Here is a 123,272-nt window from a genome sequence, read left to right as displayed (position 1 = left end):
TGTCCAGTGGGTCACCCACTCCTCCCTTAGCGGGTGGGGTGGTGCCATCTTTTGCACACATCTGCCTGAGTTACTGCTTAGGGGCAGATATCCAGAAGTGAAATCCCTGGGTCTTATGACTATTCTGTTTATATAACTCTCTACGCAGGCCGCAGACATCCCCACTAGCAATGTACAAGGGTTTAAACGTCTTCACGCTGTGTGGGGAGTCCCGAGGGCCCTACTCACTGTGGTAGTCTGTCCGGGAGTGAGGCACCATGCTTGTTTTGCTTAGCTTTGTGTGTCCATGAACCTCACTCCTCAGATCTCAGCCTCCTGAGCAGCTAGGATGACAGGCACGAGCCACCAGCACCCTGCATAATGTCCTCTTTTTGTGGCTGACCTCTGAGCTTTGTGCTTACTCTGTTTGGCTGGGGCTCTACCACTAGAGCCATGCCTTCAGCCCAGCTTTTTACTAGTTAATTGGAAGTGGATTCCAGTGAACTTTCCTGCCCAGGATGGAAATCCTCAGATCTCAGCCTCCTGAGCAGCTAGGATTATAGGCTTGAGCCTGGGGCCCGATGTCTTTGTTAACAGAGCTCTCGAGGCAGCCACTGTCAATTGATCAAAAATTAACAAGAGGTGGGAAGCCACTTGCTTCTGCGGTGCGATTACTTCTCTGTTTCAGTGATGATGGGATTTCTACATGTTTCCAGATAAGCTCATAATGGTAAGACTGTCCAAGTAGAACTGTCCAAGCCTACAATGTGATGATCACGGTTCATAGCCAGCCCGGGAAGAAAAGCCCACAAGACTCTCATCTCCAGCTCACCAGAAGAAAGCTGGAGACGTCGTAGAGAGCCAGCCATGAGTGAAAAAGTCAACTGACAGTGAGAGGTCTTGAGTTCCAGCCCCAGTGCTGGCACAATAGCAACAAGAAGATTTCTTGAGCACCATACATGTTCATTCTATTTTTTTTTAAATGTTCATCTTTTCTGGTGTTGATGGCTCCTATGAGTAATCCTAGTTACTCAGAAAGCTGAGATCCAGGGGATCAAGGTTCAAAGCTAGCCTGGGCAGAAAGGTATGTGATACTTCATTTCCAATTAGTTAGCAAAAAAAAAATACTAGGCTGGAGGCATGGCTCAGCCTTGAGCAAGCAAAGCGAGTGAGTAACTCTGGGTTCAAGCTCTATTACTGGGATACACACATGCACATACGAAACGTGACTATCCTGCTAAATCATCCAGTAGGCAATGAGTTACCTACCGGCTTAACAGTAAACGCTTGGAAAGAAATGTCTACGGTACGCGAGAGGTTTTATGTTTGTACGTTGCATCAAGTTCCAGGCACAGAGGACAAATTCAAACATTTCTTGCTCTTTGTTTTTATTTAACTCAAAATATCCAGTAACATAAAAACATTTTAAAAGTATCTGCAATACATGATTATTCAGTTATTTGGGGTTGATGGTACTTGATTATTTAATTCTTGCTTATTTCCAACTATAACATAATCTATCATAAAATATATCTTTAAAACTTTCAGCAGGGGTTTGACCTGTAGAACTGAATTTTAATAAAAATTCAGGATATAGTTATTATGCATGATTTTAAATATTTTTCCCCACACAGGAACATGAAAACTACCATAAATAGACTAACAATTTGGAATGAACTGCCCACCTGTGGCACACCCATCCACAGGACATACGCTTGTTCTTCCACTACTTAGAACACGGCTCTCTGTATAACGCGCAGTGGAATTATGCGACACACTCGTCACTCAGCTGACGAGACGGATGGGAAGGAACCAGTAAGGAGGAGGAGACGTCTTGGAGCAATGCCACCGCGTGGTGTGACCGCGCTCACTCCTGGGAGGAGCCGGGGGACGCGGCTCACGGCGCTGAGGCTGTCCGCATCCCCCCACGGCGGCTTCTCAACGCGCAAGCCTTGCGCACGGCTACATGTGATCCTGGTGCTAAAGGCGCTTTCCTTGTTTTAGTTGTGTTTATGGGATACTAGGCGTCACCTCACGGGCTTGGCTTTTTCGCTCAAGGCTCGTGTTCTACTGCTTGAGCCATACTTTCGCTTCTGGCTTTTTGCTCATTAATTGGAGATAAAGAGTCGCAGTTTTTCCTGTCCAGGCTGGCTTCAAACCATGATCCTCAGATCTCAGCCTCCCGAGTAGCTGGGATGACAGGCTAGGTGTGGGTTTTTTATACAGAATCCCCTGCCAGTCTACCAGCAACATCAGCTGGTCTTCAGTCAAATCCCTCCCTCCCACGGTACATGGTCGGGTTTCCAGTATGGTGCCTTTCCAAGGGGCTTTCCCAGATGGTCTCGTCCCCGTCCCCCTCTCCCTCCCCCCCCCCCCCGGCTGCCACCTGCACGGACGGTAGACGCCATCGCCAGGGTGTGAACCAGCCCCACGTCAGGCGGCCACGATGCCGTGATCTTTAAGGTGGGCTACTGTCAGTGTCATGAATTCCCAGTCTAGTTCCCTTTTCACATTTAGGACAGTGTGGTTTGGGACCCTCTGCGCTGCTTACACTCCCACTGGCTGAGAAAATCGCCTAGCAAGGAAGCTTACTGTGTGAGGGACTCTGAACGGGAAAGCCACGCACGCCGCTCCGTCTCCGCGTGACTCGGGAGACGGCGGTCCTGAAGCGGGGTGGCTGAGGCGGAGCACGGCTTTGGTTTGTGGTGCTTGGGGCTCCCAGGAACGCCCGTGGCCTCGAGGGTTTCCGAGTGGGCCGCTGCCATCTACTTGGAACGCCAGGTCTTCACCCCCTGGCAGGCTCTGCTTCTACTTTTCAAAGCACCATGCCAGCGGACACAGCCTGCCCCAGGTGAAGCTGGGCCTGAGCCTCCCCGCCAGCTTGAGCTGTGGGCGTGTCGGTTAATTTGGTGGAGACGGGTTTTCTGGAGTAGGACGTGGAGGCTCCTGGGCGCCTGGTGCTGAGGAGCCTTCTACCTGGGCTGCGGATGGGGGTAGAAGACCCCGTGGAGAACCCCTTCAATCACCACATCCGGGAAGTCTGCAGAACAAAAGGAAAACCGCTGTTCACACGGGCGGCAGTGAGACAATGGTGTTTTGTACCCTGAAACAGCAGGGTCAGAGCAGCCCGCCCCAGCCTGGGAATGGGCACGGCCACGAACGGGCATGCGTAGCCCGGCGGCTGGGTAGGCCGTCCGCCCTGCATGCACGCGTGTGGCGGAGGCGCTCCCCACCACCAAGCCCTGCAGGAATGTGTGGCCAGATTTGTCGTCTATTGATTTAAGGGATGCTCTAATGGCGAACACTGCAAGGCCAGCTCTTTATCTGAATGTTTTCTCACAAGGAAGATGGATTACACTGGCAATTCAATTTCTAACAAAATCTCAATATACTTGAAGGAATTCCAAGATTTCTACTGGGAATACTTCGCTGCAGTTTTTCCACTGTGGTTTACAGCAGCATGTAGTCTAAACCATCTTGAGTATACTTGTTCTGTTAAGGTTCTGCTCCCTCAGAGAGCAGAAAGAGGAGGCTGGCCTTTCTAACCTAAAGGGGCAAATTCCAATCAAAAGCTATCCTATTTAACTTAGAAAATCAGTCAGCCCCACTGTTACAGGTGCTACAAAGGAAACACAGAGGTACAGAGCACTGAGTGACACATCCTGGCTATCAGAGCAGGAGAAATATGAACAGGCTTGATTAAATGAGACCCAACCTCTCTGGTTTAAATGGTGTGTGTGTGTGTGTGTGTGTGTGTGTGTGTGTGTGTGTGAAGCCAGGGCTTGACTTGACTTCAGGGCCTGGAGGCTGGTTCCGGAGCTTTCTTGCTCAAGTCTGGTACTCTACAACCTGAGCCACAGGCTGGCTTCAAACCATGATCCTTCGATATCAGCCTCCTGAGTAGCTAGGATTACAGATATGAGTCACTGGTGCCCAGTCAAATGTTTCATTTTTAAAACTTCAATCTCTACATAATTATACCAAGAAGCTATGCTAAAGCCAAGCATAAGTAAGTGCTTATTTAATCATTAGGTAAGGAAACTAAGCACAACAATAGCGCAAGGCAGAGGAAAACAAGTTTACTAATCATGCTCTGTAGCTTATCTATTGTGTTGCATCAGGTACTAGGGATTTCGGTCTCATTAGGAAGGCAGCAAGGCTTCAGAACTACGAGGCAGGAAGACGCGAGAGAGGGTTCAGAGACCCCAGGAGAAGACAGGCAGGAGGGGTCATGTGTGCAGAGGCTGAGGGCAGAGGCTGCCAAGTGATGCCTGAAATCCTGGCTTCACCTGAAACACCACGAGAAGCTACTGAAGGGATTCAAGCCAAGGGAGAGAGTCTAAGTTGTATTTTGAAAAGATGACTCTGATCTCTGTGTGTGCGCGTGCATATCTATCTGAATATACATAGAGCATCAGTCAAATTATGGGACTACTTAAGAGAAGAGGAAGGAAAAGGGAAAAAGAAAAGGTCCATGTTATTATTAAAGCACTGCAACCATCTATGAGAACGGCGTAGGACTCTAAGGGCAAGCCGTGAGTCACTGGTGGGCTGGGGGCTGGGACGGTAGAAGGCTCCCTCGGGGGTGAGCCCTGGGCAGGGGGTGGGCTAACAAGGTCAGTGAATGAGGACGAATATGATCAAAGGGGTTTATTTTCACGTATGACAATAGGACAGTGAAACCTGGGGGAACTATTTTAGGTGGAGGGGTAAGGAAGAGTGATAAAAGGGTTAAGGTGGACCGGGATCCATTATTTACATGGGTAGAAATCAACACACCTCCCCAAATTAAGACAATAAAACGAAAAAGAAAAGATTACTGTCTAACACACACACACACACACACACACACACAGACACACACACAGGCTGAGTCAAGTTCATGGTGGATACAGATCAGCTCCACAGCTGTGCGAGCTCAAGAAGGAGATCAGGGTAGGGTAAAGTAGATGACTTCTTAAGAATTTGAAGTTGGAGGTGTAGCTCAAGTGGTAGCACGCCAGCTTTGAGCATAAAAGCTAAGGGGCAGGGCTCCGTTGTCAGTTCACACACACACACACACACACACACACACACACACACTATATATATATTCATTAAATACTGCCTAACTCCAAGCACCGGTGCCTCACACCTGTCATCCTAGCTACTCAGGAGGCTGAGATCTGAGGATCGTGGTTTGAAACCAGCCTGGACAGAAAAGTTTGTGAAACTCTTATCGCATTAGCTTTGAGCAAAAGAAGCTTAGGGACAGCCCAGGCCCTGAGTTCAAGCTCTAAAACTGGCACCAGACAACAACCACCACCACAACAAATACCCCCCCAAAAAAACAACAACTGCCTAGTTAAGCTGACTAGGTTGCTTGGTGACTATGGCTAAACACAACATTTTAGCATTACTGGGCAGAACAGCACACGGATTTGTTAAATGAGAGCAGCTAAGAGCTTGCAGGAGGTAACTAACGATTCGGCACTGACTGCACCTTACAGGAAAACCACTGAGATAACATTCTTTCTAGCAACGGTGGCTCTGTCACCAGGGTACTAGGAAGGGACATTCGCAAAGAAAGGCTGTGGTGCCACGGGTCACAGTAAAGACAGAGACGCGATCCGCGTAGGAGCCCCCGCTGCGGACGGCAGCCTTTCGTGTCTTCCTGGGGGTCAACGAGGAATGGCTTCCTTGGCTCCTTTCTCCATGGCTGTCCACGCGGTGTGCTACTGAATGCCCCTCAGAAACAAAGGCAGAACATTTCCCAGGCACAAAGCACAGAGGAGAATTGAGGTAACAAGGTCTGCGCAAGTCAAGCCTGCCTAGACTCATCTTCTTACTCAGCCTCGCCAGTGCTTGCCCTGCCTATTTCTCAAGGTTGCTAAGAAAATTAAATGAGATGATCTCTGAGAATGTGCAGAAGTCAACATTTTACAAAGGACTCTGGGGACGTTGAATGGAAAAAGGACTCGGGCTACGGTATTGATCTCAGTTATACTTAAATCAATTAGCTGTGTTTAAAATATACAACTTTTAAAATCATAGACTCCACCATCAAGGATGCTACAGTTTAAATAGAAATGGATATATGACGTGACCTATATATGCAGTTTTGGAGAAAGACCAGAGCCTTAGATCCAAGTCCAGCTATCTTGATAAAAACAAGCAGAGACGCAAATAACACCACAAAATATTAAGGAAAACAAAGACCCTTTCCTCCGACCTCTTCCTACTCTAATTCAAAATAGCCTAGTAAGAGAGAGAAAGAAAAATTACATTTCCTGTAGAAAGGCCGGCCCCAATTAAAATTCTAAATGTCTCTTACACCAAGAGCACTAGTTTATTGGCAGATTATTAAGCCTTGGACCAATGTCACTCTGTTAGACCTGCATTAAAAACGTGGTTTGTGTGGTAGAGGGTCAGATCAGTAAAGAGCTGTTAGCCGATGACAGGTTTGATTACCGCTGGCTCCAGGCAAGACGAATGGATCCCTGAGGAACAACAGCACGGGCTGGTGGGACAGTCTGCTGGAAAGGTCAAGAACAGGCATGTCAGCATCAGGGGACGATGGTAAACAGAAAACACTACAAACTAGCTTTGAGGGGATCAAACTGCTCAGGGTTTCTGCCTCTGCCGGAGTGTGCGAAGAGGAGTCAGATACGGGGAGAGGCAGCAAACGCTTCTTCTCACCAGTTCTCTGGAGAGGTTGCAGCAGGGCTACGATACACAACCTACAACACACGGACGCTGAATCCTGGGGTGTGGTCGCCGAGAAAACAGCATGCAAACCACGCCAACCGGTGATGATAGGGGTGCTCCCCTCACTCCCTAATCAAATGGCTATAATCATAAAACCAATTTCCAACAGAAGTTGTCGCGAGAAATGCCACCTTGGACATGGATGCCGTGAGCAATGAAGGCTTTTGAACAGAACGGCAGCTCTAGAGCTTAGGAATCTTACCTTGACTCTTCGGATTCGGTCTCATCAAAAGATCTAAAATTGTTGTAAAAGAAAAAAAACAGACCAAATAAGTTAGGGCAATGTTTATGTCAACAAAGAAAAAAATTGTTGGGATTTTTAGAGTACTGAATTAGGAAACACTGGGGTGAGAGGGAGAGGGAGAAACGGGGGGACGGGGAGGGGAAGGGGGGTAGCTGTGAGCTTGTCCTGTGCTATGGTCAGGGGGTTGTGACTCATTTCAAGGAATCCAAGACCAGAAGATTCTTGGGTTTCAATTTTCCTTAAGATCACTTCAAAATCCTCAGGTTTCATTATTTGGAGTGACTTTGCATAATGGAGAAAACAACTCACTCATGGTCACTGTGAGTGTCTTTTCTTAAAACACTTAGCCCACCCAGTAAACGCACGCGTGCACACATCCGAGCAGAAGACGCTGAGCACACAGATCACGCGGGAAGTGTGGCGTGTCACTGGGGGTTTGGCCAGGGGCTGGGAGTATACAGCGCTAGTGCGGGGCCGGTGCAGGCCGCGGGGTTGAAGGTGACCTCCTCCCGTGAGGGTGGTCTGAGCATGTCCAATTCCAAGCGCTTCCCCTGGAGGGTCTGGAAGCCAGGGGCGGGGGAAGGGGCAGGGGCGGACGCCGTCCCTGCTGGCGTGGGGACAGATCGTGTCTCCGTGAACCTCTGTGAACGGCGAAGCCTGCGGCAGCTGGCTCAGCCCAAGCCCAGTGCCTGGAGCTGGGTAAGTAGCCTGTGGCACAGTTAACACTTTTCCTAGTTGCTGTTGTTCGTTCTGGGGCTTAAACCCAGGGCCTAGACGCTGTCCCTTGAGCTTGTTTACTCAAGGTTAGTCTCTACCACTTTGAGCCACAGAGCCACTTCTGGCTTTTTGGTTGTGAACTGGAGTCTCATGGGCTTCGAACCTCAATCCTCGGATTGGATCCTCCCGAGTAGCTGGGATGATAGGCAAGGCCACCAGCACCCAGCAGAGTTAACGCTTCAAGAGACTCTGCCTGGTGCGGTGGTGGGGAAACCCTGGTTCTTGGGTAGACAGGGGTTTGGGTCTGCAGCCCAGAGGTCCCATGTTCTCGTGACCGATGCTGCTGCAAGCCAGTGGAGAGAGAGGCCTCCCACGCAGCCAGGCATGGGTCTTGCCAGCCCCACGGGAAAGATTTGGGGAGAGACGAGTAATTCTGCATCTCTGTGTAACCACAAAATGAATAACCGGAAGGCGCTCTCAGCTTTAGAACTATGTGACTAGGTTAGCAGGGGGACATGGATTCGCTTGGATATCCGCCAGTAAACAAGCATCCCGAAAGAGGCCACCTGGACTCAGCTCCCGCCGGGCAGCGCAGGTGGCAACTTGGAAGATCCCTGTGGCTGAGCAAGCCTCCCAGAGCCTCAGCTGGAGGGGTGCCGGACGGAGATGAGGCCCGGAGGGGGACGTCCCTCCGGCCTCTGAGGCAGCAGGCGGCGTGGGGGGGGGGGGGAGGTGGCGGGCGTCACACCCAAGACGGCCCCCCGTGGGGCCAGGATGAGACCCCTGCTAATCACCCCTGCTAAGCTGCACACCCAATGCACCCACAGTAGCGCTTACCCACAGCTTTCCGCCTTTGGCAGAGAGGGCAAGTGCCTCACGTTGAGGAAGTCAAGAAAGAGCTTGGGAAGTTCTTCATTCTCTAAGATGACAGCCTGTGAAGGCAGAACACGGAATTAGAAGCTGAAACCAAGTTTTCTAGGCCACCAATCAAAGGAATTTTACCCAAAAGTCATGAGCGTCCATCAACTCCAACAATTCTCCCACGCGATGGAGGTGGGGTGCCTGTGTTACCCCAAGAAATGGGGCTGCTACTGCTCTGCAGCATCAGCAGACATCGTACTTCATTCATTCACTCAGTCGCTCATTCAGCCAGCTTTTGCACAGCACCTTCAACACCTGAAGTGCTCACTTGTGGACGAGACAGGGGAACCAGGCAAAAATGGTCCCTACCCGAACAGAGAGGGTAATGCAGAGTGAATGTTTTAATACGCGTGAATCACACCGCCACGATGTGTAAGTCAAACGTCCCTTATGAAAGGATGACATGGTCTAGTATACAAGTCTTTTTACAAGCAGCTGTTGGGAAATAGTTTTTCTCACTGGAAAACTCAGTTTACCTCCTTAGCTGTATCACCTATTTGTGAAAAAGCCTTGTGAAACACAAGTAAGCACACGCAACTTAACTTGACCTAGAACATGGCGATAACAGACGCAAAGTTACTGCACCATTCTCTGAATGCTTCCCCCCATCCACCCACAAATATATAAATAATATTTTCTCTGTTCCCTGATCATGACAAAAGTAAGAAGCTCATACATTTTAGGTGGGGGATAAACCCCACCCTCTATCCAAAGGCCTACTTTCATACTATTCCAAGGAAGTTCCTTCCAATCATTTGGCTTTATCTCTTACTTCCCCAGAGGCATTTTTTTTTTTTTGAGTGCCCAGTCTTTATTTTAGCGGCTAGAATTCAGAAGTTCTGGAAATCATGCTGGAGGTGGCTCTCCAAGCACTGTGTGCAATGATACAAGTCACAGTGGCTACGGACTTGTTCCTAGCTAACTGCTGGGGCGGGCAAGGCAACACCCACGGCACGGGAACGGTTCACATGGTAACAAGTACAGAGCTGGTGGCCCTCGCTGTACAAACGGTAGCTTTCAGATTTCAAAAAGCAACGAGGGAGGGAGCAACAATCTTATCTCCACCCCCACCTTTTTAAAATAAATTAAATCAATAACAAGTGTGGGACACTTTTAATGACCTGAACTACTTAATTTCCAGGACCTTGAGACATGTCATCCATCACGGCCGTATGGAGGAAGACATCTCTTGAGCGTTCTGGGGGTTACTTTGGTTTTATTAATGCAAGATTTAGGGAATTTTAACAAGGTGAATTGTTTATTTGCCTTGACAGATTGGCTTGCAATGCACTGGCTACATCTATAGCATGATCATTAATGACAAAAGACAGGCAAAAAGCTGTTTACACTGCAACCCAAGGACGGGAATTAATCCTGCTCACACTCCCGGACCTCTCCAAACAGATGACTGCATTGTTTTAGGGAAGACATTCTGGCCAAGGGAACACAGAAAACTCCAGAAACTTGGAGCACTGGCTTTTGTTCCTTGAATATTCTCAATTAATATTTTCCAGAAAACAATGTTCTTGAGGATTTAGAGTTCTAAAGAAAGCAACACTGTGGGGAGAAGGGGAGGTTTGGTTACACGGGGCAGGAATATTTTCTAAACTCTGTTAAGACGGCTTGTATGAAAAGAATTAATGCTTAAGTCCAAACAGAGATGCAGGGTACTGGGGCAGAATTTACCTAATTTAATATAGTATGTACAAGTGAAACAACTGTCATTAATTAGTACAGAGATGCAAAAGAGGAATTGAATTAGTTCAACCCAATCTTTCGGTGCGTAAACACATGATCTCACCGAGGGGCCTCACGACTGTCCACTGACGTCTTCTCTTCATTTCTTGAAACGTTTTTGCTCAGTAGGAACCCCCTGGCCCCCCAGCCCAGCCCTCAAAGCCTGCTCAGGGCCGTGCCCAACTCACCCTAGCTACTTGGGACCCTGATCTGGCTTAACTCACCAAACCTTACGCCGCAGGGAAGTTCTCAGCTCTAATAGTTTTGAATGCCAAATTGCACTTTTCCTTTGTTTTAGAGTGCTTGTCTTCCATTCCGTGGAAGCGGCGCGGTGTACGGAGGGGGCTCCAGAGCGAGGCCTGGTGGAGACCCGTCCTCTGTGTGCTTTCCGGGGTCCGGGGAAGATGCCAGGCCCCCGTCCCCCTGTGCCTCGGGTACAGCTAGCATTCAAGGCATGCCCACGCTCTTTCCTAGGAGCATTTTGCTCCATCAGTTCCCAACAACCAATTGCATCCATTTTGGAAGTTTGGACTCGTATCTACCCCGTGAACACGCCTGGCCCTTTATATGCTGAGACATGCACTTTGCGCGCGTGATAGGGCTTTCAGAAGAGAAGTTTCCAGACTTCCGGCCATGGTGTGAGCACACCTGCTTGGAGCTCAGCTGAGACAGTCTTGCTGCTGGGCACCCCGCTTTGGCCCGGCGCCTGACACCATGACTCTGCGCGGTGTGCCAGCCCCCCCCCCCCTCCGAGGCCCGGGCCGGCCCTGCTCTCGTGGCTCCCCGCCTGTTTATTGGCTAGGCCCCTGCTGGAGAGTGTGCTGCCTTCCAATTAGGGTTCATTACGCTCTCAGCACTGGGCTGGGGCTGACAGGATGGTGCCGGAGAGACCCAACTCTACTGCCCTTTCAGTTCAAGAACGGAGTTCAGACCCATGCCGCCCAGGCTCGGTGTCTTCTACACATAACTAAAAAACACACCAGCCAGCCAGCTGCCGGTGGCTAACGCTCGCAACCCTAGCTATTCAAGGGGCTGAGCTCCAAGGATCTGGGTTTGAAGCCAGCCCGAGGAGCCAAACGGAGAGAGTATGATCTCCAATTAACCAGCAAAAAGCCAGATGTGGAGATGTGGCACAAGTGATGAATTACCAGTCGTGAGCAGGGAAGCTGAGTTCACAGCCTCCCTCTTGGCAAACAAGCACAAAACAGAATAAACGTGGGGACTTGGGTTTGTGCCAGACACTCGCGGTCCTGACACGCGGGAGGCTGTAGCAGGAGCTCATGAGTTCAAGGCCAGCCTGGGCTACACGGTGAGGCTCTATCCCAAACAAACCAAAGTGGGAAAAAAATTAGGAAGAGCCAGAGGGTGACAATTTAAAGAGAGCTTTGATGGGGAGTACCAAGCATGGAGTGGGGCCGGGAGAAGGGTCCTCGGTTAACCGCGAGCTTTGTGGAGGAGGTGGGCCTGGTTACATAATACACTCAGCGGTGCCAGAACAACAGGACTGAACTCCGCATGCCGGTGGAGCACACTGTCATCCTAGGAACTCAAGAGGCTGCATCTGAACAGCACAGTGCAAAGGCGGCTCAGGCAGGAAGACCCATGAGATTCTTACCTTCAATTAGCCAGTCCGAATCCCAAAGCGGAAGCGGGGCTCAAGTAATAGAGCGCCAGCCTTGAGTACAAAAGCTAAGGGACAAGGGCCAGGCCCTCCTCCATTCAAGACTCAGTCTAGCATGAAGACAGAACAACAATTAAAGCAAAAAAAGACCCTGAACTGTCTCCACCAGCAGGGCAGAAGAGTCCCTCACGGAACAATAAAGGGGCAAAAGTGGCGCAAGCGCGGGAAGACGAGGCAGCGGAGTCGGTAAACGAGGTGTGCCCTCAGCCCCATGCCGAAGGCGATGCCACAGATGAGCAGACTTTCCCCCTACACCGGCACCGAGGGGCACGTGGGGAACACGCACCAGGTTACTAATGACAGAAGACATGGAGGCAAATGACTGTAATGCGTGGCATCATTCACATTACTACTTCAGACCGCAAGGAACTGCTTCCCTTTCTTAACTCAGTGGGGCTTGAGTTCAGCCCCACTGCTGTCCCTTCACTTGGGAACTCGAGGCTGGCGCTCCCCCACTCCAGCCCACACCCCCGCTTCTGGCTCTTTGCTGGTCAAGTGGAGATACGTCTCGGGGACCTTCCTACCTGGGCTGTCTCTGAACCGTAATCCTCAGCTTTCAGCCTCCCGAGCTGGGCCTGAATGCACTTTGTAAAAGCGAAAGACAGTTTTCTTTATAGAGTATTGCTCACTTTTGTAAGTCTAAATGACCTTCCTTAAAGCAGATCAGATCTTCCTCCAGAAATATCGCTCTAAGAAATAACTAGAAAAAATATCTCCTGGTCTATAAAAAACATTTGCAAAAAAAAAAAGGCCTGAATGAGGTGGAAAACAACAGCAACACTACCACATCGGCTCTCCCAACTTGATGTTTACGCTGAGAGAAATGTCTTTTTTATTGAAAAGGTGTAATTATCATCATGTAACACAAATCACAAAAATCCCAATTCTTCCCCCTCATCGGCTTTCTAAAATCACGTTCCCCAAGGACGCCATTGATTAGTCGCACATGTTCCTGCCGTGACATCCCAAACACTTAATTGTCAGTCATCTTTTCTTCTCCGGGAAGTAAAATGCAGTCACCAAATTACAGAGGGACTTGTTCTGCTGTAACCTCCGTGAGCTGCCGTCACGAGGCAGAAAACACTGGGAAAATATCACAGCGTAACGCCGGCCGACAGGGGAGACATATAAACACTGTAATGATTTCCCACGAGTTTCCATTTTCGAAAATTGTCACTAAGGCAAGGATAAACGGTGACACGTCTCCACCGAGGACACGGCGAAATCGAACGCTGGCATTCTAGTTAGGTCCAAGCCTACCGAGCGGCCAATTATAACAGGAACAGAACGTCTCGCCGGAAACTTGGACGAGACCACTTGGCTCACCTTCCACGCGCCCGGCCCAACGCTGTTCCCAGATCCTTTCTGTTCTCAGATCCTTTCATCCTCCTCCCGAGACACACACGGGCGCACACACGCACGCACACACACACACACGCACGCACACACCCCCTCCATCAGGATCGCCACGAACCACCAGCCCACGGCCACGCCACCCCTGGCAGGCTCGCAGAAGCCCTGCAAGGCCTTCTTTCTGCCCCATCCGGTGGGCTCTGAGGGGGGAGGGTGACAAAGTTCACCTGACAGCTCCCCCCTTTCCGCCAGGAAGGGTGCTTCCCGCGGCGGCGTCTACTTCAGAGGCGCTGGCAAGCGCAGGGAGGGTGGGAAATCAATAGCTCCTCGCTGCAGTAAGTGGGTCACATGCCACCCCCTCCCCCGGGAGCCGCGAGCACCAGCTCCGGGCTCAGCCCCCCTCCCCCGCTGCACACCCCCACCCCCCCACCCCGGCCCTCCACCCCAGCTTCACAGGCAAGGTGAGCCAAGCCAGGCGAGTAGACAGAGGGAAGAAGGGCTGCGAGAATCTACAAAATACAAGTCGGACTTGCTTCTCAAGGCCCCCCAGCGCCACAGATCCTTCTTTCAAGGTGCCTAAGACGCCAGTCCTCACAGGTGTCTACCCTACGCCTTGATAAAAACTGCACTACCCATGGACTTTACACAGACATCTGCCGCAGTTTCACAGGCCTCCAGTGACTGTCTTATACACGCTGGAAAGGACCTACTTAAAGGGTAAAGAATCTGTGCACAGAGACAATGTAATTTGGTGTACTGCACTTGCTGAGACAAGGGTTCTGTTGCTCAAGCGGCCTTTGAACTCAAATTTTCCTGCCTCTCTGCCCGTCCAATGCTGGGATTATGGACATGTACTATGTGTCCAGCAGAATATCATCTTTGGTAATGTGGTTAAAAAGATAAATGTAGTAAACTGTGTAAAAGAGTAGAAAGTGGAAGCTCAACGGTTTTTGAGCTATTCTAATATCCAAGTGTATACTGTGCATGGTTCTGGGTTCTCTGTATAAAAATGTTATCTTCTACTAAGCACAAGCATAGTTCTCTTGCCAAAGGGACACAGTCCTACCTCCCAGGACTTAGTATCCGGTAGAGAAGATGGCTGACGTGGGAACAATCATGGCTCATGAATGTGAAATTGTAAACTGAGTCAGAATCTTGAAAGGAAGGAGCTAGCTTCCTTGATCACTAGCCACAGGCATCCTTATCACCCTCTGGGTTCAAGGAAGGCGTGGCTGGGGAGACATTCTGGAGCGGAGACTAATGGAGTCAAAGGAATGGGATGGAGCACACCCACGGCGCAGCTACTGTTTTCTCTTTGGTGGTCTCTAAAGAAGTGCGTTAACCAATTTCCTGAGTCTAGCTTAATGACATTTTTCACAGCACACGGAACTCCTTTTCAAAGGTACCTGTTCTGTCCTGCTTAGGTTCTTGACATTTTCTTATGCCTTCATTCTCTTAAGCACTTTTCGGCTCCCGTTTCATTGTGCGTTCGGTGGAAGTTCTTGGGAGTTCAGCCTGCTGGTTGGGCGGGGTAGCTTAGCTTTCACTCCTAGCGACTGCTTTTCTTCTGTGTTTTGTAGTTTTGCCTCACGCGTCGTCTAGGACAGCCTTCCTGCAGAACCGCGGTGGGCCGGGTTCAAGGAACGTCTGCGGGCATGCTTTTCCTTCTGCTCTAGGAAGCAGGCTTTCGACTGGGGTCCCAAGGTTGTGATCCGCTTGGAACCAACACTAATTTTCTGAAGGAGAGCTTCAGCGAGCACACGCAGTGAAAATGCAGGCTCCAAGCACTCAAGCAGCGTTCTCAGGAAGCCCTCGGAACACGGGCCCGGGCTCAGTGCACCGTTTCACAGGCCGTGATCTTGAAAATGGGTTGTGGGCCACCGTGGGGCTAGCTCAGTCATTAATTGTGATTCAAGAAAAAAAAAATCAGAACTCCCATTTCTAATTACAAAATAGAGAAGTCTTTTCTAAATGTTTAATGCACAGCCTTATAGCAGAACACGTGAGGAAGCTTACTATGAAATATACATATCTTGGCTCAAACATGTTTTACGGATAAAGACGCGCAGCTGTAGACCAGCACCACGTCTTTGGTTTTAGTTTCCAATGGACAGTGAGGCCCAATTTATCCAACTGATACCACTGGTGTTATCCTAGTGGCGTTACCTTAGCAGGTGAGGGCACAGTTCTATTATTAGAAAGGCCCTTTCCACCCACCTCCTTTCAACTAGCCAACTCCTGTTCCAAGTCTCAGTTCATGATAGCTCCTTAAGTAGGGCCAAGTTGGCCTTTTTTCCCCTATAAAATAATGGAATGATTTTAGGTGATTTAATAGTGCTGGGTTGAATTAGATGAAGGATGGACAATTTTAACCTACTGAATACAGCAATTTTTGTGTGGCTGATAACAACAATGGCAAGAATCTGTGTTTAACGTGCCCCCTGTGCCAGGCTCATTGTTATATTTAACAGTCACGATACTGTGAGACGTTATCTAAATCCATAGATGAGGAGTTCCGGTCTCAGAGAGGCTGAGTCACCTGCGCAAACTTTCTCAGGAGTGCAATGGGACTACAGGTCTCTAGTTCCAAACTACGATCCCAGTGGCTTCGGATTCACCAACAGAGCCATCTGTTTCCCAAATACTGACTGACACTGCATGGACAGCAGTGCGATCCTTCACATCTCACAGGACAGCGCGTTCTTAAAGAAGTTTCTTGTCACATTCTTGGTGTTTTGAAGTATAGATCATTCTGCTGTCTTTATAAGCTAGAGTAGCTGGGAACCCATGTAATCCTAGCTACCCAGAAGGCTAAGGTTCGGACGATAGCAGTTCCAGGCAAGCCCAGGCAGAAAAGTCTGTTGAGACTCGATCTACAAAACAACCAGCACACAGCTGGGCTGGAGGCATTGCTTAAATGGTAGAGTACCAATGGAGAAATCAGACTGGGAGAGGCCTTTACTTCAAAACCTGGGTGTGGGGCTTGAACTCAGGGCCTGGGCGCCGTCCCTGAGCTTTTTAACTCAAAGCCAGTTCTCTACCACTTTAAGTCATAGCTCCACTTCTAGTTTTCTGGTGGTCAAAACTAAGAGACTAAGGTGGGTGCTGGTGGCTCGCGCCTGTCATCCTAGCTATTCAGGAGGCTGAGATCTGAGGATCACAGTTTAAAGCCAGCCCAGGCAGGAAAGTCCTTGTGAGACTCTTCTCTCCAATTAACTACTCAAAAAAGAGCCTGGATTTTAGTGAAAGGTTACTATTAGTGTAGCCCATGTATGTTGATAAACTGATATCTTTTTAAGTGCTTAAAGACAATTTACTGTTGCAAGTCCCTTGATTCCTCCAACTACCTAGTTTATTCTCCTTATTATATCATATCACATCATACTATATTATATCATATATTTGTTCTGTACTGGTGCTGGGGCTTGAACTTAGGGGGCTTTTGCGCTCAAGGCTGGCCCTCTACCACTGGAGCTACAGCCTCATTTCCAGCTTTTTGCTCATTAATTAGACATAAGAGTCTCAACATAGATTTTTGAACCACAATGCTCAGATCTCAGCCTCCTAAGTAGCTAAGATTACAGGAATGGGCCATAAGTGCTGGCTCTTCTGGTTTATTAGGCATTCTTTTTCTTTCTTTCTCTTAAAAAAAATAAATTGGCTGCTTTGAATGGGTGACAAGTGTTCTAACTTAAATGGATTAGGCCTGCCTACACAGACATGTTCCTACTACATTAGAGTTAAGACACACTGTATTGGACTAACATGTTTTTTAATGAAGAATTTGAAAATAAATTTATATTTCTAGTTAAAAACACTGCATCAAGTCACCTATTTAAATGCTACCATTAGTTATACCATTAATGTTTTATGAATTTAAGAACCCTTGATGAGCAAAACTTAGAAACACAGGGGAAATGGCTCAGGAGTGTGACAAGAAACTTACCTCAGATCTGTAGTAAGTCTTCAGAAGAATGAAATGTGGCTGGTAAAGATGCCACACAGGATGAAAGCTAAAAATAATCTGCACAGGAAATAAATGGAATCTTACTCATCCATTAGAAAGAAGATTACAATATTTGTAACGAAGTGGAAGGACTTGGAAAAAAATTATGTTCAGTGAGGTCCACAGAGAGACAAAGGATCCATGTTTTCCCTTACGTGTGGAAGCTAGACTTAGCTTACAAACTTAGAAGTCAATACACTGGGTGGCATTCAAGTATATGCAGATGTATTAGCTGAAATATAGCAGATTCACAAGGGAACTAAAATAGCTAATTCTTTAGAAAGGCAAAAAGTTCGGCAAAAGAAAACATCAGAGGTGAGGTGGGGTAAAGGGGAAAAAGAGTACACAAATGAAGAGAAGAAAGGGAAAGCACAGATACATTCCAATGCAAATCCTACAAAACTAACAAGTGAGGGAAAGGGTGGGCAGAGGGGGGATGGGTGGGAATGTTGAAAGGGGGGGGGACAATGATCAAGATCTATTGGGTTTATCAACTAATTGTTAAATGGCAATTCCTTTGTACAACTACCTAAAGACAATGATAATCATCATACTAAAGATGGGTGGGAAGAGGTCCTTTTCCTCCTGGCTGCTAAGAAAAATGAAACTGTTCAGGTAAGACACACAGGCAGGTTAATTGTAGTTCCAAAGGCCCAAGGCCCTGGATGGAAAAAGAGCACCTAGCAAAAGAGATGAGTCTAGTAACTGAACACTGGCGGTTCACGCCTGTAATCCCAGCTACTCAGGAGGCTGAGATCTGAGGATCCCAGTTCAACCCCAGCCCAGTCAGGGTTTGAAAGTCCATGAAACGCTCATCTCCAGTTAACCACCCAACAGCTGGAAGTGGAAGCCTGGCTCACGTAGGAAGGCACTAGCCTTGAGCAGGAAAGCTCGGAGACAGTGTCCAGGCCCTGAGGTCCAGCCTGTCTCTCGTTGTCATGACTTGTTATGCACACACAGATTTAAACAGTTTTAATCCTCTCCCTCTCCACCCCCAAGATACTAAGTCCAAGGAAAGAAAAGCCAGGCCTTCTCCTCACTCCCACATTAAACCAAATCCCCTGGCCGCATGTGGAGGCTCAGGGCTCAACAACAGAGCTCGTGCCCATCTCTGACAGCTCCAGGCAAGTCCCCAGTCTCCCGGGCTCCAGGGCAGGGGCTACCACGCCTGCCCCGAGTGGGCAGAGTGGGCAGACACTCCTTATCAACGGAACGCCACTCACACCGGTGCGTGCGAAGACTGCCAAGCTACAACAAGAACAACAGTGAAAAAACACATCCCTTCAGTGTCTCCCAGCAACCTGGGTGTATCACACAGATCTGCCAGTGCCAGGAAAGGTGGGAAAAACCAAGGAACTTCATTCAAGTGAAGGAATGCCTGGCTCCAGGGCCTTCATCTCGTTTTCACCTGTCTACCTCGCTCCTCCCTTCTCTTGTGGGAACGTAGGCATGATCCGTGTGCTTAGCTGCCATTCTGTGGTCTTGAGGAAAAGGGAAAATGAATAAAAATGTCCAAGATCTGATAATCTTGAACCAATGGATCAAAACCTAAAATTACTTGTCACTGTATTTCTCAAACCTTGAGAAAATTAAAACCCCCTATGGAAAGTATTTCAGGAACAAGAGGAAGAGAAAAGAGGGAAAGAGGAGAAACAAATTAAGCAAGAGGAAGAAAAAGAGGAGGAAGAGGAAAAAATTGGTAGTCTTTGTCTTTATTATTATACTTTGATGCTCTATTTTCAGTTCACTATCTTAGTCCTATGTAGAATGTCTGGGGGGAGGGCAATCCAGATATGCTGTTTTTAACTTACTTCTTTTAAAAATAAAACACCTAACAGCCAGAATCCTATAAGCCTGGCTGTTTGGGAAGCAACCCAGAGGATCTGGGTTTGAGGCTGGCCTAGGCAGTAAGTGTGCAAGCCCCCCTCAACCATAAAAGGCAGAGTGTGGTGATATGGGCCTGTTGCCCTAGCTTTCTCGGAAGTGTAAACAGGAGGACCATGTGTGACTGGGGGTAAACAGGAGAACTTACTAGAAAAATAACAATACCCCAAAGGGCTGGAAGATTGGCTCAAGGCCAGCACGTCACCCCGCCCAGCTTGGAAGACAGAAACACACATGGACCGGGCTCGGTGCGGCACGCGTAGAATCCCAGTGTTCTGGAGACGGGGCCAGAGGACAGTGAGTTCAAGGGCTGACGGGGCTGTACAGACGTGCCTTTTGTTTTGTTGAAGTTAATTTACTTTATTATTATTATTATAGAGGTGATGTGCAGAGGGGTTACAGTGACGTCAGTTGGGTAATGAGGACATTTCCTTTCACAGAGTCTTCTGCTCCCTCCCTCCCTCCCAGTCCCTCCCTCCGCTCACCAGTGAGCCCCACTGCTGTACTTTGCACACTTGTCCCCTCTCCACCCTCCCAAAGATAGACAGTGGAGCGCACCATACATAAGGACAGGGCAGAATCATCAAGAAATAAACAATCTAAAAAGAGATCTCTTGCTTCCATAGCTTGGAGTTCATATATACATGTATATATTTTATATATCATATATTATTACACATTATACTATATGTTACATATCATATAATTTTATATAAATATGAAGAAGCGCGCAAGCACTGCACCTTTGTGTTTCTCTTCTAATAGTATCTTCTTTTGGTCTCATTGTATGTGAGTATCTAGAATCCTGTATAATTTATCATATCCTAGTGTATTTTAGATCTAATTTATACATATCAGAGAGAACATGCAAAAAAGGCTATGTCTTAAAAAAAAAAAAAAGAAGAAGAGAAAGAACAGCATAAGACAGACAAGCATTGGTGGCTCATACTTGTAATCCTAGCTACTCAGATCTGAGGATCATGGTTCAAAGCCAGCCCAAGCAAAAAAAAAAAGCCCTTGAGGCTTTTATCTCCAATAAACACCAAAAAGTTAGAAGTAGAGTCAGAGCTCAGGAGTAGTGCAACAGCCTGGAGGAGAACCATGTATGAGCCAAAGGTACCTTAGTTCAAGCCCCAGTACTGGACATGGGCATATAGAAAGGGAAGGAAGGAAGGAGGGAAGGAAGGAAGGAAGGAAGGAAGGAAGGAAGGAAGGAAGGAAGGAAGGAAGGAAAGAAAGAAGGAAGAAAGGAAGGAAGGAAGAGAACAGCACATGAAATCTGAAAAATCAAAGCAAGAGAAAGAGCAATATGTGAAAAAATTTGTTCAGTTAACTCAGCAGGTACCAAACACTCAGCAAGACAGTAAGGAAGTCAAGCTTACAGGAAGAGGTAGACTAAACAAAGACAAATGTAGGCTGGTGATGGAGAACAATCTCCCTCAAATGAGGTCTTTTAACCAATCAGAGCAAATATTCCTACGACAATGGGCTGTTACAGTAAATCTGTTTTTACAAAGGATTGTCCAAATCACGGTAGAATGTCTACAGGGAATACTTTAGCATTGGCAGGTGGCAGAAAATACAATTCTACTTTTATAGGTCATTTTCAATCACAAATTTTATGGTCTTTTAACAGTTTTATATTAAGAGCAATTAAGGGAGATAGCAAGGATTCACATTAATATTCTAGGAGGATAAAACAACTGTATATATCTCTTCAAGTAGAGGTTTTATATCTTGAAGATATTAAATGAGTTCGGGAGAGAAACAAGTTTGTGGGTTTTTGGTTTTTTTTAACTGGGGTCTGAAATCGGGGCCTGGAATCCTGCAGCTGTGTTTTGGGGTGTGGCGGGGCCCGCGGCTCAGGGGTTCTGGGGTGTGGCGGGGCCTGCGGCTCAGGGGTTCTGGGGTGTGGCGGGGCCTGCGGCTCAGGGGTTCTGGGGTGTGGCCGGGCCCGCGGCTCAGGGGTTCTGGGGTGTGGCGGGGCCTGCGGCTCAGGGGTTCTGGGGTGTGGCGGGGCCCGCGGCTCAGGGGTTCTGGGGTGCGGCGGGGCCCGCGGCTCAGGGGTTCTGGGGTGCGGCGGGGCCCGCGGCTCACGGGTTCTGGGGTGTGGCGGGGCCCGCGGCTCACGGGTTCTGGGGTGTTGCAGGTCCTGGGGCTCAGGGGTTCTGGGGTGTGGCGGGGCCTGCGGCTCAGGGGTTCTGGGGTGTTGCAGGGCCTGCGGCTCAGGGGTTCTGGGGTGTTGCAGGGCCTGCGGCTCAGGGGTTCTGGGGTGTGGCCGGTCCTGGGGCTCAGGGGTTCTGGGGTGTGGCGGGGCCTGCGGCTCACGGGTTCTGGGGTGTGGCGGGGCCTGCGGCTCAGGGGTTCTGGGGTGTGGCGGGGCCTGCGGCTCACGGGTTCTGGGGTGTGGCGGGGCCCGCGGCTCAGGGGTTCTGGGGTGTGGCGGGGCCTGCGGCTCAGGGGTTCTGGGGTGTGGCGGGGCCTGCGGCTCAGGGGTTCTGGGGTGCGGCGGGGCCTGCGGCTCACGGGTTCTGGGGTGTGGCGGGGCCTGCGGCTCACGGGTTCTGGGGTGTGGCGGGGCCTGCGGCTCAGGGGTTCTGGGGTGTGGCGGGGCCCGCGGCTCAGGGGTTCTGGGGTGTGGCGGGGCCTGCGGCTCACGGGTTCTGGGGTGTGGCGGGGCCTGCGGCTCAGGGGTTCTGGGGTGTGGCCGGTCCTGGGGCTCAGGGGTTCTGGGGTGTGGCGGGGCCTGCGGCTCAGGGGTTCTGGGGTGTGGCGGGGCCTGCGGCTCACGGGTTCTGGGGTGCGGCGGGGCCCGCGGCTCAGGGGTTCTGGGGTGTGGCGGGGCCTGCGGCTCAGGGGTTCTGGGGTGTGGCCGGGCCTGCGGCTCAGGGGTTCTGGGGTGTTGCAGGGCCTGCGGCTCAGGGGTTCTGGGGTGTGGCGGGGCCTGCGGCTCGGCGTCTTGCGGGTTAACTAGAGATGGAGTGTGGCCTGTGGCAGACTTCCGTCGGGGCTGGCTTGAAACTGCAGGACTCCACATCTCAATCTTAGGAGTAGCTAGGTTGTTTTTTTTGCTAATTTACTCAGATTTTTAATTAACACGATCATGACAGCGTGTGCAGTATTTGCATATACCCACCATGCTCATACCCTACAGTAGCTGGGGTTTCGGGCATGAGCCACAGGTACCTGGAGGAACCCCCGTCTCTGTGCAGTCAGTTCCTGACCTGACCCTCTGGACACTGCTGTCCACTGACGCGCTGTCATCTCCCTTCCTGGCCCCCGAATTCCGGGGCCCACCCTCAGCACCAGGCCCCTGGAACACCTCCACGCCCTTGGCTGCCTGCCCACCCGTGCTCAGGACATCTGCGGAGATGGAACCCCAGAACTCTCTGGGCAGGCCTCAACCCCCGCCTGAAACCCGAGACAGCCCCCCGGCACAAAGCCAGCATTAGTCACTGCGGACTTCTCCCGCCTCTGTCCACTCTAGCCCCAAGTAGCTGCGTTCACTACTTTATCCCTGTCTCCCTGAGCCCCTCCTTTCTTCCCTTCCCTCCCCTCCTCCTTACACTTCCCTTCCTTTCCTTTCCCTCCCCCTGTTCCTTCAGTAGCGCTTTCTATACAGCTCAGGCTGGTCTTGAACTTGAGATTCTCCTGCCTCTGCCTCCTGGGGGCTGGAGTGACAGGCCTGTCACCGTGCCCAGCTTGAAACGCAAGCTCTTCTTTTCAAAACATGCGAAACCATCTTGTTCCTTGCCCGTGGATCCGCGGCTCTTCCCCCGGCTGGCAGAGACCTGCCCGAGGTCTCACCGGGCCGCAGCAGCCGGTGACCTCGCTGGTCTGGGGGCGTCTGACACCCCGCCTCTCAATCCAGGCGCCCAGGTGCTAGCTGCTGCGGCCTCCGCTCTGACAGGCCACCCCTTCCCACGCACGCCCCCCTTCTCCAGTCTGCGATGCCCTCCTCATGTTCCCAGCCCGCTGTCGGGATGCTCATCAAGCGCGGGAGAACACGGGTACCCGCTGAGCCACCGCCTCTGCACCCGCCAACATGGCTCCCCCGGCAGGAGACGGCTCGGCCCACGCCTGCAGCTAGGTTCACACACAGGAGCCCCAGGTCGAGCGTGGCTTCCAACTCTCTTCCTCCCGCTCGTTCACGCCCTGCCCCCCCCAGGCCTGCAGCCTCCGCCACCTGCTCCCTTGCTGCGCTGCTCATCTCAATGGCCACTCTGTCCTCACTGCCCACCCGAATCCCTTTCCCGCTTTCCCAAATACACACTTATCCCTTGGCTCTTCTCCTTTGTGGCCTCTTCCTTTGCTGTTCCTTTTGCCAGCTTGGGATTTGAACGCAGAATCCTGCGCTTGCTTGGCTCGCGTGCTGCTCTGGCGCTCCACCATACGAGCCAGGCCTCCAGCCCAGCGTTTCGCTGGCTCTCTGCAGACTGTGACTCAGTGACCCGGCTGGCACGGGTCACGAGCCTCCTGAGCAGTTAGGATTACAGACGTCAGCTCCCGGCATCCGGGTCCTTTTCCTTTTCTATTTGGCCTCGATATCTGGGGATTGTTCCAGGCTTCACAGAAACGTCTCCCTGACTTCTCTCCCACTTCCTTCCAGCCCCTGACGCCCAGTAAATCAACCCTTCCAGACCCCTAGGAATCAACACCCACGAACAGCTTCCTGTACGGTCTTACAAACATCTCTCATCCAAAATGGCCAAACAACAATAAGAGAACCTGCTACTCCATGCCGCAGCGCTTCTTCATCTTGGCAATGCCAGTGCCACCGTCTTCACCTTCCCTGCGGCCCAGGGCTCCCATCCCGCCCTTGGGAAGAAGCCGCGCCCAGAGTCTGCGCATGCCTCCCTGGGAAATGCGCCCTGTCAGGTCTCAGTCTGAATGCCGCCTCCCAGGAGTGGGCCCTGGGCTCCCCGACCTCCTCAGCACAAGGCCTCCTCCCGCCTCTGTGGTCACCTTGCGGAACGCTCAAAGTCTTCGTTTCATTATAGCTTTACTTGGGTTTTGTCCGCTCAGCTCCAGCTCCAAAGAGTGCCTCATTGGCCACGGCACTGCCCCAGCCAAAACAGGGTATTGGCCAGGCCCGGTAGGGAGCCGTTGTAATCCCAGCAGACAGGAAGCAGAGGCAGGATTGTGAGCTCAACACCAGCCTGAACTACATAGTGAGATCAGGAGAGAGAGAGAGAGAGAGAGAGAGAGACAGAGAGACAGAGAGAGAGAGAGAGAGAGAGAGACAGAGACAGAGAGAGACAGAGACAGAGAGACAGAGGCAGAGACAGAGACAGAGAGAAAGAGAGAGAGACAGAGAGAGACAGAGACAGACAGAGAGAGAGAGACAGAGAGAGAGAGACAGAGAGAGAGATCTTCCAATATATGATCTTTCTTTCCTCCAGAGGTCATCAGAGGTAAAAATAAACAGCAATAACAAGAAACAAACCAAAAATGCCCCAAGCAGGTAAATACTGTGAAGGAAAATTCTGACTTGATTGATTTATAAGGAGAAACACGGTAACTGAAGACCTAGGAATTGTTCTGCTTCGGAAAATAACCAGTACCATTGTAGCTCCATTCACAGGAACGCTGAGCCAGGAGGTACACACAGCAGGAAGTGACACACGGATCTGCCTCAGGGATCAAACAGCGCCAGGCCCCACACCTGCAGGGCTCTCCCTGAGCTCACACGCAGCGCCCGGGTCCCGGAAGCCTCATACCCACTTGGGGGCAGATAAGCTCTTGAGCACGCCGTGGGTACAGAAACTGACTCCGAGCGACGCCAGGCAGGGGTCCCGAGGGCGCGGGGCGCTGGGGGCCCAGTTTCCACCCTCCTCTCGGCTCTCCGGGGTGTGGGGGGCTCTTCCCTTACCATCCCTGCTCCCACCTGAGTCCACGTGCGTCTGGCAGCTTCAGGACCCTCCCTTAAAGCTGTGCTATGAAAGCAAGATGCACGCGGCGTGTGTGTGTGTGTGCGTGTGTGTGTGCGCGAGCGCGTGACAGACGGTGACTGAACAAGAACCGGGAGGCCCAATGCGGCGGCTTACAAGTTCCAAAAACAATTCTCCCCAAACAAGTTGCTGAAGCCATCTCTCCCCTGTGTCCTGGAAAAGTCAATCACCCACAACAGCGATGGTCTCACTTGGTGTCCCAGGAAACCCTCTTCCGTCCCCTTTCTAGCGGATCATCACGCGCTCAATTCCAGCACCAGAAGGGAAACTGGGAATCGTCCTGTCCCGGACACTCTTCAGTGCACAAGGGAAAATGCAGTTTGAAAAACAACTAGCCTAACCTGTCTTTAATTTTAAATCTTATTATTATAAGTGCCTACAACATTTTCAAACACTTTCATCATTTTTCCTATGCAAGCCAACCATGGCTTCACTTCTGGAAGGAGGAAATGGCAACACGCTAGAACCATCTGTCTTGAGTACACTGTTCCAACTAGAAAAGAACTGAGTGGAGAGCAAAAGTGGACGCGTCATACACGCATCATACACGCAGGCGCGCTGGAGTTCTCCAGCAGGGACAACTTTGCTTGTTTTGAGCCACTGCTGTTTCCTTGTGAAGGGTTGGGAGTCGGAGTCAACTCTGGAGTACTAGGCTGACAGTCCCTTTGAAAAGAAGTCACAGCAGGCGGCCACTTCAAACCTGAGCGGGAACGTGCAAGGCCATCGGGGAACTCCATGCATTGGGGGACGAGGCTCATCCTTATAGGAGCCTCCGTCAGTGTGGCGCTCCCACACTGAAAATCAAAAATTACCATGTACTACAGTGTTTCTCCAGGTAGGGCAGCTTCTGCAAAAAATACACTTGCAATTGTTTGAGGGCTTCAAAACGTATTGGCATAATCCTATTATTAAGGAAAAGAAAACCCTGCTCTTGGAGTTAGAACTTTCCAGAATTCTGTGATGATCACACACAGTCCGCTAGGTAGGCAGAATTCAGACTGATGGGTGTCTGTGTGAACTCTTGATCAATAAACCTGGTTTGGAAAGAAAAGGCATTCTTCAGTGCTTCATGCCAGGGGGAATAGCTATGAAAAAAACCACAGATGCAGATGCTCCACCAAGGTCTGTAACTTTCAGTGGTCTTCCATTAGTCATGTGATGAACGATCACCAAAATTAATATAAACACTTAGCAAATCCCAAGAAATGCCGTTTCAAGTATTCCAGGTCACTCTAAACATGAGTGGAAACACTGTGAGCACAGTTAAGTAATACTCCTTTTTGAAACACTCTTGGGGAAAATGTAAACTAGTGCAACCCCCACGGAAGTCAGAAAGGAGGCTCCTCAAAAAACGGAAACTAGACGTGCCCTATGATCCCTTTGTGCCCTAACAGGTATACATCCATAGGAGAGTACATCAATACGTATGGCAGAAGGGTACCCGCGTACCGACACTGACTGCAGTGCTGTTTACCATAGACAGGCGATGGAATCAGCTAAGACGGCCAACACAGATGAATGGATAAAGATGTGGTACATATCTCTATCTATCTATCTATGTATCTATCTATCTATCTATCCATCTATCTATCTATCACATGGACAAGACAAGCTAAACTCAGGAAACAAGATAATGCATGTGTATACACCTGTATACATACATAATTATATATACATACGGATAAACCCAGAACATGAGCTTAAATAAGGGACTACTTAGGAAGAGGAAGCGTTAAAGAAATAGAGATGAATAGTTTTGAGATGCATTGCAGGTATGTATAACAGCATAAAGAACCTGAAGGAAGGCTGTTGATTAATAGGTGGGAAAGGGGAATGAGAAAAAGGCTCTGTTGGGGGTTACCAGTGAGAGAGATGGGCTAATGAAGGTGAAAGAGGGTGGATACTGCCAAAAACAGATCAGTAAGTATGAAAATAGAACCATGAAATCTCAATATATATTGAAGGGCTTGAACTCTGGGCCTGGGCACTGTCCCTGATTCCTTTTGCTCAAGGCTAGCGCTCTACCACTTGAGCCACAGCGCCACTTCCGGTTTTCTGATGGATAAATGGAGATAAGAGTTTCATGGACTTTCCTGCACGGGCTGGCTTTGAACCATGATCCTCAGATCTCAGTCTCCTGATAGCTAGGACTACAGCTACAGCCAGTGGCATGAGCCACTGGGTCCTGGCTTGAAATTATGTTAAGAAGGGCAGGAAGATGGGGGAAAATAAGTTGTTTACATCTGTGGAAATGCCACAATGCAATCTCCTCTTGTATAGGTAATGTATGCTAATATAAAACAACTTTTGCTGCAGTTCTACTCTGCAACACAGGGCCCAAGTTAAATGACTTAATTTGTGTAAAAACCACAGGCTCTAGTTTCTGTAAGGCAAAGAGCAGAAAAGAGAAACTATAAAATACCTTTTAATTATGCAAAAGTGAACAAGAATAGACAAACGAAACTGAAATTAATGTTTGAGAAAAAAGAAAATGGAAATTAAAAGTAATTTTAAAAATCTACCAGTGAAGCATTATAAACAGTGTCAGAAAAGTTCCCTTTGGAAAGGCTGTCAGTCTTATTTATATTTGGTATTAGGAATAATTTTATGAGAAAGAGAAAAACACGCAGAGAGACAAGGACAGAGAGTGTGTGTGTGTGTGAGTGTGAGTGTGTGTGTGTGTGTTTGTGTGTGTGAGAGTTTGTGTGTCCATCCAAGTCCTGATGCTGGGACAAACCCGAGTTATGTAGGCAGTAGTTCTACGGCTGAGCTCTATTCCTAGCCTGGGTTTTTTCAGATAGTGTTTTTTCTCTGTAGTGCTGACTGTCTTTGCGCTTACTGTGTAATGCTGGGTTCAAATTCACATTCCCCGTGCCTGGGACGTGTGCATCACTGTACACTGTGCTCAGCTTTAGTTTTTCTTCTAAGCACGGAGAGAACATCATGTGTTGAAAACAGAACCTTTAGTCTGATTTTCTCAACTTGTTTTTCCCTGGCCTGGGATTTCCACTCGGGTTGTCCTGGCTTGGCAAGCTCCTTCGGCTAGCACTCTATCACTTGAGTTACACTTACACGTACACTCACTTGAGTTACAACCTAGTTTTGCTGGTTCTTCTTTGTCTGTTTACTTGCTTTTGTTTTGGTGCTGGGCCTGGTGCTGGAACTCAGGGCCTGGGTACTGTACCTGAGAATTTGAGATTAAGGCTAGCACTCCAGCACTTGGATCAGAGTTCCACTTGCGGCTTTTTGGTGGTTAGCGGGAGTTAAGCTGGTGTGGACTTTTCTGCCTGGGCTGCTCTCACGGTGCGATTCTCATAGCTCAACCTCCTGAGCAGCGAGGATTACACGTGTCAGCCACTGGCTACTTGCTGGGTACTTTTTTTTTTTTTTTGAGCTAGAGTCCCTGTGACTTTTGTTTTGTTTTTTATTTTATTTTTTGCCAGTCCTGGGCCTTGAACTCAGAGCCTGAGCACTGTCCCTGGCTTCTTTTTGCTCAAGGCTAGCACTCTACTACATGAGCCACAGCGCCACTTCTGGCTTTTTCTATATGTGTGGTGCTGAGGAACGGAACCCAGGGCTTCATGTATATGAGGTGAGCACTTGACCACTAGGCCATATCCCCAGCCCTTCCTCTGACTTTTCTGCCCAGGTTGGGTTCAAACCGTGATTCCCCACATCTCAGCCTTCCGATTAGTTGAGGGTTATAGGTATTAGTCACCAGTGCCCAGCTCCTCAATTTCTTACTGAAGCACCTAAATGAGTTCTGGATGAAAATATTCAACATTTTATTTCAAGAAGTAGATCAATAATTACCAACATGTTGTATTATTATCAGTAAAAATATTATTAATGAAATAGTTGTGTTTTTTTTTTTTTAAGAGAGGGAATGCCTGTGCACAGATGGTTCATAGCCTGTACTTCTAGCTAGCCTGAGATCTGGGGATCAAGGTTCAAAACCAGCCAGGGCAGAAATGTCTGTAAGACTCTTATCTCCAAGTAACCACCAAGAACCCAGAAGTGGAGCACAAAAACACCGGGAGTTCAAGCCCTAAGATTGACATACAAAAAAGACCAGAGGTGGGGGAGAGAGAGAAAAAGAGAGAAGGAGAGAGAGGGAAGGAGAGAGAGAGAGAGAGAGAGAGAGAGAGAGAGAGAGAGAGAGAGGAAATGTCAAACGTTTTCTCTGATCACCCATGTAACAAACAGACCGATCCCCCCTTCAGAATCTAAGACTACATGCATTTCTCACAACACATATGTTATGTTGTAGTAATTTGTTTAGGCATCTGAACAGCCAACTTCAGTTCCTCAAAGGCAAAAATTACATGTTAATAATTTGCTCTGTGCCAGGCAAGTCTCTAGTAGATTCTAAGTACCTACTGACCATTGTTATTTTTCTTTTAATTTGTGGAAAGCGTGCCCCCCCCTTTCTGGTAACTAAAATTTTACTTCATGAGAAACGCTTCTGATATGTGAAGTCCCTGGCAATTACTCACAGTAATTTAAGGTGTGCTTTGGTTTTGGAGACAGTCTCAGTACATAGCCCATGGTGGCCTCCTTTCCAGTAATGAACAGTGACGTTGCCAGTAACTCTACATTTTCGTAACACAACGTAACTTGGCCTGCATTTTCTATGAGTTAAGTAGAATATAGAGGTAAATGTGCTAAAACCACTGGGTAAGAGAGAAAGGGTGACATTGTCCAAAAAAGAAATGAATTCATTACCTGACTGACATAACTGACCCTCTGTACATCATCTTTATAAAAACAATAAAAAATATTTTTTTAAAGGGCTGGTTAAAACAAAGGGCGAATGGGCAGCCGTGGAAGGTGCTGGGGCTCCAGCTGAACCTCCCCAGTGTGGGGGGCCTGCCCGTCCCCTTGTGCCTGGAATTTCCTGCTGCAGGGGAGGTAAAGGACATTGTCAAGGAAAGAGCTCGGCTCCCCACCACCCTCTCCCCACAAAACACATGCAGTCACTCGCCAAAGCAAATGATGACTAAGCCTCAAACAGCGTGAAAGAACGTTCAATTGCTTTCTTCCTGCCTTTTCTTTTCTCCATCCATGCCTTCTTTCCTCTCACTTGATGGCTTGGGAGAACAGCCACAACCTTTCACCTCCCAAAGCTGAGACAAGACGGTGAGCAGAGAAACCGGTGGGGAAGAAAAGGAGACATGCCATTTGTTAACATGAATTTGACTTCTGAGATTTCAAGTTCCTCACAAAACCTGTGCCAGGTGCTCGTGGCTCAGACCTGTCATCCTAGCTACTCAGGAGGCTGGGATCTGAGGATCATGGTTCAAAGCCAGCCCAGGCAGGAAAGTCTGTGAGACTTTCACCTCCAATTGGAAGTGGACCTGTGGCTCCAGCGATAGAGCTCTAGCACTGAGCAGAAAGGCTCAGGGGCAGTGCCATGCCCTGAGTTCAAGCCAGGACCGGCATGCTCATGCCATACACTTACACACACAAGTCACACAAACTGGATTGGATAGTGTTATGGACACACAACTGTAAGTTTGTTGTGATACACGGGGCTGGAGGTAGGGCTGGAGGAGGTAGATCTGCCTAACATAGGAAGCCTGAGTCTAAAGCTTGATTTGTACACCACGTGTACTTCATTGTATGCCAATGAAACCTCCATAAACCTGTTTAAAGTACTTTCCCCCCATCCTTTCATTCTCCTACGGCGATATCCACGGTTCTGTTGGATGGCTGGGATAAATAGAAGACGCTGGTCCAGAGGTGTGCCGAGCACAGCACGAAGGCCCACGGTTGATACAGCATGCAGCCCCACGAGAACGGGAGGGATTCGCTCTCTGCGTGAGTCAAGTTCATGTTTTTATATCGAAGTGTAGGCTACGATGAAATACAACTGAGCTACTAAACACATACTAAGTTGGCACTAATGACATGTTTCATCTGGATTAGGACATATCCAAAATGAGGAATTATGTAGATTTTAATAACAGCTTTTGGTAGGCTCAGGTAATCTAATTCTAACCCTGACTGTGTGTGTGTGTGTGTGTGTGTGTGTGTTGGGTCTGTGCGCTTATGCGTGTTATAAGTGTATAGTATGTATCAGTATCAGAGTCTTTTGGTTGGGGGTTAGTTTATTTGGGGGGGTTGTAGGGTTTTTTTTCTGTTTGCTTTTTATTTCTGAGACAGAACTTACTATCAGGTTAGTCTTGAAGTCTCCGATTCCTAAATGCTGGGGTTACTGGGTGGACTTTTGTCACCATGCCTGGCAAAACACGGATAGCTTTGCTTCCATGTTTTCCCCCCACAATCAACACAGCGGTGCGGAAGCTTTGTCAGATGCAGTGCTGGCAGCTCGGTTGTGACACACGATGCAGTGCTGGCAGCTCGGTTGTGACACACCAGTGCCGACGCAGTGCTCGCTCGGTTGTGACACACCAGTGCCGACGCAGTGCTGGCAGCTCGGTTGTGACACACCAGTGCCGACGCAGTGCTGGCAGCTCGGTTGTGACACACGATGCAGTGCTGGCAGCTCGGTTGTGACACACCAGTGCCGACGCAGTGCTGGCAGCTCGGTTGTGACACACCAGTGCTGATGCAGTGCTGGCAGCTCGGTTGTGACACACCAGTGCCGACGCAGTGCTCGCTCGGTTGTGACACACGATGCAGTGCTGGCAGCTCGGTTGTGACACACCAGTGCCGACGCAGTGCTGGCAGCTCGGTTATGACACACCAGTGCCGATGCAGTGCTGGCAGCTCGGTTGTGACACGCCAGTGCCGACGCAGTGCTGGCAGCTCGGTTGTGACACACCAGTGCCGATGCAGTGCTGGCAGCTCGGCTGTGACACGCCAGTGCCGACGCAGTGCTGGCAGCTCGGTTGTGACACGCCAGTGCCGACGCAGTGCTGGCAGCTCGGTTGTGACACACCAGTGCCGACGCAGTGCTGGCAGCTCGGTTGTGACACACAATGCAGTGCTAGCAGCTCGGTTGTGACACACCAGTGCTGATGCAGTGCTGGCAGCTCGGTTGTGACACACCAGTGCCGACGCAGTGCTGGCAGCTCGGTTGTGACACACCAGTGCCGACGCAGTGCTGGCAGCTCGGTTGTGACACACCAGTGCCGACGCAGTGCTGGCAGCTCGGTTGTGACACGCCAGTGCCGACGCAGTGCTGGCAGCTCGGTTGTGACACGCCAGTGCCGACGCAGTGCTGGCAGCTCGGTTGTGACACGCCAGTGCCGACGCAGTGCTGGCAGCTCGGTTGTGACACACGATGCAGTGCTGGCAGCTCGGTTGTGACACACCAGTGCCGACGCAGTGCTGGCAGCTCAGTTGTGACACACCAGTGCTGATGCAGTGCTGGCAGCTCGGTTGTGACACACCAGTGCCGACGCAGTGCTGGCAGCTCAGTTGTGACACACCAGTGCTGATGCAGTGCTGGCAGCTCGGTTGTGACACACCAGTGCCGACGCAGTGCTGGCAGCTCGGTTGTGACACGCCAGTGCCGACGCAGTGCTGGCAGCTCGGTTGTGACACACCAGTGCCGACGCAGTGCTGGCAGCTCGGTTGTGACACACCAGTGCCGACGCAGTGCTGGCAGCTCGGTTGTGACACGCCAGTGCCGACGCAGTGCTGGCAGCTCGGTTGTGACACACCAGTGCCGACACAGTGCTGGCAGCTCGGTTGTGACACACAATGCAGTGCTGGCAGCTCGGTTGTGACACACCAGTGCTGATGCAGTGCTGGCAGCTCGGTTGTGACACACCAGTGCCGACGCAGTGCTGGCAGCTCGGTTGTGACACACCAGTGCCGACGCAGTGCTGGCAGCTCGGTTGTGACACACCAGTGCCGACGCAGTGCTGGCAGCTCGGTTGTGACACGCCAGTGCCGACGCAGTGCTGGCAGCTCGGTTGTGACACGCCAGTGCCGACGCAGTGCTGGCAGCTCGGTTGTGACACACGATGCAGTGCTGGCAGCTCGGTTGTGACACACCAGTGCCGACGCAGTGCTGGCAGCTCGGTTGTGACACGCCAGTGCCGACGCAGTGCTGGCAGCTCGGTTGTGACACACCAGTGCCGACGCAGTGCTGGCAGCTCGGTTGTGACACACCAGTGCCGACGCAGTGCTGGCAGCTCGGTTGTGACACACGATTCAGTGCTGGCAGCTCGGTTGTGACACACCAGTGCCGACGCAGTGCTGGCAGCTCGGTTGTAATGCGTCCAGCTATCTATCTCCCTGGCAGCATCCCCTACACTTCAACCTTCCTGGACGAACTTTTGTTTGCCTGAGACGAGGCAAATGCCTTGCCGATGGCACGTGCGGGCCCTGTCCCCAACCATCTGTGGCAGCCGTGCAGATCCCTCTGAGCCTGACACGCCTCATCGTGACTACTCTTTCCTTGCTAGACTGCGACTGGAAAACGCAGCACCAGGGTGCTCCGCAGCACTCTGGAGACTGGAGGGGCACCGGGTAATAAGTACGTCATGGCAGCCAGGCCCCCTGTCTGAATGAATCAGCACCCTTGCATTTCAGGCATGTCTCCTTCACCTTCAAGCCCTTCCTCCCTCCGGCACGACTCTCGTGTGAAAGGTCCGAGAGGTGACGGGATTTCCAGGACTGGAAAGCAAGGGGAAAAAGCGCAGTGTTCAACTCATTCTTGTTGAAGAAGCAAAGATATTAGATTTTATCTGCAAAATCTTCACAGTCCGGCAAGGTGGAGGCAAAGAAGCTGGGGACCAAGCAGAAGGAGCCCCACTCCACCACAAAGCGCTTCCCCTAGAAGAAACAAGTGTTTCTGGAAGGTTTTCAGAGCCAAGAGCAGGTGGCTCAGGCCTGAAATCCTAGCTACGCAGGAGGCTGAGGTCTGAGGAAGACAGTTCAAAGCCAGCCCGAGAAGCAAAGTACCCAGGAGGCTCTTATCTCCAACTAACCACTGAAACCTGTAAATGGCACTGTGGCTCCAAGTGGGAGAACACCAGCCTCGAGCTAGACAGCTCAGGGATGGCGCCCAGGCCCTGCGTTCATGACCCGCGACTGACACCCCCCCCCCAAAAAAAAAATAGAAGAGGGCCTGCAAAGTCTGTGAGACGCGTGTCTCTAATTAGTCATCAACAAACTGGAAGTGGTGGTAAGGTCCAAGTGGTAGAGTACAGCTTTGAGCAGAAAAAGCCACGGGACAGTGCCCAAGGCCCCGAATTCAAGCCCAAGCCAGCACCAAAACACAAACAACAACAAAAATGCTTCTGGACAATTATTTCTAACAGTGCATTAGAAAGAGCCTGGGAAAAAACCTGCCAAGTCCTGTGATTACAGGCCAGTGACTTCAATCGAAAGTTTTTGTGTATTTTACTTAATCTTTAAAGTGATAAATCTAAAGACATTTTAGATAAACATGACTAATGTGTGCCTTGTTGAACAGCAACTCAATGTTTTGTTATGTAAGTCTCCTTATGATCTGGTCATATTGTTTTTATGTGCAGGCCTGAGCACTGTCCCTGGCTTCTTTCTGCTCAAGGCGAGCACTCTGCCACTCCCAGCCTTTTCTGTGTATGTGGTGCTGAGGAATCGAACCCAGGGCTTCATGCAAGCTAGGTAAGCACTCTACCGCTAAGCCACATTCCTAGCCAATCTGTTCATATTGTTTTTGATAAGAGGTTGTTGGTATTTAATGAGTCTGGAAGGGTAAAAACAATCCACATTTGGTAGGTTAGCTTACCCCTTTCGTTTTGTTTTGTTTCGCAGGAACTATAAAGTCAGTGTTGGACACAGCTTCAAGGAAAATGTGTATAAACTCAACATCTGTTACTACCTCGTATGAAGGACTTCAGAACCGAATGCGCCACCTGACAGGGGCACCGGGGCGGAGCAAAGGCCACCTGACGGGGGCACTGGGGCAGACGGAGCACAGGCCACCTGACGGGGGCACCGGGGCAGACGGAGCACAGGCCAGGATGTGGAGGTGGTCCAGGCTGGCCTGTTTGAGGCCCTATGTGGTCCATCCGAAGATTACCTAATTTACTCTTAAGGCAGGAGGAAAGGTTTTATTTAAATATCACATGCTGAAGATTAGTATTCAGTGGTCATTACTCTACTTGTTATTCACCGGAGAAGCCTGCATAAATGGAGACCACAAGCATCCTTTCCTGGGAGGCCTGGGTGCCTACACCAGTCCCCGCAACCAAGGCCGTTTTCACTTGGGCAGATCCGCAGGGGTCCCAGGAGCTGCTCTGCGTAGGGTTTGAGGCCGACTCGCTGGTCCTCGGCCGTGCTCCTGGCCCCCCAAACCAACACCCCTTCCCACAATGCGGTGGGCACGCTGGTTGCAGGCTGCTTCTTAAGTATGGGAGCAAATCAATAGCAGCTGAATGCCATCTGCCTCGGGCGGCGGAACAGAGCGGAGTGGAGGCCATGCATCTTCCCTTATTGAAAGGTTATTTTATGCAAGTAAACAATTCATCGTCTTCTTGCACGCTTGATGCTCATTTACCACCCTGATCAATAAAATATGCAAAACAACAAAAAAATTGAATCCTAAGAGTAGTTCTGATGCCAGCGTGATAGTTAATCAATTCCCGGCCTCTGCTCAGGAGGCCAGCGGAGGGGGTCTTCGCTGTAACCCGCGGAACCCGGCGGGGTGGAGGGCTCTCCCGACAGGGGACTTGAGCAGGGAGAGACTTCCATTTCTGCCATAGCTAGGAAGAGGCCTTTCGTGCCGAATTCAATCAAAACACCAACATCAACAGGCTTGAGCGTTACGGATTCAGGCCAGTGCTTCCCAGAGCTTGAGAAAAAGTCATTTTGGTTCATATGCCGTTTGGAATCCCAGAGACAAATATTGGATGTGATCCCTGGGCCGGGCCTCCGGCAGCAAGCCACGCAGTGCTTTCTAAGCGCTGCTTATTAATTCTTGGTTTTCAATGTATGCGTGTTTCAGGTGGGCTCAGTTTTTCTTATGAAAACACACTGCTGGGGGAGTTTCTGTGCACAGTATTTTCTTGTAGCCGTACCACAAGCTGCCTTATTATATTAAACCTCTTGACAATTGATTCCGGCAGAATGCTTTTCTCCAACAAAGAAGCTCTATCATCTCACTGAATCGCCCCTGTCAAAAGCCCTCAACTCAAGATACAAAGTATGAAAAAAGGTGGAAAATTTCCCCATTTTAACTGGATATCTATTGAAGGAATAGAAAGGAAGATGAAACAAATTATCTTCCTAGAAAGTCTAAAAGCATTTCAAATACATTACACATGGACACAAAATGCCCCTGAGAAGAAGGACCCGGTTTTAGCATAGTTTGGTGTTTTCTGTGTGTTAGAGAAATGATGTTAGCTATTAGTCAAATGCACTTCAGTTTCCTAGATAACTACTGAAGCAATTAAAAAACATACTTCTATCCTTTTCCTGGATCTACTGAACTCCTCACACTTGTCAGTGCTGACTTAATCATGAGATATAATTTGTGTTATTCACTAAATAGATATTGCTTTATCTATTCCCCACATCACATGTTTATCAAAGTGGATATGGATATGAAATATGGATATGAAAAAAGATTGTTTATTATATGGAAGAAAGGAAAATAAGCACTGAGTATCTTAATGAGATCTTTAATATGAGGGAAAATACAAGGAAAAAATCCCACCCAGAAGTAATACAGAACACTGTCACTTCACATTAAAACAAACAAACAAACAACACTACAGATCCTGTTTTCTACAAAGTATTTAGCTAGGACTGAAGTTTCCCCCAAAGTTTTCCATTATGGAAAAACTCAATTTGAAAGCCCTGAGTATGGATAAAGATTTACTTAGCCCTACCTTTGTAAGGACACAAACAAAAGACTTTTCTATCTAGCAATTATTTAAAATCATCCTGCTAGAATATCCCATCTAATTCATCTGCTTGGATTTTCTTAAAAGAGCATTACATAGAAAGAAGAATTTTCGATGTTTATAGAGTCAAATAACTGAGTTGAAATTAAAAACAACAGCACGCCTACAGGAGCCCGGTCACTTTGAGTCAACGGCCCGGCCAGCAGCAAGGGTGTAATTTAAAGGCAGAAATTTCCACTGCATGCACCGTTAGCCACAGTGAACCTGTTACTACTCTAAAGGGAATTGTTTGCCTCTTATTAGATTTTCTACAGCACAGCCATAAGTGATAAATGTACTGCTGTACTCACTGTCAAGTTAATCAATGCTGCCAAAGTTTTGTTGACCTAACAGTAATCCATAAAGAGAACAGCATTTTCTCTCTATCCCTATGACATCTCAGTCTACGGGAGGACTACAGATCCAAAAGTATCTCTGTGTGTGTGTGAGTGTGTGTGTGTATGCGTGTGTGTGAGTGTGTGTGTGTGTGAGATGGGGAGAGGCATAACTGAGAGAAGACTGGTAAGATAGTGTACCTTGCAAAATGAATAGATATTTTGAATCCCTGGTCTGATAAAAAAATAGCATTTAGAATTATAGCCATGAATAAGACCTTCACATTTGATGGCCAAAACCCTAATGAATACTGGTTCTGATAAACGATGATTCCATTCACAACCCCCCTTCCTTGTTTTAAAGTGAACCAAACAAAGTACATTGCCCCCCAGCCTCAAGAACTTCAAACACAGTCAGGTCTAGAGTCCACAGTTCAGTGCACAAGCAAATCCAGTGCAGCGCACCCGTAAGAGGAATGGTAATGTGGACAAGAAAAAAAGTCCACATACTGCCTCACGGTAAACCAGAGCCTGTGAAAGGCACAGCCATTAGAAACGAGACAAGACAGGAAACACCGGGAGAGAAAAAGCTGCCTTGAAAACAACTGCTGCCTTGCATTCACAAGCAATTATGGACATATGAAATATGAATTGCCATTGATTTTTCTTCCTGGGGTGACTGTGCTGTGTTTTACACACCCTAGGCATTTATTTGGGCAGCAAACGCAAACGTTTTGTAGAATGGCCTGAACAGTATAACCTTTGCCCAAATCACGGGGACTTACTTCATTGTGGCCTCTCTTCCTTGACTCCTGTCCCTCCCCCCAAAACTCACTGTCAAGGGAGGCCCCAATAAAGGCGTGGAACCATGCAATTACCGGCAGAAAGGGCTGGCCGCACCTGACCAGGAGACGCTCAGCAGCCTCCGTGTGCCAGTGAACAATAAACGGCATGGCTCTGGAGCAGACTTCGGCCCGAGCTTCCAACTGCCGCAGCATGGCTTCCGAAGCCCGAGCTAACGGATTAGCAACCTTCCCTGGTGTGCTTCCAGTAAGAAAAATAACAATAGGAAATGTGGTTTAGCAATAAGTAATAGAGACTTCTTGCCCTTAAGGCTTAAAAAAAAAAAAAAAAAAAACAAAAAAACTCCAGTCATCAAAAGATTAAAAAAAGAGAGAGGTTTTATTAGCCTATTTTCTTTAAGCGCTTCCTCAGTTTTGGTATTCTCAGTAACAAGGTATATTCATGCTTTCGCTTTAATACTTGCAAATCTAAAAGTAAATAGGTTTCCTTCATTTACCACCACTACGAAGGCAGCATTTTCCTCTTTTAGGGACTATTTGTAATTATTTTTTAATAAAGTTATTTTGCCAATACTCTTGTGTGGATTATTGTCCAGTAAATTTGTAGCGCTCTTTGTACATCCTAAGAATATGAACTTTGTCATGCTTTGGCACATTTGTCTCCATTTGTTTTATAAGTTGAATTTTTGCTGTACAGAATTTGGAATTCCTGTGTCGCCACTCTTTTCTTCTTTGGTGCCCATCCTGGGGCTTAAATCCGGGGCTTGAACTTCTTATCCTTCTACTTTTTCTTCTCAAGGCCAGCAGTCTGCCCCTTGAGCACAGCTCCACGGCTGGCTGTTGGGGAGTTAGTTAGCATAAAGAGTCTGACAGGCTCTCCGGCTGGCTTCCAGCTGCAACCATCAGATCGCAGCCTTCTGAGCAGCTAGGATGTCAGGAGTCAGCCAACGGTGCCCAGCCACTTCTAGGTTTTTACTGGTAGATTGGGGATCAGAGACTCACGGACTTTTCTTCCAGGGTTGGCTTTGAACCATGACCCTCAGATCTCAGCCCCCTGAGTAGCTAAAGGTAGCCAATTTTTTTTAAAGTTGCACATATCAAGTAATATGGAAATACCGCTATCAAATTAGAGACTGACACAATGAAATACCACATGGTGAAATCAGACATACATGACTCGTTTGGATCTAAGAGTATGTTCCAACTACTGGGGAAGAATAAAAGTATACAAATTTATTTTCAGTAAGTAAAAGAAAAAGTTGAAATAATATCAAATATCATAATGAAAAAAACTCAGTGGCAGCTCCAACAGCAATCAGGAGCAGTCAAGCCAAGTTAGGAGCCTAAGAAGGTGGCATGCAGGGGAAAAAAAAAAAAAGATCTGTCTTGCAAGGGCTTATTATCGAAGGTAAAATACTGTGGGCTAATGGTGAACGGAAATGTCTAAGAATACCACGTCTGGGCCCGGTGCTGGTGGCTCACGCTGTAATCCTACTCAGGAGGCTGAGATCTGAGGGTCGTGGTTGGAAGACAGCCCACAGAAGGAAAGGCTATGAGACTTTCACCTCCAGTTAACCGTCAGAAAGTCAGACGTGGAGCTGTGGCTCAAGTGGTAGAACGCTAGCCCTGAGCTTTAAAAAAGCTCCAGGACGGTGCCCAGGCCCTGAGTTCAAGCTCCAGGACTAACACACACACACACACACACACACACACACAATACTACATGTGGGTGTGGAGAATCAAGCAAAGGGAAGTCTGGGGTAACCGAGGCGAGACTGGATGACAGGGATGACCGGCGAGCACACGGGCGAAGCTTGGGACGGTTCGATGGTGGGTGCCGATACACAAGACCCATGCAGGATGCTGCTGGAATCCGGAACCCCTGGCTTAAGGACTTCATCATGGGGTACTTGACAAGGAAATGAAAGAGAGTGTTGTCCTTTTGTGTGTTTTTTCTTGTAGTCAGGCACCATAATGAGTGATGAATTTGAAACAGATCTCTGGTCCGGAGACCGCGTGGGTGAGCCGAAGTACCCAAAGCGAGCGAGGCAAACACAGTGACGCCGTGGAAGAAAGTGAGTGGACCACCAAGCAGAGGCCGTGGCCGTGGCCGTGGCCGGGCCGCCCGGCAAGGGCAGCACCGCTGCGACTCCCCACCAAGAGCTTTCCGGGCACACTTCCACTGCAACGTGCGATGCGAGTGAAAAGTGCACTGTGGGGTTACTTTAGTCAAGACACTGAACTGATAGAAGCAGGGCCCTGGAGACGCACAGCTGGTCAGCCCCACCCGGGAGCGGGCTGGAGAGAGCATCCAGGGGAGGGCAGATTAGGGGAGGGACGGGGGCTGGCACCCCAGGCAGGCCGCCCCGGGACCAGGGGCTGGGCGCGGGGACGGAGGTGGAGGGCGGAGGCCTCACGGGGCCCAGGCGTCCGGAGTCAGTCTCTGGTGATGAACGGCTTCCGCGTCACAGACAGAGGCCCACGCGGCCGGCCCGCGGCTGCCGGGGGAGGGGGGGCAGGAAGGGGGCCGCGCCTTTGTTTCTGTCCGGAGCCAGTGCACCGTGTGAGTCACAGTGCCGCTGGACTTAAAAAGCAAAACAAAACTCAATGCCCATTCAGGAAAGAAAGGTAAGAAAAGGCAGGAAAGTAAGACAAGGAAGGCTGCAGCAAGTATTAGGCTTTTTTTTTTTTTTTGCCAGTCCTGGGCCTTGAACTCAGGGCCTGAGCACTGTCCCTGGCTTCTTCTTTGCTCAAGGCTAGCACTCTGCCACTTGAGCCACAGCGCCCCTTCTGGCCGTTTTCTGTATATGTGGTGCTGGGGAATCGAACCCAGGGCCTCATGTATACGGGAGGCAAGCACTCTTGCCACTAGGCCATATCCCCAGCCCCAAGTATTAGGCTTTTTAAAACCTCCAATTCCACTGCGACAAGACTTCACTGTAAATTCAGGGACTGGGAGCCAGCTTCTTTATTCAGCCTGAGAAGAGCCAAGTTCTGAGTGGGAAAGAACTTTTCACATAAAAGTTTCAGGGCTGGGAAAATGGCCTAGTGGTAGAGTGCTTGCCTCGTATACATGAAGCCCTGGGTTCGATTCCTCAGCACCACATATACAGAAAAAGCCAGAAGCGGCGCTGTGGCTGAAGTGGCAGAGTGCTAGCCTTGAGCAAAAAGAAGCCAGGACAGTGCTCAGGCCCTGAGTCCAAGGCCTAGGACTGGCAAAAAATAAAAAAAATAAATATTTTATTAAGAACCTCCAAAAGGTTCTTATGCACTGTCACTACACTACCTTACTTACTCAAACCCGGTCAACATGAATGGAGCAGGGTGTTTTCAACAGGGACTGCAATCTCAGAGTTGAGGCCTTTGCCTTAATAGACAGGTATTTATTACTTACATATAATATAAATAAACACTATGTCAGGCATTTATGGCTAATTCCTGTCATCCTAGCTAGTCAGAAGGCTGAGCTCTGAGGATTGAGGTTCAAAGCCAACCCTGGGAGACAAATATGACTCTCTTATCACTAACCAGTCAAAAGCCATGAATGGAAATGTGGCTCGTGTGGTAGGTGTTGTCCTGAGGCAAAAGCACTTTAGCCAGAGCTGAGGCCTTGAGTTCAAGCCCTGGGACCAGCAGCTCCTCCCCGACCCTGTCCACAGCTCCAGTTATGTTCCAAAAATTCAGTTTACTTCATACAGATTTGGATTTAATAACCATTGTTGAAAGCAATAGCTTGCAAAGACAAGTAAGTAGATCCAACAGCTGCACTTATTAAATCAAAGCTCTACTTTTTCCAGCTCCATTCACCAATAATGCAATGACTTTCAGATGAGGTCTGTTCCCTTCTAGTAACATCATTTCTGATGTTACACAGTTATACAGCTAGAAAAGCTGTATTTAATAATTTTTTGGTGAAAGACCAATTATGACTCTTCCAATGGAGAATCTCTGAACAGGTTCAAAACTTCTGCTTCTAAGTTTTTTAAGGGGGGGGGGGCGAAGGATTTCTCGTTTGGGGGGACAAAGGGGCTGGTACTAAAGCTTAAACTCAGGGCCTTATATACTTACTTGGCTTTTTCCCTCCCAAGGCTGGTGCCCTACTGCTTGGGCTACACCTCCACTTTCTTGCTTTTTTGCTGGTTAATTAGAGCTAAGAGTCTCACGGACTGCCCTGCCCAGGATAGCGTTGAACTGTCACCCTCAGATCTCAGCCTCTTGAGTAAGTAGGATTACAGGTGTGAGCACCAGTGCTCATACCTTCACCAGGGGTGAAGAGTTTTACAGGTTACACACATTCACGCTGCTGACAAGATCCCACAATAATAGCAAATTCCTCAAATATCCACATTCAAGATGTTGTCTACAAGGCTAGTGTTCCTTCAGAAAACACTGACTGACTGAGCGCTAGCACTGGTGGCTCACGGGTGTGAGGCTGAGGCTTGAGGATCACGGATCGAAGCCAGCAGGGCCAGCAGGAACGCCCAAGAGACTCTTCTCTCCAATTAACCAGAAAACCGGAATTAGAGCTGTGGCTCACAGTGGTAGAGCTCCAGCCTTAAAGAGCCCAGGGACAGCGCTAGGACCAACGAAACAAAAACCAAATAACAACAACAAAAGCCTACCACTAGCTGTCCTCTCTGCTCTGCGGGGCCAGGAGAGGGGAGACCACCGAGCTCCAGGGGCCGGGCCGGGGCAGCCAGACTGGTGTCACCGGCTCCGGTGGCTGGTGGACCCTTTGACCTTCAGTCTTGGGGGTCTGTGATAGGACACAAGTCTTGGGTCTTGAACTCAGAGCCTGGGCACTGTTCTTGAGCTTTTCTTGCTCAATGCTCGTGCTCTACCACTTGAGTAACAGCGCCATTTCTAGCTTTCGGTGGTTAATAAAAACACGAGTGTCGTGGACCTTCCTGCCAGGGCTGGTTTCCATGATGGGCCGGAGTTAGGACGCAGATCTGACTACTGGTGCCTGGCGGGGTGGCGTGACTTTTGAGAGCCACGAGGGCTCCCTGAACACACATAGTATGGCCCACTTTGCACCCGATTAGGACACAGGAGTGGCAACAGCCACTGGGAACACACAGGTCCCAGCCCCAGGCTCCGGCGTCTGACACTGGGCTCCACGCAAGTCAGTCTCCACGCCATCAAGAAGGCTGGCTTCCTCGCTTCCTGCTCCACGTAGCGTGGCGTGGTGCAGGCTGGCAGGGGAGCAATGGAGCACACAGCGGGGGTGGGGGTGGGGCGGGGGGTACCAAGCACGCAGCACCGTGCAGAGGCCTGATCCACAGACGTCATTCACAGATGCCTGCCTGTGAAGCAATGAACGGATGAAAGACTTTGCCAGAACTTTCTAGTCACAACGTTCAGTATCATCTCTACAATTTCAGTCTTGCCTTCTTCCCAAACTGCATGTAAAATTAGCCATGGTTTTAGCAGAATTTCAGAGATGGTGCATGAAAGAACATTTTTCCCAATTTAATTTTCATGGCTAACTAATTAAGATTAGGCATTAATCCCTGAGCCTCTGGAGCTGCAGGGACCTGAGGAAATGCTGGTAATATGTTTCAGGGACTGGATAATGCTTTGTGAATATTGGTTTATTTAGTTATCATAACAATGCCGGATCAAGTATCCTTTTAGACCTCTTTGGCCCGTGCTCACGGAGGCCCCCTCTCCATCGCAGGCTCCGCCCTTTCCTCCAGCCCACCCCAACAGTCCACCCGAGATCCCGAGATCGTGGCCTGTCATCTCCCACCGGTCCCAGTCCGAAGGGCAGCTGTGGCCAAGTCACAAACTGTTGCCACTATCGTTTGATTGCGACACAGTCCTTTTGCTTTGCTTCCAGACCATCTATAGCAGCTTGCACGTAGAAGGGCAGGGTAGAGTGTGTAGAACTCTGCACAGTCTGAAATGTCTACAGTCTGACAGTGTGTGTTGTGAGGCTGGGGCTTGAACTCAGGGTCTGGGAGCTGTCTCTTAGCTTTTGTTGCTCAAGACTGGCACTCGGCTTGAGTCACACCTCCACTTCTGTTGGTGGTGGTGGTTAACTGGAGGTGAGCCTCAAGAGACTTTCCAACCCAGCCTAGCCTCAAACTGCTATCCTTGTGGGGTCTGGCTCCTGAGTGGCTAGATGACAGGTGTAAGCCACCCATGCCCGGCTTTATCTGCTGGCCACAGGAAATCTCCCTGCTCCTACTGCTCCAGGCATTCTCGTGTTTGTAAGTCTCCCTTTCATGGGAGTGACAATACATATGTCTCTTAATTCAATGTTTGTGTTTTCCTTTCCAAACGCACAGGTCAACTTTGATTCAGAACACAAAGCGTCCTTATTCATGCATCTGGAAATCTGAGGAGGAAAATGGTTTTGGTACTAAAAATCATAAGCAATATGATCATGTTTAGTCAATTTCCTTTTTCCTATTAGCCAGAGGTAAAAGTGACACAGTTACTATGCCCCAAATGGCCAGATTCATTAATAATGTTAGTTCACATTCCCTATTGTAAGAAATCTGGAACTAATTGCTCTCAATTAATCTGCTCTACTCTTTGATAGCTTATTTATCAGATCGTGAAAGATAGATTTAATAGTGCTTGTTGGAAACAGGTTCTTTAATTGGAAACATCACAGCATTTAGCTTACTTTGTCCTCTAGCAATTAAGAACAATTTGGAAAAAGTGTTGTTGATTTTTTTTTTTTTGGTGCTATTGTCTCCCTGATTAGATTTCCGAAGATCCAGACAAACAAATGACAATACTAGCTAGCACTATTGGTACAAATAAAAGCCCAACAGCCCGATTACTTACTGTGAGAAATGGGAGCCACCCCCATCCATTTGGCCAGTGTCTTGCATTTATTTCCCATAGCCTTGTCTCTCGTGCAGGGAAGTGGCAATGCCTCTTAGAAAAGGCACGCTGTGTACCTACCTTTATACAATTATCTTTTCTCCAAATAAGCCAAATCAACGAGAGAAATTATTTTTCTTGATTAAGCACCCACATTTCTCTTGGGAGGAAACAAAACAAACAATTAATCTTTCCTTATTTGTTCTCAGAAGTCCCTGCCGCTGTAGGCACAGGCCAGCCAGGTGCCTGTGGAAGCCAGTCTGCAGCAATTAGACCTGAGCAGAAAATGAATGGACTCGGGGCCGAGGGCCTAATCTGCTGAGCGCCTGGGAGCGAGGGCAAGGTTACGCCAGGAAAATTCCCTCTTGTCAGAACACCGTGCGAGAGTCCTCCCTGACTCCAGCATAATTAACCAGGCCTGCAAATTTATATGAACTGAGTAATTGGAAAGAATTAGCAAGAGATATGTACATTAATCTTTACCAGTTACAGCGTTTAATGAAACCCAGGGTCTGGCGCCCGTCCCTGCCTTGCTTAGTTTGCACACTTCCTACTTCACCTGCAGAGCTAGGGGAAGGCGGGAAAGGGGCCTCCGAAAACCACAATCCAAGAAAACCAAACCCCAACAAAACAAGAAACTCCACGGGGAAAATCAGAAACAACCTCTACAGCGCAATAGTCTCTTAAATAAAGTGTAAAGCTCCCAGAGGATAGGATATTACTCAGTCTTTATTAAAAATTGTTTTACAAAGAACCTTTACTAGAGACGCATATTGAGATATTTATGGGTGAAAACAAAAATCAGCTGGCACCGGTGGTTCATGCCTATAATCCTAGCTAGTTAAGATCCAGGTTCAAATCCTGCCTTGCAGAAAAGTCTGTGAGACTCCATCTCCAATTAACTGACAAGATACTGGACTAGAGGCATGACTCAAGTGGTAGAGTACCACCAGGGGCGAGAAAACCTAACCTAGTGAGCAAAGCACAGACCCTGAGTTCAAATGCTGGTACCTGGTATGGTAGAATATACATCTACAGATACATACACACATATAGAGAGAATATATATTTATATAGAGAGAAAGATAGAATATATATATAGGGGGAGAACAGTTATTGAAAATGAATAATAGCAAATTTGAATTATACTGTTTTTTGTATTTTTTTTACAACTGAAAACTTCCTAATTTAAAAAGGGAAGGCTGGGAATGTGGCTTAGAGGTAGAGTGCTTGCCTAGCATGCATGAAGCCCTGGGTTCGATTCCTCAGCACCACAAATACAGAAAAAGCTGGAGGTGGTGCTGTGGCTCAAGTGGTAGCAAAAGAGGCTCAAAGACAGCACCTAGGCCCTGAGTTCAAGCCCCAGGACTGGCAAAAAAAAAAAAAAACACAAAAAAAACCCAAAACCAAATATAGAACTACTATATAATGTCAAAAAATTTAAAAATGGAAGAAAGGGAGGCTGGAGCGTGGCTCAAGTGGAAGAGTGCCAGCAGAGCAAGGAAGCAAGATGAGTGAGTTCAGGGCCCCAAGTTCAAAGCCGGGCACTTGCAAATAATACATAAATAAATGAAAGAAAAAGGGGCAAAAAATAAATAGAGAAACCAACCTTGATTTCTGTCTGCATGGCGTGTGGGCCTGGCCAGCACCATGCTCGTCTACCCACAGCGGGCAGCAGGTATTCTCTACGCTTTAACCATACCTCTGCGTGAGACGCTGAGGGTCTACGTGGCTCACGTGCAGAACGCTCGCCCTAGCTGTGTGGGGCCCTCGGTGCAATCAGTAAAATACAACAGTGACTTATTGTTATCCATGGGAAGTGCACTGTTGCCCTTCCAAAAGAAACGGCTGGCTAGCTGAGGTGGTTCCTGCCTGTAAGCCTAGTTATTCCTTCAGGAGGAGTGGGGTACGAGGCCAGGCGGGGCCAACGTTAGAGAGGTCATCTCACCAATAAGGTGGGTACAGTGGCATGCACGTACCATCCCTGCTGCGCGGAAGGGGGCTCCAAGGCCCAGCCCAAGGCAAAATGTGAGACTACCAGAAAAATAGCCTCCGTTGGAGGCGTGGCTAAAGTGCGAGAGCACCCACCTAGCAATCACGAGGTCAGTGCTAAGTTAACGAAGAAATGAATGATGGAAGAGAGGAAGAAAGCAAAGTAAAAGGAGGGAAATAAACATATTACTGGTTTTAAAAACCTTTAAAACTGCACTAAAATGATTTGAAAGTATCTATCATTTTTAGATGGGTTAGAAGCTTGAATTTGAAATTTCATAGCTAAAGGTGAAAATCTTTACAGCACATAAGAAGAAATATCCCACACTGTTCTAAGAAATTACTTCATTAAGTGTCCTTAGTCTCACAGGCACTGTATAGTGTGTCTATCTATTTATAGGTCCTTGCCAACCAATACTAAGTTTACAAAAAAAGACATCTTAAGGCTTTCTCTCTTCCATAGTTTGTCACTTCTAGAATTATGCTGACACATTTGTCTGCAAAGCTTCAACTCTCAGCTAGGGTTTTCTTGGATGGAAAGCCAACCACTGGGACAAGCTTATAGGATTTCTAACCAGGCAGAAGGGAAGCACAAATACACAACAGAATCTGAAAACACTTGCTAGCAATGATGGATTTAAGTTATTAACAGATCAAAAAGAGATGGATGGCGGCTTGCTTTTCTTAATCTACATCATCATCTAGATCTATTTAAAGATACGTGGTGCACTAACAAACTTGGTTAAGGTTTCGATAAAATCAGTAAAAATAATCTGCCCTGTTACACTGAGTCTGTATCGATCAATAAAATCACTGTACAAGGAAGGTACTGTTAAGTACTGACAATCCCAGTCATTAATATTATTTAACACAGTGCTCACAATCCTTAACAAGAACAAAGAACAGCTTGTCTCATGTTATAAGCAAGACCTGCACAGACACTTTTACTTCTACAGGCTTCTCCGGTGATTTTATGAAGTTCAAATGGTCGCTCTCTTTGCTAACAGCCCTCTTCCCCCAGCTCCTCCCCATACATAGAGTCTTGTGCTTTCTGTCAACCAAAATCTAAAGAAAAGCCTTGGGAAGAACTAAAGCTGCTACCTATGAATGAACTCAGAATTCTGCCAGCCTGCGCTGTGAAGGTTAGGGGGGAACGGGTCAGTCTGGGGTCTCTCGACATGGTCAGACCCTGCTCAACTTCATCAGTGCCTTTACCTGTGAGGGATGAATTAAAAGAGAATCTTTTCGATTAATCCTCAGGCAGAGCTAACTGAGCAGAAACAGAAACATGTTTGAATATAGAGACTACAAAAAGACTATAGGCTCAAAGTATTTTACCTAAGAAATAATCTATTTTACATAAGGTATCTATGATTATATAGGGAATATAGTAATGAAAAATGTTCCTTTAAGAAGTAACACTAGTTTAGAAGTTATTATAATTCTCTGTGTGTGCGCGCACCTATGCTTAACTTTTTCATTCAAGGCTGGCACTCTGTGATTTGAGCCACAGCTCCACTTCTGGCTTTCTTTTGTGTGTTTGATTAATTTGACATAAAGAGTCTCAGGAAGTGTTCTGGTCAGGCTGGCTTCAAACTAAGATCCTGAGATCTCAGCCTCCTCAATGGCCAGTGCCACTTCGGCTTCTCCTATTTCTGTGGTACTGAGGAATCGAACCCAGGGCTTCATGCATGCTAGCAAGTACTCTACCACTAGGCCACATTGCCAGCCCCAGGATAGCTTCTAACTCAACAATTTTATAAAATGACACACAGAGCTGGGAGCTGGCGGCTCATACCCGTGGTCTCAGGGGGCTGAGATCTGAAGATCAAAGTTTGAAGCCCCAGGCAGACAAATCTGGGGAAACAAACCAGAAACCAATGGTAAATAATGATAATGTACTGGGACTATACATCAGGCCACATATCAAGTTCAATAGGTTTAAGTGTAGATATCCTATGAGGTTTCTTATACAATTACAGTATGTTAGGACCAATAGAAAACACTGTGAAGTTTATAAATTTGTGAAAAGTAAAAAACACTCAAAAAAACCAATGGACCAAAGATGAAATTTCTGATTATTATACATTTCATACATGTGGCAAATTATTACGTTGTATCTCAGAATGTTGTCCCTCTATATATCAGAATACGGATACTGTCAGCTGAAAAGGAAGGAAAAAAGAAATCAAGGGCTGGAAGCATAGCTCAAGTGTTCAAGTGTCAGTTGAGAGAGAAAGCCAAGTAAGGACAGACCTGGAGTTCAAACCTAGTACAGCAAGCCGGGGGGGCGGAGGGGAGAGGGAGAGAGGGAGGGAGGAGGGAGGGAGAGGGGGGGGGAGGGAGGGAGGGAGGGAGGGAGGAAGGAAGGAAGGAAGGAAGGAAGGAAGGAAGGAAGGAAGGAAGGAAGGAAGGAAGGAAGATGTCAAAGAGAAACTAGAAAATACAGAGTCAAATGAAAACGCATCAAAATTTATGGGAGAGGGCAAAAGCAATGCTATAGGATTTTTATAGCTTTTTTATAGCTTTCGACGCTTGATTAAACATCAAGAGAGAAGCTGGGCACTGGCGGCTCACGCTTTTAAACCCAGCTACTGAAGAGGCTGCGATCTGAGGATTGCAGTTTGAAGCCAGCCCAGGAAGGAAAGTTTATGGCATTCTTATCTCCAATTAACTAGCAGAAAGCTGGAAATGGAGCGACACTGGCCATGCCCTGAGTTTCAAGCCCCAGGACCAGCACCAAACAACAACAACAAAAAATAAACAGCTACAAGTAACAAGAAAATAAGAATGAAGAATAAAATGGCTAAAAGCAAAAGTAGAAGTGGGTTTTTTTTTTGTTGTTTTTGTTTTTTTGCCAGTCCTGGGGCTTGGACTCAGGGTCTGACCACTGTCCCTGGCTTCTTTTTGCTCAAGGCTAGCACTCTGCCACTTGAGCCACAGTGCCACTTCTGGCCATTTTCTGTATATGTGGTGCTGGGGAATCGAACCCAGGGCCTCATGTATATGAGGCAGGCACTCTTGCCACTAGGCCATAGCCCCAGCCCAGAAGTGGGTTATTGCTACTAATTGTAATGGGATAGAAATAACTATAAGAGAGAACAAAGAGCAATCATTTGCCAGGAAATTACATAGCCTAAGTGAATTAGTTATAGAAACACAACCAAGCCTAAGCCATGAAGAAATGGGAATCCTTAATAAATCTATGACTAAGAGGGACTCGACTATGAAAAGCCTCCTGACAGCCAGGTGTGGCAGTACACACTTGGAATCGCAGCACTGAGGAGAAGATGGGAGGATTTTGAGTTCCAGACCAACCTGGAATATATACTTAAGAACTGTCTCAAGATAAGATCAAACAAAGCAAGAACAAAACAACCCATTTCCTGACAAAGGCCCTATGCTTGAAGGTGTCACTGCAAAATTCTATTAAATATTTAAAAACTAACACCAATACTTCTTGAGTTTCTCCAAAAAAATGTCCTCTTGGTATTAGAATCAGACAATACGGGAAATAAAAACTACAGATTAATATCCTTTATGAGCATTAATATGAAAGTCCTCACTGAAATCTCACAACCAAATTCACACAATGACCAAGTGAAATTTATTCCTGAAATGTAAGGGTGGTTCAACAAAAACACATCAATCAACTAATAAATCAAAATAAGAGAATGAAGGGGAGAAAACCTACACAATCATTTCGATTAGTGGGAAAAAAGGCATGAGACAAATGTCAAAATCTGCCCCCCCCCCAATTAGAAAAAAACATTAAGTAAATTGCAGTAGGAGAAAATTGCCTTAGCATAATAAAAAGGACATGAGAAATGAACAGCAAACTTCACAGTGAAAAACATTTTCCTTCTAAGATCAAAAGCATAGATGAATGCTTGTTTTCCATATCAATTCAACATAGTGCTAGAAGTCTTAGCCAGAGCAACTAGGCAAGCAAAAGAAATAAAAAGCAGCCTAACTAGAAAAGAAGTAAGCCAGGAATGGTGGCTCAGGCGTATAATCCTAGCTACTCAGGAGGCTTTGACCTGAAAATCATGGCTCAAAGTCATCCCAGGCAGGAAGAATGCCATGAGACTATTCCAATTAACTTCTCTCCTGACCCAAGCAAAAGCCAGAAGTGGAGCTGTGCCTTACGTGGTAGGTAGAATGCTACCCTTAAGCAAAGCAGCTCAGAGATAGCATGCAGGTCCTGAGTTCAAGCCCCAGGACCAGCACCTAAGTAAATTGAGCAAAATTATATCTGGTTGTAGGCGGTATGATTTTATATGTAAAAAAATCCAAAGCAGTCCATAAAATACAACTATAACTAATAATTGCCATGTATCAGCTAAGTACCATGATATAAAACAACACCTTCAAGCAAATACATTTTAATATACTAACAGTTCAAAAGGCAATTAATAAAACATTTCCATTTATAATTCCAAAATGTAATAATCAGTTAACTAAGGAGGCAAGAGACTTCTATAATGAAATCTGTGAAATAGTTCTCAAAAAAATGAAGGAAGCCAGGCTCTGGTGGATAACAAGCATAATTACAGCTACCAAGAAGGTTGAGATCTGAGGATTTGGGTTTGAAGCCAGCCCAGGCAGAAAGTCTATGAAACTCTTATCTTCAATTAACCAGCAAGAAGCCAGAGTGAAGGCATGGCTCAAGTGGTAAAGTGCCAACCTCAGGCAGAAAAATCCAAGAAAGAGCACAAGGCCTTGAGTTCATGCCCCAGTACCAACACTGACAAACATACATACATACACACACATACATACATACATACATACATACATACATACATACATACAATTTAAAAACTAAACAAGATCCAAGCAAATGGAAAGATAATCCATGATCATACCTTGGGAGACTAAACATTTTAAGATGTCACTATGATTCAGAGTCATCTACAGACCTAATCACTCTCCTAAGATTTCTTTGGAATCTCAAAGCACTAAAACATGGCCAAAACCAGTTTGAAAAAAGCTTCGTGTTTTCCAGATTTCGAAATTTGCTACAATAATCGAAACAGTACGGAACTGATGTAAAGGCAGCCATTTAGACCAATGGAATAAAGCCCTAATAAGCCTTCGTGTGCTTGGTCACGTGACTGTCACAAGGATATCACGGCCATTCAACGGGGAAAAGACCATCTTCGCAACAAACGGTGCTGGAAAACTAGACACCCCATGCAAAAGGAGGGGACGGGATCCTGACTAACACCACACACAAGTAACTCAAAATGCATCCACAGCTTAAGGCATAAAGCTATACAAGTCTTTCACAAAAACACAGAGTGAGAGCTTCAGGACACTACCAGAGTTTGATTTGTTGGGCGTGATACCAAAGGCACAGGCAATGAAACAAATAGGCCCTCACGAAAACTTAGCATTTGCTGCATCAAAAGACTGGTGGCGCACGCCTGTCATCGTAGCTCCTCAGGAGGCTGAGCTCTGAGGACTGCTCTTTGAAGCCAGTCCAGGCAGAAACGTCCATGGGACTCTTTTCTCCAATTAGCCACCAAAAAAGCCAGAACTGTGTGTCAAGTGGCAGAGCACTAGCCTTGAGAAAAATACCTCATAGATAGAGCCCAGACCCTGAGTTCAAGCCTGAGGACCGGCACCAAAAATAACTGATAGATAGATAAATAAAGCTATAAATGGACGAGGTGAATATATTAGCAAATGATAGTATGTGATAGAGGATTCATATACAGAGTACACAAGAACTCTTAAAACTCAACAATGTATGCATGTATATACACATACATCTACGTCTGTATATCTACATGTATACTTCTAAACTCACCCACATACATATGTAATGGAATATTGTTTAGCCGTTAAAAACCCCAAAATCCTGTCATTTATAACAACATGGATGGCTCTGGAGAACATGGCATTCATGAAGTAAGTCAGACCCAGAAAGACCAACACTGCATCATCTCAGGAATACGCAGGGTCTACTCAGGCTAGGAGTGAGAAAACCAAGCTCCTAGGCACTAGGAAGGATAGAGAAGGGAAGGGACAGGGATAATCTGTGGGTACTAACCAGTCACTAGGTCGCTAAGAAGGGCTCGTTGCTAATGCACAATCGGGTGACTATACATAACAAGGATGATACATTGTAATTTTTCTTAATACTGAAAAGGTTTTGAATGTCTTTACCACAAGATGTTAACACTAGATGATGCACATATACAAGTGTATATATAATTCATAGTGTTAGTTCTCTGACAGTGGGGGAGGGTCTTGCCATGTTTCTTATACTGGCATCAAACTCTTTTTGTAAAAAAATTATTTTATTGTTATTATTAAGATACTGTACAGAGTGGCTACTGTTTCATAAGTCAGATAATGAGTACACTAGGGCTTGAACTCGGGGTCTGAACGCTGTCTCTGAGTGTTCAAGGCGAGTGCTCTACCACTTGAGCCACAGCGCCACTTCCACATTTCTGGTGGTTCACTGGTGATAAGCGTCTCATGGACCTTCCTGCCTGGGCTGGCTTGAGCTGTGATCCTCAGGTCTCAGCCTCCTGTGCAGCTAGGATGACAGGTGTGAGCCACCAGTGCCCGGCTGAGTATATGTCTTTTTTGGACAATGTCACCTCTTCCCTTGCTTTTCCTCAGTTTTCCCCTCCCATGCCTCCCCACGGGTTACACAGCTCATTTTTCCACAGCGTACAGTGAATAACATGACTGCATTTACTCATCCTTCCTCCCTCCCTTTCTGCGCCCCTCCCCACCTTAGTCCCCCTAGACAAACTCTTACATTCAAATGACCATCGTGCCCCGCTCCCAAGCAGCTGGGGTGGCAGGTGATCGCCACTGGGCCTGGCTACTGTATCCATACATCAAAACATCACCGGGACCACTGGCCAAGAGGCATCTCAACTGATAAAGGTGCGTGTCTAGCGTGCATGAGGCTCTGCGTTCAATCTTCAGCACGGAAAACAGAACAAAACACAAAACAAGCTAAGTGTGGTGGCTTACACCTGTAATCCGGCTACTTAGGAGGCAGAGATAAAAGGACTGCAGCTAGAGGCCAGCTTGGGCCAAACGTTTGTAAGGCCCACCCCCATCTCGGTCACTGGCCGGTGCAGCGGAGGATCCCTGCTACCCCAGCTGCACAGGAAGAGCGAATGGCATTGTGCCTCGGGCCAGGCCAGCCCGGCACACAGGGAAACTATTTAAAAAACAAATACAGCAGCAATGACTGAGGACTGGGAATGTGGCTTGGCGGTAGAGCGCTTGCCTAGCGTACCTGAAGCCCTGGGCTCCATTCCTCAAAACCACATATGCAGAAAAAGTCAGAAGCGGCGCTGTGGCTTAGTAGGAGAGCCATTGCCTAGCAAAGCACGAGGCCCCGAGTTTAAGACCCCGTACCATGCTTTCAAGCCTGCACCCCCCAAATATGCATTCCTACGCACACATTAAAAAAATAAAAGGGACAAAAATGGCCGGAATGATAAAGTTTATATTATGAGGACAAAGTTGAACATTTTTAGGAAAAATAAAAAACCTAACCAAAAAACCACAAGGTCCATTGACAGACTTGTACTTCCAACCAGAGGGGAGTAGGTGCCCCTCGCCTCAGCCTCCTTACAGAACTCCCCGGAAAGTCCAGATGCCACATGTCAAATGAGCGAAACGACCGCCAGGGGCGTAGGGACCGAGCAGCACCCAGGAGCAGCGGAAGGACACAGCGGCTGAGTCTCACACTGCCGGGCTTTCCCCCCTTTCACGCACCCCAGATTGGGAGCTGAAAGGCAAACACAGGGAAGCCCAAGAAAGGGGGCCTCCTTGGGAGCGCTGATATACATGGCTGCTGCAAGCTGCTTACTCCAGCCCACACCCACAGAGAACAGCGCTGCACCTGCTCCGGCCAGGGCCCAGGAAGCGCTGCGGGGGCAGCCCGGGCACGGCCAGACTCCCAGCCCCACCTGGAGGGGAGCTCCCCGTCTCCCTGGGCCACCCTGGATGGTGGGCGCAGGCAGTCATGGCCTGGGGGCGGGGGAGGGGGGTAAGGGGAAGCCCAGGGCTCCATCTTGGCCGTAAGGAGGAGCAAGCCCTAGACCCGACCCCCCCCCAGGGCCAAATGCACTAAAGAAGCCGTCCCACAATGGAGCTGAGAGAGCAGGGCTACCCACACAGACGTGTCCCAGCATGCAAGGCAGGGACAGCTCAACCAGAGTCATCCATCAGACCCAGAACAAGGAAGAGCTCACACAAAATAAAGAGGGTGATCAATAGACGCCAATACCAGGCGGCAGAGGCAGCCCCATTACAAATGCTTCCGAGAGTAATTAGGAATACACTTACAAGAAAAGAGACCATGGTCTGCTGAGGCTGTGTAAAGAAGGAAGATGCAAATCACTACACGAGGAGTTTAGAGTCAAAATACAGGAGCCAGCGTACAGCACGCGGCGTGCGGGTTCCGAGCCGAAGGGAAAGGAGGAGGAAGGAATCACGGGGTTGGACATGTCCTGTCCCCTGCAGGAAGAAAACAGTCCGAAAACAACTAAGTAGGGCCCCGGGGCCCTGGGCAGGGGGTGTGAGGAAACACTCTGGTTGGAGTCCTGGAAGATGTACTTCGTACAACGATGGCTAAAACGTCCTGAATTTGACAAGGGAAGTTTACCTACGTGTTGTAGAAGCTAAGAAAACTTCCAAGGGGGAAGCTTTCCTAGAAATACACACCAGGACACTTAAGAAGTAAATAAATGTAGGAAATGAACAATAAGGATAAGGTCTTAAAAACAGTGATTTTAAAACAACGCCTTACACGTGGGAGAAAAACAATATTGATGATTTTTCTTAAAAGCATTCCTGAGGTTGCGTGTCCTTTTTTCTTTTCTGCCAGTCCTGGGGCTTGAACTCTGGGCCCGTGCTCTACGACTTGACCCACAGCGCCACTTCTGGTTTTCTGCTGGTTAACTGGAGACAGGGGTCTCACAGACTCTGCTGCTCGGGCTGGCTTTGAACCAGTCCTCAGATCTCAGTCTCCCAGGCAGCTAGGACGACAGGCGTGAGCCCCCGGCACTGGGCTTCCGTCCTGAGGTTTGAACTCAGGACTTTGTACTTGTTAGGCAGGCATTTTACGGATTAAGCCATGTCTCTGGCCCTTTTTGCTCTTGCTCAGATCATTTTGGGAAACAATACTGAACTCCTTCATTCTTCAGGTTTTTGCTAATCTGTTGACAATGTTTATAGAAGGGGAGTGGGGTGGGCGAGAGGGCTAACGGGGCTGAGGCTGGTCAGGCTACACCACATACGTGTGTGGGACTGTCACAATGAACCATGTGAACACTTAATACGTGCTCAGAAAATGAAGCTTCTGGCCCCTTCCTCAGAGGCTCATCAACGAGACGCCACGCCCTTTGGCATCAGAGGCTCCCAACTTCACGGCTGACAGAAAATGTGGACTGCAAAGGCTACGAGTGAATCATCTGCTATTTTACACTTTCTAGGCAATAAGGAATGGAACATCTCTGGATACCAAATGTCAAGGACACCTGAAATTGAATTTTCTCCAAACTTCTGGAAGGAGCATTTAACTCCAGCCTCATTTCCAGGACCTTGGAAAGGCACTCCAACTAGGAAAGGAGTGTCATGTTCTTCTTCAAGGAGGTGTACAAAGGGTTTCCATTTCAACAGACCTAACAATTAGTGAGCACACAGCATGTGGCCAATGCCACCAATCCCAGGGCTTTCTACTCAGGACGCTCCCCCCCTCTCTCTAGGAGCTCCTGATGGCCCCCCCCCCCGCCGCTCTCTAGGAGCTCCTGATGGCCCCCCCCCCCCGCCTCTCTCTAGGAGCTTCTGATGGCCCCCCCCCCCGCCTCTCTCTAGGAGCTCCTGATGGCCCCCCCCCCCGCCTCTCTCTAGGAGCTTCTGATGGCCCCCCCCCCCGCCTCTCTCTAGGAGCTTCTGATGGCCCCCCCCCCGCCTCTCTCTAGGAGCTCCTGATGGCCCCCCCCCCGCCTCTCTCTAGGAGCTCCTGATGGCCCCCCCCCGCCTCTCTCTAGGAGCTCCTGATGGTCCCCCCCCCCGCCTCTCTCTAAGAGTTCCTGATGGCCCCCCCTCTCTAGGAGCTCCTGATGGTCCCCCCCCGCCTCTCTCTAAGAGTTCCTGATGGCCCCCCCTCTCTAGGAGCTCCTGATGGTCCCCCCCCCGCCTCTCTCTAAGAGTTCCTGATGGCCCCCCCTCTCTAGGAGCTCCTGATGGTCCCCCCCCGCCTCTCTCTAAGAGTTCCTGATGGCCCCCCCTCTCTAGGAGCTCCTGATGGTCCCCCCCCGCCTCTCTCTAAGAGTTCCTGATGGCCCCCCCCCCTCTCTAGGAGCTCCTGATGGTCCCCCCCACCCTCTAGGAGCTCCGGATGGCCCCCCCCCGCCTCTCTCTAGGAGCTCCTGATGGTCCCCCCCCCCGCCTCTCTCTAGGAGCTCCTGATGGCCCCCCCCCGCCTCTCTCTAGGAGCTCCTGATGGCCCCCCCCCTCTAGGAGCTCCTGATGGTCCCCCCCCACCTCTCCCCCACCCCCCAGCTTTGGGAGCTGGGCCTCCGCTGGGCACAGGGAGGCCCGGGGTGTTCTGGGATGCAGCTAAGCCTGAGAAAGGCACGTCCTCTTTCGTGGGCCCATGCGCCGGGCTCTGGGACCAGAGGGCGAGGGCGGCGGTGAAGCTCACCACCGAGGGCAGGGGAGAGAAATGGATAAAACAACTGGAATCACCCGTGGTCGCGTTCATGCTGGACCCCAAGTACCTGGCAGTGCGTATCACAAGGAAAGCTGGCAGGTGTTCACAGAGCGCCCAGCTTAGTGAAAAGGGGTCTCACGAACTTTTACACAGGCCGACCTTGAACTGCGATCCTCCTGCCCCAGCCTCCTGAGTAGCCAGGGTTCCAGGTGGGAGCCGGCAGGCCCAGCTGCCTATCACACTGGAAATGCTCAGTACCCACCCTCAAGCGAGGACACGGGGGAGGGGTCCGGTTTGGGGCTCTGCAGTGTTGCCGGGGGCGATGGCCGTCAGTCGGAGGAGGGACAGGGCCACACGGGCGCCCAGCTCCGGAGGGGAGGGAGGGCGGATGGGCGGAGGGCGAGTGGGGAGCAGGGTGCGGTCTGCAGGCTCCTGCCCCGGCCTGTACCCGTCCTCTCCTCCGCTGAGCACCAGCGGACCCGCAGGGTGGGAGGGGGGACCGGCACACCGGCCAGGGCTACCCACACACACCCCCCCCCACCACGCCAGGACAGCCCAGGGCCCGCAGCAGCGGCTCAACCTGTCATCCCGGCCACGCGGGAGGCAGGCAGCCGAGGACCAAGGTTCAAAACCAGCCAAGCGGCAAAGTCCACGAGGCCCTCATCCCCCATGAACTAGCAAAAAGCCAGAAGTGAAGGTGCGGCTGAAGCGGCAGAGCCTCGCCCTTGAGTGAAAACCCCACGCGAGAGCACCAGACCCCGAATCGGAGGCTCAGGACTGGCCCGTGCTCACACGAGCAGACGTCAGAGGAGGAGCACGGTCGTGGCCAGCACTCGGCTCGTGCAAGCGTGACAGGTTAGAGGGCGGAGTCATGAACTGGATGAAGTCTACTCCTCCAGCCTCCCTTCGCCCCTGGAATGCCACTCCAGCCCGCTGGGGACGGCGTCTCATGGATCTGTGCCTCAGCTAGCTTCCAACAGCAGTCCTCTGGCCCTCAACCTCCCGCCGAGCCAGGGTGGCGGGCACCAGCCCCAGCCGCCCTCCTCGGAGAGGCTGGAGCCCCCCCTGCCCCGCCGCGCCCCCCTCCTTGCCCCAGTTCCTTCTTGCTTGCATGGCGTACAGGGCACCTACAGGGCCTGCCCACCCCACACCCCTGCTCCACGGACCTGGCCAGGGGCCTTTACGTGGCATGAAGTCTGCTTTTGCCTTTGCTTTGCCTGTCACTTGAACAGTTCTGCGCCGCCACCCGCCTCGAGTCTCCAGGCAGTTCTGCCGGGACAGGAGCCTCGGATGTGTTCTGTGTTCAGTGAAGCGACGGGCAGCACGCAGGCCCCACGTTCAGGCCCCCGCAGGGGCACAAAGCACAACAAAACAGAAAGGCCGCATTTTAACTCGGCACTGGGGATCGCTGCTACGGTTCGTATGATACTCCTCTGTCTTGAGAAGAAGGAGCAAGGTGTGAGGGGGTAAGCAGTATCATGCTAACTAAGGATGACCCTTACCTGTAAGTACATCTCCAAACCTTGTCGCCGTTGCTCCAAGACTTTCGGGACCCAGTTCCTCACATGCTTTGAAGGGATTTCTGGAGTTTTTATACATTTCTTAAGCTATATAGAGGAGAGAGAGAGAAAGAGTGAGAGATCGAGATCTATTAATTATAATGACATTATTTGGAAAAAAAAATACCGTCAATAACAGAAAGCAAATTGTACCCCATGCTGTACCCCATGGAAAAACCAGAAATATTATACTGACATACTGTCAAAAATTCTCTGTTTAGGTGTTATTACCAGGTTTCAAGAAAAGAAAGCGTTTGTATTCTGGTATTTACTGGTACTGATATTTCACAATGGAATTAGTTTTACAAAAAAATTAAAAACTGAGCAAAGGCGAGAAAACCCAAATAAAAAGTTAAGAAAAAATTTTTACTTTTAATAAAATTAATTTGGGGAGGAGCCGATTTTGTGGGGCATGTCCATAATCCTACGCCTTTAATCCTCACCACTCAGGAGGCTGAGACCTGAGGACAGAGGTTCAGAACCAGCCCGAGGAAGAAAGTCCATGAGACTCTTACCTCCAATTAACCACCAGCAAACCGGGAGTGGCTCTGCAGCTCAAGTGTTAGAGCTAGCGTTGAGCTGAGACGCTCAGGGAGTCCAGGCCCAGAGTCCAAGCCCCCTGACCCGCCCCCCAAAAAAGTCCTCACTATACGCTGGGTAGTGGTGCTTCACCCCTGTAATCCTAGTGACTCCAGAGGCTGAGATCTGAGGATAGAAGTTCAAAGCCAGCCCAGGCAGGGAAGTCTGTGAGACTCCATCTCCAATTAGTCACAGAAAAATCCAGAAGTGGTGCTGCATCTCAAGCACTAGCCTTGAGCAAAAAGAGCCCAGGGACAGTGCTCAGGCCCAGGGTTCAAGCTCTAGGACTGGCAAAAAAAAAAAAAAAAAAAGGAAATGTGACACAGAAATGAGAAAATTAAAGGGATCAGTATGAAATCATGACATTTTCCAAAATGTAGACTAAAGTGAGTGAAATGATAGCCACAAAGGGAATAAACTCAGTAATTAAAACGGGTAAGCATAGCATTAAGAATAAAGAAATGTGCAAGACACAATAAAACTTTCTATGACATTTGTTGGCCAAATTAAGAACCTCCTGAGTGTCAGCATAATCTGCTGAAAGACAAAAGCCTTGTCACTCATCTATCTACACGTAGCTGCTGCGATTTCAGAGATGAGGGAGGGGGGAAATGCAGCGTCGCAGACGCTTGAAGACCAGCACCTCAGATGTCGCGTTGAAAAACGCATTGTGCGTGCGTGCGTGCGTGCGTGCAAGTGTGCGTGTGTTACTGGGGTTTGAATTCAGTGTTTCAGAGTCTCATTTTTGCTAGGGGAGCACTTTACCAGCTGGGTCATGTGTACAGTCCTCTCTTCTTCCCTCCCTCCCTCTCTTCCTCTCCCTCAATGGCTCCCTCCCCTTCTTCCTCCCTCTCCCCTTAGTTTTTAAAGGGAGAGCCTCTGACTTTTTGCCTGCCAGCCTTGGACCACACCCTAATCTGCCTTCCAAGTAGCTGGGACTATAGACAAGAGCCACCATGCCCAGCCTGAAAGAACGCATTTGTGCAAACAGCCACGCTGCCAATCATGAGCCGTGTAAGAACTCAGAGAGTCCCCTTTCTATGCCTGCTTTTGACACTGGAGTTGAGGATGTAATCGGAGGAAATGGGGAGATGGGTGGGCACAGTGGCCCAGAGAACCCTGGGTTGGAGCATAAGGTCAGCGCACTGGAGAGAGGAGCCTTCTGGAGAGAGCCGGGAGGAAGATGGCGCTCGTGCTCTGAGGTAGGTGGAGATCCACCGGTTACACACCCACACCCACTGCCTCCGTCTTTTGTAGAATACAACTTCTGCCACGGGGCAGCCGGAAAGCAGCAGCTGGAGCTGTGGCCCTGAGCGCAAGAGCGAAGGGCCGGCCCTCAGCCCAAGCCCCAAACAAAGCCACCCCCCCCGGACACAGAAAACCCACGGGGACATGGGGAAGCCTTCTTTGAAACGAATGAAACACAACACACCCTTGTTTGTCTGTTTGCTTGTTTGTCGGTCATGGGGCTTGAACCCGGGGCCTGGGCGCTGTCCCCGAGCTCTTCAGCTCAGGGCTGGCGCTCTACCACTTGAGCCACAGCGCCACTTCTGGTGTTCTGGTGGTTCACTGGAAGAAAGAGTCCCGTGGCCTTTTCTGCCTGGGCTGGCTGTGAACTGTGACACTGAGATCTCGGCCTCCTGAGAAGCTAGGACGACAGGCGCGAGCCACCAGCGTCTGGCTAACGTATCTTATTTTTGAGAATTAAAAAAAAAAAATCAAATCCATTATCTACCCCCTCTCCTTTAAAAAAAAAATCCCGGCGCTGCAACCCCGGGAGGCCGTTTCCTTTTTCTTCCCGTTGAGGCGAGGGGAGGCAGGGCTGGAGAGAGCCGGGCGCCTGGCCAGCCGTGACCCTGAGGAGGTGACGGATGAATGGCTGAAGGTGAGGGGCAAGCCGGAGACAATGCGGGTCCCGCAGGCCCGGCGCTCCCGCGATAAATCCCTCTCTGCCGCTGGAGCAGATGATTAACACCCCGGGCGCACGGTGCGCCAGCCAGGGCCCTTCAGATCCCAGCCACAGATAAGCAGCCGATTCCAGGACACCGAGGCACCCCTGCCCGGGGGGCCACCCCCAGTTCCCTGAGGGCTGCGAGAAGCCACACGGAACGTCCTCCACGCAGACCCGCCTGCCCCAGAGCATCAGAAATGCCGGCACAGCACTAGCAAGAACAGGAAAGCACCAGCTTCAAAGAAAGAGGGGTTTGGGGGTAACGTCTATCCCCCCGACACACACACACACACACACACACACACACACACACAGCGTATCAGCGGTGATGACTCAGGTCTGTAATTCCAGCTTCTCCAGAGCATCAATGCTTAAGGCCACCGAGTTCCCAGCACCCACAGGGCAGTGTGTCTGTTATCCCAGCTGGAGAGGACGGTAGCTCCGGGCCAGCCTGGGCAGAAAAAGCGGGAGGGACTTCATCGCAACTGAAGACGAGCACGGTGCTGCGTCTTTTCCCAGATAGGTCCTGACGTGTAAAGACGGGCCTCAGCAAAACCTATCTCAAAAACACCCAGAGCAAAAAGAACGTGGAGGCCAGGCTCAAGCGCGAGAGTGGCCACCTAAAGAGCACAACGTCCTGAGTTCAAACCCTGCTACTGCTCAAGGAAAGGGATCTTCTAATTATACACAGTCTAGGGATAACTAGGCTTGACTAATCCTAAAACCTCATTTTGAATGCTTAAATAGAACTTCACATTTAAAGTGGGATAGGAGTTCAAGGGAGAGAGATTAGGGACCAAGGTGCCGTGGCTCAAGTAGGAGCATAACGATGAAACAGAGCTTCAGGAGAATTAGTCATCAGCCAGGGAGGGATAAGAAGACAAGAACTGGGGCTGGGAAGGTGGCCTAGCAGTAGAGTGCTTGCCTAGCATGCATGAAGCCCAAGGTTCGATTCCTCAGTACCACATACACAGAAAGAGCCAGAAATGGCGCTGTGGCTCAAATGGTAAAGTGCTAACTTTGAGCGCAAAGAGGCTCAGGGACAGTGAGTGCCAAGGCCCTACGTTCAAGCCCCAGGACTGGCAAAAAAAAAAAAAAAAAAAAGGATACAAGAATTAGAAATAATTAAAGCAATAATAATAGAAAGAAGAAGGAAGCCTAACACAGATGAACGGTTCCCACCTGTTATCCTAGCTCTAGGGGAGAATGAGACATGAGGATCATGGTTGAAGCCAGCCTAAGCAGGAAAACTCTGTGAGACTCCAATTAACCACCCAAAAAGCCAGAAGAGCTGTGGTTCAGGTGGTAGAGTGTTAGCCTTGAGAAAAAAAGATCAGTGTCCAGGCTCTGAGTTCAAACCCCAGGACCATCACAAAAGATAGCAACAGATAGATAGACAGACAGACAGATAGATGACAGATAATAGATAGATGATAGGTGGATAGCTAGATAGATAAGAGTACAATTCTATACAGGAATGGCAGGAGCACTGACTGGAAAATCAAGTCGTACATATTATATACAGGCTTTAAAAAAAGGAAAATTGTACTCACTCCTATGGGCAATTTTTTCATGAGGTATTTCTAGTTATTAAAACAATTGCAGCACCTTGATAATAACTTATAGCCCTCAAAATTAAATATTGGGGGGCTAGGAATATGGCATAGTGGTAGAGTGCTTTGCATACATGAAGCCCTGGGTTCGATTCCTCAACACCACATACACAGAAAAAGCCGGAAGTGGCGCTGTGGCTCAAGTGGCAGAGAGCTCGCCTTGAGCAGAAAGAAGCCGGGACAGGGAGTGCTCAGGCCCTGAGTTGGTAAAAGATAAAGGAGTATGCACTCTTCAATTCCTGCTGGTCCTCTGTCTCTGAGCCAATGTTCCTTTTGTGTTTCTGTTTCTACTGCAGAAGACTTTTAGTCAACAGCCAAGAGAGATGGAGGAGGAGGATGGGAGGGAAGACACTGATCGAGATGCAGTGTATTTACAAACTGACTTGTTGAATTGAAACCCCTCTGGCACAACTGCTTAGAGATAATAAAAAATAAAAGCCTCAAAGGAAACAGAGCCTAGAACTGAAAGGCCAGTCTTTAAGTGGCCATTCCAAGGCCCCCATCCTTGCAAATGAGACCGAGTATGATGTTCTCTGGGAACACGCACCCTGAGCTCCGCCGGTGGTCACTGGGCTCCCCCGCTCTGGTTTTGTTTGGCTTTGTTTTGTTTTTGGTAAAGAACATGAAGAAAGAATACTCCTTGGGTGAAACAGGGTCTGGTCTTGTGTTCGTCTTTCTGAACCCTTCACTTGTGACATGATACACTACAAACAGAATGCAATCTTAACAGTGAGCCAACCTGCTGGGGAAGCGCACTGCTAACAGACGGAAAGGCCATTTCAAAAGGGAAACCACGTCACGGTACGGACGCCGCGCAGGCTGCGCTGGTGGCTCAGGCCTGCGACCTCGCTACGCAGGAGGCTGGGATCCGAGGGGTGTGACGGGGAGCGAGCCGAGGCGGGAAAGTCCAGGAGACGCTTGTCTCCAAGTCTCCGCCAACATTCTGAAAGTGGGGCTGTGGCTGAAGCAGTAAAGCACAAGCCTGAGTGAAAAAGCTGGCCAGAGCTAAAGTCCCAGTGCCAGCACCAAGATATAAGAAAAACAATGTACACAATTAAACAGCGTACAACAGTAACGCTCTTAGAGCCACAGGCCGAAGTCTTAGCATACAGAACACACGTCACATTCCGGAAGGAGAGGGAAAAACACAAAGTACAAAGTTTACCTTTTTGTGCAAGGCATGAAATTCGCTGTACCTTTTCTCAACAAAATGTTTTCTTCCATTCATGAGTACTTCTATCTTAAACACCTGAAACAGAATTAAAACGAGATTAATGCTACCGGTTCAGAACCCTCCATTGTCTGACGGGGTAAGTTTGTGACCGTGATATATTTCATCCCTTTAATTACAGGAGCTGATTCTCCCCAAACGCGAGGGCTCAGGAGACCCGGGCCCAACAGCGCTGATTAATGAGCACGGGGACCGAATGCTGGCTAATAAATGACAGCGTCCTCCAACACGGCACCCCAACGCGAGGGGGCCTCCCCTCACTACAAGGCGACCGCCCGTTTTGACCTGGCGCACGCACGGTCCTCCCTGAAAAGGATTCACCCCGGGGGCGCGCACGCTGAGCCGTGGGCGGAACGCGGGGTGCAGAGCGGCCGGGGCGGGGTGCCCGCGCGCGCCTTCCATCCGGGGAGCCCCGTGTCGCGAACCGGCGCGCGCACGCGGGACCGCGGCTAGGTTAATGTCCCCTAACCTGCGCGCTCATCGCCAGTCACAGCTGGGCTGAGGGCGCCGTCTGTGAACCGGAGGGAATGCAGCACGGCTCGTTTTCCCCGCATGACGTGAGTGACAGCTTGCGTGTCTACCTCCAGGAGGTTGAAAGGCCGCATGAAAGGGCTCTAATTAGTAGGCACCAACATGACATTTTCTGGATTCTTGGGTCAGTGGGTCAGGACTGGGAGGAGAGGATGAGGACTACTGTGAAACGCTCATGAAAATATAATGTTTGGGTGGGGTGAGGGGACGCTTAGCAGGTGCTCTGTGGTGGCAGGAGTTCACTCATATGTGACTGAGTGCTGCTACGTGAGAATTCGGAAATACCAAGATGAAAGAAAAAGCACTGGATTATTTGCTAAACCCAATTTCTTGTGTGCTCCCTCTCCCCTGGAACACTGCTGCTAGGGGAGCAGGAAGAGGGGTGTGTGTGTGCGTGTGTGTGTGCGTGTGTGAGTGTGTATTTGGTTACTTGAATTAGGGTCTGTAACGACGCTGATCTGTAACTCAATATGAGGCCTAGCATGGCTTTGAACACATGATCCTCCTTCCTCAGCCTCCCACATGCTGGGATTCCAGGTCTGCCTCACCATGCCTATCTCCTTTCCTTTTCCTTCCCCCCTTGCGCTGGCTCTAGGGCTTGAACTCGATGCCGTCCCTGAGCTTTCTCTTTGCTCAGGGCTAGCGCTCCACCCCGAGCCGCAGCTCCAGCTCCAGGTTTTTGGTGGTTAACTGGAGATGGGCATTCCTGTCTGGGCTGGCTTTGAACCTGGGTCTCCAGACCTCAATCTCCCGAGGAGCTAGCACTACAAGCTCACTGGTGTCCATGAGACTCTCATCTCCAATTCACCACAGAGAACCAGAAGAGGCGCTGTGGCTCACAGTGGGAGAGCGCCAGCTTTGAACAAAACAGCTCAGGGATAGCGCCCAGGCCCGAGTTCAAGCCTCATGACCAACAAAAAATCACACACACACACGCACACACACACACACACACACACACACACACACACACACACACGTATTTCTCTTTCTTCTTCTTAAAGACCCTAAGCTGAAGTGGAATCAGGAAAGCACAGATAAGCGGACGGACGCTGCCCAGCCGGGGCGTGGGCTTGGCTGAGCCCGGGCCTGCTGAACGGGCTACGGAGCCTCCTTTGGGCTCCCCACGCTTTCAGCCAGCAGCAGGGAGCAATGAAGGCAGCTTCCATCTGCCGAGCAGGACCAGCCACGTGTCGGGCCCAGGGTCTCGAGGCCTGAGCCTGCAGCTCAAAAGCCACCGCTCGAGGACAAGGAGGAGGACGGCTCGGCAAGCTCAGACGGCAGGGTCACTTCTTGGTGAGGCTTTTGCTGAAACCCACAAGTTTAAATCTATTTATTTAGGTGTTGTGCCGGTTCCGGTGCTCCTCCCCTCACGTGGCTCTGCGGCTCAAGTCTGGCCCTCGACCGCGTGAGCCACGGCACCACCTGTAGCCTTTGGTGGTCAGCTGGAGCTGCGGCTCTCCAGCCTACCTGCTCCCAACCGCGATCCTCGGGTCTCGGCTTCCTGATTAGCTAGACTGACGGGGGTGAACCCGTGGGCCCAGCTTACAAACGTCAACTCTTGAGAAGATAGTTAAACAGAAATGGAGAGACAAAGGGTGAACAAATGCAGCTGCCGTACTCACGAAAAACGGTTGAAACTCAACTACACGACTTGTAGGTGTAGGGACGAGAGGGAAAAACTGGGAGAGAGGGAGGGAAGGAGCGACACTGTTCAGAAAGAAATGCAACCCCTGCCTCACGGACACCCCTCTGTACATCACCACTGTAATAACAATAAAGATGATCTTAAGAAGAAGTTTGCCGAGGGTTTGCTCTCCCAGGATATGCCGGGATAAGCAGTGATCGCTCTGTAGAAATGATTCTATTCCTTCACCCTGATGGTTTTGACCACCTACCCTGTGCTTGACCTAGTTCAGGTTGTCTGCAGTCGGTCACAGAAGTCCTATGATGCACATCCTCCTAGGTTATTACACCCCAGTACAGGGGGCAGGGAATTCTTGAGAGGGATGAGTTTGGGGTGGTGGAGGGAACTGGAGTGTTGGGGAAAGACAGGCCACAGCAGACGGCACGGACGGAGAACACGGTCACACACGTGTGACGTATCAGCGCGTAACAAGAAAAAACACTCCACCCAAGCGTGTGATGCACGTGTGTGTGTGTGTGTGCGTGCGTGTGACCAGGAGGGTCTCGGCATGCGGGCGGGCAGCCGTGGGATCAGCATTTCTGAGCCCCAGTGTAAGGAGCTGAAGAGAGAGGGCAGGGCCACTCCAAGGGCTTCTTCTACGTCTCCTATTGATTTCTTTTACCCCAAACAGAGAGACTTCCTGGTCCTAGGACATATCCTAATCACAGAGTTTGTCCGACTGCTTTAAAACAAAGAACAATGGGTTCAAGAAAGGCCATTTGCTGGCAAAAAATGCAACCGTTTTGGCAGAGTTTGTTGTTGCGGTGGTTGTGATGGGCTGCGTTTCTTTGGTAATCCGACACATGCGGTCTCCACAGAGAAAGTGCAATGTTCCCGGGGGCCTGCACCAAGTCTAAAGTAGCTGACACTGAGAACTTCCACACTGGCCTGGGTGCAGGCCAGCCAGGTCTCGGCTTGATGTCTCAGGAAGTCACAGGAAAATCACAGCTAGGAAAGCGCTCCTCCCCCACAGAGTCTACAAAAACCCAGCACAACCTGGTCTTCCGGCAGGCGTTCCCCAGGATCGATCGGGGTGCCCACGCACTTACACCTTTTGATGAAGTAAAAAGGATTCACGGAATACTGGGTTCACGCCTCCAGAAGTGGTCGGCGCCTTCATGTCTTACGTATGCACGCACGTACTTAGGAATGCATGCACGCATGTATGTACGCATGCGTGTGTGTATGCACGTACAGGCCAGTGCTAGGGCTGGAACTCGCGCCTTTTCTGCTCAAGGCTTGGGCCCCGGCTCCACTTGCGGCTCTCTGCTGGTGAGCACAAGGTAGGAGCCTGAGGGACTCGCTGCACAGCCTGACTTGGAACCGTCATCTTCAGACCGCAGCCTCCCGAAGAGCTACAGGGCAGGCATGAGGCACGGGCGCCGGGCCACCGTGGATTCTTAACGCCCATGCGTTCTGGTCCTCACCACGGCCGGTGAAGCTTTACAGACAGGATCTGCACAGGCAGGCTGCGGTGCTCAGGGAGAAAACGTCCACCCACCTCAAGCGGAGCTGATGGAAAGGGGGAGCAGGGGCCCTGGAGGTATCTCACGGGAAAGAATTAATCTGAAGACACATACAAAGAACAGAAATGGCCGGGCACCAGTGGCTTAGACCTGTCATCCCAGCTACTCAGGAGGCTGAGATCAAAGTCAGCCTGGGCAGAAAAGTCCCCGAGACGCTTATTCCAATTAACTACCAAAAACTGAAGTGGATCTGTGGCTCGAGTGGTAGAACACCACTGAGCTAAAAAGTTAAGAAACAGCACCCAGGCCCTGAGTTCAAGCCCCAGTCCCATCACAAAAACAAAAGAAAAGAAAACAACCACCAAACCCCTCAGCAGAGAGATCCCTGCTGTGGAGACACACAGCACCAGACCCATACAGAGGCGTTCGTGTTGAGCGGTTGGAAGCTCGCGATAAAGCTGCAGGCAGGAAGGGCTCCCAGGGCCCCCACGTTTGTGAAGCCCAAGGCCAAGGTCACCTTGAAGCCACACCGGGGCTCAGTGGATGACGTGGCTTTCTTTTGGCTACTATGTGAAAATACATTCCCTCCGACAGATGAGGACAAACCAGTGTGGTTATTTCATCCAATTAAAATTACGATACCAACTATTTCCTAATATCTAAGCAACACTCACTTAATCTACTATTGGAATCTCTCTAAATACATTTTCTGCAATATAATAAACCTAAAACGATCCGTTTTCCTGACCCCGATCAACATCCACCAAACACCACAGAAGCATCTGGCCTTGGCCCAGCGCCATGGGATCTTTCTGATTGCAACATACGACCCCCCAAATGAGCTCCCTACTTTTTCTTATTCAAAGATATTCCCACTTCATTAACAAAATTCTTCTCCTTGGTTAGCACCTAGGAGAAATTCCAGGCTTGAACAGATTCAAATGACTGCTATCTAAATCAGAACTGGGCTTCCCTGTGTCACCAGGCCGATTTACATGAAATCTCTTTGAGTTTCTCTGCTTCCATAAAAGGCGGGTGCCAGGGCCCATCAGACCAGCTTCGCCTCTTTGTACCAACAGTCCAAAACAGTTTTCCTGATCTGTTTCAACTTGAAGTGTTGTCAATATATGGATTGTCTTGCTTTCTAATTCAGTGAAAAATCTAGTTTTCCATTAGTCTCTGCCTTTCTAATTTTCGATACAGCTTTACTAAATGTAATTATTAAAGGCAGATTCAAGAAAGCAATTACTGAGCTACTGGTTTGTATCTCTGAAGTCTTAATAAATGGCCAAAGTTGTATTTACCCTAAGAGTATGAAATACATTTGTCTACGGATAAGACCTACATGCCCTGGGCTTTGTAGATGAGGGGACGCACCCTGAGGACAGTGCATAAGGAGCACTGCCCCTTGAACCACACGTTTTAACCCTCTGTACACCTTATTCACAGGCAGTGCAGGCACTTTATCGAGGGGAGCCACCTTTCAGACAGTCTGCCTTCTGCTCTCCTCCCAGGCCCTCTGGCTTGGGCAGACATTGTGAACCTCCTTTCTCCTTTCAGGTCAGATCCATTGGAATGTTAAATCCATTGCACCTGTGTTAGCTCTAACAGTCTATGCAACGTGGATTACTTTGCTAGTCCATGCCAGACTTGGTTCTAGACCTGGGGCAGAGTAAGACGTACCAATTCTGATGGACAGTTTCAGCAGACTTAAAACTTGGTAAAGAAGCCAGGCACTGGTGGCTTACCCCCTGTCAGATTAACAGCTCAGGAGGCCAAGCTCTAAGCATTCCAGTTCAAAGCCAACCAGGGCAGGACAGTCTATGCGGCGCTTATCTCCAATTAACCACCAAAGAGCTGGAAGTGGACCCGTGGCTCAAACGGTGCAGCACCAGCCCTGAGTGGAAAGGTCCTGAGTGCAAGCCCCCACCACTGGCATGAAATAAATAAAAACACAAATAAATAAAGGGGGGAACACAGTAAAGAAAAAAGGTCAGGTAAATAGGATCAAGTACAAAGCAATACAGGAAAGTCCTCTCCCAATGATATAAATGAAACTATCTTTCCAAAGAGTCCTAACAGATAGGTGTCCAGATGGTTGTGCTCATTCCACGGTTATAATTTAGCCCAACGGCAGATTATTCATTACGCAGCTGCTGAGCCCTGGCAGACAGCGAAGTGTGAACGGAGCCGTGGCCTCCTGGTGTGGGCTCAGCTGTGGCCACCAAATTCCAATGTGGCCCCGCCCAGCCTGCAAGAAGGGAACGGGGCAAACAAGGCAATGCAAGCGGTCCTCACCTGGCGGGACAGGCGTCCTCGGAAGAAGAGAGCAAGGGGACCTCGGGTTTCCCACGAGGACACAGGGGGAGGGCAAGCGCAGAGGGAAGGCCCCACAGAGAGCCACGGGCCTGACCTCGGACCTCTGGCCTGCAGAACAGTGGCCAGGTGTTGCCGGCTCACACCTGCGATCCCAGCTGCTCAGGAGGCTGAGGTCCAGAGGGCCACAGTTTGAAGTCAACCCAGGGCAGACAGCTCCCTAAGATTCCATCTCCAGAAGAATCAGCAAGCAGCATCATGAGGCCAGTGCCTCTACCACTTGAGCCACAGCTGCACTTCTAGCTCTTTTGGTGCTTAATTGGTGGGAAGAGTCTAAAGACTTTTCTGCCTGGACTGACCTTGAATCTCATTCTTCAGATCTCAGCCTTCCGACTGGGTAGAATTAGAGCCACAAGCCATCAACACCCAGCTAAACGCTGTTTTTTTGTTTGTTTGTTTTTAATGTCTTACTACTAACTGAAAGCAAGAGAAGAAAAGAGCTATGTAATGAAGCCAGCAAACAAGCAGCATGGTTATCTTCTACAGAGAAATTAAAAATCGACCTAGCTGGTCCACAGCAAGTCAACAGATGAGGTTTACTAAGCTCAGCTCTGGACACTGGATCTTAAGATCACTGTCCAATGAGAGCCTTTCCACAGAAAGCCCAGGACGTCTCTCTTCCCGGTGAAGCAGGACAAGATGTTGACCTTGCCTGTGCCGTCACCAAGTACTTTCAGAGAACATGAGGCCAGGAATTGCAGTGAAGGTCCAAAGACTCAACAACAGAGTTAAAGCTGGCGAGTAACTGTTCTGTACAGTTGAGAACTGAGAAGAAAGATCATGGCACAGTATGCTATATAGGCATATGGAGCCCACATCCCAATGTGGAAAACGCACTCATGCCACTGCTGGTCGGTACAGTGCATGAGCCGAGAGCAGCAGAAAGGTTGGTAAACTATATAACTAACCGCCATGGGGTGTAAGGTTCTCGGTGTCGAAGCTAAGGAGCCCAGAGTGAATACGCAAGATAAAACCTATGCTTAAGGAAGGGGCGAGAGCAAGAGCGATGAACACGTTGGCGGTAGCTGGGGGTGGGTGGCTCACCCCTACAATCCCAGCTGCTCGGGAGGCTGAGATCTGAAACTCTCATTTCCAATGGATCACCAGAAAGCAGGACGTGGCACGGTGGCTCACAGTGGCAAAGCGCTAGCTTTGAGCCAGAAGAGCGCCACGCTCGAGCTGCACAACCGACAAAGCGAGGCACATTTGGCTCCTGGCTACCCGATGCCAAGAGAAGAAATTGGGCCCACGGGCTCGTGACTGGCATAGGACTGTGTGTGCGGAAGCAGCTGCGCAGGACAAGGCCATGAGGGAGGGAGGGAGGGTCAGAGCTGCATGGAGAACAGAGTGGGTTTGGAGGAGGAAGCCCAGGGCTGCTCAGGCCACGGAGGGCCGGCTCGTTACCAGAGCCAGGAGCACAGGTCCACAGCCATTCAGAAGTCTGAGTTCTGAGGCCTGGAGGCCAGGCCGGCTCGGCAGGAAAGTCCATGAGACTCTGATCTCCAATCAACTACTCAAAACAACTTAAAAACACTTCTGGCTTTTTGCTGGCTAACTGAAGGTAGGAGTCTCAGGGGCTTTTTTGTCCAACCTCAGTTTCTTGATTAGCGAGGATTACAGACATGAACTACCAGGCGTGGGCTTCTGAATTTATCTCTACAGAGACAGAACCTGAGTTCAAATTTCAGTTTTATCATATCCTAGTTCCATGACCTACCGTGTTGTTATTAAACTCACTGAGCATCTATTAAATAGAAAAAATAGTACTTCCTCTGTGGGAATCGAAATAAGTTCATATTTATCACGCATAGAAAATGGTATCTAGCATGTAGTAAGCATTTAATAAGCAACAGCTACTGAATTTTCCATGACCTAAGTGTCCCTGAATTGTACTCAATGACACTGAGATTGTTTAAAATAGCACTTAATGCAATTTTTACAAGCCTTCGTTCCAATACATCTAAATGCCTTTTCTTTCTAGCTTGGTAATGAAGAATCTAAGCCGCGCGCTCCCGGGCCGGGTCTGCCCTGGCTAGATGGCCCGGCCGCGGTTCTTTTCCAGAATGAAAGATCATTGCACAGGTAGAACAATTTAATGTCGTTTTATGTTTTAGTGTTTTGAATAGCTAAGACGGTCACATGGGGGTTTTGTCTTCTGTTTTGTTTTGGGGCTTGAACTGCGAGCCTCTCGCTCCGCGTCCTTGTCTTCTGTTATTTGTCGTCTGGGGTCACGGCTGGCACGCCATCACTGGAGCCCACAGCTCCACGCCTAGCTGTTTGGGGGCTTCCTGCTCAGGCTAGCATCAAACCGCAACCCTCCGACCTCAGCCTCCTGTGGGGCCCCCGCAGAGCCACAGGTAGGAGCCCCTGTGCCTGGAGATCACAGGGTCGAAACGCGGAAGTCGGCCCAGGTGAATGGGGCGCCTCCCTCCCTCCTAGCTCCGCCACGGGGGGGGGGGGGGGGGGCGGGGGGCTCCATGCAGCCTCCCCCTCCTCAGGGGTCAGGCCTGTGAAAGGGAAGGCTGGCGCCACCCCTCTTCTCCAGATCAGCCCCCCCTGCTCTAGATCAGCCCCCCTCCTCCAGATCCGCCCCCCCGTCCTCCAGATCATGTCCCCTCCTCCGATGGAGATCAGCCCCCCTCCTAGATCCAGCCCCCTCCTCCAGATCATGTCCCCTCCTCCAGATCCCCCCCCCCCCGTCCTCCAGATCATGTCCCCTCCTCCGATGGAGATCAGCCCCCCTCCTCCAGATCAGCCTCCGCCCCCGTCCTCCAGATCATGTCCCCTCCTCCGATGGAGATCAGCCCCCCCCCCCGTCCTCCAGATCGCCCCCCCCACCCCTCCCAGATCAGGCCTTCTCACCAAGAAGTGCCTCCTCATCTTCTACCATGGCCAACCAACACCCTAGAAACGTCTTTGGGGCTGTATCTCTTTCTGGACAGGCCACCTTTCCTACGCACAGTCTTAGCAACGACGGATGCCCCAAACGGGTAGAAATAGAACATTTTCATGGGCGTCAACGATTCTTTGTCAAAAACGAGCGTCAACGTTTGGTATAACTATTTGGTATAATAATGAGCAACAACTTTTGGTAGAGTTTATACAAATCAGCTATATAATCACTACGCCGTAACTCAAAAGGGTAATTTTCCCTTTAATTATAGGGGAGCATCTCTTCTGTTTTTGTCACAGAACGGGATCGTTTTCTTTCGTGTTTATGTAGGAAAACTGCGGGCCGCTCTCATGTCCAAGGAGATGTCAGCTGCCAGCCACATCGTCCACCGCGGCCATTTCCCTCCCTCCCTCCCTGCAAGGCTGTCAGGTTTCTAGTTTCTGACGTGTATGTACATCACTCAATGACATCTGACAGCAGTGAAAGGCCACAGAAAACTGCTTATTGATCAGAGCAAAACTAGTTGACGGAACAGATGAGGTTGTATCACAGAAATGCAGCCACTTTCGGGTGCTGACATTTGGCTCCCCCCCACACGCGGCCTAATGGAATACAACTTCATTACATCATGCCACTTGTTCTGACAGCCCAGAGCGTCTCCTGCCTGTTTTGTCTATGTGGTGATGAGGACAACCCATTTGTGCGGGTATCAGTGAATCACTAACCTGATTTGCTCACCAACACTTGCAAACTACCTGTGAATGTGTCCTGACAAGTAGACCCAGTGAGGCTGAGATCTCAATCCTACCAAAATCTAATTGTGCTGTCTGGTAAGAAAAAAATACCATGACCACACAGAGAGTTACAAATGCTGAGCTTAAAACTTTTCTAGAACTCTGGAAAGATGTTTAAAAGGGTGCTGATTTGATTCCTTTGCTCTTTATCCCAACAGAAAAAGAATAAAACCCGGATAACTTGAGGCACATAGAAAACTTTCTTTTTTTTTTTTTTTCCAATGATGATCCTGGGGCTTGAACTCAGGTCCTGGGTACCTGCCCTTAGCTTTTTTGCTCAAAGCTGGCACTCTACCTCTTGAACCACAGCTCTACTTCCCGCTTTTTGATAGTTAACAGAAAATAAGAGTCTTACAGACTTTCCCATCCTGCTTGGCTTCAAACTGTGGTCCTCAGACCTCTTCCACCGGACAGACAGGACTGCAGGTGCGAGCCAGCAGCAAGGGCTGAGAACTTACTGAAAAACAGCGGAACTCAATTGTTTCTAGGAACTGCAGCCTACAGCGGATGCCCGTCCTCTGCACACAAGGCTTGAGGAAGAACGGCGTCTCCACCACCCCCTGCCCCACACGGCCAGTGGGGACCACCACGTGGCAAGTGTCACAGGACGCGGACTCGACACACTGAGGACTTTGCACAGCGGTGTTGCACTTTGCACAGTGGTTCTGCAAACCTAAGGAAAGGCCAGGGGGGCCTGGCTCTGCCTCCCGGGGAGGGGAGGGGAGGGAGGGGGCGCTAGGCCCTCCCCCGGGGGCTGTCCAGCTTGTGGTTTAACCTCTTCCCAACCCCCCTCTGGAGAGACTTGTCCCCCAATTAACAGTTCACCCAGCCTTTGCAATCGCATCTGCACCTTATCCGGTCTTTAGGTTTTTACTTCAATATGATTTACAGAAAACAGTGGTGACTGGCCCCGAGTTCAAGCCCGAGTACCAACACAAAACAAAGCAAAAAATAAAATGAACAAACAAAAAGACACAAGCGAAAAACCAGCAGGGAAGTAAGTGCCCAGGGTGTTTACTCCAAACACACGAATGAGTTTCGCCACACACGTGCACACATCACGCCACAGAAGATGCTTCGCCTTCCCTTTCTGTCTCTCGAGAGCAGTCGGGTCTTCCTCTCCGATGAGAACAGGCCAGCGCCAGCACTGCGCCCCGGGCTCGGCCTCCCCGCGCTCGGTCTCCTCGGACCTCACTCGCTCGCCGCGTCGCTTGCTCCGCTGTCCTCCCGGGCCGGGCCGCGGGGACAGGAAGACAGGAGGGGGCACCGACCGACCGGGAGAGTGGCCACCCAGAACCAGACGCGGCTGTCAACACGGACACCCCTTCTTCCAAAACCATGTCAGGGCCAAATGCCCGTGGCTCACGCCTCTACTCCCAGCGACTCAGGAGGCGAAGGGGGGACGACTGCGGTTCAAAACCTGTCCAGGCAGAATGAGTCTGTGAGACTCAATATCTCCAAGCAGCAAAAGGCCAGACAGGGAGGTGTGGCTCAAGTGGTAGAGTGCCAGTCCCGAGTGCAAAAGCCAGGCGAGAGTGTAAGGTCCTAAGTCCAAGTTCCAGTACCAGCACACACACACACACACACACACACACACCATGTCAACTGGGTAGATCACATGATCACCACAAGAGGACTGTGAAATGCACCCCTTCATTCAGGCTCCGTCATTTTGAAGAGCTCTGTAACACAGAAGGTTTGTGGGCCGTGGATTTATATGTACTTGTTCACCTGTATCTGTTTTATGTTCATTTCCTCTGGTGAAACTCTTACTCTAATTCAATCTGTGGTGCCTAATTAACCCCTTGCCAGAGAGCGGATACCACTTCTAGCTGACTCAGTCTGAGCCACACACCTGATGGGCCTGAGATTCAGAAAAAAAAAAGAAAAAACATGTTTTAAATTTATAGGCTTTGTATTAAATATAAGTAATAATCCTTTATTATTTTCCAGAGTGAAGGTGTCATTTTCCATTACCAGAAGTAATCCTGCTAGCATTCAGTGTTGTATACTGCTCATTTGATTCAGACTGGTTTGGAACTGCGTTCCTCGAGAGCTGGGATTCGAAGAGCGAACCACCTGATTTGTTGGTTACTGTCCACTCTTTCTCTTGATACTATGTAGGTCACGACAGTAAAACTTCCTGTATATTTGAGTCCTCATATTAACTCTACTCAATGTAAAAATCCCAGTTCCACCTGCTTAGACACAGGAGGAGTTTCTGAGTCAGAATGAGAGGAGCTCTTTAAAATAGGGTAAGCAGGGTGGGAATGTGGCCTAGTGGTAGAGTGCTCGCCTAGCATGCATGACGCCCTGGGTTCGATTCCTCAGTACCATATAAACAGCAAAAAAAAAAAAAAGTAGCACTGTGGCTCAAGTGGTAGAGCGCTAGCCCTGAGCAAAAGCAGCTCAGGGACAGTGCCCAGACCCTACATTCAAGCCCCAGGACCAGCATGTAAAAAAAAAAGATAGAGGGGCTGGAGATATGGCCTAGTGGTAAAGTGCTCGTAATAAAAAGAGAGAGGTGGGCTGGTGGTTATGGAGTCTGAGTAGGGGAGGAGGGAGGAGATGCGTTGGGCAATGGTGGGTACTAGAGTACATCTGGTTTTTTTTAAGTTGATGCTTTCTGGTAATTTGAGTTAATTTTAAAGAGCATAACTAATAGGACTAAACACATCAAGCCAAATTACCTGATGACTACAAAAGTTACTATACATAAAGTAATAGAAGAAATCTGTCCTGTCAGTCAATTGCTTACATCCTAGGCCTATGCAATTACAGATTTTTAGAAAGGCATTTAGACATTTAAATGAACTTAAAATAATGGACATGTTTTCTAGAAACAGTAGGCACATGGGCTGGGCAGTACCTGCTCACCTGCAATCCTAGCTACTCAGGAGGTTGAGATCTGGAAAGTCACAAGTGGTGCTTTGGCTTAAGTGGTAACCTTGAGCAAAAAAGCTCAGGACAGCACCTGAGTTCAAATCCTAGGACTGGCACAAAAAGAAAAAAAGAAACAATATGTGTACTAAGTGACTGCTTTACTTCACCAACCTATCATTCTCAAACTTCTCTGGCTTTAGTGTTAAAAACTATGTCATACAAACTACCTAAGCGTCCTCAAACCAACGGATCAATAAACAATGTGTGATACCTATACACAATGGAATACGATTTCACCACGCTTAGTTAGCATGGTGACGCACACCTGTAACCCTAGCATCCGAGGGGTGAAGGTGGAGAAGAGCAATTAGGAGCAGGGCAGTCTGTACCACAAAAAGACATCCTGTCAAGAAGGAGAACGACATGGATGGAGCTAGAGAAGACTGTACGTCCAGCACAGAAAGACAGAGACCACAGACCTTGCCCAGAGGCCGGGAGAGTGGGGAGAAGGAAGGAAGGGAAGGGGTACCGGCTGCTTGGTGGGTACCAGGTACAGCCACATAGAGCAGGAGTTACAGTGTGCTACTGCACAGTACAGATAGTAACAACAAATGTGGCCAAAGGCTAGAAGAAAGGCTTCAGCACGCAGAAGTGAGAGCAGATACGCCGAACCTGATTTAAACTCCACCATCAGGCACGCGGTCAGGACAACTTAGGTGCCACACTGACAGTCATGCTTTTAATGTGGATACGTGGTCTGTCTCTAAATCGCACTCATGTAGAAATTAGAAAGTAGGGGTCAGATGCCGGTGGCTCATGCCTGTAATCCTAGCTACTCTGGAGACTGAGATCTGGGACCGCAGTTCAAAGCCAGTCCCCACAGAAAAAAAGCCAGAAGTGGAGCTGTGGCTCAAGAGACAGAGCATACCACCTTTGAGCAAAAAAGCTACGAGACAGTGTCCAGGCTCTGAGATCAAGCTCTAGGAGTGGCATAAAAAACACAGTACATGCAGAAAAGCAACTTGGAACGCATTTGTGGAACAGGCAGGCAGTGTTCTAACTGGAAACAGCAGTCCAGAGTGGAAGGATGTCCTAAGCAAGGAAAAGCAGCGGCCTATCAAAAGCCCAAACCTTTTACACACACAGCCTTCTTGAATAGATTCACACAGTAATCATGCTTTAAATTACAGGCAGGTGGGGGAAATACACTCTTGTAAGCCAAAACGAAGGACAATTAAGAAGCACAACGCAACATTAAACACGCCATCAGAACTTCCCAGGTTCTAACACACGCTTCGGGGTGACTAGCATTCCCCCACGGCGCGGAACCGAGGAGGGGGCGCCGGCAGGGCGCGTGGGGGGCCCTGGGCACCCAGCCACCTGGAGGGAAGCTCCGGGAGGCCGGGGCGGAGGATGGGGCTGACAGCACATTCCCGGCGTGCCGGCCCTCCCACACCGGCTTCCCAGAGCACCCAACCCTGCTGCGTTTGGCGGTTACCACCAACGCTTAACTGCAATCTCTCCAGGGGCGCGCTAATTCCCACGGCAACGGCTCTCACGTGGTAACTATTCTCTTCTCTTCATTGTCCCCTCACTGTAGCAACACAATAAACACTGGCAATATTCATCTTCTTAAAAATAGATCAGTCGGGGACAACTGGTTTCTGGGTCTGATTGCTCACTGTGCTGAGCAGCCTTTACTTTTGCTTATTAAATAAACTCTGTTACCCTAAAATAATAGATCAATTATTTTACCCTTTCAAAAAGGCACATTCTCATTGGTATAGGAACACAACGTACAACCAATTTTGCCTTGCCACCACGTAGAATTCATCTCCGTCTTTATTGCAGACACCAGAGAAAGTAAGGCTGGGGGAACACCCCGTGTTCCAAAGAGGGGGTGAGAAGAGCTGGCCCCACCAGATACGGGCCACACGTGGTATTCGGCAAGGCAGACGGTATGTTGGTGGCTGCTCACAGCCTGTCTGCCCGGACGGATCATTTTGTATGTCCCTTAATGGTATTATAAATATCCAAATGGCCTTTGGAAGAAAAAGAAAGTCTTTTAGCTCTGCCCCAAAGTCTCCCACAAGAACACGCAGTGCCCACGAGTCTTCTGGAAATCGTCCGTCACTCATGAGGGTGTCAGTAGCTTTCTTCTGAAGGGAGGCGCCACGCCCGGTGTCTTTGGATGGCAGACCACAATCCCTGCCCGGGCGGCTGTGCAGGGTGCTGGCGAAGCCACCGAGCGCCGCGGCAACACCCCTGACCTGCCAGGCCGCCGCCGGGCACCTACTACCCCACCAAGGATGCCGGGAGGAGCAACACCGGCGCCTCCAGCTTCTCAACGGGCCAAGGGGGCAGGGAACTCAAAGAAAACAGACGCAGGTCCTCAGACAGCGGGCTTCCACGGACGGCACGGGAAACGGGGCCATTACAATTTGAGACGATGATAGCAGGTGACACTGATCGAGACGCACTGGACATTTAAGTGGACACGCGAAACTGTGACGCCTTTGTACCACCTTTGGACGTGCAGAAAAGTTGGATAAGAAATTAAGTTAATTGGGGCTTTTGTTTGGTTTGGTTTTTCAGCTACGGGTTGTGGCTCGTGCCTATTATCCTAGCTACTCAACAGGCCGAGATCTGAAGATCTCAGTCTGATGCCAGCCAGGCCAAGAAAGCCATCTCCAACTGACCACCAAAACGCCAGAAATGCAACTGAGGCTCAGGTAGGAGAGCGCCAGCCTTGGGCGGAAAAGCTAAGGGAGAGCTCTTAGGCCCTGAGTTCAAGCCTCCGTACCAACCAAGAAAATGCAAGGTTCATCTGCTTCAGAGAAACAACAAAAACTCTGCAAAGTGTCTCAGTGGATATGTAGAATACCTAAAGACTCATCAGACAGAAAACGTATTCACTGAACATTTACAGATATTTCAAACACTTTTGCACTGTCATAAATATCTGGAGTGAAGAAATCAGTCCTTTAGAACAAAGGTGTCTAACAGTGAAGTTCTATAGGAAGAGAGAAGCACACATGTAAAATGACCCATCTTTTTCATGAGGGCCGTGGTAGAGCACTTGCCTAGCCTGGGCCCGGCGCTGAGTTGCATCCCGCGCACCCCAAAAAGAAGAAAAGAAAACGCTAGTCCACCAATGTGTCCATTCTTACAATGTGCCCAACAGAAATCCCCAAGGCACGGGGCAGGGGCACAGGTAAGGCAGCCAGCGCCGCCGAGAGGGAAGAACAATGGCGATTCCTCTTGAAAACGCTTAAGAAGGTGATTTCTAAAAATACATCCAGGAAAGGGTCACCGATAACCTTGCTGCTCTGGAAAATCTGGGATGCTACCGGGCTTTGGAGATGCCTGCGATGACATCTTTGATTTCCATTTAATGTACACAGTGACACCTACTGGCTTACTGATGAGACAGGACCGTCAGGATGGAAAATCCGTGCCCAGGCAGCAGCCTCCCAGGTCGCTTTCAAAGGACATTTCAGGGACTTCACACACGGCAAAGGAAAGCACCGTATCAACCCATCAGTACAAGGAAGAAATGAGGGGACGCCCGTCCAGGAGAGTGTGGGCGCCGTGGGCCCGACATGGGGTTGGGACATCGCTAGCGTTCAGTCCCCATGTTCAAAACCCACACGCCTGTCAGGGGTTAGAGCTGCGCCCCGGCTCTCACTGAGGGCAACGTGTGCTTGAGGGCCATGCAGAATGTGCTCGTTTTTAAAGATTACATGAACCAAGCCGGGTGCTGGTGGTCACACTCATAATCTTAACTACTCAGGAGGCCGACACCTGAGGACAGAGGTCGGAAGCCAGCCTGAGAAGAAAAGTCGGTGAGATTCTTATCTTCAAGCAGCCACCAAAAACCCAGGAGCAGAGCTGGAACCAAGTGGTAGAAAGCCAACCCTGAGCAGGAAAAAGCCAAGGGATAACACTCAGGCCCCGCACGCACGCACGCGCACGTGCACACACACAATCATAAGAGCTAAGAAAACAGTAGTAGAGAGTATAAGCTGCTTCATAAATAAACTGTGGACAATTATAAATAAGAAATAAGCTGTGTTCAGTCACAGACACAAAGCAAGACTTGAACTCAGGCCCTGGGCGCTGTCCCTAAGTTTGTTGTTGTTTTTGCTCAAGGCGAGTGCTCTAACCACAGCATCACTTCTGACTTTTTTGATAGTTAATTGGAGAGAAAAAGCCTCTCAAGGCTTTCCTGACCGGGCTGGCTTTGAACTGAGATCCTCAGTTCCCTGGTCTGCTGAGTAGCTAGGACTACAGGCCTGCGTCACCAGTGAGGGTCCAGGCAACTTCAAGACTTTTTTTTTTTAATCAACTATACATCTGCTATTGTGGAGTTCGTCCAGAGAGAGGAGCATACGCTCAGGAGGAAGCAGCTAAGAAAGAGTGTGGATGCCTGGGTGCGTCCATCAGAGATCAGCTCAACCGCAGGGGATCACACTAGTGAGCAGCAGGGCTAGAGAGACCTGGAGGCGGCAGCCATGCCGGCCATCCCTCCACGCACAGCGCCCGCGCATCCTGGCCGGCAGCGGATCAGCGGGCTCCGTCGAGAGGGACGGGACCGGCGGGAGGAGGGTGCGGGGCGAGGTCCGTCTGCCACGTCAAGCACCTTAGAAAGACACGTGCGACTCACCTGCCACAATCTGACCGGTGACGATGGCTACACTGCCTGCTCCAGTTTCCGAGGAGCCCGGAGCCCAGCCTGCTGGGATCAACGAGCAATGTCTGCCCGCGTCCTGAGGAGGTGTGCCAGTGGGGAGGTGTGTCAGTGAGGAGGTGTGTCAGTGGGGAGGTGTGTCAGTGGGGAGGTGTGTCAGTGGGGAGGTGTGTCGGTGAGGAGGTGTGTCGGTGAGGAGGTGTGCCGGTGGGGAGGTGTGCCGGTGGGGACGTGTGTCGGTGGGGAGGTGTGTCGGTAGGGAGGTGTGTCGGTGGGGAGGTGTGTCGGTGGGGACGTGTGTCGGTGGGGAGGTGTGTCGGTGGGGAGGTGTGTCAGTGGGGAGGTGTGCCAGTGAGGAGGTGTGTCAGTGAGGTGTGTCGGTGAGGAGGTGTGTCAGTGGGGAGGTGTGTCAGTGGGGAGGTGTGCCAGTGGGGAGGTGTGTCAGTGGGGAGGTGTGTCAGTGAGGTGTGTCAGTGGGGAGGTGTGTCAGTGAGGAGGTGTGTCAGTGGGGTGGTGTGGCAGTGGGGAGGTGTGTCAGTGGGGAGGTGTGTCAGTGGGGACGTGTGTCAGTGGGGAGGTGTGTCAGTGAGGAGGTGTGTCAGTGAGGTGTGTCAGTGGGGAGGTGTGTCAGTGAGGAGGTGTGTCAGTGAGGAGGTGTGTCAGTGGGGAGGTGTGCCAGTGGGGACGTGTGTCAGTGGGGAGGTGTGTCAGTGGGGAGGTGTGTCAGTGTGTCAGTGGGGAGGTGTGTCAGTGAGGTGTGTCAGTGGGGAGGTGTGCCAGTGGGGAGGTGTGTCAGTGGGGAGGTGTGTCAGTGGGGAGGTGTGCCAGTGGGGAGGTGTGGTGGGGACGTGTGTCAGTGAGGTGTGTCAGTGAGGTGTGTCAGTGAGGAGGTGTGTCAGTGGGGTGTGTCAGTGAGGTGTGCCAGTGGGGAGGTGTGTCAGTGGGGAGGTGTGTCAGTGGGGAGGTGTGTCAGTGAGGACGTGTCAGTGAGGAGGTGTGTCAGTGAGGAGGTGTGTCAGTGAGGAGGTGTGTCAGTGAGGACGTGTCAGTGGGGAAGTGTGTCAGTGGGGAGGTGTGTCAGTGTCAGTGAGGTGTGTCAGTGGGGAGGTGTGTCAGTGGGGAGGTGTGTCAGTGGGGAGGTGTGCCAGTGGGGACGTGTGTCAGTGGGGAGGTGTGTCAGTGGGGAGGTGTGTCAGTGGGGAGGTGTGTCAGTGGGGAGGTGTGTCAGTGGGGAGGTGTGTCAGTGAGGCGTGTCAGTGGGGAGGTGTGTCAGTGAGGAGGTGTGTCAGTGGGGAGGTGTGTCAGTGTGCCAGGAGGTGTGTCAGTGGGGAGGTGTGTCAGTGTGCCAGTGGGGAGGTGTGTCAGTGGGGAGGTGTGTCAGTGAGGTGTGTCAGTGGGGAGGTGTGTCAGTGGGGAGGTGTGTCAGTGGGGAGGTGTGTCAGTGGGGAGGTGTGTCAGTGGGGAGGTGTGTCAGTGGGGAGGTGTGTCAGTGGGGAGGTGTGTCAGTGGGGAGGTGTGTCAGTGGGGAGGTGTGTCAGTGGGGAGGTGTGTCAGTGAGGTGTGTCAGTGGGGAGGTGTGTCAGTGGGGAGGTGTGTCAGTGGGGAGGTGTGTCAGTGGGGAGGTGTGTCAGTGAGGAGGTGTGTCAGTGAGGAGGTGTGTCAGTGAGGACGTGTCAGTGAGGAGGTGTGTCAGTGGGGAGGTGTGTCAGTGGGGAGGTGTGCCAGTGGGGAGGTGTGCCAGTGGGGAGGTGTGTCAGTGGGGAGGTGTGTCAGTGAGGAGGTGTGTCAGTGGGGAGGTGTGTCAGTGGGGAGGTGTGTCAGTGAGGAGGTGTGTCAGTGGGGAGGTGTGCCAGTGAGGTGGTGTGCCAGTGGGGAGGTGTGCCAGTGGGGAGGTGTGTCAGTGGGGAGGTGTGTCAGTGAGGTGTGTCAGTGGGGAGGTGTGCCAGTGGGGAGGTGTGTCAGTGGGGAGGTGTGTCAGTGGGGAGGTGTGTCAGTGAGGAGGTGTGTCAGTGGGGAGGTGTGCCAGTGAGGTGGTGTGCCAGTGGGGAGGTGTGTCAGTGAGGAGGTGTGTCAGTGGGGAGGTGTGTCAGTGAGGTGTGTCAGTGGGGAGGTGTGTCAGTGGGGAGGTGTGTCAGTGGGGAGGTGTGTCAGTGGGGAGGTGTGCCAGTGGGGAGGTGTGTCAGTGGGGAGGTGTGTCAGTGGGGAGGTGTGTCAGTGGGGAGGTGTGTCAGTGGGGAGGTGTGTCAGTGAGGTGTGTCAGTGGGGAGGTGTGTCAGTAGGGAGCTGTGTCAGTGGGGAGGTGTCAGTGAGGAGGTGTGTCAGTGGGGACGTGTGTCAGTGAGGAGGTGTGTCAGTGGGGAGGTGTGCCAGTGGGGAGGTGTGCCAGTGGGGAGGTGTGTCAGTGAGGAGGTGTGTCAGTGGGGAGGTGTGCCAGTGACCTGTGAACCCATCGCTCCGAGAGAGCAAGCCCAGCTTCAGAACCCTGACCGCCGCGGTGGTTTGTGCGCACCTTAGTCCTTCTGTTCCACGTGAGGTCTGTTGGGCGACAGCGCCGCGTGGATTATACTTTTAGTTCACAAAAGCAGAAGGGGGGGTTCTTTGCTGGCGTAAGAGGCGTGGCGAAGGCTGTCAGGAGCCATTGCGGGATGAGAGCATTAGAAGAAGTAGGAGAAGCCCATTCAGGGTACAAACATTGTTCCACAATGACAAAAGGGCACAGTTGCTTGTGTCATCATGTAACGTTGTATAACGTGAAAGCGCCCGTGATTCGGGTTTGGTTAGGTCGAATTAATACTGAAGGAGGTTTACGAGACTGTCCCCCGGATGCGAGGGTATGATCTGACGTTTTCTCTGAGGTCAGCCTCGGCGGGATTCCAGGAATCGCCCCCGGAGCGCGAAGGTCACGGGAGCCGGGGCAGAGCAGACGCCACCAGCGGCCGGAAGACGGCCCCGGGAGTCCCTGCTCTCTCCTTCAGGTCGCGCGGTTTCATTAGCACACAGTCACGGGACAAGGGGGCTTCCCTCTGGCCATGTCCTGTACGTTCTGCACGGTGTATCTGGAATATTCGCCTTAGTCCTTCCCTCCTCCCCACCCCATTTTGAAGCAGTATTTCGTGGGTCTCATCCCCATGGCGTCAGGTATGTACGCACGCCTACACGCATATACGTGCACACGCATACACACAGGGATACGTGAAAACACGCACACATATTATAGGGAGCTATTTTCATCTTGATCACGCGCCAATCCCTGCCCCCCTCCCCGCCCCCCCCCCCCCGTGTGGTTCTTTTAAACCCCTGCCCTGTTACTGTCATCGTCACTTTAGGTCTGTATGTTTAGGATTGCAAACATGTGACCTTTGGCTTTCAGAGCTTGATGTACCTCATTCAACACCATGACTCCACAGCTCCACCCATTTTCCTGCAAATGACCTCATTTCAATCTTCACTATGGCTGAGTCACTGTTTAAAGAAACGCAGAAAATAACAACCCCATTTTCTTTATCCATTCATCACTTGCTGGGCACCGAGGCCCAAGAGTGAACTACACCGCAGCCACAGTTTTAGATTTTTGAGGAGCCTCTATTCTGATTTCCCCGGAAGCTGCACTAACTGCTTTCTGCCATCGGTGTGTTCCGGGTCCTTCTTCGTCAGGCCTGCATCTTTGCCGGCATGGCAGTCTGAACTCAGGCCTTGAACTTACTCCGTTGGCATGTCGGCCTGATCATCCACCACCTGAGCCAAGCCTCTAGCCTGGCTTTTTGCTGGTTATTTTGGAGACGGAATCTTCTGAACATTTCTGAGCTGTCTGGCTTCAAACCTTGATCTTCTAGCTCTCAGCCTCCTAAACATCACTGTCATTCTGACTGGGATAAGCTAGAATCCGAGGGTAGTTTTGATTTGAATATCCTTTATGGAGAAGGATGTTAAACATTTCTTCATGTACTGTACTTCTTCTAAGAACTGTTTGCTCAATTAATTTGCCCATTTACTAACTGGGTTATTTATTCTTTTGGTCTATAATTCTTTGTATATTCTGGATACTAATTCTTTATCTGTTAAACAATTGATTAAAAAATTACTCTCATTCTCTAGGCTGTCTCTTGATTCTGATTATTTCCTTTGATGTGGAAAAGCTTTTTAACTTGATACAACCCTCATTTCCTGGGCATGTAGAGATCTATTTAAAAAGAAAGACCTGGGAGCCGGGAATGTGGCTCAGTGGTAGGTTGAGCGCTTGCCTAGCATGCACAAAGCCCTGGGTTCAATTCCTCAGTACCACATAAACAGAAAAAGCCAGAAGTGGAGCTGTGGCTCAAGAGGCAGAGTGCAAGCCTTGAGTAAAAAGAAGCCAGGGACAGTGCTCAGGCCCTGAGTCCAAGGCCCAGGACTGGGAAAAAAAAAAGAAGAAGAAAGAAACAAAGAAAGACCTGTATTTATACCTTCCTGCGTATTCCCTACATTTTCCTGCAATAGTTTCAAAGTTCCAGATCTTACATGACATTTTCTGACCCACTTAAACTGATAGTAGTATACAGAGAGAAGCAGGAATCCAGTTTCAGTCTTCTATATGTAGGTAGCCAATTTTCCCAGTAACATTTTTTACTGAAGACAATGTCTTTTTTAGTTCCTTTGTGAAAAACTTGACTTTTCTATTTTGTGTGTGTAAGCGCTGATTCTGGGGCTTAAACTCGGGGCCAGGGCTGTTCCTGAGCTTTTGGCTCAAGCTAGTGCTCTACCATTTGAGACACAGCTCAATTTTTTGGCTTTTGGCCGGTTAATTGGAGATAAGAGTATAGAGGAGTTTCCCTCATGGGCTGGATTTGAATCCTGATTCAGATCTCAGCCTCCAGAGTAGATAGGATTGCAGTGTGGTTCATCTTTGCTTCTGCTACTTTGGCTCCATAGTATAATTTCACCTCCACTACTATGATGCCTCTAGTGTTACTCTGCTTTGGTCAAAGTTGGCATTTGGGTGTTTAGTACTTGTCTATTAAATCGAGGATTTGTTTTTCTGTTTTTGTGAGGGATTCCATTAGGATTTTTATGGGAACACACTGAATCTAGAGACTGCTTTCAGTACTACTGCCATTTTTACAAAATCTACTGTGCCAATCCATGAACAGGGGAGGGCTAACCATCTTCTGCGTGCCTTCTTTAATTGCTTCCTTCAGTATTTTCATTGCCAAAGTCTCACTTCCTTAGTTAAGTTTTATGCCTAGGTTTTGGGAATTTTTTTTTTTTTTAAGAAAAATAGGATAGAGCCAGGCTCCGGTGGCTCATACCTATAATCCTAGCTACCGAGGCGGCTGAGATCTGAGGATCGCAGTTCAAAGCCAGCCCAGGCAGGAAAGTTTGTGAGACTCTTATCTCCAATTAACTACCAGAAAACCTGAAGTGGTGCGGTGGCTCAAGTGGTAGAGCGCTAGCATTAAGATAAAGAGCTCAGGGACCGCATGCAGGCCCAGAGTTCGAGCCTCACAACCAACAACAACAAAGAAGAATTAGGATAGAATTGTTTTCCTGGTTTCTTTCTTAGCCTGTCATTACCAGTATATAGAAGAGCTACTGACCAGGCACTAGTGGCTCATTCCTGAATGCCTAGCTACTCAGGTGCCTAAGATCTTAGGACTGCAGCTTGAAGCCAGCCTGGGAAAAATCTATGAGACTCTTTTCTTCAATTAACCAACAAAAATCAGTTAGTGTAGCTGTGGCTCAAGTGGCAGAGTACCAGCCTTGACCAAAAAGAAGTCAAGCAAGACCTGAACTAAGTTCAAGCCCCAGTACTGGCAGGAGGAAGGAAGGAAGGAAAAAGCTAGTGATGATTATTTTCTGTGTTCTCTGAGACAATATATATTAACCATAAACTAAAAGTCAAGATGATACTAATCACATCTAAGTAACACACTGCACCTAATTTCCAATAAACACAACAACAGCAACAGCTAAGAACATCGTGAACGGGCCTCATGTTTCTGCGGTAGGCTCACTACTGCCCGAGCCATACCTCAGCCTTGTTCTTCTGCGGGTTGCTTTTGCGATAAGCCCCTCCTTCCCAGAACGGCAGAGGACTAAACTGGGATCAAGGCACTTCACGCTCCCTATCAATCACTGCCGGACGCACCAAGACACGCGGAGGTCTTACAAACTCTTCGCCTAAGCCGGCCTTAAACTACAGTCCTCGGGATCTCAGCCTTCCCAGATAGCTAGGATTACAGGTGTAAGCCACGGGTGTATTAGTACTGTAAAAAATGCAAATAAAACAAAGTTAATATTGTCTACTTTGTAGCTCAGTGGCGGAACACTTGCCTAGCATGCTAAAGACCCCGCATTTGATCCTCAGCACCACTACCAAAAAAATAAATAACAGTAAAATAACCCCCAATTTACCTTTCACAAAACAACATAGCTAAATCCTGTCTCTTAACACACCGATTTGACTTTCCACAAATAAAGTCCTCTTGTACATTCCCCTAAGTACCTTGATTTTCTTGTCTTTAATTTTTGAATTTAAAAAGTGCACTTTTTGTTTTGTTTTGCTTTGGTGCCAGCCCCGGCTCTTAAGCCCAGTGCCTGGGGTGCTGCCCTGAGCTTCCCTGCTCCGGGCTTGCGCCCCACCACTCCACCTGCATTGGTTGGTTGGTTGGTTGGGGGCTTTTCTTTGGTAATTAATTGGAGATAAAAATCTCAGAGACTCTCTTATCTGGGCTGGCTTGGAACTGCGATTCTCAGACCTCACCCTTCTGTGTATGTCTGTTTTTTGGTCAGTCACAGGACTTGAACTCTGGGCCTGGGTGCTGTCTCGGAGCTCTTCAGCTCAAGGCTGGTGCTCTACCACTTGAACCACAGCACCACTTCCGGTTTTCTGGTGGTTAATTAGAGGTAAGAGTCTCATGCACTTTCCTGCCCTGGCTGGCTTTGAACCGTGGTCCTCGTGACCCTGGGATCCCAGCCTGCTGAGTGGATTACAGGCGTAACCAGCGCCTGGTTTCTTTCTTTCTTTTGCGGCAGGGCATTGCTCGACAGTGCAGATGGGTCTCAGACCCTCCAGACATCCCGAGATTACAGGGATGGGATTTTGCCTAGGATGACCGGCTGGAGAGCTGATTTTCCGATGTAACACTTAGCCAAAAAGAAGTTTCAAAGTGTCTATTAATAAGAAGACTTTAAAGCCAGAAATAGCAAACAAATGACAACCAAAAATCCCTACGCTGAGCAACTAGTGGCTCATGCCTACAATCTTAGCCACTGGAAGGATGGAGATGTACAGAATCATGTTTTGAAGCTAGGGCAGGAGAAAAATTAACTAGATGTTTAAAAAGCTGGGCAGATTGTGATAATCTGAATGAAAAGTGAGGTAATCAAACCGCAAGAGAACTAAAGAAGGCAATGCAGGATATGAGGGAGAAATTCAATTTTAAAAAAAGGTGGAAACTGGAAAAGAAAACCAAACTGAAGAGCTCAATTGCCTACATACAAAACTCAATGGAAAGCCTAGTTAACAAAAAGAAGTTGAAAACAGTTTTAAAGGTTGACAGTAAAGCAGAGCAACTAAAGAGGAAAAGAAACTGCAAAGAAAAAAAGCCACACTCAGATACTCAGGCAGACCTACAAGAGCTCGTGAACTCCACAACTAGATCCCACTTACCAAGGGAGGAAGAAGAGACCCAACAGTACAATGGCAGGAGACTCGCCCAGCTTAGAGGACAGACTGCCATCTCTGTGATGGACGTTTACAGAACTCCAGAGACGGTTTAGACAAGACCACAGAAGAAACACTCCTAGACACATCAGAGTGAAAGGACTAAATATACAACATGGAGAAAGAATACTGAAAGCTGCAAGAAAGAGACAGGTGATTTTCAATGGCAGAATTTCTCCACAAACACTGGAAAACAAGGAGGCATAGAAAGACCTAACTCAATCCCCGGAAGACATGAACTGAATTAATGTGAATTAACGGAGAAATTAAAACTTTTCATAATAAGCAGGAGCTAAAGTAAAGGCATGACTAGTAAACCAGCACTGCAAAATATACTTAAGAAAATCACACCCACAGAAAATTAAAAAAACAGAAAAATACAGAAAAAAGTAAACTGTACTAGAAGAAGAGATAAGCAAAGCATGAAAATCAAAATAGCAAGCAGCAGGAAGCTACAAAACGACAGGACGTAACGCTACCTTTCAACAGCAACATTAAATGTCAATAGGCTCAACTCTTCAATGTAAAGACAGAGCAGCAGATTGAATCAAATAAAAAACTCCAGCATGTGTTTCCTCAATAAGACATACCTCACCGGCTCAGGGTGCAATGATGGGGAAAGACCTTCCAAGCAAATGAGTAAAGACCACTCACTTCATACAGAGAGAGAGAGAGACAGACAGACAGACCCACAGACACAGAGAGACAGAGGGAGGTGTGAACAAAGAAAAAGAACTTATGCTTCCTTTATCCCCTCTTGTGCCCCTTGGTGTTTAGTTTTTGCCTCTGCCCTTTTATCCCATGTGTCTTACATCAGATAGCTTCAGGAAAAGGCTTGCAGGTAGGTGCCCATGGTTGGAGCAAGACCAAAACTAAGGCACGGAGATGAGGGCAGGGGATGAATACTGACCTCAGCTGCTGCTGTCTAACAATCAGTGACACATTTTTTTTCCCCAGTCGTGGGGCTTGAACTCAGGGCCCGAGCACTGTCCCTAAGATCTTTTGTTCAAGGCTAACGTTCTACCACTTTGAGCCATAGCACCACTTCCAGTTTTCCGTTGGAGATAAGAGTCTCACCTGACTTTCCTGCCCAGGCTGGCTTTGAACTGAGATCCTCAGATCTCAGCCTCCTGAGTAGCTAGGATGACAGGCGTGAGCCACCAGCACCCAGCTACTTTCAATTTTTTGAATGCTTTCTATGTCAAGCACTGTTTATAGATAGTACACATTATTGAATCCTCAAAATAAACCAGATGATGTCGTTATAGTAATAATCCCCACTCTGTAGATGACAAACCTGAAGCTTAGCATAGTTTATCAAACTGCCCAAAGTCCAACTAAGTAAGTTAGAAAGACGGAATGGCAACACAATTCTCCAAGTCCAGTGAGTGTGTGTGGTGCGTGTGTGTGTGCATGCGTGCGTGCATGCGCGTGTGGTGCGCATGTGTGTGCATGCGTGCGTGCATGCACGTGTGTACATGCGCGTGTGGTGCGCGTGTGTGGTGCATGTGTGCGTGCATGCGTGTGTGTGGTGCGTGCGTGTGTTGCGTGTGTGTGTATGTGGTGTGTGGGTGTGTACATGCGTGTGTGGTGTGTGTGGTGCATGTGTGTGTGGTGCGTGTGTGGTGCATGTGTGCGTATGTGCACGTGTGTGTATGTGTGCGCGTGTGTGCATGCGTGTGTGTGGTGCGTGCGTGTGTTGCGTGCGTATGTGGTGTGTGGGTGTGTACATGCGTGTGTGGTGTGTGTGGTGCATGTGTGTGTATGTGCACGTGTGTGTATGTGCGCGTGTGTGTGCATGTGTGCGTGTGTTGCATGCGTGTGTTGCGTGTGTGTGTGGCGTGTGGGTGTGTACATGCATGTGTGGTGTGTGTGGTACGTGTGTGTGGTGCGTGCGTGGTGCATGTGTGTGTATGTGCACGTGTGTGTATGTGCGCGTGTGTGTGCATGCGCATGTGTGGTGCGCGTGTGTGCATGCATGTGTGCATGCGCGTGTGGTGTGCGTGTGTGTGTGCATGCGCGTGTGTACATGTGTGCGTGCATGCACGTGTGTGCATGCGTGTGTGGTGCGTGCGTGTGTTGCGTGCGTGTGTATGTGGTGTGTGGGTGTGTACATGCGTGTGTGGTGTGTGTGGTACATGTGTGTGGTGCGTGCGTGGTGCATGTGTGTGCACGTGTGTGTATGTGCGTGCGTGTGTGTGCATGCGTGTGTGTGGTGTGTGCGTGTGTGTATGTGGTGTGTGGGTGTGTACATGCGTGTGTGGTGCGTGTGCGTGTGTGTGCATGCGCGTGTGTGCATGCGTGTGTGTGGTGCGTGCGTGTATGTATGTGGTGTGTGGGTGTGTACATGCGTGTGTGGTGCGTGTGTGTGCATGCGTGTGTGTGCATGCGCGTGTGTGGTGCGTGCGTGTGTGTACGTGGTGTGTGGGTGTGTACATGCGTGTGTGGTGTGTGTGGTGCATGTGTGTGGTGCGTGCGTGGTGCACGTGTGCGTATGTGCACATGTGTGTATGTGCGCGCGTGTGTGCACGCGCGTGTGTGGTGCGTGCGTGTGTCCCGGCGGTCTGCCGATCCACTCTGGTTCTGCAGGGCTGTGGTATGGCCGAGGGCCTGTGTGTCTAACACAGCTCACTCTGGTGCGTGCGTGATGCACGTGTGTGTATGTGCGCGTGTGTGTGCATGCGTGTGTGTGGTGCGTGTGTGGTGCGTGCGTGGTGCACGTGTGTGTATGTGCGCGCGTGTGCGCGTGTGTGGTGCGTGCGTGTGTCCCGGGGCTCTGCCGATCCACTCTGGTTCTGCAGGGCTGTGGTATGGCCGAGGGCCTGTGTGTCTAACACAGCTCACTCGAGCACTGGGCAGCAAGGGTGTAAACAGCAGGAGTGTTACGCGAGCTCCGTTCTTACAGCTGTGGCTTCTAATGTCCAGTCTGTTGTCAGCCACACAATCCCAGAGGCAACTTGAAAGGAACGAACACGTTAAATAGATGTTGCATGTGTAAGGAATGTTCTATTATCAGAGAACACCACAGTGTCGTGAAAGGTGGGGAGGAATGAGTGAGGCACGCATCGCACTCGGAACCTGACTCCTGACCTGAAGCTCCTTTGTGTGACTACAGGTCGCTTTTGAAAAGTAAAACAGGAAGACAGAAAATATAACTGCATAATGTAAACCTAATTCTTGATGACATAAAAGGAGTCCAGCTCTGCCCGCACGCCTTCCCGCGGCCGCTGGGAGCCCCTCCCCCTCCCGGGCCGGGCGGACGGGCGGCGGCTGTGTGTCCGCACGCAGACCCTATTAAATGAGAACCTATTAAAACGAGTGCCCGCTGATAGCCCAGGACATGACAAATCGAGGGCCAGGAGGCAGATACCGCGGCGCGGCTCCCGGGCTCGGAGGCCAGTGCGATTTGCAAGCAAATGGTCTCGCGTGCGGCCGCGGGCTCGGCACATGACAAACCGAGGCAATTTCAGTGCTGTCTGCGGTCCGGGCGAGATTTCTCTGCAGCTGCTGGTTAGTTTACAGAATTGTGCAGAGTTCCCAGATCTGAATCACTTGGGGCTTGAAAGGGCTTCACTTGACAAGCTACAAATAATTACACTCTACTCTTTCCATTGTACTCTATTATTTTGTCCCTCTTATCTCCAGGATTTGAGCTTTTATGAACAAGCAAGGTCGCTTCTATTTTGACCACAACACAACAAAACATTGTTCTTTTCTGATATGATAAATAAAACAAGGTCTTGCAGACCAAACATTTTATCAGGCCTATTTTCTACTTTCTATAGGCAAAACCCAGCTCTGAGCTCCATTAGAAGGGCCGGGCTGGACACACAAGCAAGCAGGCAGGTGCATGAGTCCTAAGTTATACCATTTAACTACCTGGGTTTAACAAAGCACACCTGAAAAAAAAATGCACTCCCTCAGGAAACTGAAATCTGAGAATCACAGTTCAAAGCCATCCCGTCGGGAAAGTCTGTTAAGACTCTTACTGCCAATGAAGCACCAAAAAAAATCCACAAGTGCAGCGGGGGCTTAAGTGATAGAGTGCTAGCCCTGAGCAAAAAAGCTCAGAGGCAGATCCAAGGCCCTGAGTTCAAGCTCTAGAACCAGCACACACACACACACACACACACACACACACACACACACACACACACACAAAAGCCGGGGGGCATTAGCTAACAGACAAAGGGCATCTGGGCAGAAGCTTTCCAAGATCCGACTTCCCTCACCCACCCAACTTGGTTCTATCAGCCTCTTCACTCAGATGGTTTTTGTGGCTTTTTCTTGCGGTGTGTGTGTGGGGGGGGGGGTGTGCTACTGTTTGTTTGTTTTGCTAGGATTGGGGCTTAACTTCAGGGCCTTAAACTCTTGCGTGACATCTTCTGCTGAAGGTCGGCACTCTACCGCAGAAGCCACAGCTCCACTTGTGCGTTTCTTCTGGTTAACTGAAGAGAAGAAGAGTCTCACAGATCTAACTGCCCCCGCTGGCTTCCAACCTAGATCCTCGGATCCTGAGAAGCCGGGATGACAGGCATCGGCCACAGGAACTCAGCTTCGGACGTGCTTAAGGAAAACGCTTTTCCAACGTGGGAGGCAGGCAGAACGAAGCCACCAGTGCCCGCCACACGTTCCTCGGAAGCACCGGCCCCCCACGCTCAGGTTTGCTATGGTGAAGGCGGCGCCTCCTGCGCCCAGGCGCTCCTCAGAAGAAACAGCGATGACCGCGCCACGGGTTTGAATTCAGAAGACACAGAACCCTAAAAATCACCAGGTTCAAAACTGTGTGGCAGTGTTGTGGGCTCAAACTCAAACTTCAACGCTGTCTAAAGTTTGAATTCTCCAAGATTTCTTCCAAATAATCTACAACAGGGCTGGGCGCCGGTGGCTCACGCCCGTCATCCTAGCTACTCGGGAGGCTGAGATCTGAGGATCCCAGTTCAAAACCTGCCTGAGCAGAACAGATGCGGAGACTCCAATCTCCAGTTAACCACCCAAAAGCCAGAAATGGGAGTTGTGGCTCAAGTGGCGGAGCACCCATTTGAGCAAAAAAAGCTCAGGGACAGCACCTTGGCCCTGAGTTCAAGCCCCAATACCAGTACTAAAAATGAACCAATAAGTAAATAATCTCCCACCAGGCAGGCAGGGTGAGATGCATGCCCAGAGCTTAGGAGATGAGAGCCGGAGGACCGGAGTTCAAGGCCAGTCTGGGGTAGATAAGGGGACTGGGGAGGGGAGACACCGCAGGCCCGCACCGCAGGGCCAGTGCTGGAGGGAGCCTCGGTGTCAAGGAGGAAGTGAAACTGGTCTGGAAAGGGAAGATGCTAGCGGACCGACTCCAAACAGGGGCGGGGCGGGGAGGGGCTGACGGAATTCCTTCAGACAGGAGCACCGCGCCCAGCTTCAGGGTCAGAGGGCAGATCCGGAGTGCAGCAGGGAATCCGAAGGAGAGTAAGTGGAGAGGAATATATGACACGGCATTTCTAAACCTTTTTTCTTTTAAAATTCATTTTATTATCCTCAGGTAGTTGTACGAATGGATTTCAGTTCAATATGTCAATTTGTGATTATAATGCACCTTTATCAGCCTTTCATCATTCTCTCCTATAACCTTAACCTCACCAGTCCTTTACCTGGTTCCATTTCTTTTTTCTTTTGCCAGTCCTGGGGCTTGAACTCAGGGCCTGGGTGCTGTCCCTGAGCCTCTCCGTGCTCAAGCCCAGTGCTCTTTACTGAGTAGTTTATTCGAGATGAGAGTCTCATGAAGCTGGACGCCAGGGGCGCAGGCCTATAATCCTAGCTACCCTGGGGGCTGAGATCTGAGGAACGTGGCTCATACCCAACCCTGGCAGGAAAGTCCCTGAGACTCTTACCTCCAATTAACCACAGGCAGTCCTGCCTGTCTCCCTGAGCCACCGCAAGCCTTGTCACTTCTTCTAACTGAACCTCTTTGGGAAGCATTCTGGCCACAAGGTGAGTTTAACAGCGTCCTCATTTTCAATCCACTTTGCTGTTCAGAACGCTTTCTGCAGCCCTAATTACTTTCTGCATGAACTTTTCGGGTTTCCGAGTTCCTGGTCGCACTCGGAGCTGATGAGCAGCTCCCAGAAACACGGCAGGCGATGCTACTGACACCGCCCACAGGACGGGCGCCCTCCCTCCCCACCACGCGCCCCAGCAGCTCAAGCTCCGCCATCTCCCGCCATCACCAGAAGTGCGGGGACTCTGGCCCTTCAGCCCCTCACTGCCGGCATCCAGGAGAGCACAGAACAGAAGCACCATCTCCTCCAGCGACTGCACGCCCCACCGATCCCATTCCCAACGCCTTCAATCTGTTTCCACGAAGCACCCGTTACCGTTCAGAAGGACTGCCGTCACCCACTCGGGAAGGCCAGAACCGCGCCTTACACTTGCGACCTGTCAGTGGACCCGCAAACGCTCGTCTACGGCATGACAGTGACCCCCGGACCACATCAGAATAGGTAAATGTACTGCTTCCATTGTAGACATTTTTCGTTAGAATTAATTACTTCATAACAACAGTTTCAAGCTGGGTGCTGGTGGCTCACCCCTAGAGTCCTAGCTACTCAGGAGGCTGAGATCTAAGGGTTCCAATTTGAAGCCAACTCAGGCAGGAAAGTCCGTGAGAGTCTTAACTCCAATAAACTACTCCAAAAAAGGCAGAGGTGGCGCTGTGGCTCAAGTGGTAGAGTGCTACCCTTGAGCAGAAAGAAGCGCAGGGACGGCACCAAGGCCCTGAGCTCAAGCCCCAGGACAAAAAAAAAAGTCTCTGCACAGCAAAGGTTATTTCTAGTTATTTAACTAGAAATAGAAAGACAACCAACAGACTGGGAGAAAATCTTCACCAACAAAGGCCTAATAGCCTAAATATACAAAGAGCTTAAAAAACAAACATCCCTCCCCCCAAATTAATAAGCCAGTCAATAAATGGGCAAAGGAACGTAGAGACTTCTCAGGAAAAGTAGGAATGGCAAATAGAAACACACGGCCATAAAGGAAATGCAAATCAAAACAACGTTGAGATTCCATCTCTCCCCACTTAGATCATGAACTTGAACAACAAACGCTGGCAGGGACGTGGGGGGAAAGGAACCTCAGTGCACTGTTGGTGGGGATGTAAATTAGTACCACCATTCTAAAAGGTGGCTTGGAGGTTCCTCAAAAAACTACACACAGGAAGAACTTCCCTGTGACCCAGACATACAACCCATGGGCAACTACCCAGATCATTAGCCAGGAACCATAAAGACATTGTATATCTATCCTCATTGCTGCGCTATTCACAATAGCCAAGTATGGAAACAGCCCAGATGCCCTACAACGGGGAAGTGGGTCAATAAAATACGGTTCTTACACACATGGAACTTTACTCATCCATTAGAAAGAATAAGATGATGACATTTGCGGGGAAATGGATGGACCCAGAACAAATCAAACTAAGTGAGGTAAGCCAAACTCAGAGAGACAAATAGCATGTTTTCTCCCTTATGTGGAAACTAGATGTAAAATATAGCTGGACATGATAACCTATACAGGTCTCTAAGTATTCACACATGAACAGTCAGATTAATGGAGGATACCCTTAGGAAAGGAACCCAATGTGTAACTTCTCTGAACGTTTAAAATACCATTTATTCAAATGAACTGCAGGAAATGGAAACATGGTTTTATTGTTGTTGATGGTGGTGGTGGTTTTGTTTTTGCTTTGTGTTTTTTAATTTGAAGGGAGTAAAGCAGGGTGCAGAAAGGAAGGGAGGAAGGGAGAATAAATGTAATCATAATATTCATGTACACTATGTGGAAAATGACCTATGTAACAGTGTGAGCAGAGCTGGGAGGGGACACTGGGGGAAAGTAAAGGAAGGGATGACATTGCTGAAAAAAAGAAAGGTACTCATGACCTGACTTAAGAAATAGTAACCCCACTGTACAACATTGTAATAATAAAGTTGTTGTTATTATTATTATTACTGTCAGTTGTGGGGCTTCGACTCAGGGCCTCGGGCCTGGGCGCTGTCCCTGAGCTCTTCATGCTCAAGGCCAGTGCGCTACCACTTGAGCCACAGGGCCACTTCCAGTTTTTGACTGGGTAACTGGAGATAATGGCCTCACAGGGACTCTTCTGCCCAGGCTGGCTTTGAACAGTGATCCTTGGATCTCAGCCTCCTGAGTAGCTAGGATAGCAGGTGTGAGCTACCAGTGCCCGGCTCAAAAACCTATTTTTAATTATTTTCCAATACTATATATAAGTAATCAATTGGTTCACAAAAACTAATGACTCTGTGTGTGTGTGTATTGGTACTGGGACTTGGATTCAGGGCCTTATGCTCACGTTTGGCTTTTTTTTGGTTCAAGATGGGCATCGTACCATTTGAGTTAAAGCGCTACTTGTGGTTTTTTGCTGGATAACTGGAGATAACTAAGCTGGCTTTGAACCATGGCGCTCCGATCTCAGCTTCTTAAGTGGCTAGCATTATGGGCATGGTATTACAGGCGAGAGCCACTGATGTGTGCGAGGCTGAGTTCCTGTTTTAGGTTCCTCTCCAGGGGTTGAGGACAGTGCTTGGAGTCTCCCTCCCTGTCTCTGGCATGCTTCCCACATGATCTGAGGCCCTGCGTGGACAGCCACACCCCCTCAGGGCCCGGCCTCGCCAGTGGGGACCAGTCTGGGCCTTGAGATTCTGTCTTGGATGGGATCTGGCAAGGAAGACTAAGTCTGCTTAGCAGAGAAGCTCCCAGAACAGCACAAGCACAATCTACCTAGCAGACTAAGCTGTTTCTATATTCCTCCTGGAAGTGAAAATTGAAGGACTTACCTCTCCCTTCTGGACCCATTCTCTCTAGATATTGAAAGTTGGAATACGAAGGATCCCCTCCCCCCCACACTGCCCTAGACGCATACAGACAGACGCCAGGCAGAACCCCAGGTATACCTGCTTTGATCTTCAGGCAGTGCAATTCACCTAGGCCCAGCTGTCAACAGTGCGCGGGCCCAAGGGAAAGCCACCAACGTCCCAGACCCAATGGTTCTGTCATTAGCCTCTGCCTCTTTGCTCACACCCCGTATAAGCCTGGTCTCCAATTCAGCCCTCGCACAACCCCCAAACCCGCAGCAAAGTCTGGGCCCCTCGCTGTTCAATATACAGTCCTCACCTGTTGATGATCGAGTCCAGCCTATTCCTTTTCCATTCTCCATCTTCCCAACATACCCCAAGTCTGGAATTTCTGGAGTTCCATTCTGGAATTTCTATGAAATATTTACTTGAAAAGCCTTATTTGGGTTGTTTAGCTTCGGTGGTGACAGAATAGGAGATGGTTTTACAGAATTAACTGCATTGAACTCAAATAACCAATCCAACAGGGCGTGAGGGTTCTCTAAAGACATCTAACATAGCTAACAGTGTGTAGCACATGCCTGAAATCCCAGCACTTGGGAGGCTGAGGCTTGAGATACTAAACACAAGGCCGCTGAGGGACCCACCCCCAGTTTTCTGAAAAAATAAAATTTAAAGGTTTCGTTGTTTAGAAACAAAAGCTAACATTAGCTACTGAAGAACCAAGTCTATGTTAAGGTTAATATTTCATTTGTTAAAACTATCTGGATGGGGGCTGGGAATGAGGCTTAGTGGCAGAGTGCTTGCCTAGCATGCTTGAAGCCCTGGGTTCAATTCCTCACCACAACCACATACACAGAAAAAGCGCAGGTGGCGCTGTGGCTCAGGTGGCAGAGTGCTAGCCTTGAGCAAAAGAAGCCAGGGACAGTGCTCAGGCCCTGAGTTCAAGCCCCAGGACTGGCCCCCCCAAAAAAAAACAAAACCCTATCTGGAAGGGCTGGGACTTTAGCGTTGCCTCCATTAGGGGGGCTAGGCCCGGAGCACTAACACTGGAAGAGCACTCGAGATGTTATTCTCTAGTGACTGCTCCAACAAAGGCATTCAAGCAGTGAGTTAGATATGAAATTATTCAAAGGTGAAAACAAAACTCACTATGAGCTGGAAGGTAAAACATATGATAATGTTCTAATCCCAACTAGAACGAAATCTAATGAGAAATATTACAAATAACAATATTTCTGCTGCCCCCATACAGTGAGTTTTTAATACAGGTCATGTTTGTACCTGAGCCTTATAAGAAGGTTGAAGCTGGGTGGTGGTGGGTCACACCTGTAATTGTACCTGCTCAGGAGGCTGAGATCTGAGGATCACGGTTCAAAGCCAGCCCAGGCAGGAAAGTCCTTGGGACTCTTGTCTCCAATTCACCACCAAAAAGCCAGACGTGGAGCTGTGACTCAAGGGGTAGAGCACCGGCGTTGAGTGGAAGAAGCCAAATGAAACCGCAAGGCCCTGGGGTCAAGCCCCGGTAGCTAAGGGGGTGGGGGGGAGGGGAGGACAGGCATTTGGGGGAAGTGACTTGAGGTAGTGACTTTCACAAGTCTGTCTCACTCGCCACAAGCCAGAATGTGGAACCTGGTCCGGTGAGGCGGGAATACTTCCCAAGGACACTCAGAAGTTCCTCCCAGAGGCCGGGGCCGAAGCGCTTCCCCTCAGTTCCTCCGGTGACAGGCCAGCCCCGCGTGCTCTACTGTCAGATACGACCCGTCCCGTGAGGCGAAGCTGGCCTTCTGCTTTGTGCTGAACACGCTCGCACGCACGCACGCACGCACACACGCACACACACACACACACTCCTCACAAAGAGCCGGCCTGGGGCTCAATGCGCAGAGCCACCAAGAAAAGCAGGGCGCTCAGTGCACAGCCGGATCGTCCTAACTCTCCCGGGATCAGGCCCAGCCCTGCAGCGGGCAGCTCTGGGCCGGGGTGTCTGGCGAGGTGGCCCCCAGAGCCGTGAGCCTCTCCCCTCCATCCCGGGCGTGTCCCACGGCTCTGAGCCCTTCGGCCATGGGCTCCCGCGACCTGGCCATTCTCTCGGCCCTTTCCAGGTCACTCTCTCCACTTCCATCTGACGCTGTCACCTCTGCCACTACCGGCAACACGCTGTGGGTGCTGTTCTGCACGCGCTCAACATCAGCGTGAAGCCACGGGCTCTGCCACAGCGGTGTGATGGGCACCGACTGGCTCGCCCGCCCTGCCTGTCCCGCGTGTGGCCAGAGGTGCCCTTTCTGTGCTCATCCTTCTTGGGATGAGCATTTATCATGAACCATCCGGGGGTGGAGAAGCTCGGTACAGCTTCGGACTGCACACAGAAACCTCGGTTGCAAAGCTCAAGGTACCTTGGCTAAAAGTGAAGATCTTCTTCACAACTAAAAAGAATGAAAGCCAATTAGTGGGTGTTGGGCAAATTGGGCAGCCACACGCAGAAAACTAAAAGTGGATCCCTGTTTGTCATCATGCACTAATATCAGTTCAAAGTGGACCAAAGCCCTCAACATTAGACCCGAAAGCTTTTTAAATTGATTAATTAATTTCTTTATTGTCAAAGTGATGTACAGGGAGGTTACAGTTTCATACATAAGGCAGTGTGTACATTTCTTATCAAACTTGTTACCTCATTCCCCCCTCCCCCCTCATCCCCTCCCATTTCCCTCCCCTCCCCTGAGTTGTACAGTTGGTTTACACCACACATATAGTTTTGTAAGTATTGCTGTTGCATTGGTTTGTCTTTTATCCTTTGTCTCTCCATTTTGATATTCCCCTTCCCTTCCCTAGTTCCAATACACGTATATACAATACCCAAGGTACTGCAAGGGAGAGCAGGAGAAACATTAGAACTTATAGGTATAGACATTTTGGAAAGAGTCTCAGGTACAACAGATAGAGACAAGTGGGACTACATCAAATCAAAATTAAGTTTCTGCACAGCTAAGGACATAGTTACTAAATTAAAAATACAGCCAACAAACTGGGAAAAGATCTTTACCAGCAATATATCCAATCTATACAAGGCCTAATATCCAATATATACAAGGAGCTCAAGAAACTCACCCTCCCAAACTTAATTCACCAATTACTAAATGGGCAAACGAGCTAAGGAGAGAATTCTCAGAAGAAGAGGTAAAAACGTAAAAAAAAAAAAAAAAAAAAAAAAAAAAAAAAAAAACACGCATGAGGAAATACTCTTCGTCCCTGGACATAAAGGAAATGCAAATCAAAACAACTCTGAGGTTCCATCTCACCCCATTTGGATTGGCCAACATGGTGAATTCCAGCAACAACAAATGCTGGTGGGTTGTGGGGGAAATGAACTCTACTGCACTGCTAATCGGACATAACCTAGCACCACCACTCCGGAAAGCAGACTAAAGGTAGACACATCCTATGACCCAGCATACCACTGCTGGGTATCTACCCGGAACATCACGAGCCGGGATATGGGAGGGTCACCTGCATGTCTGTGTTCATCGCTGCACTGTTCACAACAGTCAAGATATGGAAACCGGGGGCTGGGAATAGGGCCTAGTGGTAGAGTGCTTGCCTTGTATGCATGAAGCCCTGGGTTCGATTCCCCAGCACCACATATATAGAAAACGGCCACAAGTGGTGCTGTGGTTCAAGTGGCAGAATGCTAGCCTTGAGCAAAAGGAAGCCAGGGACAGTGCTCAGGCCCTGAGTCCAAGGCCCAGGACTGGCCAAAAAAAAAAAAAAAAAAAAAAGATACAGAAACAGCCCACAATAGGTGAGTGGATCAAAACAAAGTGGTACCTGTTAGGAACTTTCCTGTTCTCCTCCATTTCCCTAAGCGTACTTATTCACAACAGAATTCTACACTGCCATTACAAAGAATAAAATAATGTCATCTGCAAGGAAATGGATGGAACTAGAAAATCATGTTAAGTGAAGTAAGCCAAGATCAGAGAAGCAAACAGTGCATGTTCTCTCTGATATATGGAAGTTAGACCTAAACTATACAGGGATATGATAAATTATACAGGATTCTAGATACTCACACACAGTGAGACCAGACGAGGACCGTCCTAGGAGAGAAACACAAAGGCTCAATGCCTCTTCATAGTTACATAAAATAATATACATACTAAAATGAACTCCAAAATATGGAAACAATAAACTTCTTTTCTTTGTTTCTAGTTTTCAGGTTTTGATGTTCTGTCTGTCTTCTTTACCTTATGTACTGTGTATTCGCGTGTAGATCTCCGGGAGGGTGGGGGGAAGGCAAAGAACTCGAGGGGAAAAGGGAGCTCACTGGACACTGATGAAGTGGAGACAGGAGGGGGACTGGGAGAGAGGGAGGGAACGGAAGACTCTGTTCGAAAGGAAATGCACTCATTACCTGACTCACGTAATGATCATCCCTCTGTGCATCACCTCTATAGTAATAATGAAATAAATTAATATTAAGAGAAAAGAATCAAAGCCTGTACATGCACAGTCTAAACTTCTGGATCATGTGGATATTCTTCCAAGGACCATAAATAAAAACATTCTACACTAAAAACAAAACAATTTGCCAGGCACCAGTGCATCCCAGCTACTGGGGAGGCTGAGATCGGAGGACCACACGCAGGCGGGAAAGTTTGTGGGACTCCGACCTCCAAGTAACCACCAAAAAGCTGGAGGCGGAGCTGTGGCTCCAAGGGTAGCACAGGAGCCTGGAGCAAAAAAGCTCAAGGGCGGTGTTCAAGCCTCAGGACCAGCACAAGTACTAACAACAGTAGTAATTTTTTTATCCAGCAATATTTAGGTGCTAAGCACCATGCTTCTGAGAGAAGTTTCTCTCTCAAAGGTCAGTGCAGGTCCGAGCTCCTGGCATGAGGATGTGTTTGCTTCGTGACTGACTTCCTGTAGAAGACAAGCCGTGTCCCCTACTTTGCTTTCTTCAGTGTTACGTCAGGTTATCTCTGTAAACAGTCAATAGGAAAGCCATAGTGAATTCAATCTGGTGAAAAAAGCAGATCTGATTTCTATATAAACTGTTAGATAAAGCATTACTATACTCCAATAACATTTATGAAACAGGACTAGTGACTCTGTGTGTGTACATGCGCGTGCACACACACACAGGTGTATACCAGTCCTATGGGCTTGAACTCAGGGCCTGGGGAGAGTACCTTAGCTGTTTTACTCAAGGATGGTGCTCTTCCACTTGCACCACAGCTCCCCTTCCACCTTTTTGCTTGCTCACTGGAGGCCAGGGTCTCCCAGGCTTTCCTGCCTGGGCTGGCTTCAAAGCGATCCTTAGGTCTCAGCCTCCCGAGTCGCTAAGGCTTCGGGAATGAGCACCAGCTCTGGCAAGTGACATTTAAAATAAAGTCTCTACGAATGCCTTAAATTAATTTCTATCTTGTTCCTAATCACTGGTGCTTGAAAAAGAAAGTAAGCATGATATTCAAAAGTTAATTAGAAACAGTGTAAGCATTCGTGTCAGTCAAGCCTGACCTCTGCTCTTCCATGCATTTAAATGCATGTCACCTTGACCTGTAACATAGCAATGTTAAAAAAAAATTTGGTCAATATAAATCAAATGTACACTAATTTATTCAGCAAGTTTCCTGGTATCTGAATCAACATCAGAAATCTAACCAGTATTTGTTATTCTATTATTGACAGAAGGAAGCATATTTAAATGATAACAACTACTCAGGGTGTCATTTGGAAGTTAAATTGTTCCCCAAGGACAGCTTCTATAAGTGGTTGCATTTAAAGGTCATTTACCACCAAATTATGAACAACTGTTGCATTTATTAGCACAGGTTCAATAGTTTAGAAGCTTCCATCATCAATTTCTACTGACAATAAGCTCTAACTGTTCACAGACAATAAACAGGGAAACTGGTAAACTTTTATTCCCTGCAACATTAAACATTTTAAAAACTGGGATGAAAGTGGTAGCTCGCATCTGTAATCTTGCCATCTGCTCCGGAAGCAGAGATCAAAATTGGAAGTTTCAGGCTAACCCCGGGCAAAAGGTGACCAAGCTTCCATCTCAATAAACCAAGATGGTGAGGCTCACCTATGATCCCAGCTATGCAGGAGGTGTTGGTAGGAGGACCATAATCTAGGCCAGCGAAGGCAAAACCCCTGTCCAAAAGGTGATGGAAGCAAAATGACAGATGTGTAGCTCACATGGTAGTGAGACTGCTTGCGCTGAGTTCAGTCCCCTATGCAGACAAGAAGCAAAAAGCAAACCACGGAGATGCAAAGCTAAGCACGGCCATGCCTATCTGTAACCCCACCACTCAGAAGACTAAAACAGGAAGAACAAAAGTCGGAGGCAACCTGGGCTATATCGCAAGAGCCTGTCTCAAAAAACAAAGCAAAGCAAACCACCGGAATACAAGGCTGTAATAATACAACTGAAAAAACAATCTTCCAACACCCAAGAAGGAGAGGACACAGCTTAAATATCAGATAGTAAAACAGGGAAGTCTTTCCCACGCTACATAAGCCTGAACTAAAACAAACGAGAGGAACACAGCACACTGTCTACCGAGGAAGAAAGTGCGTATCGCACATTTCAAAGGGGTGATGAGCCGGGCACCAGCAGTATGCCTGCAATCTTAGCGACACCAGAGGATGGACCTGAGGATCCTGGTTCAAAGCCAACCTAAGCAGAACAATCCAAGAGACGTTTCTCTCCAACTAACCACCCCGAAGCTGGAAATGGAGCTGTGGCCCAAGTGGTAAGAGTGTCAACCTGGAGTGACAAAGCTCAAGCACAGCACTCAGGCCCTGGGTTCAAGGCCCAGTCCTGGCATGTAAGCAAAGGGGCCTGATGATTAGTTCTATGTCACCTGGGGCTGGGTTAGCGAACGCCCCGTTTTCCCCCCCCTCCTCTCATCACATAGCCAAAGGCACCTGATGTTGTACAGTAATAGATTAGGTGGGGGGAGGGGGGAGTGGTGCCACTCCCTGCTCAGGGCGGGAGTCAGAACCTTCTGGAAGCTCGCGCTCCATGCCTGGGCACCTGGGATAGACAAGACCGCTCTATCAAACACACAGTAACTTACTGAGCAAGAGCTGATGTGCTGTCTTCACTGAAACCTCTGTGCTGCCCACTGGCAGAGGGGAAGCTAGTCTCTGTTCCTGTCGGCCCGCCTGTCCACCCCGGCACGCCCCTCATGAAGCCCTCCATCATCCCCGCCCCGACCACCCCTACCCTCCACCCTCTTCCTCCATCCTCACCCCTACCCTCCACCCTCTTCCTCCATCCTCACCCCTACCCTCCACCCTCTTCCTCCATCCTCACCCCACGGGCCTCCATTCTGTTCCTAAACCACACAGCACGCAGCTACCACAAAAGTCCTTCTCACAGGCTCTTTCCTCCACCTAGAACATGCTCCAACAAGCCCAGGACTGGCCCTTCACCCCGGCACAGTGGGAGCTTCTTCTCCTGGCCCCACCCTCGGGACGAGGGGCTTGACAGGCCGCCATTCTCCGGCGGGAGCCACGCCTCCAGCCCCTCTCTAGGCTGGACCTCTTCCAGGCAGCAGCTCTCTACGCCAAGGCTGGCCTGGACCGCGCTCCCACCGCTGGGGCTTCCCCAAGTCCCCGAGGAGGCAGGGCGGCGCAGGCCCCTCTGCCCGGCCCCCCTTTCCCCAAGGCTGGGGGAGCAGCCAGGCACGGCCACGCGTGAGCCTTGCGCTCTGCCCCCCACCTAGCTGGGAATGCGGGCTGGAGCCACCACACCCAAAGGGCTGGGTGATCCCCTCGGCCCCGTTCATCTCCCTCCTTTCATCTTTCTCCTTAACTAAATTACACCCAGCGCCTCTCCTTTTAATTAGCACCTTGCTTGCTTGCTTGCTTTCCCCAGGTCAGTTTTCTAAGCCTCAACTGGGCTTCTCCTACTGCATCCCGGGGAAGCAGACCCAGGCCCGCCAGCCACCCACAAACAGCTGTTCAAAACCAGAACGGCTTGCGTCCATCTCCTCCTGACACTGTCAACAAAGCAGCTTTGTGTGCACAGCCTTGTGCATTTGGGACAGAAACCAAAGGTGACAAGGTTCTCACTGCGTCAACATCCCATTTAACAAACGTGGAGTCGGAGCCAAGGATTCACACCTGCAAGGCTACGCACTCAGGAGGCCGAGAGCTGAGAGCCGCAGCCAAGGCAGGGGAAAAAGACACAAGAGATAAAGCTAAGGGACAGCACCCAGGCCCTGAGTTCAAGCCCCAGGCCCAGTGCATAAACAAACAAGTAAACAAAATGGCCAAAGTGACCTCGTAAAGTCTGGGCCACACTGCTAAGGCTCCTCCCCTCCATCCTCATAGACACCGGCTTCATCACTCATGCTATTTCTGCCGATTGAATAAACAAGAAGCCTGGTTCACATTGCCATGAACACCGTCGCTGCAGCCACTGCCCTCGCTCTCCTCACTCCAGGCCTGCCCCTCGCCCCGGCTGCTCCTGCTACATCCTACCCAGGCCCAGGCCCAGCGACTCCTGCCATGCACAGCCCTCCCTCCACACCCAGGCCTCCCTCCCTCCCTCCACACACAGTTCTGCGCCCCCCTCCGCAGGAAAGCTTCCTCTCAGCTCTGCCTACACCCCCATTACCAACCAGCCCAGGGTCAGGACACAGCCACAGAGGGAAGTGTTCTTCCACCTGCGTTGTGTCATGGAATGGTGTGTGTGCGTGTGTGTGTGTGTGTGTGAAAGAGAGAGAGGCGGTACGGGGCGGGCACTCAGTGCCTGGGCCCTGTCCCTGAGCTGTTCCTGCTCTAGGCTGGTGCTGTCTCCCACGGACCCACACTTCCATTTCCAGCCTGCCCGCGGTGGGCTGGTTCCTGGGAGATGCCGTTCCTTCCCGGCCGCCGAGCCCCTCGCCCCGCCTGTGCTCTCGGTTTCCTGGGCAGCTGGGATTACAGGAGGCCCAGCCACCGTATCCACTGACCTTTCAAAGAAACAGCAGCGAGAGGACTGGAGCACACTTCACCCACTGTCCGCGCCCACAGGGAGGAAAACAATAGCAAAAGCAATAAGAGAGAAGAGTGCCGCGGCCAACCCAGTCATCGAGCGTTCCCCAGCAAACCCTTGCGATCCAACGCGGCCAACCCAGTCATCGAGCGTTCCACCGGCAAACCCTTGCGATCCAACGCGGCCAACCCAGTCATGGAGCGTTCCCCCAGCAAACCCTTGCGATCCAATGCGGCCAACCCAGTCATCGAGCGTTCCCCAGCAAACCCTTGCGATCCAACGCGGCCAACCCAGTCATCGAGCGTTCCCCAGCAAACCCTTGCGATCCAACGCGGCCAACCCAGTCATGGAGCGTTCCCCAGCAAACCCTTGCGATCCAACGCGGCCAACCCAGTCATCGAGCGTTCCCCAGCAAACCCTTGCGATCCAACGCGGCCAACCCAGTCATCGAGCGTTCCCCAGCAAACCCTTGCGATCCAACGCGGCCAACCCAGTCACTGAGCGTTCCCCAGCAAACCCTTGCGATCCAACGCGGCCAACCCAGTCATGGAGCGTTCCCCAGCAAACCCTTGCGATCCAACGCGGCCAACCCAGTCATGGAGCAGTCCCCAGCAAACCCTTGCGATCCAACGCGGCCAACCCAGTCATCGAGCGTTCCCCCAGCAAACCCTTGCGATCCAACGCGGCCAACCCAGTCATGGAGCGTTCCCCAGCAAACCCTTGCGATCCAACGCGGCCAACCCAGTCATCGAGCGTTCCCCAGCAAACCCTTGGGATCCAACGCGGCCAACCCAGTCATGGAGCGTTCCCCAGCAAACCCTTGCGATCCAACGCGGCCAACCCAGTCACCGAGCGTTCCCCAGCAAACCCTTGCGATCCAACGCGGCCAACCCAGTCACAGAGCGTTCCCCCGGCAAACCCTTGCGATCCAACGCGGCCAATCCAGTCACAGAGCGGTCGTTCCCCCGGCAAACCTTCGCGATCCAACGCGGCCAACCCAGTCATCGAGCGTTCCCCAGCAAACCCTTGCGATCCAACGCGGCCAACCCAGTCATGGAGCGTTCCCCAGCAAACCCTTGCGATCCAACGCGGCCAACCCAGTCATGGAGCAGTCCCCAGCAAACCCTTGCGATCCAACGCGGCCAACCCAGTCATCGAGCGTTCCCCCAGCAAACCCTTGCGATCCAACGCGGCCAACCCAGTCATGGAGCGTTCCCCAGCAAACCCTTGCGATCCAACGCGGCCAACCCAGTCATCGAGCGTTCCCCAGCAAACCCTTGGGATCCAACGCGGCCAACCCAGTCATGGAGCGTTCCCCAGCAAACCCTTGCGATCCAACGCGGCCAACCCAGTCACCGAGCGTTCCCCAGCAAACCCTTGCGATCCAACGCGGCCAACCCAGTCACAGAGCGTTCCCCCGGCAAACCCTTGCGATCCAACGCGGCCAATCCAGTCACAGAGCGGTCGTTCCCCCGGCAAACCTTCGCGATCCAACGCGGCCAACCCAGTCATCGAGCGTTCCCCAGCAAACCCTTGCGATCCAACGCGGCCAACCCAGTCACTGAGCGTTCCCCAGCAAACCCTTGCGATCCAACGCGGCCAACCCAGTCATGGAGCGTTCCCCAGCAAACCCTTGCGATCCAACGCGGCCAATCCAGTCACAGAGCGGTCGTTCCCCCGGCAAACCTTTGCGATCCAACGCGGCCAACCCAGTCATCGAACGTTCCCCCAGCAAACCCTTGTGATCCAACGCGGCCAACCCAGTCATCGAGCGTTCCCCCAGCAAACCCTTGCGATCCAACGCGGCCAACCCAGTCATGGAGCAGTCCCCCAGCAAACCCTCGCGATCCAACGCGGCCAACCCAGTCATCGAGCGTTCCCCCAGCAAACCCTTGCGATCCAACGCGGCCAACCCAGTCATCGAGCGTTCCCCAGCAAACCCTTGCGATCCAACGCGGCCAACCCAGTCATGGAGCGTTTCCCCAGCAAACCCTTGCGATCCAAGGAGTCCTCCTGGCTTTATGAGCGCGCATCTGCTCCTTCTCATATGATCTGGTACGTAAAATAATTACTACTACTGCTACTACTAATACATGAAAGACAGTTAAAGCCCCCTCAGAGTTTTCCTAAATCATTTTTTATATTGTTTGAGAGAACTGGGAACCTACCCAGCATCCCTATTCCAGATCACGTGACAAAGACTTCATTCAGATGTCTCAGTTTCTCATAATCAACCCCACCGCCTCACTTAGGTTTCACCTTGTGTTCCCAGGAACCGCAATAAAATCGAGATTCAGAGACAGAGCTCTTCCTAGCAGGGTTCTTGCTCTTGGAATGCATTCTTCCCAGCTGGACAGCCGTGGTTCACTCCTCTACCGGCCACTTTCAGGCTAAGATCTGAGGATCATGGCTGTAAGCTGCCCGGCAAAGAAAAGTCTGGAAACTGTCTTTAATATAGCAAAAAGGAGGCTCAAGTGGTAGAGCACCCACTGTGAGCAAGAAAGCTGACGGAGAGCACGAGGCCGGGAGTTCAAGCCTTGCTACGGGCATTAGCCAAAGCATTCTTCTCACTAGTCTAATTTACATATTGCCTAGGTTCATGAGAAAAGACCTACCTTTCTCACAAGAAGCTTATAGTCTTTTACAGGACCTTTTATTTCCAATTTCCTTGCTTACCTTCCACAGGTAAATGAATGAGGCTGAAATTATTTTAGTTAGTGAACAAATAACTGCTACTCTTTTAATGGGATGCTTTGATTCTCTGTGACTAACTGCAGGCTGCTTGAATAAAACCTCTGTAACTCTAATTAGATGGTTGGAAGGTTAAATAAAATAGGAAAGACTTTAAAATAGTATTTAAAACTGTCTTATTGCCAGACAAGAGTTCCTTATGCCTGGGCTGGGAATGTGGCTTAGTGATGAGCTGCTTGCCTAGCAAGCATGAAGCCCTGGGTTTGATTCCTCAGCACCACATAAATAGAAAAGGCCAGAAGTGGCGCTGTGGCTCAAGTGGCAGAGTGCTAGCCTTGAGCAAGAAGAAGCCAGGGACAGTGCTCAGGCCCTGAGTTCAAGGCCCAGGACTGGCAACAACAACAACAACAACAAGAAAGAAGAAGAAGGAGGAGGAGGAGGAGGAGGAGGAGGAGGAGGAGGAGGAGGAGGAGGAGGAGGAGGAGGAAGGAAAAAGGAGGAAGAAGAGGAGGAGGAGGAGAAGGAGGAAGAAGAAGAAGAAGAAGAAGAAGAAGAAGAAGAAGAAGAAGAAGAAGAAGAAGAAAGAAGAAGAAGAAGAGATGCTTATGCCTGTAATCCTACCTTCTCAGGATCTAAGGATCAAAGTTTGAATCCTATCCATGCAGAATAACCAGACATATAGCTGTAGCTCAAGTGGTAAAGCTACAAGCTTTGATCAAAACAAGTCAGTGCCCAGGCCCTGAGTTCAAGCCCCAGAACAAGCACAAAAAGAAAAAAAACACAAAGAGGGCTGGGAATATGGCCTAGTGGCAAAAGAGCTTGCCTCATATACATGAAGCCCCGGGTTCAATTCCCCAGCACCACATATATGGAAAACGGCCAGAAGCGGCGCTGTGGCTCAAGTGGCGGAGTGCTAGCCTTGAGCGGGAAGAAGCCAGGGACAGTGCTCAGGCCCTGAGTTCAAGCCCCAGAACAAGCACAAAAAGAAAAAAAACACAAAGAAAGAAGGAAAAGGATCCATAATTCAAATCCTTCCGACAGTAAGAAGCGTGTTGAGACACGCCTGCTCCCCTATCAGATCGGCAAGAATCCAAGAGCATGACACAGTCGGCTGGCTGGCTCACACGGAAGCCAGCACACATGTCTGCCAAGAATCTGACCCTAGCTGGCAAAATCACTAATACACACATTCCGCGGGATGCACTACCATAGGACTCAGGATCTATACCACAGTACACCAAGGAAAATGGTACAAAGGCTTGTGCAAAGTTGTTGACTGCAGCCAGACAATGGAGAACAGCTAGGCAATGGAGGCTCGCCGGGAGCCCTAACTGCTCTGGGAGCCGCAATCCGATGATCTTGGTTTGAAGCAAGCCTTCTTGAGTGAGCCAGCAAAAAGCCAGACGTGCAGGTGTGAATCAAAAGGCAGAGTGCCGGCACTGAGGGAAAGAAGCTCAAGAGCAGTGCTCAGGCCCTGAACTCCAGCCACCGCATTGGCACCAACGCAAAAACCAAGGCCCGCCACTGGCTAACAATGTAGTCCTCGCAAATAACAAGATATGCATGCTCAAGCGTGTGCAAGCACACACAAATCTCCCCCATCCCCCATCCTGGGGGATGAAGGATCCCACACACATACATAGAACCAAAACAGAAAAGAGTTCAGGTTCTACACACCCTATTGTAAGGTTTTTATTCCCCTTGCACCGAGTTAATTACCATTCTTGTGTGTGTGCTGTCCCGGGGCTTGAACTCAGGGCCCGAGCACTGTCCCTGGCTTCTTCCCGCTCAAGGCTAGCACTCTGCCACCTGAGCCACAGCGCCCCTTCCGGCCGTTTTCCATATATGTGGTGCTGGGGAATCGAACCCAGGGCCTCCTGTGTACGAGGCGAGCGCTCTCCCACCAGGCCCTGACCCGAGCCCCTCTCAGTCTATGTTCTTTTAGTCCCCGGGGGCACGGAGCATGCCTGATGAAATCGATCCGCAGGTATTCCATGTGTGCTTCTACGAAGCGCGTCTCGCAAGCGGAGCTCTGTGGCAGCTCCGGCCTCCTCTACAGAGGCCTCCTCCCTCGCGTCCAGGGGAGGGCACGGGCCGGGGACGCCCTCCTGCCCTTCTCCCACGGGGCCCGCAGGCTGGAATGACCCCACGGCCCTCCGGGGCCACGCGTGGGTCAGGTAAGCCCGAGCCTCAGCCGATCGGTACACAGAATGCTGCAGGCAACAGGACTGCCAGAGAGAAAGCCTGGTACCAGGACAGGAGGGAGGGCCATTCCTCCTGGGCGAGAGGACGTCCTCCCTGCCTCTGAAGGCCGTAGCACAACAAAACGGTCACCAGGTAGAAGTCAGTCCAAGGCTGAAAACCATGGATGCTCTTGAGACCCCGGGGCCAGGCTCTGCCCCTCAACCTGTCAGCCTCAGGGTCAAAATTATAAGCTGGGGGTGGCCCAGGCCTGTAATCCCAGCTACTCTGGGCAAGGCGCCCGCCCCGCCCCGCCCCGGGAGGGCTACTTGCCAATGCCCCCCCCCCCATATCAAGTCTCTAACCAGTTAGTTACCTGGGCAACCGGCAGACCTGGAGGCAGTTCCTTCTCTCCTCCTGGAAGTCCCACCCTAATCCACCTGGCCACACCCCCTGCCCCTGCCCCAGATGCGGCGGCCGGGCCGGGTGGGGGTCGGGTCCTCCCCTTTCTCCAGCCAGGCATCATCACCTGGGCCACAGGCCAGCAGTTCCGTAGTAAACTTTCTCTCCTGCCTGAATCCCGCGTGGCGTTCTCCTTTACCGGCTACCTACTTTAATAAACCTAACACTTAGGAGGCTGAGATCTGAGGACCGAGGTTCAAACCCAACCCTGGCAGGAAAGTCCGTGAGACTCTCATCTCCAATTAACCACCATAAAAATGGAAGTAGAAGTGTGGCTCAAAGTGGGGTGCTAGCCTTGAGCAAAAGAGCTCAGAGGCAGTGCCTAGGCCCTGAGTTCAAGCCTCACGGCCAACAAAACAACTAACAAATAGATACATATGTGTGTGTGCATATACACGTATATAATATGCAAATCACTGTTTAGAGAGCGATTTCTTTAAACTGGAAATTAGTTGATATTAAGATTCGTCCGATTTTACAATCACATTTACGTTTTGGTCTTGTTGCAAACTCTCTGCCCGGAATGGTGGTACACACGGTACACCCTGCTCTCAGGAGGCTGAGGTAGGAACGATCACAAGTTCCAGGCCAGCTCCGGCTGCATAATGCATGGATGGATGGATGCATGGTTGAGCTTGACATGGTGATTCATGCCTATAATCCCAGCTACTGAAGAGGGCAGGGCAGAAAGAGTATGAGTTCAATACCAGTGTGTCTCAAAATAAAATCTAAACACAGGGTGGGGGCTGTAACTTCGTAGCAGAGCACCGGCCTCACGTCTGTGAAGCCTTGGCTTCCATCCCCAGGACCGTGGTCCTAGCAAAGGATTTACAGGTGAATCAGGCCTCAGAGCAAATGCTCTGAAATACTTCAAAAGCTTCTTTTAAAACGAGGGCTGCTGAATGAAATGTGGTAAAACACTGAGCCGAGTTCAGTGTACCGTCCAATTTGACATTTTGATCCCTAAGGTCTTGAGCACAATACGGACCCCAGCCTCCGTCACCACGCGTGAGCACGCAGGCACAGGGCCACCGCCCTGCACCTGACACAAGGGTGCGGCGTCAACACCCAGCCAGGCGAACCCCCAGATCCGTGCCCCACCCCGCACGCCCGAGTGCCAAAATCCCCAAACACCAGCAATCGCAGTCCCCAAAGATCAAAACCCCACGCGCTGGAATCCCGGAGGTCAGGTCCCACGGAAAACAGGACACCGCCGACGGAAGAGAGGAAGGAGGAAGAGCAAGTGCTGGGGTGGGATGGGCAGGGTCTCAGCCCTCACCGGGCAGCAGCACCTCGCCAGGCAGCCGAACACCCAGAAACGCGGGGAAGAAGGCGCTCGGGCTCCCGCGAGTGGAAGGTGGGGTGCGTCTGTGAAAGGCGGCACCTCTCACCATCTCAGCTCTGTGGGTGCTGCTTATCTAGTGATGATTCATCTTATCTTGGGTTTTGTTTTCTTGCCACACTGGGGTTTGAACCCAGGGCCTCTCACGTTGGCAAAGCACCTACTCTAGCACTTTACTCACCGCTCCGGCCAATTTTTCGCGCGGGTTCTTTTTCCTCGGGCTGGCCTGGACTTCAGTGCCCCTATGTACACAGAACGGGGGGGGGGGGATGTGGGGCAGCCACGTGGTGCCACGTCCAGCCTTTTCCGTGGAGGATGGACTTCTTGCCTGGCTGACCTGGGCCTGGGACCTCCAGATCTCCAGCTCCTGAACTGCTGGGATGGTTAGCGCCAGGCTACTAGTAAGGTATGTAACATCAAAAATGGCGGTTGTTGTTGTGCACTGGTTCACGCCTGATATCCTAGCTACTCAGCAGGCTGAGAGCTGAGGATCGGGGTTCAAAGCCAGCTCGGGCAGGGAAGTCCATGAGACTCTTATCTCCAATTGACTAGCAGAAAACCAGAAGTGGCGCTGTGGCTCAAGTGGTAGAGTGCTAGCCTCAAGCTAGAGAGCTAAGGGACAGCGTCCAGGCCCAGAGTTCAAGCCCCACAACTGACAGGAGAAAAAAACAAAAAGGTTGTCTAACCCTAAGACCCATTTATTCTTGTTTTCCTCACCTTATAACCCCTCTGGGCAGCATCTGACCTTTATTCTTCCAGCTTTATATTATGAAGTCTCTTCCTTCTACCTTGTGCTGGGACTAGTTGGCTCACCAGAGTTCTGGGACTTGCTGAGTATCAGTGGCTTACGTCTATAATCCTAGATGACAGGATTTTTCATTTTTTGGTGTGTGCATGAGGGTGCTGAGCTCTTGGGAAGGCTGAGCTGGGAAAAGCAGATCTGAAGACCTGCCAGCCTGGGCAGGAAAGTTCACAAAACTCTTACCAAAAAGCCGTAAGTGGCGCTGTGGCTCACGTGGTAGAGCATTAGCCTTGAGCAAAAACGCTTCAGGAAAGTGCCTGGGCGTGGAGTTCAAGCTGCAAGACTTGTACCCCACACAAAGAAAACGTATCCCCACCGGTGGGCCCTTGCAGGTTCTCTGACTGTTAGGGGATCGGCTTTTCCTTCTGCACACACTTGCAATGCACAAGGAGTGGTGTCTTCCACTCAAAACCTGAACTGGAGATCGTAAGTCATTTGTGTTATCACGCATGGACCACACGTGCAGCGGCAAACCTCAGGGGAGCAGCGGAGAAAACCAGCTCTCCTTTCCTCTCCTACTCCCGGCTTTCTTCCGGAGAGCAAGCGTGGGGAAGCGGTACGTAGACAGAGATATGAAAGGCTGGACCTCACGCGCGATTGACCACACGTGGCCCATCGGGAGCCCCCTGCCGCCCTCACCCGGGGGAAGGGCCGGAGTGGCATCGGCACGGGGACCACGCGTGCAGTCGAGGCAGAGCTCGGGGAACAGGCAGGAGCCCCCGGCACCCCAGTAACAATGCCCTCGCAGCACCCCGCGGTGAACTCTGTCCACTCCGTTTACACCCTGTCCTGCCTTTTGATTCTCACGTCAGCAGAGAAGCCTGCCCAGCCCTCAATGGCCCGCTGAACGGCCACGAGAGCCCGATTCCCACTGCAGGCCTGTGTCGGTGGACACCTCGAGACCCAGCCCTGCGCCCCCACCAAATCCCCCCAGGCGCACAGGGAAATGCCCGCCTCTCGCTAGTTCACGAAGGGGCTGCTGGGACCCCGAGCCCCGGCCGAGGCCGCCATCCCTCCACCCAGCTCATCCGCAAGCGCGTCTGCACGGGGAGCGGGGAGGACGGGGAACCCGAATTCCCAAGCAATGGCATGTGAAGGTGTCTGCCGAGGTCAGGCCGGGAGTCCCGCCTAGGCCAGAGGCTGCGGGCTGAGCCTCGGGGTGCGGAGCCTGCGCAGGAAAGCCCACCAGAAGTCCACCGGCCTCTCCTCGCCCATGAACGCCAAAAAACCCCGTAGAAAGCGGAGCGGAGGCTCAAGTGGTAGAAGGGGAGCTTGGGACGGCGCCTTGGCCCAAAGCCCGGGACCGGCCCCACTCCCTGACCGCGGCCCAGGCTCGCTCTGCCCTCAGGTGGACCGGCCTCCTCCGGCAGACAACGCCCAGACCTTGGCCTTCCCAGCCTCTGCGAGTCTGTTATTTATAAACTAGCCTGTTTGCGGTATTTTTGTCCTAGTTGCCCAGACCAGCAACTTTCTAAATGCAAAGCGAATCACGTTACTTCCTTCCTCCAAGCTCAGCCGTGGCCAGGCGCTGAGGTTGAAGTCCACACGTCCAGCCCCAGGGCTCCTCTGAGTCACGGCACTCGCAGTCTCGGTGTCTGCCCACCCCCTCCTAATCTCAGATCACGAGATCCCGGCGGCGCTCTAGCTGAGCAGCCCTGGCTCCAGGGTCCTTCACCAGACCTTTGCCAGGCAGAGAGTCCAGCCACGGGGGTGGGGGGATGGGGGGATGGGGGGGTGGCCCCCCCAGGGTCTCTCAAGGAAACACACTGAAGGGAACAAACGCCCTGGGAGGGAACATTGAAGTTTATCTCATTCAGCCTGTGTTTGTTCCAGCCCTGGAGCCTGAACTCCGGGCCTGAGCACACACAGTCCCTGAGGTTTTGGGTTCGAGGCTTAGCTTTTTGATAGTTGGAAGATAAGAGTCTCACAGACTTCCCTGCCTGGGCTGGCTACAAACCATGATCCTCAGATCTCAGTCTATCTGCTGCGCAGCTAGGATAACAGGAGCGAGTCCCTAGCTCCTGGCCAAAAGACACTGTTAACTGCAGGCAGAGCTGAAGGCTCACGCCTGCAAATCCCAGCTACTCAGAAGGCTGACATCCGAGGACAGAGGTCTGAATACAGCCTGGACAGAAAAGCCGGAGTCTTTATCTCCAGTTAATCACACCGAAGTGGAGGTGGAGCTCCAACGGTAGAATCACAGCCTGGAGTGAAAAGGCGAAGCCAGTGACCTGGAAATCCGGTATTCGTGAACTCACACGTGCAAACACACACAATTTTTTTTCACCTGAGTCTGTGGTTTGTGCCTGTAGTCCTAGCACTCAGAATTAAGGCTGAGGCCATCGAAGGCTACATAGTGTTTTTCATTTTCTTGTGTGTGCATGTGTGTGTGTGAGTATAAAACGCCTCTTCCCGGAGACCAGGCTTTGGCTGAGCATTTCCTCTTTCCAACATTCACAAACTGGCAAAATGAAGATCAGAGTTCAAAGTCAGCATTCGGGTCACCCTCCCCTCCCCCCAGCTGCCCCTGGGGCAGAGTGGGTGGGCAGGGCTGACGTCTGACACCCACAAAGGGTGGGGGGGGGGCCTGTGGCTCGAATAGCAGAGCTTCGCTTGCAAAAGGCAAATGCTCGGTTCAAACTCCAGTGGCATGTAAGTAAATACACACACACACACAAACATGTGCTGTACATGCGTACACACAAATTCCTTTGTACTTACAGCATAAGGGGGTGAGCAGTTTTTGAAATACAAGCAGTATGTATGTACAAAAACTTTAGAGGCTCTGAAGGTACCATGTCTAGTTAAGTTTTTACAGAAATCTTAGCAGTGGCCTAGGACAAAAGCATGCATAAGATGTATTCGTCCAGCTACACTGAGGAGTTAAATTTAGCAAGTGTCTTTCTTCACCTGTCGGCAGACATGCAGACAAGCAATGGAGCCCGCTACCACTAGCAGTCAGCCGAGGGAGACTGTACCCACGTCGCTACTGGGGGTGCCCATCGCTAGAGGAATGACAGAGTAAAATGTGGCCACTTAAAATAAGCAAAAAACCTGCAGAACAGAGTGCCACGCGCCGCAACCCCGGCCCTGGTACACGGAGGCCAGAAATGGCTGCTCTGAGGACAGCCTGGATTAGACAGAGGAAGGGCTAGGACCATCCCGCAGTTCCGTCCAGGCCAGAGGCCCGCCAGCGGGAAGAAGAGCCAGCCCTGAACTTTAAACTTGCTTTTTTTTCCCCTGGTGCCAGTACTCCAGCTGGAACTCTGCTTTTCCAGCTCCGGGCCGGCCCACCACGGAAGCCACACCCTGCTCTAGGCTTTTTTGGTGGCTAATGGGAGGTGAGAGACTCACAGACTTTGCTACCAGCGCTTGGCTTCAAAGGCTCGGATTACAGGCCCAGGCAGAGCCTTCAACACCCGGTCTGTACCTTAACACTTTCTGTCTGTGACGGTGTGCGTTTGATACAATATTTTTAAATTTAAAACAAAAACACAATCGCGCAGATTCACAGGCATTTTTGACACTCAAGTAGCTAAACCATTCATACCTGCTTCCCACCTAAGAAACTATCATCTCTACATAGAACCTGTAAGCTTATTTCTCCTGTTTGAGGGGCTCTTGGGTGACAGCTCGGCCTGCGACCCCTTCGTCTCTATCCTGTAGATGTTTCCTCCTGACAGGTTCTAGAGAGATCATCTAGCCCAGGGTCCGGGCATCAACTCCAGCCCTGGTGCTCAGGGGGGCCCCCTCCAACCCGGGGGCCCAGCTCCTTGCAACAGCAGACGCAGAGCGAGGCCCCGTGTTTCAACTCTGGTGTTCTTTAGCTGAACGATTAGCCACTGCTCCATCTCGAGCACCTAAACTAAACACACCGCAGGCACGCTCTTCATCACTATTTGTTGAATGAATCATGGCTGCATCATTATAAAATCTTGTGCTTGAAGGGAGTGAAGCATCTCTTAGCTGCTTTACAAACTCAGGAAGGAAAAATAAATCACCGTCTTAACATTGCGGCTTCCCATCTCTGAGCAACAGATTTTTTTTTCATTTCTTTATTGTCAAAGTGATGTACAGAGGGGTTACAGTGTCATATGTAAGGCAGTGTGCACATTCTTATCCACCTTGCTACCGCCTCCCTCATTTTTCTCCCCCCTCCCCCCCTCCCCGGTTCCTCCCCGGCCATGAGTTGTACAGTGGGTTTACACCATATAGTTTTTTAAGTATAAGCATCAGGTTTCTTTTTAAAGGAAACTTGTTAACCCACAACAGACCAGACTGGCAATCCAGTCTGGTACATGCCTGATTGTACAGATACATACACGTATACATGTACATACACATACATGTTTCCATAAAAGCAGAGGTGTAGCTCAAGTGGTAGAGCCCCAGCCATGAGTGCAAAATCTAAACTAGAGATCAAGACCCAGGGTTCAAGTCCCAGTACCAGCCTAAAAAACAAAACAAAATCCCAAACAAACAAACATGTTTTCAAAGCACAAGGAAAGAATCTCTTAAGATCACCATTCCCACCATTCCTACAGGGAAGAAAGCCATTCATTCATTCATCTTGCCTTCTCTTTTCTCCAATTAACCACCAAAAAGCCAGAAGTAGAGCTGCGGCTAACGCGACAGAATGCCAGCCTCGTGTGAAGAAAGTGAAGGGACTAGCTACACCCCAACTCATACACAACGAACTTATTTGTGCAGTTAGTTTGGACGATGGCAACCAACTTCATCTTTTCTCTGACGAAGAAGCCCCCTAACAAGAAGCATGTTTCTCTTCAAATACAAAAAGAACGATGCCCAAGCGGTAAGGCCCCATGGGTGCTGCCAAGAGGAGAAGGAGACCGCCGAGTGACAGGCGGGCAAGGGTTCAGGTCTCCTCGGGTGAGTTCAAGTGTGTTGGGGAGTCAGTCTTCTGCTGTTGGTTGCTTTCTGAGGTACTGAGGACAACGAGGCAAGCACTGGACCGCTGACCAACATCTCTGCCACTTGGATCCCTGGCGCGTTTTTAAAAATGAAGGCAGAGAATATCTGGCCAAGGGTTAACAGCCAGGGAAGTTCTATAAATAAGGTACGGCCAGATCAGCTCTGGTAATAGCACGCCGCTTCTCCCGGACCCCGGAGACACTTAGAACAAGCAATCGACTTAATCTGAAAGCCCATACACACTCTAGTATGCTTTTGCTCTTTCTAATCACTGCTTTAAGTTCTAAATCTTCCTTCTCCAGTGTGACTTCCTTTTTGCCATGAGAACTCCAATGGGAGCTGGGTGCCAGTGGCTCACGCCTGTCGTCCTAGCTACTCACAAGGCCGAGATCTGAGGATGGCAGTTCAAAGCCAGCCCCGGCAGAACCATCCCTGAAACTTTCATATCCAATTAGCCAGCAAAAAACAAAGTGATGCTGTGACTCAAACAGTAGCATGTTAAAAAATGAAGCGACGGTAGGTACTCAGGCCCCGGGCTGGAGACTCAGTACCAGCACAAAAATAAATAATAAAGAAATGGGGCTGGGATTGTGGCCCAGTGGTAGAGTGCTCGCCTCGCATGCATGAAGCCCTGGGTTCGATTCCCCAACACCACCTATAAAGAAGAAGCTGGAAGTGGCGCTGTGGCTCAGGTGGCAGAGTGCTAGCCTTGAGCAAAAAGAAGCCAGGGACGGTGCTCAGGCCCTGAGTCCAAGGCCCAGGACTGGCAACGAGTGATGATGATGATTGGTGTAAATGTTAATATTAATAAAGCGGATGTGCATAAGTGAGCAAATGAACCTCCTATAAGACGTCAAGCCTCTAACCTCAGTCCAGCGGATGCTGGAGAGAGCCCGAGAACGGCACTCCTGTTCCCGGGAAAGCAGAAGGGGCCGCACGGGCCCCAGCGGCCTCGCCAGCCACCGCTCCACACATGGGAGGCAGGGGTTCTGCAGCAGGCTGAGGCCGGGCTGCTAGGCAGGGGTGAGGGGACCGCAGGAGGGGGAGGGGGGAGGGGAGGGGGGAGGGGGAGAGGAAAGACCAGGTCCATCGCAGGAGGGGAGGGGGGAGGGGGAGGGGGGACCACGTCCACCGCAGGAGGGGAGGGGAAGGGGGGAGAGGAAAGACCAGGTCCATCGCAGAAGGGGAGGGGGAGGGGGGAGGCCTCGTCCACCAGCAGGCCCCCCCCCCCGCCGTACCCGCCCCCACGCCTTCTGTAAAGGACCCTGGCCAAGGTCCGGCCCACCTCGCAGGGCTCGGGTTCCCGGCGCGCCCGGCGCCCCCCCCCCCCGGCTCCCCGCACCCCCCGCCCCGGCTCCCCGCACCCCCCGCCCCCCCATCCCCCCCCGGCGTCTCCCCCGCCCCTCGGCGCCCCCCGGACGCGGCCGGGCGGAGGCGGGGCCCGAAAGGACCCGGTTTTCCTCCGGGCCAAGGGAAGGGAGGAGGCTCGGGGCCCGGAGGAGCCGGAGCCGCCGGGCTGCGCGGCCGGGAGCGCGGGGGGGTGGGTGGGGGCGGGGGGGCGGGCGGGATCCCGGGGCCGGGGCCGCCGCGCCTACCGTGTACCCGCGCTCCAGGTCGCTGTCCTCGTAGCGGAACGACGGGATGAAGACCTCCATGGCCGCGCCGCGCCGCCGGGCGAGCGGGCGGGCGGGACGCGGGGCGGGCGGGACGCGGGAACGCGGGGCGGCGCGCCGGGCCTCCGCTCCGCCTCCCGGGCCGCCCCGCCTCCCCGACCGCCGCGCGGGGCCGGGACGCCGGGGCGCGGGGCCGGGGACGCCGGGCGCGGGGACGCGGGGGACGCGGGGCCGGGACGCCGGGGCGCGGGGCCGGGACGCCGGGGCGCGGGGCCGGGACGCCGGGCGCGGGGACGCGGGGGACGCGGGGCGCCGGAGGCCGCGCGGGGCTGCGGGGCGCGGGGCCGGGGACGCCGGGCGCGGGGACGCGGGGACGCCGGGCGCGGGGCGAGGGGGACGCGGGGCCGGGACGCCGGGGCGCGGGGCTCCCCTCCCCGGCGTCCCCCGCCCCCCGACCCCGGGGTCTGCGCCCGGCTCCGCGTGGCCTCCAGCCCGGCCCTCGGGGTTGCTGCCGGGCCCGGGGTCATCCGGACTCCCGGCCCCACCCCTCCCCCGGGGGCGCCACGGGCCCCTGCGGGCCGGCCTGGAGCCCGGGCGGCCGCCCTCTTCCCGGGGGCCGGGGGGCGGGGGTCCGCGGGGCGGGGGGGGCCTGGGGGTCTGGAGGGGCGGGGGCAGCTCGGGTACCACCTTGCCCGACCATCCGCCCCCCATCCGCCCGGCCCGAGGGTGGTGCGGCGGCCGCCTTCCGCAGCGCTCGCCCGCCGGGGCCTGGAGAGTCCGCAGAGCCCCACAGGCAGCGAGGCTGCCATGCTGGCCTCTCGGGGCGTCCTGGTTCGAAGCCGGCCTGGGAAGGAGCCCGCGGACTCTTCCCCCCGGAAGTGGGGCTGCGGTTCGCGCCTCGAGCCAAAAGGCACCGACACAAAGCGCGCTGGAAACAGGACGCGGCGGGGAGTGTGCTGCCCAGCGCTGAGAGCCATTCGCGGCCGCGTCAGCCGGTGAGAGCCACCCAGCCGCGTCAGCGCTGAGAGCCACACAGCCGCGTCAGCGCTGAGAGCCACCACAGCCACGTCAGCCGGCGAGAGCCACCCACGGCCACGTCAGCGCTGAGAGCCACCCCAGCCGCGTCAGCCGGTGAGAGCCACCACAGCCGCAGCCGGGGAGAGCCACCACAGCCGCGTCAGCGCTGAGAGCCACCACAGCCGCAGCCGGGGAGAGCCACCACAGCCGCGTCAGCCGGGGAGAGCCACCACAGCCGCGTCAGCACTGAGAGCCACCACAGCCGCGTCAGCCGGGGAGAGCCACCACAGCCGCGTCAGCCGGGGAGAGCCACCACAGCCGCGTCAGCACTGAGAGCCACCACAGCCGCGTCAGCACTGAGAGCCACCACAGCCGCGTCAGCCCTGAGAGCCACCACGGCCACGTCAGCGCTGAGAGCCACCACGGCCGCGTCCAGCACTGAGAGCCACCACGGGCCGCGTCAGCGCTGAGAGCCACCACAGCCGCGTCAGCGCTGAGAGCCACCACAGCCGGTCAGCACTGAGAGCCACCACAGCCGCGTCAGCCACTGAGAGCCACCACAGCCGCGTCAGCACTGAGAGCCACCACAGCCGCGTCAGCACTGAGAGCCACCACAGCCGCGTCAGCCGGGGAGAGCCACCACAGCCGCGTCAGCCGGGGAGAGCCACCACAGCCGCGTCAGCACTGAG

The 123,272-nt window shown here is 50.7% G+C and overlaps 1 protein-coding gene and 1 long non-coding RNA gene across 3 annotated transcripts; both read right to left on the bottom strand.

The window, feature by feature from the left end:
- Positions 1 to 2,366: 2,366 nt before the first annotated feature.
- On the bottom strand, positions 2,367 to 121,637 carry Snx24 (sorting nexin 24). Of its 2 annotated transcripts, none has more exons than XM_048347283.1 (7): positions 121,549 to 121,637; positions 64,606 to 64,689; positions 59,241 to 59,345; positions 8,525 to 8,619; positions 6,929 to 6,961; positions 6,430 to 6,494; positions 2,367 to 3,019 (listed from the first exon to the last, which is right to left on the bottom strand). In XM_048347283.1, exons 1-7 carry the CDS (start codon positions 121,606 to 121,608, stop codon positions 2,952 to 2,954), a joined length of 510 nt encoding a protein of 169 aa, XP_048203240.1. In that variant the 5' UTR covers positions 121,609 to 121,637; the 3' UTR covers positions 2,367 to 2,951. The 2 variants fall into 2 exon arrangements, with proteins under 2 accessions (XP_048203240.1, XP_048203241.1); XM_048347284.1 differs by having other exon boundaries at positions 6,430 to 6,491.
- Positions 16,573 to 40,056, bottom strand: LOC125352078. The gene is made up of 3 exons (XR_007211092.1): positions 39,800 to 40,056; positions 26,574 to 26,578; positions 16,573 to 16,611 (listed from the first exon to the last, which is right to left on the bottom strand). It is a non-coding gene; the product is annotated as an uncharacterized LOC125352078 (long non-coding RNA).
- Positions 121,638 to 123,272: the final 1,635 nt, after the last annotated feature.

This window comes from Perognathus longimembris, chromosome 5 (genome assembly GCF_023159225.1).
Source record: "Perognathus longimembris pacificus isolate PPM17 chromosome 5, ASM2315922v1, whole genome shotgun sequence".
Classification (NCBI taxonomy): Eukaryota; Metazoa; Chordata; class Mammalia; order Rodentia; family Heteromyidae; genus Perognathus; species Perognathus longimembris.
The sequence above is the reverse complement of the archived record's forward strand: the minus strand, read 5'-3'. Positions and strand labels throughout refer to the sequence as shown.

Bases quoted from the DNA above. Each gene is read 5' to 3' on its own strand.
- Snx24 (XM_048347283.1), bottom strand. From the start codon at position 121,608: ATGGAGGTCTTCATCCCGTCGTTCCGCTACGAGGACAGCGACCTGGAG. The intron at 8,620-59,240 runs GTAAGGGTCATC...CTGCCTTCACAG, and splicing joins GTTTGGAGATGTACTTACAG to GCTGTCATCTTAGAGAATGA. The intron at 6,495-6,928 runs GTAAGATTCCTA...TGACCTTTCCAG, and splicing joins ACCGAATCCGAAGAGTCAAG to CAGACTGTCCCACCAGCCCG.